The sequence below is a fragment of the Poecilia mexicana genome, unplaced genomic scaffold (genome assembly GCF_051168715.1).
Source record: "Poecilia mexicana isolate PSO_F unplaced genomic scaffold, ASM5116871v1 scaffold_1, whole genome shotgun sequence".
Classification (NCBI taxonomy): Eukaryota; Metazoa; Chordata; class Actinopteri; order Cyprinodontiformes; family Poeciliidae; genus Poecilia; species Poecilia mexicana.
The window spans coordinates 20521191-20643411 of record NW_028263370.1 but is presented as its reverse complement, the minus strand read 5'-3'; the positions used below and the strand labels follow the sequence as shown (position 1 = coordinate 20643411).

Here is a 122221-nt window from a genome sequence, read left to right as displayed (position 1 = left end):
GACAGATATGATGATTATTACTATTATTATATTATTTTATTATTTTCATTCTGCTTCTTTAAGTTCCGGTGAAAAAACCTTTTAATGCTCATGAGAAAAATAAGACATATTAGTAACATTGAACATCTTTGAGATTGAAAGAACTGTAAAAATCTCTCACTTTGGAGCAACTTATCTACTTACAGGTGCTGGTCATAAAATTAGAATATTGTGATAAAGTTCATTATTTTCCATAATGTCATGATAAAAATTAAATTGTCATATATTTTAGATTCATTGCACACCAACTGAAATATTTCAGGTCTTTTATTGTTTTAATTTTGATGATTTTGGCAAACAGCTCATGAAAACCCAAAATCCCTGTCTCAAAAAATTAGAATATTATGAAAAGGTTCTCTGAACGAGCAATAAAAATAATCATCTGAATCAACAAAGTAACTCTAAACACCTGAAAAAGATTCCTGAGGCCTTTAAAAACTCCCAGCCTGGTTCGTTACTCAAAACCGCAATCATGGGTCAGACTGCTGACCTGACTGCTGTCCAGAAGGCCATCACTGACATCCTCAAGCAAGAGGGTGAGAAACAGAAAGAAATTTCTGAACGAATCGGCTGTTTGCAGAGTGTTATATCAAGGCACCTCAGTGGGAAGTCAGTAGGAAGGAAAAAGTGTGGCAGAAAACGCTGCACAACGAGAAGAGGTGACCGGACCCTGAGGAAGATTGTGGAGAAGGGCCGATTCCAGACCTTGGGGGAAGCAGTGGACTGAGTCTGGAGTAGAAACATCCAGAGCCACTGTGCACAGGCGTGTGCAGGAAATGGGCTACAGGTGCCGCATTCCCCAGGTCAAAGGTCAAGCCACTTTTGAACCAGAAACAGCGGCAGAAGCGCCTGACCTGGGCTACAGAGAAGCAGCACTTTGGACCACTGTTGTTCAGTGGTCCAAAGTACTTTTTTCGGATGAAAGCAAACTTTGCATGTCATTCGGAAATCAAAGTGCCAGACTCTGGAGGAAGACTGGGGAGAAGGAAATGCCAAAATGCCAGAAGTCCAGTGTCAAGTACCCACAGTCAGTGATGGTCTGGGTGCCATGTCAGCTGCTGGTGTTGGTCCACTGGGTTTTATCAAGGGCAGGATCAATGCAGCAGCTATCAGAAGATTTTGGAGCACTTCATGCTTCCATCTGCTGAAAAGTTTTATGGAGATGAAAATTTAATTTGGTCTGGAATCGGCCCTTCTCCACAATCTTCCTCAGGGTCCGGTCACCTCTTCTCGTTGTGTAGCGTTTTCTGCCACACTTTTTCCTTCCTACTGACTTCCCACTGAGGTGCCTTGATATAACACTCTGCAAACAGCCGATTTGTTCAGAAATTTCTTTCTGTTTCTCACCCTCTTGCTTGAGGATGTCAGTGATGGCCTTCTGGACAGCAGTCAGGTCAGCAATCTGACCCATGATTGCGGTTTTGAGTAACGAACCAGGCTGGGAGTTTTTAAAGGCCTCAGGAATCTTTTTCAGGTGTTTAGAGTTACTTTGTTGATTCAGATGATTATTTTTATTGCTCGTTCAGAGAACCTTTTCATAATATTCTAATTTTTTGAGACAGGGATTTTGGGTTTTCATGAGCTGTTTGCCAAAATCATCAAAATTAAAACAATAAAAGACCTGAAATATTTCAGTTGGTGTGCAATGAATCTAAAATATATGACAATTTAATTTTTATCATGACATTATGGAAAATAATGAACTTTATCACAATATTCTAATTTTATGACCAGCACCTGTATCTTTAGAAATGCATATTTCTCACAGAAAAAAAATCATCTAAATATGCAGACATGTTTTCATAATACACTTCCTTTTCCCTGCATATTCAGTCTTCAGCTCTTTACTCTTCATGACTGTGAGGGAAACCTGTATATACTTTGTGTTGATTAGATGTTGGTGTGTTTGCGTGAAACTCTCCAGAGTCTTCTTCATCTCTCGCTTCCTGGTTCTGGCCGCGTTCCAGCTGTCCTCTGCTTCCCGTGATGCAGTGTCCTTCAGCCTTAAAACACACTGTGACTCAGCTTGGATCAAAGATTCGGAGCCGTTTACCTGCTACTGTGAGAAAATGACGCAACTGGACAATATGTCTGAATTTCTCCAAATGCAACTGCAGAGCTAACGCTAACCTAATACTTTCTGGTGTCTCCGTGCGTTTCCTTCAGGGAGCAAAGCTCAAATATAATCATAGTAAGACTTGATGTATTATTGAGGATGAAAACTCAGTGGGAATTCACAGAAAAGTGAATTTCATACATAAAGGAGAGAGTGTAGAGAGGAGGGAAGGAAAAAAAAAGCCTCGGCTCAGAAAGTGGGCCACAGAAGCTGCCATGTGCGCGGGTGCAGCCGTGAAATCAGCCTGATCCAATAGATTCTGTTTATCTGGCACAACTACAAGTGAAAGCAATTGGAAATCTGGGGGAGATTTGGAGAAGGCTGTGATTCAGAGAGAGGGGGGGCGAATGAGCAAAAAAGTAATACTGTCTGCTCTCCAGTCTGGCAAAGCAGGCGTTTGTTCAGATCAGACCTTAACAAGGTTAATGGTGATATTTCTCCACAGGTTCATTTTTACTGTAAAAGTCTCCTGCCTTTCTTTCCTTCCCTCTTTGTTCCTCTCAGTCCAGCTCCTTTAAGCTGCCGTACCTGCTGCTGCTCCTCATCACATCCTTTCTGTGCCACCAAAGTTCGCTATTTTCCTCCAGGCACTAAATGCAGCTGTTTAGAATCTACATAAAGCAGCGTTTTTTATATTCTTAGTACAGTTAAATTGCATTCAACGACTTTCATCTTCAAAAATCAGTCAGCCTCATAACACCTTAAAAACGTATTCAAAGAAGTGAATACCTCCTTTTGAGTGAACAATCAATTTCACATGTTAAAAGCAAAAAGATTTTTCTACATTTCATACTTGGAATAAAGGCAAAGATGACACAATGAAAGATTAGCAAATACTGATGTCTAAAATGAAGAATCAAATATATTATTAATGAAACAATATGTGTTCACACCTGAATAACCAAGGAGTCAACACACTTATTATCATAAGGGGATTTATTTTGCATAGAAAACAAATGTTCATTTTCCCCATATTTGATTACCTGCTAATAGCAAAAATCTTTATAAAACTTTTATACCTCCATATTGTAATAGTTCTAACACCAACACTGGACATACACTGGAAACCATCTTAGCATGGAAGTTCACAGTTGGGGTTCAGTCAATCAGCATTAAGGAAATTTAATGTCACTCCTGGATTGGCTGCTTTGCAAACACAAACCAACAGTTAATTCAAATTCCATGCTGCATTTTCTTCAAAATATCTTATGTATTCTGACAAAAAATAATAAATGAATGGACTGAGGTCCAGTGTATCAGGAGCACATCAAAAACATAAAGAAAAAGTTAAGTAAAAGTTTATTTATGTATTTTTTACAGATAAAAAATCACAGTGTTTCTCAGTGACTATAAACATTAAAACAATGAGTAATGAGTAAATTAAATTAAGCAAATAATTAAAAATATATCAGTATTGATTAAGAAATCTTTGATTTATTTATATTTTTTTTCTGATCCATCTGCAGTTGTTTTCTTTCCTAAATGATTTGAAACATTTAGGTGTGGCAAAAATGCAAAAATAGAGCTAACTTATCCTTAAAGGGAGAAACGTGGCTGAGTTAAGACTACATTCACATTCAGGCCTTGCACACACAGAGCCGAGTCTTTCTAAAAACAAAAATCTCCACCACATCATGTAAAAAAACACTATCATGCACGATATCGGTTTCAGAAAAGATATCCTCATCACTGAGTGTTGATTTAAACATGCCAAACCTGTAGGGGGCAGTATAACCCAAAGCTAAAACCGATTCTAGTCAACGGAGTATATGCCACGGACTTCCGTTTTAGCACTTCCGCATTTTTTTTGCCACATAGAATGGTTCCGGTGCGCAGGCAACAGTATGTTAATAGTGGCTCCTCAGTCGCTGCAGGACTATTAATGATGCCTATAGAATTATTCAGACGTCCTGAAACGCTCCAACAACAACAAAGGATTTTAGCTGGATGTGTCAAACTTCACAATAACTTTGAAGATGAGTTAATAAATCGTTTGTATTCACCATAATGCCTCATATGTCTGACATAGCTAACAGGGACAAGCTTACGAAGGTGCTATGTAAACATTAAGTGTTTTGATTATCTGTGCAGTGTGCAATCTACATATCTTTGCTTTATAGATAGATATAGATATATATCTATATAGACATATATAGATCTGACTATAATGTGCCCAAGCTATCAGTTGAAGCTGAAGTTAGCTTCCGAATGTAGCATCTAATTCAGAAAATAGCTAAAGGGCAATTACTCTTAATTTTTCACTATCTTGAGGTTTTTTAATGTGTTGTACTGTAAAACAACACCTAGACATTTCAAACCTAAGTAGATTATTCAGTACTAACAGCAGAATAAATAAAATATTTGTGAAACCTTCTAATTGATTTGTGAAATCTGTAAAATGTCAATAATATATTCCAGAACGCATTAGATCTGAATTATTAAATTGGCATTATTTATCATTTTAGCTTTCCGTTTTCTTTCTTTTTTTTATCTTTATTATAGTTGGAGTTGGACAGGAGTTCTGTTTGATGGCTTCCTGGAGGGAGATTGGCTGAGCTAATGTTGCCAACAACTTTTCTCCTGCTATCAACTTTTTTGCTTTTCTTTATATAGAAAGTATTTCTATCAGTTACTCTTTTTCTGTTTTGTATACATTATTTGCTCTATTTTTTTTTTTTTTACCTTAATGCTTCCCTGGTCAGGTGAGGTGGAAATGTACATCCTGTTGATTACTGACAAATGTCAGAACCACATGGACTGAGCTGGTTACGTCAGATCAATCTGAATCTTTATTTCTCATTAAAACGACTTCTTGTAATTTTAAGACATTGTTATAAAATTGCATCTTTATTCTGCTGTAACGATGACTGCATTCTTGCAATTTAAAATTCTTGTAGCCTGACCTTAATGCTCCCTTATACAACTCACAGAACAGATGGTTGAAATAAAGGCACTTTTTGAAAATACTTTCTGTGATTTTAGTTTAGAAATTGAGGATGGGAGAAATCGATTAAAATCAAATTTGGTATGAAAAAAAATCTTGTAAGTCATATCATCCAGCCTTATTCAGTATATTAAATTATATGACTAACTACATATTACTTAATATTCTCATTTCTTTGCTGGTATTACCAAAAAGTGTTGCATTTTAATATCTCACTTGAATTCCTGATTTACATGCAAATACTTGATATAACATAAACACTGAGAAATGGGGACAAAAAAGTTTGTGAAATGTAGAGTATTACAAATGAAATTCAATTTAATTGTAGGTACAAACAGGATAGCAAAATGAACAGTGAATATATAATATACTTCCTAGCAGCTAATTAGACATCAGACTTGTTTGCCTTTACTGGTGTTGAAAACTCGTCACTCTGGAGGAGAGGAAGATTGTTGTACCAGCAGCTCACAGATATTTTAAGTTTTGCGTCTTTTTCATGGTACAGATCTTGCAGCTTTGGCTAAAAACAATAGGAGCAAGCAGGACCCGGAACCAATCTATGTGGCATAAATTCAAATGGAAATATGTCACCACCTCTCGTGGCATATACCCCATTAGATTGCTTCAAAACAACTACGACTTCTTGTTAGGAATTAAACATGGTGCTAGGAGGTTCGTTTGTGTGTACAGACACATAGCAGCTTGAACTACGTGTAAGTACCATATTACCATATTAGCATATGAAGTTAGTAAAACACAACACTTCTGTCGATTGGGAGTCATGTCAAAGCAAGTATGTGGATATATTGGCGCATTGTTGGTCACAGACTTTAATGCACGGGACCCTAAATCCCAATTTACCCATATTTTCTCAAATCTCCACTTTTGTCAGGGTTTCTATAATCGTTTGAAAGGCCAAAACGCATAAAAATGTATTTGTTTTCTTAGATATCTACATGTGACATCAGAGTTTGAATAAGGAAAATCATATTTTTATAAGAACATACATTGACAGACAATGAGCAAAAACCTTTTGAGAAAACAACCAAGTTAAAATCATCTTCATGCTTTTTCACCTGCATAGCTAAGGATTTACTTTGACTTGAACAACAACCTAAGATTTGTGGTCAGTGAAAGCTCATCAGTCATATTCAATAAATATGTTTGTATGAGGCTCATTTGTTAGATGTTTTGAAAATAACAACCTTTAAAGAAATTAAAAATACTTTTTATTAAGCCCAAACTTCAGTATTTTTTTTTGTTTTTTATTGGTCTGATGTAATACTCTAATCCCAAATGTCATGTTTTCATGAGCTGTAAGCAGAAAATCACAATTAACAGAAATAAAGGCTTTACATTGAATTAATTAAATCATGTAATGTGCTTTGCTGAGTTAATTAGATTACTGAAATAAGTGAACTTTTCAAATGTTTTCTTATTTATTGAATATGACCGTTGGGTAGTCTGTAGGTTTCTGTTTTCTAAAATAAACTACACAACACAAATAATCAGATCACATCAATCAGTCAGTGTAATGGTTTTATTAGAATCTTGCAATATTTCTGCAAACACAAGTATGGCAATATCTGCATTAAGATATACAGTAGTATCTGGTTTCAAAAAATGCTGAAGGAGGTTTGGTGAAGGAGGTTCACTGTATGTTTGCTAAGAAAACTTGTACTGAGTAAAAAGGTATTTTTGGATCTGGAAAAAAGCATTTCTGTATATTTTTATATATATATTTATATATTTATTAATAAATAATGCACTGCCATGGCCGTGGAGATATGGCTTAGACTGTCTACACCCGATTCACATCTCTGAAAAACGGCAATGACATGACTCCATACACACAATGACGCAATAGTGTCAGGAACAGCAGTTAGACTAATCGTGAGACAAACAAGCCAAAAAAGGAGTGAATTTAGAAGAGGACTGTTCAGAAGACAATGCAGCTCCCTGGAGTTTTGGGAAAGTTTTATAGCTGGCAGTAGGTAATGACTGATGACCAAAAAATAAACTGTACATTAATCAGCTTCCCTCTCTTGGAACTAGTTTGACAGTTGTGAATATTCTTGTTTACTTTTTGCTGGAAGTTGGATGAGAGTGTCAATACAGCTCAAAGGTCCGTCTGCTGACAGAGAATTGCACTTACTTGCAGAAGATTTTCTTTTCTCTCACTTTGTTAAAGTGACAGTTGGAAATATTGAATTACGAACAATGCAACTTGAGCACAGACAGATTTATATGCTCACTTATTTCCAACACTTCCCATGTTCCCGGTTCAATTCTTTGCTGTCACACTTTAATCCCCCCACTGCTTGTAGCTCATATTTTGGCAGAAAAAAATTTAAAGAAATAGTTTGGGAAAAATCTGAAGTGTGGATTTTGTGGATTTGTCATTAGTCAGTGTGTTACCTGCTGAAAGCTTTCAGAACGATCTCAGTTTGGGGAAACAGAAGTTCCCATGAAAGAGTCCTGCTAATGGCTAGTCCAGACTGAATTTCTCCTCCAGTCTTTGTGCTTTAAAATGGTTGTTTACTCTGAGATGTTCAAGTATTTGTATTGAACCACAACTGTCTAGTTTTCACAGTTTGGGGTAAACAAATTTAGAAAACAGTCAGGAGCAATCAAAACTTTTTACCTGTTATTCAATTACATAGTTTGACATCTCAGCATCCATGTTTGATGCAAAACATATAAATGAAATGATTTCTAAAGTACTCTACAAGCAATGCAAGAATATCTGGGAATTATGTCACACAGGAACTTGTGATTCTGTGTTTTACCCAGCAGAGTGAAATGGTTTGAAGTTATGTTTGCCATGCTTTGCAGCTTCAAATAAATGTGGCTGAATAAAAGCCAGATATAAAAATGAATCGCTTCACATTATTGTATTTGACATTTTAATGGTTGTTTTATAATTTTGCTTTGCATTGTATTTTTAAATTTCAATGAAATTATGGCAAAATTAATTTTACTGTATTCATATAAACAGGAACAATATTTGGTTCAAATTGGATGACATCTTCTTTAAGTGTTTTGTAAAGTTAGACACTTCCTGCCTGTGTTTAAAAGAACTGGTTATGTTCAAATCTCATTTTGTGAAGCATCCATCACTCAGTCAGTAAAAAGTTGTTTCTTGAAAACATTACATGGTCATTTGAAATCTATATGTTCCTTAAAAAATGCTTTTCAATCCACTTTCAGATTGTCTTTACTTAAGAAATTAGCTTAGGTTTCTCCCAACAAAGATTATTCAGATTACTTTCTGCTGCAGGTAGATACTAACTATAACTCCACAGAACACCACATAAAAAAAATCAGTTTTCCCTTTCACGGTTTCAAGTAGCCTAATTTACAGTGTGAAGATAGTTTTGTGAACACAATGGTACCAAACATAAAATTTATTTTATAACTGGAAACATTCATATAATAGTTGTTTTTTACTCAGAGCTCATAATGAGACATCCAGTCTCGCTTATAGAGGTTGCAGAAGATTCAACATCCTGGATCTACCTTCCTTTAACATGTCCCAGTTCCAACAGTATGTGACTCCTTGGTTTTTATTATTATAGTGCTTGTCAACTTTGTCACCATGGTTACGATATCACCTCAACAGGAAAGAGGATCCCTTTCTTAATACAGCTTGTTACAAAATTTTTAAAAAAGTGCTTTTGATTTTTTTTTTTATTTGTTTAAGGAAACAATAATGAAGAAAATAAAAAAAAAGCAAAATAAAAAATGTCCTCAGTGAGTAGATAATAAATGTACTCTCTCTAACATTCAGGTAGTATGCTCCATAAGTCTCTCACAATATATGATACATTCATTTCACTGTGCCAACCCTTACTCTGCGAGCCAACAAACAGAACATGGCAAGTGGGAAACATATTTTTTTTCAACTGTTTAACAAGATGGTTAAAGTAGAAATGTTTTATACTACACTCAACATAAAGACTTGCCTTATTATTTACAATATATACTGTAAAACTGTAAATCAGGTGAGATAAAAAGGCACAAGTTTCCCTTTTTTTAAGTACATGTAAACATCTCATCAAAAAGCATGCAATAACATTTTGTTTTACAAAAAGGATATCATTTTTAGACAAAGTACTTAAATATTGTTTTCCTGCAAAATATAATTCTCTCAAAAATACTTTCCCATTCATTCTATGAACTGTTAGACATTTTTTATTCTTTAAAAAGGACAACAAAAAGGGGAAAAATAAAGAATTAAATGAAGCCTTTCTGGAAAGGTGCTGAAAATTATTGCAGTGGAGAAAAAAAAACATTGAAATAATATTTCTGTAGAGTATAATGAAAGAGGAGAAGTTGGCCCCACGTTCTTACCCAGTATATTTTTTCTCATAATTTATGGAGAAAAAAATCCATCAGGATGACAAAATTTGACACATCCACTTCTGATCTCCCAATTTGACAATAATAAGAAATAAAATACACAACCCTCTCCCTTTTCTGATCCCCGTCATTAAAACTATATTTACTACACCTCCAAAGACAAACTAATTCTGGCTTCTGTTTGCATGAAAATGAACTTCAACTCAGAAGAGAGCGAAAAGTCTGGTGGAACGGTTCCAGAGCCGACCCAAGATTATATGGGGCCAGAAGCAGAATTTAATTTGGGGCCCCAAATTAATTTGTCTGACATCTTCATTTGGTTAGGCAGCCAGGATCCTGCATTAAGTGAAGGTTCATCGTTATTTATTTATTTACAGCTACAGTGTTGATGAAAGGGGATTCTCACACAGACACCAGCAGGAGAAATGACTGAACTATGGTGACTTCAGTCATACTCTTCAAAAGTATCAAAGTTTGTTATTTTGATATAACATATTCATATGTCAAATTAAATTAGAATTATTTTTTTTAGTTTAAGTAGAGATGCACCCATCAGACTTTTGTGGCCAATTTCATATTTTTGTGAAGCTCTGACCCTCCAGATACAATTTTAGTTGATTTTAATTTCTCTTGGATAAATTTAATCAGCACTCATTCATTATTTACCTTAAGAGCAAAAGAACCACCTCAGTAGTTGAGAGGGGAGTTGCCCTAAAACTGATTTTTAAGATACAGATTTAATTTTAGCCTAACTGTATGATTATCAGTTTGCTTTGTAACAACAGCTTCCATGTGTATTCGATAAAATGTGGACTTTTTCAAAAGCCAACATTTCCAAAACACACCATGTTCCATGATAGAGGCTGAAAGCTACAAAGGATAATAAATCAGAGCAACTTGGCTACAACAGTCAGTCTTTCTGTTATCTGTTTAAATTACTCATTTAAATTAGAATTATGCCTAACATTATTGACATTCATACCTTTAAAGTGAAACATTTCAATGATACCTATATTTTTTCTAACTGAAGCATAAGAAACATTTTGAAGTGGCCCAGCCAAAGTACAAACATGAATCTGATAGAGGAGGGAGCTAGATTAGGGTGATGGCAAAGCTGCCTTCCAACCTCAAAAGACATGGAGCATCAAAAAGAAAGATTTTTTTTTAAGTATACTCATTTGACAATGTTTCTAGTCTTTTGAGAGATACCCATATAATTTCCAAACATTTAAAATGCCCGTTGTGCTTCTTTAGACTACTACAATTTACTAATGTTGAGTTTTCTTCCCTCAGTACAAACTTCCACACCAAAGGGTGTTGTAGCTAGCGCAGCCCAGAAGGTTTGGGCACAGCATGTTTGCTGACCCAAAAATGATCTGTTGTTTTAGTTTCCTGATTATGTCCTGTCAAGTTAAAACTCAGCTGATGGTCGGTGCATCCTGTTAGTGAATTCAGTCGCTGATATTGGGGGCTGCTTAGTTTGCTTAAGCCTTGGGCCGGCTTTGAGAGGTGCTGGTGCTCTAATGTAGCACACCAGCACCAGGCTAGGTGGCTAATATTATGCTGTCTGACTTTAGGCTGGGTGACCATGCAGAAATTCCTCCCTCTGTTATCAGAGTCGCTTAAAGAAACAAACAATCCCTGCTAGCTGCGCTAATGCCTCATTTCACATTGTTCCTCCTCTGTGCAAATCTAAATGTGGAAACAGGATGTGGCTAAAATCTATGACATGTGCATAATAACCCACACTGAAAGAGCAGATAAACTATTCACATGCTTTCCGAGAGAGAGATAAAAAAAAAAAAAACTGCACACAAACTTCATACACACATGTAAATACACACTTACAGGGCACAATAACTGGATAAGAATCACGCCTCCCCACACACTTGTTATCTTCTCTGTCGCTTTTCAGTAGCATCATTGTAGTTTTTCACAACCGTCCAGAAACCAGTGGGGTGTGAGACTATTAAATGGTCCAGAAGACCGTAGTGAAAGTAATACAACTTGGCCCAAATATAGGAGGAAAAAAAGAGGAATCTACATTGAGAAAACTGACCATTTCAGCAGAATAATCTGTTCTTCATCAACACGTACCTTAAAACATCTTCTGTACATCAACTGAGGAGAACGGTGTTAATACCTGTACAAACTCGCTCGGTATTGATGTGTTAGCTGTAAGCAGAGTAATGCTCCACGTTGGATACTATAAACTTTACAGAGTATGTGTGTTCAGACTTTGAGTCCATATATATTTTAGTGTCTGGGCTGTCTATTTGTTACTGTACATGTTACGTCTTGCCTCGCTTTGTAGAAATGAAGCACCTTAATGTAAAATGACTGGCTTGTCAAAAAAAACGAATCCTTCTATAAAATGCTTTTTATTGTCTCTGGGAAGAGTAGATAAGTGTTGGTTCACAAAGGGCTGGTTTAGCTTCATTGCGGGTAAAAACAGACATTTGGACAGCTGCTCTGGAGATAACACAAATGACAGCTATTACTATAGATTCACCTCAGTCAAATCCATTATCAGTCGACTCTTACTGAAATTGTTTCTGTAAATGCATTATTTCATCCTGCAACATTTTTTAAACTTTTTTTTTATTTTTTTGCAGAAAAGGTAAAGTGTTGCATCAATATATAACACAATGTCTCTGAAATAGTCACGGGAGTTTCATGTGCAAGCTTTCTTCACACTTGAGAGATATATTCATTTCAAAACAGCTCAAGCTTTGGACTTTTGCATAAGAGTCTTGATTGTTTCACTACACGTATTTAAACTTGTGTGTGTGTGTCGATGTCATTAATGGCCGTCACGATGCAGACTTGTGAACCGAACTTGGACTTGTTAGATTTGATGTCGTCGTTTAGCTTATGATGATACCTGTATAGCCCTTGGGTTACCTTCACAGAGACCTGCAGCCTCCACATGAAGTCCTTTGCTGCTACACGCAAAGCTAATTTACTAGTCTAAGCAGGATATTTCCAAGTGTGATTATTCTTTTTAAGACTGCATAAGCTAGATTTAATTGCAATAAAAAAAAAATCAGTGGATTTGTAAGGGAATCTCAATATAGTGCAGGTGGAGGGCATTTACGGGAAGGCATGTAAGTGTGTTAATTTTCCATCTACTCCTGTGTGAATATATTCTAGGTGATTTATGGCTTTATCTCCACAGAATACTGTTTTCATCTTTGGGGCAGGGTTGCATGGGTGTACATCAGGATGTTTTCGTCAGGTTTGTCAAAAGTCAATCTTGTCGTGTCGTGCTCGATGTCTCAAACTATTCACAGCTCTAAGATGCTTATGGTGACTGCAGGGTCAAATCCTTCTCCTCACCACTCCGCTCGACAGCGATCCGAGGCGAGGACGCCGCCTCAGGGGCGGCAGGGTGAGGGGCCGACACATCAGGCCTTTCTAGCACATGTTCCCTTCCCTGAACCTCGTTTTCCTCTTTCTTTCCCGGTTCTTAATGCCACTCCTGTTCCGGCTTTGCAGCGAGTCACTTCTTGTGGAAGTAGATAGTGTGAGTAAGGCCTGACTCCACCTTTGGTATCTGGTCACTGATGATCTCAACCAACATTTCGGGGAACTCCACCTTCAGGGCCTGCGACTCACGAAAGGTGTAGAAGCAGAAGTCCAGCAAGTTCCCAACGAGCTGCACATCACAAACACACAACTTAATGAAAACAGATCCCACTTTCATAAACTGGCCTTGCAAAGATCTTATTACTGCTTAGACTTTTTTTTACATTTCACAACCAAAAAGTTTGTTATAAAATTAACACAAATGCAGAGAATTATGTACATTTTTCAAATCTCTTATAAAAATGAAAATGTGTGGCGTGCATTGCTATGATTATGAGAATAAAGTTATATTACAAAAATAAAGTTTTATGATAACAAAGTCAAAATAACACAATAATAGGAATATACAGTCATATCACCAAAACACAGTTTGAATATTAAGAGAGTGAAGTTTTAATTTTCTGAGATCTTCTACATGAAAAATGATTAAAAATATAAATGACGAATGTTTGTAAAGTTTTGCTTTGGAATCAGTTTTACCAGTTAGGAAATAGATATAAGCATTAAATTACTGTTACCATCATGATTTTAAATGGTTGAGCATACATCGAACAGACAACAAGATGGACTTGCCAAGTACGTAATTCTATTTTTCACCTTAAAACTATTTTATTCTTATACTTTTATGCTTTTCTTCTGACAAAATCCTATCTTTATTTTGCTAATAGTATGAGTTTATTCTCATGATATTATGATTTCACTCTTGAAATGTAAAGACAATTCTCTTAATCTGGTCCTGACACCCCTCTGTCCTCTAACATCCCTAAATCAAATGCAGAACAACTGATTGTCTTTAGGATTTAAAACTCTGCCTGTGTGTAATTTCACCTCAGCATGAATCCAGCTGTTCTGCGTTAGAGAGCATTAGTAAACAAACAGCAGCATGAGGGCAAGTAACACAGCGGGCAGGTCAGGAGGAAAGTTGTGTAGAAGTTTAAAGCAGAGTTAGGTTATAAAACAATATCCAAACTTTGAACATCTCACAGAAACTGAGAGACAGAAACTCAGACTACACATCATATACACTGCAAAAACACAAAATCTTTCCACATAGTTTTGTCAAGTTTCCACTGCAAATATTTTAGTACACTTGAAATAAGACAAAGTTAACTTACAAGTTACTTTAGCAATAAGTAGGAGATTGCCTCAAGTCAATAATTTTTTATATTAATTTAAAAAAAAGTTCTAGTCCCACTTGGTGAATTATCTCACTTAAGCAAATTGTCTCATGTTAAAAGTGAAATAATCTACCAAAGGAACTGATACTTTTTCAACAATATTAAGAAATTACTGACTTAAAACAAGCTCCTATATCTTGCTGAAAAGTTACTTGCAAGTTAGTTTTGTTGTATTTTATGCGCAATAAGATATATAAGTAGAGACTACCCCAAAAATACTTGGTGAGATTCTATGATTTTACAGTGTACAGTCCTTACAGTGAAACATGGAGGTGGCAGTATCATGCCATGGGCATGGTTTTGACCTTTCAGCAGGACAATGATTCTGAATTAGATGTGCAAGGCAGGTAGGGATGGGACTTCCAGCTGTAGTTACAGCAAAATCTGGTTTTCCTAAATGTTGACTCAGTTTGGCTAAAGGAAAAAGTCAGATGTTTTCTTTTGTTAAAAGAAAGGAAATTATAGTTTATGGATTGTTTCTTGATTCCTCGTTTATGCACTATCTTGTTTTTGTCCGTCACATAAAGTCCCAGTAAGTTGACAAAATGGGGGAAATTTAAATGGTCTGAACACTGTTGCAGGACAGCTTCTTGTCTTCATCTGAAAACAGGAACATTTTATTACATTTCTCTCCGTTCAGGTTAAATTTCCTTTATTGCTCTATTGTGCTGACCACTTGGGGGCAGCATGTTTTGTTTTTTTTTCTCTCTCTACCCAGCTCTCCCTGAGAGAAAGGTCATTCTGTCAGCACAAACCCCAATTACTTAATCATAAGGCTGAATTAATTCTGGTCAGTTATCTTTATGACTTCCCGCTTGCTGATCTTCACCTCCAGGCTTTGCTTTTGCACCAGCCGACCCCGTGCATAGACACAGTGACACCTCAGCGCCCTGATCCAATAAACCGAAAGCCGGTATCGATCCTCCTCTGTTCCGTTCACCAATACAGCGTGGCCACTGCCTCTTCCAAAATAACTCCCCACTCTCCCCTCAGGGATGCAATTATCCTCACTGCAAACCACACAATGCTATTGAACCGCTAACTAAAGCATTAACCAGAATCCACTATGTTGCCATTTTACTCAACTTTTCCTCTAAGAGCAGAAGCCCAAAGTGGCAGCAGTTCAGAAAAGAGGGGCTTTGCAGGGAAGCGTGCGCAGAGTGGACCGGGTCAGGGGAACTTACATCATGCATGGCGTCCAGCAGCTTGGTGAGCTGGAAGAAGCGCTGCCAGGTTTGGCCGGAGTTGTTGGTCGCCTTTCCCACTGAACGTCGCAGCTCCTTGATGTAATTAACCCTCATCTCCTCGAATGCAGCCTGGTTCTTCAGACCCTCTTTGGGAACTGGAATAGAAATATCATTTGGACTTAGCAAAAAAAACAAACAAACAAAAAAAAACACTTTCATACTGTAGCATTCTAATAATAAAAACGTTTTCATCTGTATGTTGTTGTTTGACATGTGTCAGAATTTCTTTTTTATCAAATAGCTAAAATAATTATATTTTTAAAAAATTGTTTGGTCAAAAAAACAGACATTTGATATTTTTACCTGTCACCTCAGGTACAACAAATACTGTCAAAAAAGGGCAGGGCACAGCCAATAATATATTCACTGGAAGCTGATCTCAGCGTGTAAAAAAGAATCCAAGTTGACTGAGGTTCAGTGTGAAGTTTGCAGTCATCCACTGTGTTTTCTCAAGTCTCAGGTCTAAAGGTAACTCTGGAGCACATCATTCCTCCCTCTGCTGTTGAGGTTAATGGGCATTCAGACGTCATTCTCCAGCAGGACTTGGAACCGGCTGCCAGAAGTACCAGTACCTGCTTTAATGACCAACGTATCACTGTGTTTGATTTGCCAGCAAACTGGCCTGACCTAAACCCCATCGAGAGCCCATCTGTGCACAAGATGATAGGAGAAATTAAACCCAACGATGCAGACGAGCTGAACCCGAGCTTCTCCAACATCTCAGTAAATTTTTATTTCTGTTATAAACGGAAACATATTCTTTTTTCAACTGAATCTTCAAAAACACTTGAGTATTATTTTAATCTGTTTCCCTTCATAGAACAGGTTAAAAACTTCACAAATTCAGACATTTAGAGTTTGGAGAGACCCACTGCTTCAACCCTCAGCTCCTGAAGATGTCTTCAAAATACAAAACAAGAAAACATTCACAGTTGAAAATCCAAATTTTAAACAACATGGAGTAAGCTTGATACAGCTTAGAATTGGCTGGCAAGCATTCGCTTAACACGATTTGCAGAAAACGGGCCAAGACATATGCAGCCACCAGTGTGCTCCTTTAATGACGGGATGTGGAACTGCGTAAAGGGTAATTAGAGGTGCTTGGTGAATTAGGCTTCTACTCCCACACACAAGACTGATTTGAGGGGCATTTTCTCTCTGTTGGTGATTTAAGCCATTTTAGCAACTCGCTATAATCACATGCACCATTTCCAGCGGTAATTAGTTCTCCACTTTACGTTTATGAACAAATTCATTCATTGAAAGTTCTCAGAAAACAATTATGTAAATCTAACTGTAAATCTTTTTGAACTTAGGCTCAGTTAGTGAACAAACATCTGCAACCTTCACTCTAAGGTTATTAGCTCAGTGCAAAAAGATTTACTTACATTTAATCAGCTTTAAAACAGGACAAATTCACTGCAAAAACACAGAATTTTACCAAGTTTCTTGGTCTAGCTTCTAGTGTGAATATCTTAGTACTTTTGAAGTAAGAACAGGGCAACTTTTCAGTAAGATATATCAGCTTATTTTAAGTCAATTACTTGATATTGATGAAAAAGTGCTAGATTCACTGGCAGATTATTTTACATTTAAAATATATATTTTGTTTACAGAGACTTCATCATTCACTTGATTTGTTCTTTCTCTTGTTTTGTTAATCTATTATGAATATTTTAAATGTGTTAAATGTTCATAAGAATTAAAAACTTATTGATCTTTCAGAATGTGATCCCCACTTGTAAATTATCTCAAAACAACAATATTATTGTTTATCGCAATAACTTCTGGGGTAATTTATTGTCCAGCAAAATGTGTTATCATGACAGGCCAAGTTGAAATCCTGACTTCTTAATTGGAATGTCGTTAGCTCAGTCTGTTGTCACACCCAGCGTTCCGATTTCCCAGGTAACTGGAACGCAGCATTAGTCCCTGCTGGTCCAACACTGGATTGCCTCATCGGCATGCAGCCAAGTTCTCCGGAGTCCTGCTAATGACCTCATTATTTGATTCAGGTGTTGAAGCAGAGACACATCTGAAAACTGTGGGACACCTGCTCTCGAGGATTGGAGTCTGACACATATTCAGCTTCTCATATGAGACCCACATATGTTCACATGTTGGCTGAAAACTGAAACCGTCCACCAAGACACGACAGGAAGTAAACACAACGCACCGAGACAAACGCTCAAACTGAAACCTACAAACCCGTGGCAGTTGTGTTTTTGCACAGCAGACTGCACTATTCTCAGCTCTAATGGGTTGAAAGAACCGACCCCAACACACACACATCCAGTCACAGACAGTGTTAAATTGGATTATATTCTTCTGTACTTGTACGTATCCCGTGAACATCGGGTGAACTAAAACTGCTTGTAGAAAAAATTACAAAATAACACAACTGAAAGGACGTGTTTGAATTGCAAGTCTCAGAGGATAAAACACTGTAACTGTGAAGATGTGTGCTCTGCTGCCTTCTTCCCTCGCTGTGTTATCCTTTTCACTGTCTCTTTAACACACAGACACCTCCAGGCCTAACGTACATGGAGCTGAGAGCCGATAGAAAAACAGATTGTTCTCCTCCGTGGAGGCTGGGAGTCCTGCGCTACATTTCATGGCTGACATGATGAGAACGTGCTAAAACTGAGGGCCACATTCAGACCTTTTGTTTGTCTCCCACTGACCCAAATGGACCTTGCTTTGAAAATGGCCTGGCCTTCACACGGTTTCTCCACATGTGGTCCAAAAATAGGGCGTTTGTATAATTTAGTATCAAATGGATTTTTGTTTCTGCATTACCCCTTCAACAAGGCTGCAGTTCTTATTTATCAACATTCCTGCAGGTCCAGTGGATTGCTTACTGGTTTCCATAATGGGCATAAAGGCCATTAATTTTGGGTTTTTAATGATTTCTTTCAATAAGCGGTGATCAAAGTTGCAGGGTGTCTTAATGGGACAGGGCCGGGGCCTTTTAACTTTTAGTATGTGATTAGGATTGACTGCCGCTGGTGGTTTCTATCTATCAGAATAAAAAGGATTTGTTTGACAGCACTCATTTGGATTGATCACTCAAAACAATAAAAGCGCAAAAAACCACAGTGTAGATCTAATAAAGAGAATTTTATATTTACACAAGATGGAAAAGCCATCTGAACTACAAGTTAATTGGATGTGATGTTATTTGGCAAAGCTTTATGCTGAACTCCAGAACTGTGCGGCTCATAGTGGCAGCTCTGATTTCTTCTTTGTGTAGACTTTAATGTGTTATTTTTGGTAGAGCCATTGCTTTTTTGGACAATTTTTCCCTTTGGTTTTGGATGCTGTGAGCTGGATGGATTTTTACTCTTATTTTTTTACTCAGACAGTTGTTATGATGCGTAACTGTGGCAACAAAGTGTTTCTTTCTACTATTTTTTTTTTTTTTTTACAACCGGGAGCAGCTAGTTAGCATCTCAAAAGCTCAAATAATACCTGAACTACGACCCCAGAATCCCAGAGGAGTCTAAAAGGACGTTTTGAGGATGCAGAGCACAGAGAGAAGGAGGAAGTTCAAAGAGGAGGAAGTTCTTACATCGATCATGTCCCAAACTCCTACGTCTCTCTGCCTGGCAATCTAACCAGACGACCAGATAGATTTAAAGTGGAGTGGCAAAAGCAAATGAGATGGATTAGCAGTGTTTGCTAATAACCAATGGTGTCATCCAGGACATTTTACTGTGAAATATCGTCTTTTTTCCTGTCATTCAGTCAGCGGCTTCCTGCCCACACCATCACCGTCTGCAAAAACTATTTTAGATACTTTGATGACATGAGTAACAACAACATTTTATTTCCCTTTGGGATAAATATTATTTTCAAATTTAACTGAATCAAACAAAATTTCCTTAGCAGAAAGGATGTTGGTTGGGATGCTGAGAAACACCTGAATGGTTCGCCTCTGGGAAGCCAGTTTTAAATCACTGTGGACCAAATCATTACCAATAAAGAAATTAAGCTGCTCAAAAATTTACACCTTCAAGCACAACTAAAACTATTGTTTTTAGAGGTTAAATCAGCTTCATGTTGCATTATTATTCCACTCAGGAGAAAGAACGGTTCAAACAAACTGTTAAAAGCAATTAATGCAACATTCATGGTGACGGTGACTGGATGTAAACCTTTGACCTTCAGACTGTATGTGCACCTGAAGCAAACGGAACAAGGCTGCAGTTTAATGCATGTAAAAGATAAGATCAGCTGTGGTTAGCAGTGAAAGTGTGATGATCAAAGCTCTGTTGAGTCCAGTAAAGTGCCTGAACACCTGACCCACCTGCTCTTAGCCTGATTAGTAAAAAGCACAAATTCAAGCACATGAACAAACCAAATGAATAAAGAGAATACTTTAAATGCAGACCCTCTGTGTTTGTGAGGAGATGAGGAGCTTAACTGGTTTGAACAGGCCACTGCTTTTGTACCAAATCCAAATAGGGTCATAAGACACCGCAGGCTCAGTGAAACCTTAGCCAAGGTCACAGAGAAATAACAGCCCTTGTCTCTTTTCTCTTTATCCCACTTTTCCTCTTTGTGTTTTGCTCGTTCACCTTATGTAGCATACAAATGTACTTTTACAAGCCTGCCCAAAGGCACACACACCAGCCCTGACTCTGTAGAGCTTCCTCAGCTGACGGGTTTTGACACCTCCTCTGTAAACAACGTCCAACTATCACATTTGAACAAGGGCTTCCTACAATGCCTGCAGTGGAACCAAGCCAAACTCCTCTCCAGTACGGACACTTCGTCATGCGGGCTTTGGACCATCGCAGGATGATTATGATCCTCATCTTAATCCCTCATATTTCACAGTTTTATGATGACTAAATTTGAAATCACAAGAAGGGCTGGAACGATTTGGCAAATTATTCGAGTACCTCAAGTATTAAAATGTCTTGTTAAATTTTACTAAATTAGCTCACTGTGTTCCAGCCGGATGTTTTTTGGGTTGCACAACACTCTCACTTCCACCAATGAGCTGTTGATGAATGCTACGTGCTATTAGCAGCTTGCTACGGAAAAAAATGGAGAGGGAAAGAAAGCAGGGCATGATAATTTGTTTTAATTTTTCTTGTTTTCAGTTTTTGTCTGTTCAAAATAAATAAATAAAATTAAAAGTAATAATAATAATAGTAAACTGGTACCAGTTTAAAACACTTCCAGACCTCTGGCTTTGCTGTCTGCATGCTTAATAATGTAACTTTCTTTCCTTCTTTCTAGTTTTTGCTTAATATATTTTAGCTCCATTTTGTTGCTTGTTGAACTTACTTATGAAGAAAAGTAATGGCGTGAAAAAACCCCAGCAGATTAGAAATATCTGTTTATAACAAAACTCTTTCATACTTCAAACTTTAGGCTGAAATTGTGTGACATAAAAGATTGTGTTTGCTATTTCCTCATTTTAAACTTTTTTTAATTTTAAAAGTTAATGTGAAATGTTTAACCTTTTTGTTGTTTTTGCACTTTAAAATACTTTTTTCTACTCAAAGCCTGAGACTAAAATGGCTGTTTGAATGTTATTGTATTTTGATCAATAAAATGTGTTCTTGTTAAAAAACGGAACTGAATAGTTTACTTACAGCGTTTTCTCTTTCATGTAATCTTTTACGAGCTTAAGTAGCTACTGCAGATTATTCGATTTATCATCAGAATAATCAATAGACACTCAACTACTAAAATAATATTTTCTAATCTGAAGTATAATGAACAGTCTATGAAGCACCTCCAATCCCCCGTTTTCATTCTGCATCCACGCCTCTTTTATCTCCACTCGCTCTTTCAGAACTCCAGTCGGGGTTTTAAGGAAGTGCAGAAAAATAGCAGGTCTTGGAGCCTTGCCTGGCGCTTGACTGGCCTTTATTAAGTGCAGCGGGGCTTTCTGGAAAACCTCCAGAGAACCAGTGAGGAGAGGAGAGGGAGGCCACAGCAACAGAAGGAGCCGTTCTGCCATCCCGCTGCACTCCTAGTCTTTTCTTTCTTCCTCCCAGTTCATGTGCACCTGTTCTCATTTACTAACACTAACTCATCTTCTGAACTGGTGTTATTTTTCATGTTAATATATTTTAGCTCCTTAGTTTCTGTCCCCTAATTAATCTCTCCCAAAACTTAGCGTTGTGGTGTTAAGTAAAAGCCGCATGCTACCATGACCAACTATAAAAGGATAAAAAGATGTTACATTCAAATATGGCAACAAAAGCTAAAACATATTCAAACGTGAGATTTTGGGAAGAAAATTAAAATACGACAAATATAACTGGATGAAGTGAAAATGCTGTTAAGATATTTAAGATTCTGAAATGAAATGGGAGTCATGACAACAGAAAAGTAATGCATTAGCCCCAATAATAGTCAAAGCAAGTAAAGGTAAAATACTCCACAGTAATAAGGGACACTCATCCCAGGATCAATGATGTTGATTAAGTTGTTCAATAAAGTGATGAAAATGCTCTTAAAATAAATACAACAAAACTGAAGAAATTGTTTCAGGAACACTATTGGATTCTCATAAAGCTCCCATTACCATTTCTAATGAAAAAAATCAATCAGATGCTCTTGTCATGGAAAAAACACACTGAACCTGTCTGTGAAAAGACAAAACAACGGTTATGTTTCCCTTAATAAAAAGAAATTATTCCTTTGTTTTATACCTCAGCAATAATGAATGTTTTATTTTCCGTTCTGTAATACCATAGAAAACCATAAAAGTCTGAAAAAATGTTTCTCCAAATGAAAATTTGTTCTACATTATCGGGTCACCCAGTTTAAAAGCTGTATGAATTGTGAGATTAGACAAAAACCATGAATACAGACTAATGCCTTCAGGTCAAAGAAACAGTTTAATTAAGTGAGAATGTCATGATCTGCTCATCTTACAATATGTATCTTTTTTATGCGGTTGGTGTGTCAATGCCATCTTTATTCATAAATCTGCACTGACCACCGATCTTTAAAAAGTTTGACCTGCTGACTCCAACTTTGTAGCTCAGATTTGCTCCAAACAGGTGGAATAGCGACATATTTCCCCTGTTGCACAATAGCCTACATTCATTCAAAGGGACAAAAACCCACACAGTATTTAGGCTACTATGAGAAGAACAGGACAAGTATTTCAGTATTTCTGTCTTAAATGTACTGAGGAGAAAAGTGAAATACCTGGACTAATTGTCACCCTAAACTCCGTACCTGACATTAACACATTGTGGCTTCTGCAGGTGAGATCTAACAGCACAAAGTTTCCTAATTTACATCTTGAAGTCACAAACTAGGAGCAGTGTTAGTGAGAGGGAAGGAATTTGTGCCAAAACTTCAGGATAAAGCAGGCGCAGATAATGAAGGACGAAATTCAACATAATTCCCAAAAAGTAAAAAAAAAAAATGATTTGATTTTTATTCTGTGATAAAAAGTACAAAGATGTGCAGTCTGGCACATTAAATACTTCAGCAGCAGTAAGCATTGTCACTTGAAAACTTCCAGCCTCTTGTTAGGTTGATTTTAACAAAGTGCTCCTGTGTTAATAGTTAATGACCTGCAGCAGAATATCAACAGATCTGCTCACCTTTTTGCACTCAAACATTGTTTCCCTGTTGATTTAAAATGAGATGGGTGAGGGTGCTTATACACCTGCGCAGTGTTGAAGGGTTGTTCTTTGAAATACTCCCCTCTGCATCATCTTCTGGTTTGTGATCTGACACAATTGCATAAATTGTTGTAGCTTACATGAGAAGTGTAACTGTTTTCTGTTCACTACTGACACCACTTTCTACATACCTTTGCATAAATGGTGACGTCTTTCTTCACAAATTAAAGCAACTGCAGCAAAGAATTCATAATGTAAGCTATTGTAAAGGTATCAGTATGTAATATTTATTTAATAAATGATATCACTTTGCAACCAAATTACTTGTATTTATGTATTTGATTGATATTTTGTGACAACAAAATTATCCACTTCGATTTTACTGCATACATTTGAAGTGTAAAAACAATGGCTTTATAATTAAAATCTTAAAAGTGTGGCGTGCATTTGTAGTGAGACCCATTTACTCTTGTAGCCCTAAATAAACTCCACTCCAACCAGTTGCTCCTATAAGTGCTCTAATCACCACATATACTAAGAAAGCTGAAAGAAAACTCAGGGTCCTTACAAAATTTCAGTCTGTATTTGTACAGACATGTGGCAAATTACACTAGGCTTGCAACACAAATGCTTCAACAAAGTGCAAACTCAGTAAAGCTGAATACAAATGCACTTCACACATTTTTATTTGTGTAAACTGATGGAAAACCACGTATCATTTAGCTTTCATCTCCCAGCTATGCATCTTTTTGTCTGTCACATAAAAATCCAATTTTACATCTTAAACTTTGTGCTGCTAATGTGGCAAAAATATGTAGAAAAGGCACAGTAACTAAAACTCTCTCTTTTTTTTTTTTTTTTTTTTACCATTTAAGACATATTTATCTATTATAATTAAAATGACAATAACAGTCACAAAAGAAGAAGCTTATCTGTTCAACTATGGCTTCAGAGTTTGTGGGTGCAGTTTGGGAGGATGTGGCATCAGGATGAGAGTTTGTGTTGCAATGATGTTGGTTAAAATCAAACAAGAGCAGAAAACATTTCCGTCACAGAGTGGCAAAATGTCGCCCTTTCCTTTGCAAATAGCTAACACTTCTCTGCAACATCAGCTCTGTTTTCACAGTTTGGATCTTTGTTAACGGATTACTACGAATGAGATTAAAGTGTGACCTTACAGACTTTATAAAAGCATGATGGTGGGTGCAAGAGGAGCTGCTCCTGCCAAAACTGTCTCAGGTGTGTGCTGAAGCAGAACACCAAACACCTTATCAGTACACTTCCTATGTGAACAGCAGCCTTTTGATAAAAGCAAGGTGGGAGGTTTTTTTTAACACAGACATCCAAATTATAACTGCTCTAATTTTATTCATACAGTTGTTGAGAATTTTTTTTTATAAAGAATTATGCATAAATTACATACAGAGACATTTTTAGGCATGATTCTGCTAAAACAAATTTAACTTGTTTCATATCCAATATTGTGATTTTTCTTTTTTTCTATTTTGGTCAAGTGGGTTGCACTTGAAGCATGCACCATAGAGAAGGGGATAACACTTTTTTTTCTGAAAGCATAATTCCTTCCACCAATCGAAAAGCTGCAGATCATCCTTGTGTTACCCCATATGTACATCATATCTCTAAAAACATTCACTAACCAGTGCAAATGATTGACCTCAGGCGTTCCTGTCCCTTCCATTATGACAGGTGTGTGACATCCAGCATAGGGCTGCGACTAACGATTATTTTAGTAATTAATTATTCTACAGATTTTTCATTCAACCGCTTAATTACACATTACAAATACTTTAAAAGCTGCAAATAAACAATTCATTTTTAAAATAAGAAAATCAACATTTTATTGTCTAAAAAGCCAAAACAATTTCTTTAGTGAATTTGAACTGGGTGAAGCTAAAACTATGTCCCTTAAGGAGTTTTGGGTAGGCGTCTTCACAGACAAAGGACTTTTTATCTTAAGTGCGAAATGTATATACGGTACATATGTATTTTGTATAGTCTGAATATGTCGTGATTTTTCAGCAAATGGACCTTTTTTAAGCCTGTATACTACAGTTAATGATTAAACGATTAACACATTATGTCAACTTTCTAAAATAATGGTCAAAAGGGAATTTGGCAAAACAAATCACCACCTGTTTTTTGCCAAAAGATGATTTAGTCAAAAAGTAAAAACACTTTGGAGAAAAAAATGTCTTGGGCCATTATCTTAGGAAGGTGATGATTATTTCAATAACTGTTACGATTAATCCGATAATCATTTCAGTGCCATTACAGCACCTTTCAAGTAGAGATGTTTCAACAAACATGTCTGAAATACTGAATCAAAGCAGCTCAGTGAATGTCATATACTACCATGACAGGATGCAATAAGTCCAGCTGTGAAATTTCCTCGTGACTAAATATTTCAGAGTCAACTGCAAATGATTTTATAAAGCAGCCGAAGGAAATGGCAACAACAGTCTCTCAGAGGGGAGTGGAAGGCTACATAAAATCACAGAGAAAGGTCAGAAGATGCTGAGGGGGAGAGTAGGCAGAGGTCACCAACTTTCTGCAGAGTCAGTCGCTAAAGACCTCAAAGCTTCATATGGCCATCAGATAAGCTCAGGAAGAGTGCACAGGGAGCAGCTGCATCCGAACCGTACATCGCCAAGTTCAATGCAAAGCGTCAGAAGAAGTGTAGAAGGGTTTTAGAGGAGTGATAATCAATCTCTAATGTTAAGATGGTTTCCGCTGAATATAATGCAAATAAAGATCTTGATGTGGTCTGAAATTAAATTTTGATTCCTCTGCTTTAGCTTCTCAAAATTCATGGCTAGCTAAGCAAGGTGGGTAGCATCAAGCTAGCCACACCACCTGCCTTATATCTGCTTAAAAAATAAAAACAACAGTGTGGAGTGAAGGAAAAAAAATGAGAACAATAGCTTCAGAAGAAATAGTTGATAAAACAGGAATAGTCACATTTTGACGATATTTCAAACTAAAAAGTAAAACAATAATTATCAATATGGGCTGATATAAAATGTCGTGACCCATTTTTCACCCATGTCGTCCAGCTCTACTGTAAACATTTTTCTCCCTTTTCATCAACATTACTGTACAAAGAGAGAATAAATGGAGCGCGCCGTGAGGCTGGCTGCCTACCTGTGCTGAGAAGCAGAAGCACCTTCATTGAGAGAAACTCGTCGTAGGTTAGCTGCAGCCGAACAAACTCCTGGCTAACTTGCCTCATGCCCAGACACAAGTCATACATGGCCGACTGCCGCATGCGCTCCCTGTGGAGGGAAACAGAGAAAGGACACATTTACAGAAACTATTTATATGAACTTGGCTCCTGTGAGTTACTGTTAGTACCCACTCATCCATTTATTTTCTCCTAATTTCATGAATTATTTCTGTCTATCTTTCCAGTTGCATTTAAAACAAACTAGTTGAGTCCAGGAAAAGTGAATTTTCATGAAGTTTAGAGGAGAATCCTGCTTTTCTGGGCTGAGAGCTGAATACCAAATCCCCCCAGATTGCAGAGATCTGCGTAGAGTATCGCAGCACAGATGCACTTCTTTTTCCAAAGCTGTGGCTAGAAGACCTTATAACTATTCCTGGTCACCATGGAAACACTATTAAAGAGGACACATGTGATTGCTAACAGTAATTACACACATAAAATTACTTTGCTACATTCATGTTTAGTACATTATGTATTAAAAAACCTTCATACAGCGCACCAAGTGTGCATGGTTGTTATACAAACAGTTCCCTCTTCTCTTCACAGACATTTTATCAGTAAAGTAATCTTGCCAACACAGAGTCCGCAAAAACAGGAAAGAAACAGCGGAGAGGATGAAGCACGAGCCAATGAGAAACGTGCTGTGCAGATGCCAAGGATTTTCTGGAGCTGCTATAAATCGCCACCACATCAGGGAAAAAGTGGTCAGAGTCAAGCCGTGTGCCGGGACTTTAAAAAAAAAAAGAGCTGGGAGTTTTATCCACAACAATTATAAATGTTTGTAGTTAAGGAAGGAGAGATGATTCTTAAAACAACTGCATTAGATGATGTAGACACACCAAAAAGCATCTGATTGAAAACAAGTGTTGACATGAAGGCATTAAGTGCTTTGGAGAATTGAATGTAGCACAAAGCCAATAAACTGTGACAGAAAGGAGCTGCTTCCCTGCTGAGTGGGACAACTTTGTGGTGAAGTTTGTGAAAGTCTCACACGTTTCCCTCCCTCCTCTCTCTCTAGCTTCCTGAAATCAATTTTGCTGAATCACTGCCCAAAAAAACCAATTCTAACTTCTTTCTGAGTCTGGTGTCCTCTGTCTTCCTCTCTCTGTTACTAAAGTAAAAAATATTTATTATAGAACACAAACCTGAGGACAAATACAACTTTAGTTGAAAATAATTTTACAGTAAATCAGTGAGTATACAATTAGCAACAGTAACATCCGTCGTAATAAAAACAGATACATGTTTGTGTAGATATATGAAGGTGTGTGTAGTGTCCAAGCCCCTGAGTGGGTGTGTGGTGTATGTGTTTGACTGACAGCTCAGCAGCAAAATAATGTAAATAATATTCCAGTTTAGCTGTTTTTTTCAAGCATTACAGAAATATGTTTACATTTTCATCCACTGAGGTGTTAGAAATGCAGATTTTTCTGAGACATGTTTGCCAGCTATATATCTGGCTCAACAACACAAAGTGAGTCATTTGGGAACTTTTTATTTTATTTTCATGTCTCTCAATTCGTGGTAGAAAAATGCTAAAAATCTATATTTTTTCCTAAATTTTGCACCCAAATAAAATTTATTTTAAACAGTCCAAAGTTTTGAACAACTGATGCCAAACGGCCTTGTTGAGTGGATCAATCAGGTCCGATGGGAAATCTATTAAACTTTCTTCATTTCTTTGCAGCTTGGTGTTTTTATTTTCTTTGCCGAAAGGATTGAGGAAATACAGATAAAACCATTATATGCTGATTATGGGTCATAAAAGCAATGAATTGTTTAAATGATTGTTTTTAGCAACAGTAATATTTGTTGTAATTGTAGTTCTAAAGAAAAAAGGAGAATAAAATTGGTTACAAGGTACTTGTTTCCCTTTAATTGTACTACTCAGGATAAACTGCATACTATTGCAGTTTTATGGTTACTGTTTAGTGTATTATTCTAAATTTTGTTTGTTTTTATACATTTAGCTTTATATGCCTATGACATAATAAGATCATGTTGGATTTTTTTCATTGCTCGTCAGTGAAATTATACTGAAATTAGAAACTTTATGCTTGAAACCAAACCAGTGGCAGACCTGATTGTTTTCTTTGTTTTATCCAGAGATTTGCTTTTTCTTTTAAACACGTATATCAGCCAGTTAAAAGTAAAAAGAATATTGTGCAATGGAAATTAGAGACAAACACAAATAATGCAGTCTTCCTTTGAGTTTAATGTGAAAGGATGATCTGATTTTTTAGTACTTATGCTCCATCAAATATAGATTTCAGTCCAACAATTAAATGGATCGCCTGTTAAAGGAATTGCCTTATGAGTCAATGTGAATTAAAGTTTGTAAAGACAAGTGGACATTGTTCTCCTACCAGCAGACTAAGTGGGTTTAGCCAAATTACAGACTCACTTTGGCCCAATGTTTGTCTAAGGCTATGAGTGACCTGAAAAACTCTGCTGCACATTAATCAACATCAACGTCACTGAATTCAAGAAAGCAGTGAAACCCAGTTTGGTTAAACCGAAACCATGTGACTCTCAGCATCCAGTCTGCATGTCCTCTGCACTCTGCAGACAAATATTAAGCTGCCAATGAGACTGACTCAGTGTAAGAGAACAGGTGGTTCTGAACACATCTATAGATAAAAGTTCAGGTACACAAACACATTCAATGAAGATGAATGAGGAAAGAATCTGACTCATTTCACACAAATAAGTGAAATGAGTCAGTTTAAATCATAGAAATAGCTTCATTTCACATATTTTTATTACCAAAAATTAACTGCAACTAGAAAATGTTATGTCTTTAATTTGTTAAAGTATTAAACTATCTTGAAACCACAATATGTAGATATATGTTTTACTTTTTTTGGTAATTTAATTGTTTTGCAGTTCTTTTTTTACGCTATGACTGAAAATTGTGCTCTGCATGTTTAAAAATGCGATTCTACACAATCACAGCTTTTTATTTTCCCAGCTGGAATAGTTTCCTGCCTTCCCACTCACTCAAGAAATAATTTAATCTATTAAACAATTCCACAAAGTCTTGAGTGAATTTTCTTAGCAGTTAAACTAAAACTGCTACACATAGTTATTTCAAGAATATTAGATTTGATCTAATTCTTCTTTTGTTTTATTTGAATTCTGGACTCTCGTATTGCAGTGAGAAGTTACACTTCTGCAGTACCAGGGGGATCTTTTCAGGTCCAATAGATATAGAATAAAATAAAAGATTAAGCAAAAAAAAAAAAAAAAAAAAAAAAAAACCTCCCTAAAACAAGAGTCAGGTACTGGACAAAAAAATGAAAATGTTGTTGCATTTCAATCAGAAACTCTACAGATCTTCAGAAAGCCTGGAGAAATAGTGATTGGAAGCTCTTCAGAAGATAGCATGAAAGTTTGTTAAGTCATCTGAAAGAATGCCGCAAAACTCTTAATGAAGTGCGTTTGACTTGGCAAATAACTGAGAATCAAGTGAACAGAGACGCTCCAGTGTGGAAAACCACTGCTGTAAAAATTCACAGTGACAGAAACAAAGGCATGCAGTTTGTGGGCTTGTTTTACAGCAATGTTTGCTCTCCCACTTCTTTTTTTTGTTTATCTGGGACAAACTGACCCATTGACATTGACTTACACAAGCTATTAGCTGGAGCTTTTAAACATGACCCAGACTGAGCCTCCTCTTCAGCCTGCAGAGGTTACTATTCTGCACTTTGATCCATTCCATAACATTTAAATGATCACCAGATTAAAGGCTCACTAACAGCAGCTTTTAAGCTTCCTCTTCACACAATTAACACATATTAAGGAGCCTATTGTTCAGATGCTTTGATCATCTTCACCTGTAAAGATTTAACCATCAAAACAGAGCAAATGTTTTCCATTTTTAATTTTTCTGTAATTCTGTGATTCTTTCTTTGCTTTCAGTGCATTACAATAATCACTGACTCATGTTGATCTGAACATTTTTCATGAAAGAATTTCATCCATGGTTCTGGGGAGAACCTCAGAATTTCACCACTGATAAAGTTAAGACTTACATATTAAAGAAATAACACAAAGGCATAAACAAATAATCTAATACAAGCAAAAGGGATATAATGTACCTCCAACTGGTAACTTTTATGCTATTTAAGCTTTGGATTATCTTAGTTTGTTGGACTAAAATTGCTTTCAGGGAATCAGGATTGGGAAGTGTGGCTTAATTAATGTATTTTAACTGGATATTAAAAATTAAATCTCACTTTTTGATTGATGGAGAACATATACTGATTAAATATAATAAAGCAAAAATAAATCTATGACCATCTTTCTTTACTAGCATCTGGAAACAAGTTATTTGTGCTAACTCTAAAGAACTAATCATAAACCTTAGTTCTGCTAATGCTAAAGCACTATACCATCATGGTATTTAGCAAAAGCTAATGCTAAAGCACTATATCAACATGGTATTTAGCAAAAGCTAATGCTAAAGCACTATATCAACATGGTATTTAGCAAAAGCTAATGCTAAAGCACTATATCAACATGGTATTTAGCAAAAGCTAATGCTAAAGCACTATATCAACATGGTATTTAGCAAAAGCTAATGCTAAAGCACTATATCAACATGGTATTTAGCAAAAGCTAATGCTAAAGCACTATACCAACATGGTATTTAGCAAAAGCTAATGCTAAAGCACTATACCAACATGGTATTTAGGAAAAGCTAATGCTAAAGCACTATATCAACATGGTATTTAGCAGAAGCTAATGCTAAAGCACTAAAATCAGCCATATTTACACTCACACTGCACAAACACAAAATCTTACAGAGTAACTTTGATCTAGTTTAGTACACTTGAAATAAGACACAACTAACTTACAGGAAACTTGTTTTTCATCAATTTTATATTTATTTATAACTTGATAAAAAGTTACTTGCAAGTTAGTTTTGTCTTATTTCAAGTGTTCTAAGATATTTGCACTAGAAAGTAAACAAAAATACTTAGTAGGATTTGATGAATTTTGCAGTGCACTGCCTGTCAATGACACAAAACATGTTTCAACATATTATTTTATGTGGGGCAGGATCCATTTTGTTTTCACACACCTACCACACTATTGCTCTTCAGGTTGTTATTTTTATAGTTGTTGAGTTTTGCAAACTGTTGCTGATTTTGCCTCATTTAGTCAGAAAGCACACAGGACATCAATCAGTAATCAGGCCTGGGTGTGGCTAGAAAAATGGAGCCCATTAATAAATAAAACAATAATTTAAAATTTACTTCTTTTTCATCAGCTTATATTAACCTTGTTTTAAAATTAGTTTGAGGAACTATAACAGAAGAAATAATTAAAGGGCAAATACTCGTTTTTACAGCTTTGCATTTAATGTTCATGTTTAAAATATATCATCTCAGAAAAGATAAATCTGTTAAAAAAACAGGTGTGGCTAGAAAAATGGAGCCCATTAATAAATAAAACAATAATTTAAAATTTACTTCTTTTTCATCAGCTTATATTAACCTTGTTTTAAAATTAGTTTGAGGAACTATAACAGAAGAAATAATTAAAGGGCAAATACTCGTTTTTACAGCTTTGCATTTAATGTTCATGTTTAAAATATATCATCTCAGAAAAGATAAATCTGTTAAAAAAACATTAAGTGTTTTCCTAATTTATTGTATAGTAATAAATTGATTTACAGTAGAGCAGGATAAGGATAGGAATGTCTGGCTCGTCTCGAAGGTCACCAGCATACAAGGTCAAATGGGTCTCAGTGCTGCCAACTCTAATGCCCTTAATGTCTAATACCTCTTAATTGAGTTTGCTGAGGACTCTAATGCTCAGTGGACAGTGGATTGCCTTGGCGAATTGCACATCCTACAGGGAATAAATTGGAGTTATTCCAACATGAGACCATCAAAGGCTCTGGATGTGCAAACTGTCTTTTTAAGAGATAAAACTAAATTCCAGCGGAAATCATTAGCAATTCCCCATGTAATTGTTGAGATTTATTATTCTAAAACAAACAACAACAACAACATAAAAGTGCGGTCCTACTCGTTGAAGATGAGATCCGGGGCAAAGTAGAGCATCTGACCATTGGTGTGTTTGTAGGAGCGCCAACTGAGGCAGAAGGAGGACAGACACATCCATGAGTACTGGATCAGGGTGATTTGGTCCTCAATGGGCAGGCCCCGGAAACCTAGCACACAAACACCATAATACACACATCATAGGGCAACATCTCGTTTAAAGGAAGCAGAGATCACTTAAAACTGAGATAAATACGTTTGGAAAACCTAATTTAATACACAGAGTTTGTATGTGTGTGTTTATGGAAGTCACTGCATTACTGTTTATCTTTGCTAAAGTGTGCATGTTTGTACCAGCGTTTGCTTTGACAAGATACCCAGTGACAAGTATTCACCCATTCTTTTTTTATGCAAATCCCACAAGGCCTCTGGTTATTGGCGCTTTGTGTATGAAGCTCCAAAAATAGTCAAAGAGGAAAGTTGCCAAACTCTCAATCAAACTCTGGCAAGAATCTCCTTCTCATGCAGAAACGTAGGCCAAGTGAGGACGCACAAGTGACTTATAGAGGCTGAGGGAATATTTCCATCTAAATACGTGACAATCTGCATTTATTTGAGGGGGTTTGTGAAAAAGGTTTGTCGAATGGCTTGAAGGCATTTAAAATTATTACTTTTAAATTGATCTTGAAGTGTAGAAAGTCTAACAGTTTTTAAAAAGTAGCTGGGTTTTTAATAATGCAGCTCTAAAAACCTGAACAGATCAAGTGTAGGAGAGACACACATTGTTGGCAATGGCATAACTGGTTCATGCTCCTCTGTGTGTGTGCTCTGTCTGAACCGAGGGCAGACTGTGGCATATCTGAAAGTCGAAGGCACTCATTTTGACCCTTCTGTCTGGCTTCTATTTATACTTCCGGATATAGCAAGCAGACACCATTGGAGGTATCAAATATTTGCAATACAGCAAATTAAACATGCTCGAAGACCTACCTGTGATGCACCTTTCCATACGTATGGCACTGACTGGGATTTTAGAGGAACTTGTTCATCTCTTTCCAAACATTTTTCTCATTCTAGGTTGCGGTTTTATCCATAAAATTGAATAAGATCTTCCACACAGACAATGGTCATGTAAATGAGTTCTGTTTGGAAACCCTAATCCTGATTCTATTTAACGGTGAAATAGGATTCATTTATAATCTTGTTGAGCCTTTGAAGAATATTTTCCTGACCTAATATTCAAAACTGAAATTGTGGGCTCTGACAAAACTAGCAGTGCTGCATCTTTAACGGATAATGAGAAAAGATCTGGGAACGTTATCTTTTTATACGGAGAGATGCTAAAGTTTTCAACTCTTCTGCATTTTATCACATTATCACCACAAACCCAAAAGTAATTTAGAGAGACTTTAAATTATAGACCAATATGAAGTGGTGCATAATTATGACTTGGAAGGAAAATAATACATGGTTTCCAAAAGGCAGTTCCTTTTAAACTGATACCCGTAAACAAAATTCAGTGCAAGCTTTCACCTTTATAAGTCACCAAATTTTGAGCAGACTTTTAAGACTTTGCAAAGCGAAATGGGCAAAACATTTCAGTCTCAATTTTCAGAGCTGGTAAAGATGCAGCCTGAAATACTTGGAGCTGCATCAGAACCAAAAGTTGTTTCCACAAAGCATGGGCTCAGGAGGGATCAACACAATGCATGTCTAACTACTTAAGACTTTTCTTTGTGGAACTACTTAAATACAATGAATTATTTTCCTTCCACTTTACAGTTATGTAATAGTTTGCCTATATCTGCCTCTTTATCACATTCCAATAAAACATATTGAACTTTGGCACTGTACTGAATTTTCATAATCAAACACTTTTTATCTCTGATATGATTTCTTTATTTGATGGATTCATAAAAAAGTATTTTCATGCTTTTAGAAAGAATATGATCTTATTCATCTCCTTCCTGAGCTGCTGCTGTTATCTGAAGAAATGGCACTGCTGCTCCCAACCAAAAACAACCAATCAGAGCCAGGAGGAGGGTCTTAGCGCTGTAAATCAACTTCATGTACTTACTGCTCAATTACAGGCAGAATCAACCTACTGTTAGAAGAAAAACATTTATCTGCCGTCATCAATAGCCATGCTAGCTAGCTTAAACATTTATGACATTCTCTGCATAGCAGAAAGCAAACTGGGGAGGGAAAGGAGGATGAGCAGCGCCACACAAATGGTGACTGACAGCACTATATCCCTCCTCCTGGCTCTAATTGGTTGTTTCTAGTTAGTACTGAAAGGCAGATAATTCACAGATTATCTGTCTTATAGCAAACTGTCAGGAATTGGTGACAGTTTCAACAAATATGTAAAAAATATTTTTATTTTTAAGTAACATGTGCAGCTTTAATGGCACATTTTAATCAATATCGATAACATTTTTACCCTCAAGGGAAAATATTTTTAGAATACATTTATTAAAATGTATTTATTGGACGATTAAGATCTCAGACGATCTAAATCGTCCCATAATCCAAAATCTGCCTACATTTGTTAAAAAAAAATCTAAATACATCAAATTAGGAGATTTTCTAAAAATATCTTTGAGCGCTTCTTAAGTCTTTTTTTCTAATGCCTGCACAAAAGCAGCATTTAGACCTCTGCTGGTCACTAACCTGGAAGTACTTTGGCCCACTTCACCATGCGTACCATCTGCTTTCCAGCCAGGCGGTTGAGACTGGACAGCAGGTGGTCAGTTGTGTCTGGCTGTGAGTTGTCATAGCCAGAGTACACCTCTTCGGGCTCGATCAGCTCCAGCACGCTGCAGATGGAGGGTGGCAGAAAAGGTGTGAGCACCCCAGGCCCGTGGGGCACCAGGGCATTGGCAGCGCTGGCACTCAGCTCCTTCTCCGAGGACAGGTAGCCGCCCCCAACGCCACCTGTGGCAATCTGGGCATCTTTGGAGCTCTGCAGGTCCTCGTTAACTCCCTTCAGTTTTAACTTTTTAGACTTCCGTGCTGTGGGGAACAAAACAACCATATTAACGGAGAATTTATGGCTACATTTCTTAAAGCTGCAGTGTGCAACTTTTATAAAATATATTTTTTTAACATCTTTGTTTTGTGACAGTTTGACCCACCTCCTAGCTCTGATTGGTTGTTTCTAGTTAGCACTGGGAGAGGCTAGTGGAGCTTGACTTTTGTTTTTACAGATTATTTGTGTCATACCTTACTGTCATGACATGGTGATAGTTTCAACAAATATTAAAAAAATATATTTTTTAGAACGGTTGCATATTGCAGCTTTAATTTGGAATTATGAGATCACAGCTATTTAAAAAGCAAAGGCATAAAAGAAAACATCCAAATATCAATAAATAACTTTTTTGTGTGGAACTTTTTAACTTTGCTTATCACATAAAGTACATATTCCAAGAAAGGATTCCCTATTTCTTAAAATAATTCAGTTTTGCTTGAACTCGGGATTTTATGGACAGCCTGGTCATATTTGAGAATATTTTATTGGAAAATGTATTCATAAAATGCAACATTATTGAGCTGACCCTCAACTTTCCATCCACACTTATTTTCAAGCTCTCATTAACAAGAACATTAGCTTGTTAAAATTATCAATAAAAAAGCTTATTTTAAATTCCCTGGAGTCAAATTAATTATCCATTTTAATGTCAGCTCATGATTAAAGTGCATAATGTTTCAATGTATTTTGAACTCCATAATTGAATTTATTAAGTTTAAGCTCTGTTATCGTGTATCAATAAAATACATCCACCAATTAAATCAGAGAAGAAACTGTGAAATTCTGGCACTCACACATTTTACAATACAGGAATGTATAATAAATGAAAACGTATGTTGGTCTTTAACAGTAATGGTAATTTGACTGCTTTACTGGTTATGTTCCGTGTCTGAGACAGAGTGAGTTTATTTCACCAAATAACTGTGAGGAATGTCATAACTGGAGAAGGATTTCCAATAATCTTGAATGTTCAGACCTGGTTAAAATCTCAAAATAAAAAACAAACAAATAAAAAAACATACCAGACATTTAGGAGATGTTTTATATCCACCATATGTTGTCAAGTCTGGGTTAGATTGTTTTACAATAAAAAAATAAAAAATAAAAATAACAATTTGAGCACAATACTATTTCTCATTCAACTTTTTAACTGCTGCAGTAATCACAATATGTATTAATACAAAAACTTTGTTGAGATTTCTAGTTTGTTTATCTCTTTATTTGCAACTTGAAACCTATTCAATGGACTAATACGCTGCTAAAATGATGGAGTATGGACTCATTCATCATCCGCTTTGAGCTTTCATAATGACTCATACGTTTTCATCATCTATCACCTCAGTTGGAAACTGACCTCTGTGTGTTGTGTTTATTTAACTCAGCAGTCATTTGTTGTTATTCAGACTTTATTCTGAATCATGAGAGTTAAATTCTGAAATATTTTCTTCTTGGTAGTTCCTGAACGTTCAAGCAGTGACTGGTGGTATTCAGATGAACTCTAGAGGTGTACTGCCATTTGATAGTTTAATTGTTAAATAATTAACAATACGGTGTTACTTTTGAGCCTGCTGCATATTTAACATTAATTACAAAAGCTTTTTTATGACTGACTGGGACAACAGGTGGTGTATTGAAACCGATCATGTTGTTGGTATTGGTTTTCTGCTTCAGGACCCTCTTTAACACTCGTCTTTTTTTGTGTACAATAACTAATAGGTTTAAGATGGTTCAGGTTTTCTAGAGTCATTATTAATAAATCTACTTTAGAAATATTATTCTAAAATAATGCCTATTTTCATTTTTTTAACTCTTTGTTTGGGAGGATCCTCAGTATTTTTTAATGGTTGATTATCACAAGCGTTTTTTTCTTTTTTTTCCATTTATCTCCCAGTCAATCTCTCCAGTTTTTCACGATTCCATAATCTCAGAAATTCACACAAAATCAACAAATTTCCAAATTTTTCCACGCCAGTGTATGCTGATATGAGTTTACTGCTAACTTTCCGCAAAATTGTATAAAAGAAAAAATTTAAGAGACTGCAGGTGGCAGTATTTCTTACTTTTACTAAACCGCTCATATTTCTAAAATATCACTGCAAAATCAGTGATTTTAATTGCAAAAAAAATCACAATAAATTCCAAAATCCTGAAGGGATTGCCTTGCTTATACTCGAACGCCAACCTTAGTGGATATGTTTTATTAAAAAAAGACTTTCATGGAGGTAAAGAGAAGGAGCTACACTATTATTAAAGCCTTTTCAGAGATTTTAACAGGTGAGAATATTATAGAGCATGTATGTTCTAAGATATGTTTTAAATCAATCATAAGAACCAGAGTTAAATGCTATGAAAGTGTTATAAATTATGTCATAGGCACAATTTAGGTACAACTTGTAAAGTATTTTTGCTGACTTAGCAAGTTGTAAGCCAGATCAAACCTCTGATTTTTCCTTTCTCTTGCTGTCAGGAGTCGGGATGGGTGCAGTTTATTTAAAATTCATTACACCTGTTCGTTTCCACTGTAAGGAATGGCAATATGTGGCTTTTAAACTATAACTGTAATGAAATATTATGTTATCGATGCTTCATTGCTCCAATATCACTGTTTTTAATTCTGAACAATGAAAACTCACCCAAGAAATATTACAGGTACATAAAACAGAATTTAAGTTTTGCAAAAATGTTCAGGAACTCATTTGTGCAATATGGTTTTCTTTTTATATATTTTGTTGAGTATCAGAAAAGGAGTGAGTTTATCTACTTGGTATTAGTATAAAAAATCTAATTCATTCAATACCACAGTGAAATGAATTATTTTAATATTTTATCAAATACAGTCATGATTTTACAACTTTATCCTCGCAATATTATGCGACTTTATTCCTGAAATATTATGACTTTATTCCCATATTGTAATTATATTCTTCTATTATTTCAACTTCTCATACGACTTTATTCTAATAATTTTCTTTATTTTTCTTTCTATCGCCCTAACACACCATCAAGACTCTTCTTAAACAGTGTAATTTTTACTAAAACTCAACACTGAGCCTTCATCAGAACATGAAATACAGTAGACGTGATTTAACCTCATGAACATCTAATGACTCAGCATCTCTAGGCCTCCTGTTACTACAGCCAGACCTACTTTTCCATATCTATCACTCCCTATAAACAGACTCACGCTTCCTCAGGTGCTGACATGTGACAGAGCAAATCTGGAATTTCAAGCAGCTCACCTCCCAGGTTCATCCCAGCCTGAAGACACTTCCGTACCCGACAGGCTGGGCAGTTTTTCCTTCGGATCTTATCAATGATGCAGTCATTTCTGCCAGCGCACAGGTAGTTGTGCTGACCTGAAAGAACAAACAGACCTCATGAATTTGGGGCCTCACATGACGCATTATGAAAAAAAAGTGATATTTGACAATCATGGAGAAGAGTCACCTGGAATTAAAAAAAAAAAGTAAATTATTTGAAAATTCATAAACATCCTTGTGAAAATGAAATGACTTAGTTATTTTTCTCATGCTGCCAACCATATATGACTGCTAGTGCGTTATACAGTAAATAGCATGAGGGATTTGGTGGAAGCAGGGCACTGGCTGCAGCTCGGCTATTTCTGACAGTGATGCTAACATGGCGAGAATCCCTCCTGCCTCCTGCCTAGCCCTTAGCTAAACCCAATGATCTCCCATTTCAGAGTGCTTCCTTCCGCTCCACTAGCTCTTCACTGTACAGCTCCCCTCCTCCTCCTCCTCCTCCTCCTCTTTTCACTCGTCTTCTCCTCTATAACTGCGTCTCAATCCCTTTTTTCCCACACGTCCGCCAGCCTCTGAGCACCGTACACCCACACACAGGCATGCTCCTGCCTATGCACAAACACAGTCATTCACTCACAAATGCACACATGCATGAAGACACACACACATGTATAGATATTTTTTTTATATTTGAAATAAAACACATAAAAAAAAAACAACACAGCGCTGGCTCAGACTGAAAGATACGCAGAGGCATTGTGACCTCAGTGACCCCCAATGCAATGTTTACTTCCCCCAGGCTTTAGTTGACATTGTGTTAATATAATGTTGTATAAATGTGTCCATGTTCATAAGTACCTTCCTGTATGCTTATTTCATAACTCATGAGATTTTTGCTCTGACTGAATGTCACGTATGAGCATGTTTGTTTGTTTACTTGCAGTTATCTGCAAAGACGACATTCTGTGACTTATCCTTACAATCTACATCATGGGATTTATGTTTTTCGTGTACAGGACGGAGCAGAAGTTGTTTTCTGAGCTAGCAGGAGCAGTGCGCAGTGTGTCTGTCTGGCTGCTGCCAAAAGCCAAGGAACCGAGCTGCAGGAGGAGAGGCAGCAGCTGTAGCCCCACCACTATTTCTGGCTAAATCACATGACCGTTACATAAGCCCATTTTTCTTGCTCTAAAAAACAGTAAACTGCGACACAGGAAACACAACGGAGCCATATCCTTCCCCACCTCTCCGCCATCCCCCCTCCTGCGCACATAGAAACACATGCACTTGGAAAGGCCAGGATGGGAATTCTGAAAAACTCCAAAGCTTTCCATGTCAAGTGAATTTGCTCACTCCTGTGAGTCTTGTCAATTACTGTCAGAGTGAAACACACTTGAAGAGCCCAAGTCAAACTGTGCCGCTTTGGATGGATGTGCGTTCGGCAGTGGGTGTATCTGAGAGGGAGAGAATTTGTTTATTTATTCACTGTTTGCATGCACTCACGCAGCCTGTTTACCTCTGAATATATGCATTTGCCTATCAATCCTGCAAGTGGCAGGCTTACAGGCAGGAGTTACTTTTTCAGTCTTACTCTAGGAAAATGAAGAAAATTGATTTTTAGGATTACAATATCAGATTTTATACTCCCAATTTAATGTACACATTATTCTTCTAAATATTATCTCTATTTCTACAGATAATATTAATATCTGTATTGGTCCCAATATTGAAAACAAATTCTAGGTCCGGTATTGAGACAAAGTACCCAATCCACATTCAGTCAGATTCTATACTTTATTACTTATTTTATGTTATTTATAATTCCCAGCTGCATTTTCTGAACCATTTGAAAAAAAAAAAAAAGTTTCCATTTATTTTTTACATTTTTCACTAAAACAGTCCACTTATTGCTTTTGTCAGTTTCTTGATTGTTTATTGTATTTTGGCTGTTATCCTCCTTATTGCAAATTAAAGTTGTTTTTACATGTTTAACCAATTTTGTAAAGCTATTGGTGTATTAAAGGGTGCTGAACTTGTCCAGAGTTACCAAATCAATTTGTAATTAAGTGCATTTAGGTCTGTGTTTTAAAAAAAGAAACATTTTAGGTCATTTCAGATGTTTTTCTGTATTAAATTGGGATCGGCTGACACAAAACCCCAGATGTCTGAATCGGTAACCTCGTGGTTATTCCACTAAATATCTATTTCTGAACTCTGCCTGAGTTAAAACATTATTATTGTTGTTTCTAAATGAATATGATGTTGTTTTCTTTGCATTAGTTGAGGTCTGAAAGCTCTGCATCTTTATCATTATTTTGGCCATTTCTCATTTTCTGCAAATAAATTCTACATTTTTGCTTGGAATTTTGGAAACATGTTGTCAAAAGTTCACAGAATAAAAGAAGAATCTTCATTTTACTCAAACATATTCCTAAAATCAGGGAAACTGATCATGTTAAGAGGTCTCTTAATTTTTTCCAGAGCTGTATATATGGGTTGGATGATAACAGGTTTATATCAGTTGATATCGATTATTATTGATTAGGTTTTTGTTTTATATCTCTTAAATACTACCAAACTAGTGACATGACTTTTCCTGTTTGATTCACAGTTTCCTCTCGAGATGTTGGACATATTTTCTCTGTTTCATCCACGCCGTTGTTTTATATTTTTAAGAGGTTATTAGGTGTGATGGCTAAACCTTAAACTGCTGCTGCAACAGGTTGTCGCTAGGCAACCAAAGATGGAGTGAGTTAGTTGATACCACCAACCTAGCTTAGCTGGCTGAGAGAGGATGAGCAGCTAAAACCTTTCCTACATCCCCCAGAATGCCACACGGTTCTGGATCAGAATTCAGTGAAATTGTTGAATTGATTATGTGTATGTCTATCGTAATATATATTGTTATTGATTTATTGTCCAGCCCTAGGTTCAAAACTCTGAAAAAACAACAACCAGCACTGGCTCTCTTCAGGGATGCGTTTCATCTTCATTGTTTTTTTTTCTGTACACAAACTCCTGCAGAACTTTCACAAACAAACATTTAATTAAATATGCTGACAACACAACCCTGGTCCAAAGAGGAGCATGGACCAGTCCTTGAGTTCTTCATTACTTGGTGCAAAAAAAAAATTATAACTATTTCAGAACATGACAAAAATAAAACAAATTACTATCGACTTCAAGAAGCTTCAGTCATTTTCCCACAAGCACCTGGGTGAGGTTCTGGACTGTCACTTAAACTAAGACTCATGGATTGACTTTATGAGCCCCAAGGCTTAGCAGAGACTGTACTGTCTAATAAACTGGGATGTTCAGACTCAATAATTTTAATGTTCTATTCTGCTTTTATTGAGAATATCTCAACCTTTTGTAACATCTGCTGGTTTGGCTACAGAGGCTCAGAAGAAATCATTGAGAAGTATAGTGACCACAGCCAGCAAACTGTTAGGAACCACTTTGCCAAGCATGAAAAAATATACGTGGACAGAGTTTTGGGGAAGGCATAAATCCTCATACAGACAATAAACACCATGTAAGATCCTCATTTGAGCTGCTTCCTTCAGGGCAAAGGTGCTGCCTTCCTCTGTTCTTCAAAAACAATTAAAATTTTTATTTCATACCCCAAGAGATTAAATCATTAAACAGTAAAAAGGTGTCATTGTAAGGGGGTATGCATGTGTATTTTTCATGTAAATATTTTTTATTATCAATATTAGGAAATTATTGACTTAAAACAAGCTCCAATGTCTTGTTGAAAAGTTACTTGTAGGTTACCTAGAGTAAAAACTAGACAAAAATACTTGGTAAGACTTTGTGTTTTTGAAGTGCAGTCAGCCGTTGAGCTCTTCTTCAATGTATGATGTAAGAAAGCTACATCAGATAAGGTAATCCTAATCTCCGTCAAATAACTGAAAAGAAAAATAAAGCACCATAATGCATGTAATCAAAAATAAAATTAGTTTTTCTGGAAACAGAGAGAGCCCTCGTTTTTGAAGATAAAATTGTTTTAATTTGCCAGCGTTTGAGCAAATTACCAAACCTTTTAAGAAATCAAGGCAGGAGTCCACTCACATCTACTTTTAACTAATGATCTCACAATCTGGCAGAAGCCTAATGAGTAATCCATGTTGTCTGTCAGCTGCAGCATACATCAGTTATGAGAACACTCATCTAAAAAGGAAACACAATACGGTATCCCACAGAGAGAGTCCACTTTAACGACAATAATCTGAGCTGTGGTTTCACATTGTCCAGATAAAATACAACAGATTTACCAAAAAATGTTGAGCCTCAACCTGAAACATGCAAACGCAGCAACAGCCACACACGACTGATCAAAGAGATACGTGGAACTGAATGACAACAACGCTAATGTAAGTCTAAAACGGATTTGGCATTGGGCACAAATATGACTGTAGCTATGAGCTGGCTCTACTGACATGAGATGGCTTAAGATATATTTTAGGCATGTGTCACCGTGTGTGTGGAAGAGGATTCAAGGAAAGAAGACATGTTGGAGATGGAAATGTCCTGAAAATTGCTGCCATGTCGATATACTGCTACTTTATTTAATTGGACATAAACAACCACAAAATAAGGACAGTGTTTTCATGCCTAGGAATATCATAGTAGCAGCATAACATAAACAATCTTTACTCCAATTTGTTTAATAGTTTTTTTCCTCATCTACAATATATAAAGGCTAAGGTTTTTCCATTTTGCTTCACCTGCACTACATGAAATGCATCCAGTCATCATTTCAGCTTCAGTGTGACAGATGAGAATGTGAAATACAGAAATATTCAACGGCTCTCATATACCCCTTAGAAAAAGATTTAATTTACCAAATATGTACCTTTAATTTGAAGAAAGGAATTACAAGTATCTGTTTTATTCTCCTGTCTTCCATCTTCTTCTAATGATTATATAATACATCCTAATGTGTATCTTTAGAGCGCAACATAACATATTTTTTTGCATTCGAACTGCGTCTTTAAAGTAGATAAAAAAAATTGCAGCTTGAGTTTCAATAAAAATATCCGGTTGGTGCAGCTGATTTGGTTCCGGAGTAAAGGTGTAGCCCGCTCTGATGTCAAAGAACAAAGGGATCACCGGGGAACAGGAAGAGATGCAGGTCAGATTATATCCACCAGAGAGACTTGTGGGTCGGTCCAGGTCAGAGGAACTGACGGCGCGGAGGAAGCAGCGTTTTGTTGCATCACTGCTTCTGGATCAAACATGGCAGATGTAAAGTATTTGTGATTGCCAGCTTCAATTCTTTTCAATTTAACTCTTTCTTTTTGTTGAAAAAATACTTGTTTCACTGGCAGATTATTTCATATGTAACGACATTTTCCCATGTTATAAGGGAATTAATCTGCCAATGGAACTAATACTTTTCGACAATATTAAGGTGTAATATATTTAAATCCAGATCCTATATCTTACTGAAAAATTACTTGTAAGTTAATTTTGTTTTATTTCAAGTGTACCGAGGTATTTGCACTTGAAACTAGACCAAAAACACTAAAGATTTTGTTTTTGCAGTGCACATAAAGAAACTGAATTGAGTTGAAGCTAAAATTGTCCCAATCATTTCTTTTTCTGGAAAATTACAAGTGTCTGATTTAGTAATGTCACAGAATATATTGTTAATTTAACCTTTAATCATGGAAAATTTTAAGTTTTTTAGGAATATTCAAGTTTTTTTATTGAAACTATGTGAAATTAGTGCAGAAATTCTGTCTTTTTGTGTGTGAATATTTACTCCTTTCTTTCTTTTAACCATCGGCCCTCATTCAACTTTCCTCCAGAAGACCTGGAGAACCACTAAGCAAGACAAATTTCAAAGATCATTAAAAAAGTAATGCAGCTTGAAAGAACAGTACATAAAATTTAAAGAGCATGTCATTACTGTAGGCCAACTTTAAGACACACATTTGTCTTAAACCCCTCCTGAACCCTTCAGCATTCTTCAAACTTAACAGCTTTGAGATTTACAAACTGACAGAGAGAGTGTTGGCATGTTGTGCACGCTTTCTATTCAAACAATATCTGGTGTGAGACAAGTTAAGAGCAGGGATCCAGATAACTCTGTTAGAGTAAATGGCTCTTTTCCAACTGCTGTCACGTGAGCGTCCTGCACACACAACCGGAAGAGCTTAGGCAGCGGTGGGAGGCTTCCTACGGTCCAATCCACCGCAGAAAATCACCTTATTGGACGGCTGAGCTGCCGTTCAAGCAGAAACTGTCCTCAGACGACCTTTTATGTAGAGCCAGTTCAAAGCAGGATTGACACGAGTGCCATGGAAACCGCAGCTCAGCCAGACTGTAGAACCAAACGAGGCCATGACAAAGTTCAATATATCTAATGTGAACGTCGGCTTGAGCAGAAGGAGCTAAAAGCAGGGTCTGGTGTTATTATGAAGAGCAGACATGCCAAGCCACTGATGACATGTGAATAATAAGCTGGCACTGAACTTTCCAAATGTGCTCCACATGGAGCCGATTATTGAGTGCAGCTGTTTTACATCAACAAACTTGTCTTTTGTTAAGTGGAGGAGACAGCGCAGAAGCACATATGAATGAATAATGGAAAATATAGCAAAAAAAATAAAGATCCATATTATACTAGCTGGTCTTTGTAACCACGTTTAAAAATCAATTATACATTCAGGGTGATTATTGGTTTAATGTGATGTGGACACTTGAGCATGCAGACTGTAAAAGACATGGATTTGACCACAAACACTTTGGTAGCATGTCTTGATGCGATAACATTATGCTATGATCTATTATCAGTAGCTCTAGATTATTATTATTATTATGCACCCAGCTCTGACAAACTAATTAACTAACTAACTAAAAATAGCATACCCAATTCAGAAACAACCATGGCAAAAAGAAAGTGCACCCCTTAAAGGGGACCTACTATGCTGCCTTGAACAGGTTAGCACAAAGGATACAACACATGTTCATCACATTTTTTACACAAAATTGTTCTCAAACATGTTATTCCGCTCAGTTCTGCCTATTTTGAGCTCCTTCCAGACTGAGCTGCTTTCTTCTGTCATTTTAAATCCAAATAAGCTGCAGCTGGCTATACCGCCCAACTCAATGTTTACACTCAGACGTGAAAATGGCTGCAAACAAATGCGCAATTATACAATCACACATCTTTGAAAAGCAAAAGTAGAGCCTCCTGCACAACTACTGTCTAGAATGAAGAACTATGTACCAACATGAACTGAAAAGCCATTCAGAGGAAGAAGCCATTACCAAAAAAACAAAACAAAAACAAAAGATACGATGACAGTTTTCAAATTCACACAGGGGCAAAATCCTCCATTTGTGGTGACCTCCTTTGTGGTTTGATGATGGACAAAAGGGAAGATACATGCAACCCTCAGTAAACCATCCCAACTGTGATATACAGGGGTGGCAGCATCAGGATCTGTGGACCTGAGTTCCTTCAGATCTCAGTCCTATAATAAATGAGCTAAAAACAAACAACAGAATAGAAAGCTTGACGCATTTATGCCAACTGTCAGGGGAATGGAACAAAACTCCAGAAAATTATTTTACTAGAAGAATAATCAGAGAGTTCGACCCAATTTATAAGGCCATTCTATGAAAAAATAAGGCAATAATGGTAAGCTATTAAATTTGAAAATAAGTAAAAATATAAAGCTTTAAAAAATCATTTTTTTATTATTCTGGAATTTAACAAACGGAAATAATTTTGGATAATGGTAACTGACCTAAAGCAGGATACATTTAATCCGATTTAATGTGAGGTTTAGCTGCATTTGTTGAGCAAACTTAAAAAGAGTGAATATTTGTCCCTTTGAGTGGGACTATATTTGGACGCTGAAAAGCCCAGGTGGCCAATAGATGCTCTAAACAGATGGTCTCAATTTAAATACAGCAGGAGAGTTCAGGTTCAGCTCTGTAATACGAAAGCTACATAAAGCTAAGCTGCCTGCCATATATAAAAGTGAAACAAGTTTTCCCAAAATCAGAGCATTTTATTTGATTTGTTGTCTGCAGAATGGTAACCAGCTCGGCGGTGAAGGACTGTGAGCCATTCAGTCATCTAATGAACTACAGCCGGCTGAAAAGTTGTGTCTCCTGGGGGCCACTGTGCCAAGAGAAATTAGGCATGGGTCTGGATTGCACCCCATCTGCAGATGCCTACTCTCTCTCCGTCCATATGTTGCACGCCAAGTCCGTGTTTTGGTCGCATTTTAGAGGAAAAAGGAGGAGAAACAGGAAGACAGTTGGGAAAGAGGAGGAGCAGAACGTCTCCTCACGTCCTAACTTACACCTCTCACTGCTGACACATCACTTTCCATCCCTCTCCTTGTTACTTAGTCTCCCGGCTCCTCCTCCCTTTATCTCTCCGTCTGTGTCTGACTTTTTCTTTGTCCTTCCTCCTCCCCCCCCTCGCTGTATCCGTTTCACCGTCCTCTATCTCCCTTCACTTTGCAAAATCCTTCTCGCACTATTTTCATCCTTTGCTTTGCTTCGCCTTTCCTCTCGTTTTTTTCCACCTCAGCAGCAGCTGTGGAGAGGTCAAATGAGGTAACAGCTCACAAGTTGACATCACTACGCTGCACGCTTTGCTTTCGGAGTTTGCACGGCTGCAGTTATTTGGCTGAAACAAATGTGGTTTTAATACTATAATTACACAGATGCGAGCTCTGTTCAGGGCCTCACCTGACTAGCGCGCTGTATCGTTCACATCTTCCATGAGCTATCTGCCTGGCAGCCTTGAAGCTGCAGCTACGGCATGTCTCATTTAATAACCACAGACACATAATCTGGTTTCAAGTCTCGGCAATGAAAATGTGTAAATATCATTAAATTAGGGCATGATTTCATTGAGAATTATTGCAATTCCTCCAGTGGTCAGGAGATCACCCAAAGCGCTGGCAGGAAACACATTTCTCCCCTTCTCACAAGCGCTGGGGTTTTCAATGTGTTTTGCATTCAAACACTCATCTAAATGAGTTAGGCCAAGGCCTCAGGCAGCAGGCGCAACATGAAAAGCACATTATGACTGTGGCTGATATTTTTCCCAAGCTAAATATAACTTAAGAGCTGTTCCCTACTGACTGTTTCCCCGTTTTTCATTATGCTGGTGTAAAACAGGTCACACTCCCAAAATTAAAAGCTTATATTTGGTTATTTTAGGAATAATTTGGAAGAATAAAACAGCATGATTTCTCCAGAACCTCTCTTAAAAAATCTGAACAACCTCTTAAATATTCACCTCATTAGTTTGAAGGGAAAGGACAGGCCCAAGGCTGTATAAGGCTCTAACCAGAGTTTTATTTGCAGGCCTGCAGATTAGGAAGTCGGGGAGTGGGGCCAAGTTTAGCAGCTGCTCACAAGCATTGGACAAAAGACTTAAAGGGTGATATAATAACAAATAACAAATGTAAACCCAGATCAGACAAAGGCTGCAGAGACTAATAAATTAACATCAAAATAGTGATATAAGCAAACGGAGTATTAAGGCCACAGATGGAAAGGTGAGTGACATAGTGACATGAAAACATTTTTGTTCCTGTTGCCATAAGCTACCAAAATTCAATTTAGCGTAGTTTTAATATAATTTTATTGCTAGCTTATTTTAAATTTTCACTCTTGTTCTAACGAGGAAGCTGTTTTAGAGTTTTTTTTTATTTGTTTGTTTTTTTAAGGTTTTTAATCTTTTGAAGTATTGACCACCAGATAATTCTTATATTATATTTATATCTATATTTATTGTTGATGTAAAGTTTCCTGTTTGACAAGAAGGCTGACTCTCATCATTGCAACCAAATTTGCCTAATGGTATAAGAAAGTTAGTTGATTGATCGACTGATCGATTGATTAACGTGAAGAAAATGACAAGTAAAATAACGAGAATAAAGTCAAAATGATATGACAAAAATATTGTAGTATTAAGACAATAGTCATAATATTATGACTTTAGTCTCGTAATAGTTGAGTAATTTATGACTTTATTCTCACGACAGTTTATTCTCATAATTTTCTGATTTCAGTGTTTTATAAATCATAATGTTGACTTTCCTTTAATTTTATGACTTTTATTTTATGAATTGGTTCTCCTCATTTTTGTACTTCATTCTTGTAATTTGATTTAATTTTAATTTGATTTTTTTATTAGTATGGCTCAAATACTCTCTCACAGCTTTTACATCAGGCCAAAACATAACTAAACACAAGAGATTTTCCTAAATGCTTTCTGTGGTGATGAATGATCGGAAACTCCTGGAATGAAGGAGATGAATGTACAAACAAAAGTGGCTTAATTATTTCTAATACATTATCATTCAATTTCCCATATTCCTTAGAGTTTCTACCAACAAGATCTTCTTAGTTATTTTATATATTTAGAGAGCTTTTTGTCTTATTTTTTAATTGTGGCAGCTTATTGGAGCAGCTTAGGTTCATTCTGATTTGTTCTTTTCTAGACTTTTGATCATAATTTGTTTGATTGAAAAATGTTTTTAGAGCAAGTTTGGACAAATATTTACTCTGGTTTTGGATGCTGTACTGCTGAAAGGATTTTTATTCTTTCAGACATTTGTTATGGTGCAACAAATGATGTTATATAATTTTGACCACCTTATTAGCATTCCTTAAAGCTCAGGTAATACCTGACCTATGACCCCAAATCCCAAAGGAGTTGAAACAGAAGCTTGATGGATGCAGAGCAAAACCAAAGAGCAGAGAGAAAGAAGTTCAAATCATCTTTAGCTCTCTAACCCAAACAAGAGATTTGAAGAGAAGTGGTAAAAGCAAATGAGGTGGATTAGCAGCACTAGTACTTCTGAGGTGATCTGAATTAAAATATTCAAAATTACAACATCAATTTATCACAGTAGTATTGGTATTACTTTCTGATTACATTTTTTTTTATTTTTGTTTTTAATTCTCTCAATGAACCAACACCGAACAAAAAAAGTCTCAATCCAGTGATGATATGTGTAAAGATGGAAACCAGGTTTACCTTCCACGGCTCTTTTGAAGAACACTTTGCAGCTTCCACACGTCACCACACCGTAGTGACACCCGGACGCTTCGTCTCCACAGACCAGGCACACTTTGGCCGTTGAGGAAGGTTGTCTGAGTGCTGAGCTGAAAGGACACACAGAAAAATGTTTTTAGAGCATACATTAACGAAGGACTTTATTAAAGATGTCAACTAATTCCTGACTGACTGTTGCCTTAATTTTTACAATTCAATCGACAGCAGCAGCACGAAGTGGCAGGCCGTAAAGATGTCTCTTGACAGAGAGAGGAGGAGAGAGAGAAGGGGCTTTGAGATCCTCTGATTTATAGCTCCACTGGGCTTACAGAGATGATGCTGACAGAATTATAGGGGAGATTATTTAAATTCAATAGGCAGCGAGACACAGAACAGGATGTCAAACCTAAACCGAACCACTTGTCACCTTTTTCAGAGTGAAATCTGTGAATTACTGGAAAAAATTTTGTAAAATGGACAAAAAATAAAGACGAAATATTATTAAAGATCAAAGATTGCACAGCATTCTCTGTGATATGGCAGGTCTGCTCTACTTTCTCATTCACAAACAATAGAGAGGTGACTGAACTGATGGATGCGTTGAATTATTTCCTGACCCAGAGCAGCGTTTACTTTAAAAACATTTATCCCTTGTCCTGACTGCATTTTTAACATCTGGGGAGGATTTTCTCCAAATAAGACAAATGTCTAGATGGTGATGGAGTGTCAAATATCAAAGTTGCTGATTCTTGAAGCCTTTTTAATATTTTCATAAATTATTAATTTGATTCTTATGTTACTATGTTACACAGTCTGTTAGAACAAGGGCTGAAAAAAATTACCTGATTAATTGCGATCAATCGATTATGGAAATAATTGTCAACTAATTCAGTAATTGATTAACTAACTGGAGTATATATACTCACAAACAGGCAAATTGTATTCAGAGCTGTGATGATTTCAAAACTGAACATAAAATATATACACATTTTACGATTAAGATGCAATTTAAAGAAATCTCTGCATGTAAATGTGTTCTACTGAGAATTCTTCAAGTGGCAAAGTTTTAGCCTCACCCGGTTCAAATTCTATAAAAAATAATTAAATAAGTTTCCTACTAAGAACCATTTGCTATGTGTTTTTTTTTTCTTTTTCAGATTTTTTTTTAAATTATAAGTTGAAAAAGTTCTATCTAAGGAAACCCAGCAGATTGCATTGAGTCATTGACTTGCACTATTCGCTCCTGGACGTAGCAACAATACACAAGCGCTTGGTTAGTGTTGTTGAGTCTCCAGTAATCCTTAATACTGAGCATGCATGTGGCGACAGTGGAGAGGAAAACCTCCCCTTTAACAGGAAGGATCCATCAGAACCAGAACATGGCTCAATAGGAGCAGCCATCACAATCAACTGGGGTTTGAAAAAACAGAGCAAATGCACAAAGAGAAACTGATGAACTGATGCAGGATTATTCCTGTTGGTGGAAAGTAAAAAGTTAAAAGAAGAGGGAAAATAATTAGTTAATTGTTGAGAGTGGCTGTGCTCTGACTAACCATTAGCTTTAGCCTTCAAGAGGAACCTGAATTTGTGGAAAATGAAGATGTCTAAACCTGACAGCATTATGAGATGCTCTAATTGCTATAACACCTGTATGTGCTTCAGCTTTAAAGGTGCTTTTACAGATAACATCTCCAACCACAGACACTAATGCACCCCTATATATTATTCTTTCTCACTTGTTCATCACCCATTAGCTGGAGAGGACGTCAAACCATAATTTTCAAAAACAAATTGACATTTTTAATCATCTAACCATGGGACAGTGTTTTTCACTTGGCCTCAGTCCAACCGTAAAAAGCTCATAACCAGGGAAGGATTTTCTGGATCTTTTTCAGATATTAAAGTTTCAAGGTAACTTTGTGGCTACAGTAATTATCTGTGATCACAGGATGTAGTCTTCAAAAGTGTTCCTGAAAGCAAGCACTGATTTATAAAAACGATGAATGTTTTCTGAAGGTAGAAAATATCTACTGGTGATTTAGAGCTTCATTCTCCTCATACAGAAATGTCTCTGGAAGCTCAAAATATTTTATTGACATAATGTGCCAGAGAAGATAAAGTAAACATTTTTTGACATTTTGTTGCTTGATTCATCCATGCATATCTCAGAAAACTCTCTCCATGGTCACCTACTGATTCAAGACAAGGTTGCAGACGAAGCAGTGCTTAGAGTGTAGATCAGTGTCCAGTGAATGTTTGGTTCTATGGCAATAGCTCATTTTGTCAGTCACTTTCATATGAGATCTTCCTTCTTTAGATCATGAATACTATGATGTGTATCTGCAAATTTCACCAGCACAAATTAAAATTTTAAGACCCTTTTAAGATTGTTATATATGAAATATAAGAGCTGTAACCCAACAGAAATATACAAAAGAAAATAACATATTTTATAAAGTTGTGACAAGCTTTTCGCATTGTACGGTTTGGGAACAGAAATAAGGCGATGACAAAGAAATATCTTCCAGCCAGCTGCACTTACCAAAGATAGACATAAAAAACTAGCAAGCTAGCTTGAAAAGGCTCATTAACAGTTAGCGGTAGCCTCAACCGCCTCGTAATGAAGAAGTCTGACTGTGACTCAAACTTTTCTCTAACAGAGAAGTCCTGCAAGAAAAAAATACATGAAATATAGGTTGAATAGTCAGACTATACAAAAATTCCAGACCTCTGAGTTACGAATTTGAAGCCAACTTACGTATTTTCTATTGAATTTATGATATTTTAAGACTTTTTAAGGATGCACAGACACCCTGTGTGACTTATGATTATAGGTCAGGGTCAAAATGCAAACGGACTGGAAAATTAAGAACTTCCTTTTCTGTCTTTACTCGTTTTTTGAGCAGATAGACCAAGACAGACAGAGCATGCAAAGCCCTGATTCATCTCTTTATCACCTCCTCCATCCCACAATCAGCCATAAACAAGACAAGGTCCTTCAACTCCTCTCTTGAGACAGAGTTTAACTCTTGAACAGGAGAGAGAAATTCACCTTTTGCCATTTGAGAACTTTGTAATCAGTAAATGAATCGTATTCCAGCTGGTTTGCATTCAACACGAAACACTCCAGAGCAAGCAAAAGGTAATGGTTTCATGACAGCCATGTGACCACATCAGCTCCAAAAATCAAATATGAAATCCTGTTGATCCCAAACCAGACACTGTTCTTTCCACGACAAAATCCTCTTCATGAAAATCATGAACAGGATTGCAAACAAAGTCTTTACCTGGAGGAATCCAACAAAAACTTGTTTTCACACCCGGCAGTCCAGTAGACTCCCTTCAATTGGGGATCAAAATTGCAACATCTGTTAAAATTTCAATGGCGCGGTTCGTTTTCACATTGCCTCGAGTCAAACTGGTGCTGCAACAAAGAAGTACTGAAGAAAACAACACAAAAACCTCATTGAGTGCAAATTTATCTTTTGTCATAGGCGAAAGACCACAAATCATTTCTCCTGGTAGCGTTTGACATGCATGTTTGTTTTGGTTGAATTTACCCAGAATTCCCTGAACTATTGTCCGCTTTCTACTTTTGGATCATTTTCCAGTCCACTTGGCGTTCATATGTGCATTTGAACCGTGCCAGTGTTCACTTCAACCAAACCAACATCTAGGTTTGTAGGCAGACCGGAGTTTGCTGTTTTGGTCATGTATTTGCTCTGCGGGAGGAGAACCCAGGCATGCACAGGGAGAACATGCAAACTTCATGCAGAAAGACCCCGGACTTTGAACCCAGGAACTTCGGAACAGTGCTGCCAACTTCACAACTATGCAGTCATGGAAAACTACATATTTGTGTAAAAGTTACACACTGCAGCTTTAAGAGCTCTGTGTATTCATAGTTTGTTGTAACCATAAAGTTATAGATTAATCTTAGGTAAAGCATTTCCCATCAAGCTGACACACAAAACACACAAACATGTGGATGGGTACAAGGAGAGAACACTTTGTATCAAAACATCAAAAGTGGCCTCAGCTTCTCCCTCTTTTCTGTGCTAATTACCTCTCTTCCATCCCAATCAATAACATGCAAGGTGATTGTCTGGTTAAAATTCTCCGTACAGCCTCCATCAAACCAGCTGCTCGGCTCTCTCTCCCCATCCTCTCTCTGTCTCTGCTCCCTGCACGCACATTTCCTCCAGGGGACGAGCTGGAAAGGTGTACCGCAGCAGCACACTCAGATACAATCACGACCACTGATCTAATTCCCTCTTGTCCGTCTACACACACATTCAATTTGTTAGGACGCTTAGAGGAGTCTCTGGTGAGTGTTTGTCTGGCTTGATCTTTCTGGCACGGGGCCTCGTGGTTTCACCTGAGGTGAGTGTTTGTGTGTGCAAATTCAGTCCATGTCAAGATGTGTTTTTCAGCATGTTAATGCACTGGATCCTTCTCTGTACGTTGGCCTTCTCACATCAACACAAAGTGGTGTTAGGAAGGAGACAACACAAGCCAAGAGAAGCAGTCCTGGAAAGATTTCCAGCCAACAACAACAAGAGCAGCAAAAAACGAGGCCTGTTTCAAAGTCTGCCTACCATATTAAGTGTCTGCTCAACTCCTTTAATAGTGTTGCGCATTAAAACCTCATTGCATGCCGCATGCCTGTTTCCTGGTCAACCAGCAAGGTGACTTCCCCTCCCTCAGAGAAGTATATAGGTCATTCACTTTCTGCTTATGAAACCGGAGCAGACAGGCCAGGCTGCAGTGACTGTGCACCGGGAACAGCTGCCGAAAAGCAACCAAACTAAAGTGAGCAAACAGTCACAAAGTAGTTATTTTCTTTTTGCTAAATGAAAAACCTCAAACTACAGAAAGATGTGGAACAAGATCTCAAAATATTAAAAAGTCTCCATATTTCTCATCAAAGGTGGTAAATCACTGTATAAACTGGTACCACTTTGTCTTGGGAACCCCAACGCTGGCTATCGGTTCGTCACTAACAAAGCTAAAATTAGCATCAGAGCCTCCTGTCGACATTAAAACTGAAGATCTTTACTGAATTTTTTTTTAAAATATTCTCTAAAATACATTTTTGGATTATAACATCTTTTCTTTACTTGTGAACCTCCAAGACATAAAAATATTGCTAAAATTTCATCTTTTACAATTTCACCCTATCAACTGGATATATCATACCTTTGTTTTTATTTGTTTTGTTAATTTAAAAAAGTCTTGTACATTAGCAGTGTTGTGCTAGACTTTTGAACTCTGTACAAATTAATATGAGGCCACTAATGGTTCACTGAAAAAAAAAAAACAATTAAGAAAAAGATCGAAGACCATAAATGAACTACATCATATTACATCACACTAACAAGCCCTTTACATCCGGTGGTAATCGACTCAGAGATGTTAGCTACACATTTCTGCTTTCAGAAAATTAACAGAAAAGCCCCAAGAATTTAAAGTTCTTAATCTAGAGGAATCATTGGGTTCAGTTTGAAAGTCAGGATACCTATACTTTTTATACCTTTAAAAAAAGTTTTAAGCATACAACATCAAATTAAAAAGGTATTCAAAGGGGAAAACATGGATAAAATTTTTTAAATAGTTTTAATGTCTCCTAAATGAGTCCCCATTACAAATTCTTGTTAAAAAGTGACTTATTTGAAGAAAGCCACCAAATCAAAATAAAGCTTCAAAAATATACAAAGGCATGATTATTAGGTCTCTGCATCACAGAACCTCTCTGAAGAAGAAAACTAAACAAAACCATGTTATATTTAAGTTTCATTTCGTCTGAGAATAATTTAGGTAAAATTCGCTTAGAAATAACTGATGTTTTAAAATTATGCTGTAAAAGTCCCATTGAGAAGTATAAGACATACGTTTGAACATCAAAACTGTACTGAGATTTTACCTTGAACTGCTTGTTTTGCTCAGATGAGATTTTAAAAAATATTTTATTCCATTGACGTAGAACAACATTATACCAGCATCACCTTCTCACACATTTGAAAATATACCAGTGAGAATTGATCACTCATTAATTTAGACCCTTACACATCGTGTATACCACCACAGCTACAGAATCAGCACAACTGTTACTAAAATACTGCAGAAGTGACCCAATAAGAACATTATTTAACATCAATCCTGACAAAGTTTTCTGCACAGGTAAAGATGAAGAAAGCCAGCATCACACTAACTGGATACACTGAGTGCTTCAAACTGAAAGTGAAACTCACAGCTTGACCTACTTTTTCATTACTTATGTAAACTATGTAAGCTATGACCAATTGGCGCTATCAATGGAGCATTGAAATTGTATTCAAAGACAGGCCAGATACAAAACAAAATGTAAAGGAGGTAGTGTCATCATGGCAAAAGTACATATCCAGTCCTGACGCAGTAAAAGACCAATTTGATCCATGTGATAATTAGAACAAAAGTGCATTAAAATACAAATACTTCAAATGTTGCATGACTTGACATTCCACAACATGCTCTTCCTTTAGATTTCCATAATAAGTTTTAAATATGGCAGCATCTCATGCATGCATGAGACATGAAAGAGCATGTAAAGGCGTTTAATCTACATCAGACAAAGCCTGGAATTACAAAGGGACTTGGATTAAAATGACCGTTTAAAGTTTATGGTGTGATTCGATCTCAATCCGACACATCTACTAGATGTACTCCAGGTTTGCATTGCTAATAAATAATGCATTGCTGCATTGTTTAGCAAAGAAATTGCTGCATTGTTTATTAGCAATGTAAGCAAGCTAATAAACAATGGTGTTTTTTGTAAGGAATACTGGCTTGAAACGCAGCATCTACTTCCTGTATTTACATCTGGTTCTCCTGCTGCAGACACATCTGTTTGAGAAGAACCCAAACCTCCGAAAAATGTTGCAGGTTAACAAACTAATAAATTCATTTGTACCAAAGTAAACAAACTACAGATGTGAACACACCCAAAGGAGCTTTTGACTAAACTTTTTGACAGCAGGCGTCCCAATAACTGTGACACCAGTGATATTGTGAAAAACAATAATGACTTAAAATTGGATTTTTAGATGATCTTCTCCAAAGTCACTGCTGCTTCCATAAACGGTTCATTTACAGTTTTAATTTAATTTACAGTTACAGTTTTGTACACATATTTAGGAGTGGTGCCAAATGTAGTATATATTTTTGCTGCAGCAAGTATTTGTTGAAACAATTCCATACTAAACCTTTAGCAAAATTTTGTTAATCAATCAATCAAGTTTATTACATGTACATTTCAGAAACAAAGGCATTTTTTCAGTGCTTTGCATCATAAAAACACAAGAATAAGAAGTCATAAAAGAGAAACCAGTGACATTATTAGAGAACACTACACACTGACTGAAAACATTTATGACTGATGGAGAGAATGGTCAGAATGGCTGTTCTTCATTTTTGAGGAATCCTTTATGACACAATCTCCCCCAGATGAAAAATTAGTCCATGCGTTTGTTACTTTAGGGCCAGACGACTGTAATTGTTTGCTGTCAGGAAGGCCACAAAATGCAGCTAAAACCCTTTAGCTGATCAAAAATGCTGCAGCAATCATTCTGAAGTTCCTATTTTTCATATTTTAGCTTCCCTTCATTGGTTCCCTGTTAAATCCAGAGTAGAATTTGAAATTTTTCATCTCATATATAAATCCTTTAATAATCAGCTCCACCATACATCAGAGAGCTGATTGTTCCTAAAAGAAACTTCGATCTCAGACTGCAGGTTTACTGGCGGTTCCTAGAATTTATAAAAGTGGAATCCTTTAGTTATAAAGATGCTCTTCTGTGGAACCAGCTCCCCGTTTCAGTCCAGGAGGAAAACGTCCTGTTTACTTTTAAGACGAGGTTTAGGCTGTCCAGGGCTATTTCTGTAGTTATGCTGCTACAGATTTAGGCTACAGGAGAACAAACTGACCACTTCTCATTTTCTTTTTCTACTACTTTAAAATTTGTTTTCATTTCTGTTATTTCAGCTATTAACTTTTTGTTTTCTCTCAGTTTTGTCTCTCCATTGTCTCTGGTCTGGCGTAGCTGTGATACCTTCCTAGAGGAGAGCATTGGCTAACATAATGCTGCCATCAACTAATTGTTCTCTCTCTCCTGCTTTAACTTTTTACTTTTATGAACATTGAAAATAATCCTACATCAGTTAATCTGTTTCTTTGTTTCTTTCTTTATCTGCTCTGTTTTCTCAGACCTCCAGTTGGTCATGGCAGATGGCTGCTTGTACTGAGCCAGGTTTTGGTTCTGCTGGAAGTTTCTTCTTGTTAAAGTTTTTCCTACCTCCTGTTGCCACATGCATGCTCTGTATAAGGGATTGCTGTAAAGTCAAGAACTTTCATTCTTCGCTAGATAAATTGCTGTCTGATGATTAATATTTTTTGATGGTCAGTTTTGTTTGCAGAAACTTCTCCAATTTATTCATGATTTCTTATGTAAGTGTTTCTTTTATTTCTGATTTATTTATTGGTTTTGATTGTCGTGTTTTTATTTTGGATATTTCAAGTCTCTTCCAGTTCCACTGTTAAATGTTCTGTACAAACTTAAAGTTTATTGGCTGTTGAGTAGGAGATGTTGCAATATTATGCCCTTTTCACTACGTTACTTAAAAATTATCTCAAATTGACAATGTCATCATTTATCACAATAATTACTGGGACAGTTTATCATCCAGCAATATTTGTTATCAACAGGCTTTCCTTGGAATGAAACATTTTAAACTAATTTTATTATTCTACTTTTTTTTATCACTTGTGAATTGGCGCTATATACATAAGTTGAATTTAATTGGGGAAAATATACAAACTCCATAAGCAAAGAGCCCAGGCCGGGATTCAAACCTTCAGATTTTCTTGCTGCTCCACAGTGCAACCCACGAAATATCCACCAGGTAATATTCTGCACTCAGTTGTGGCCAGTTCAATGCACAAAGTGTTTGACGTCTTTTTTTCTGGACTGCTCTCCTCTATTTCTGGGTACGGTCTAAGACTCATTCACTGAGACTAACTACACAGATCAAAGAGGCCTCCGTCTTTGCTCCTGTTGCTTTTCTCTCTCTCTCTCTCTCTTCACACAGAAAACCCCAGGGCAGCAGTTTCATTGTTTTCAGTGTCCTTTCATCTTTAGAGATAACACACAAAAGCTAACAACTGATTTAGTTACTGTTTATTTCCCAAGAGGGTGCAGATGAGTACACAAACGGCTGTTTATATTCACCCAAATTTACAAGCAGCTGTTTTAATCTCCCCTCTCTTTTACACCAGCTTTTACTGCTTATCCGCTTAGGGGAAATATGATTGAATTATCAAAAGTTAAAAGGAAATTTGTGAGGACGAAAAACTTTGGACAGATGTTTGGGCTTAAACTGCTCTCATGTCTTTGTAGAAGCAATTCAGATGTCACACTGGGGGCATTCTTTAAATGGCTCAAATGTCTGTGCTGTCTTGCAGCAGCGCAGGGAAAGCAAGAAGCAAAACAGAGCAAAGAGATCATCATTAAAACAACCCTGGTTAAAAAAATGAAAGCTATTAAATGTATTAATATTTTATTGCATCAGCTGAAATATCCAACTTTGAATTGAGTCCATTGAATCGGAACAGGACAATTGTTTTACTTTTTGGAGGTAAGTGTGGTGTAACTTTTTGTATCCCTGCTGCTAATACCTCTGACCAACAAAGAAGCACTTAGTATTCTCTTTTAGCATTTTTCACTAAATAAAGAGAAAAACGCTTTTCTTTCTATTATCTTTTAATGAAGCCTTTCTGTGTTAATTTATCCATAAGTTTTAATGAACCTGTTGAAACTCCCTATTTTTAGTTTTCTAGCAGAGCACACCTGATTTTTTTATTAGAGAAACAGGCCCACAGCATCACAGATCCACTACCGGGCACTTCTGCTACAAAACAAAAGCACAGATATTTACATTTGTGATGGTAAGACAGCAAAAACAAAATAAATAGATGTTTTCCTTTGCCTTATTCACAAAAATCTGATTTATACAACCTGCAGTGCAGTTCTCTAAGGAATTGATGTCATTTGGAGACTTTTCAGTTTTTGCTCTGACTGTAGATATGGAAAGCTTTAATTAAGCTGACAATCTGAGATCTCTCAGAGCAAAAGTGTCCAGTTTCACCGCCAGGCACAGAGTTTTGCTTCTCAAAAATCAAGACAAAATATGTCTGCATAATAAAAACAATTAAAGCAAAAGTGAACCTATTTTAGAAATGGTTTGCTTTTGCTTTAATTGCTTTGACCCTTTTTTCCTGATAAGCAGACCAAGCCAGAAAGGAAATGTTTTAATTGACCATGTGTTTATTGTTTTTGTTTTCTGAAAACAAGCATTACAGGTTATTGCAGCTTTGTGTTGCAGATACGTTTATTAATATTAAATGTTTTCATATCGTCTATCATTAAAATGACATTTTTGTCAATTTAAATGTAGAATCTGTTTTATATTTTTGTTCATATGTCCATGATTTAATTATCCCAAACAGGTAAAACAAAAATGCCTATAGTATTGTTTTCATGCAGACATTTTCAGATTGAAAACCATCAAAAGACAGCAGCCTTAGAGTTGAATGTGATGTTTTTTGTCTTTCCTATTTTGAATAATGGCTAAACAGGTCATATTTGTTGCCAAAGAATCCTGGATGACTAAATAAAGGTTCCTGGAAACTCTGATGAACTTAATAGAAGTTAAGAATAAAATAATGAAATGCTTCAACAACATTTAATTTTTAGGGCTCGTTAAGGAGTGCTAATAAGTGTGTTACTGGTAATATTGTTGTTACTTAATGAGTTCTTATTGTACACTGAATAAATGTACCCAAAATAAAGGGTAGACTTTCCTAATTTTTTCAGTGTGAGGAAATGTAGCTGTAGCTAAAGATTAATTCGCTTTAAGGGTTGCTGATGAGCAGGGAGGTCGCTGAATTTATTAGGATAATATCATTCCGAGTGAATACACGTAGCGAATTGACTATAAAATTTGTTATAGTTAAAAAAGAAGCGTGTGACCCAAATAAGTACATTAGCATGGCGGCGTCAGTAAACAAGCAGCTGAACTGTACAGAGAGCTCTGTTGTCATGAAAAACAATGTCCTCATCATGCATGTAACACTGCCTGACACACACACATGCTTGCTTGCACATGTTCAGTGCTTTGTTTGCACTGCTGCAGAGCCAGCCGCCCACTGTAAAGATAAATGTGTGCGTGTGCGTGCGTGTGTGTGTGCGTGCGTGTGTGTGTGTTCGGGCAGACACACCGACTCCCTCACTGTAGAGGCTGTTATAGCTGGGATAGTTCAGATTAGGCGCCACAACCTCCCAGAACCAGCCCTTCATGAAAGAAAAGCATCCTTGACTCTGACAGGAAAACACACACAAACACACAACTTCTCCACAGTCTGCCCTGCAATTTTTATGTAATACACACTCCTGGCACACTGAGAAACCTTATGCTAGACCCGTTTCAAAGAATATTTACGTAACACACAACTTGGCATGTTGGAAAGGTAAAGGTAGATTAGTTTGAAAGAGGACAAAATGGCTTACATAACCATGAGCAGACAGTATAAACAGTAGGTTGACACCCACTCACCACCTCTCAAAGGGAGAGAGGTCTTATGGGTAGTGTAAGAGAGCCACAGGGGATTTATTTTTCCTAGCGAAGGTGACCCTGGCATTGGGCACTGTACCTGAGCATAGAGAAATATGAGATTTCCTCTTTGCATGGCTTGTTTTACACTTGTATTAGGGTTACAGTATAATCTGGGCTGATTAAAAAAACTATAACCTTAAGATGTTGCATGTCTAATAAATCAAGCATTTTCTGTGCAAGGTTTTTTTTTTTCATTTCCCCTCCCACGCTTTCGCTTGCAAACTTTGAGTGACCTTCCCTTATATTGGCCAATCAAGATTACCTTTCCCCTATAAATCTCCTGCTTTGACTGTAAACAAAGAAAGGAGACAAGCTAAATACACACACACTCCTTTAAGAAGTTCATGCAGGCTCAGTATATGCGCTGATAGAAACTAACTACAGTTTGATTCTGAGCTACACAGTACCCAGTTTGGTCCCAGCATGTCTGAACATAAACATCCACTGCCTGCCTGTCTCTGCTGCTCTGTGTTACCTCTTTCTATGGAGCAGCTGCAGCTGAATTAAATAATTAAGGCCAACAGGAGTACAACTCATCACTTTCTAACTAGCTGAGTCACATTTTGACATAAATTATGTACTGTCATACAAAATGAATAAAATTAATCACCTGCGATATTTTGGCCGTGCTTTAAAACTGGCGAGCATAAATCTGTGGGAGACGTGGCAGGATGTTATTACGGGGTGGGGAGGATCATCAGGGATGGGAGCAACCTTAATTTGTGCCTGCCAAGGGCAGAGGAACCGATCGCATCCAAACAGTGTAAATTTAGGCTCAAGACGCAACTGCGTGCCAAATGCTCCATTCATACTTTCCACGTAGGAACTTAACTGAGTCTGTGTTAGTGGAAATAATAACTATATACAATAAAATTAAAGTAAAGGACTTGTCCTGTTTTAATCGCCCACCATTATGTTGAGCATTATGGGTGCAACTGTTAGAATATTTGACAAATGGGCGATATGGCATGAATATAAAATCAACATTTTTTTTCACACAAGACGCAATTTTCATAAATTATTTTCTGCTTTGTTTTCTTTTCTGAAAAAACAAATACAAGTGTTTTTTAATTCAACCATGCATTGAAATTATCACACCCTCGCCTCAGAGTACCTGGGGAGGGTATAATTATTTTTGTTTAATTACAAGAATGTTGTCGTAATATTAGCAGAATAAAAACAGAATTTTACCAGAAGAATGTCCTAAAATGACAAGAAAAAATGTTTTAATAAGAAAAAAGCTAGTTTAAAATCAGATTTTAATGGTTTCATTGTCAAAATTTGAATTTGGATAAAATTGAATGAACTGAGTTGTGATAATTCATTTATCTTTTTAGTTATTCAGTAATATTTGTTTAAAAAATGTTCCAATGGCTAATTTAGTATCTACACCCAATTTAAAAACTACAGGTCCAACTTAAAATCAAAATAACTGCCAAAAGGTTTTACCTTAAAACTGTCAAAATTACAATTTGGACAAACTCCAGATTTTTGATGTTCCATTGAACTTTTTAATTGTTCAGCACTGAGTAAATATTGTTTTTTATATTAAATATAATTAAATAAAACATAAATTGTTTCCAGTTTGCATCAGTTTTTCCATTTTTATGAGACATTTCTGAAATAAATCATAATAATTAATAAACTAGAATATGTCCACTACTGAGAATCAATCCTCAAAAGTATTTTTTGAAAAGAACCTTTAAGCAGGCATCATATATGCTTTTCATTTAGTCTATTTCTGCCTTTTAAACATGTTTTTATTGGTCTGATGTAATATTCTAAACGAACATGTCATTTTTTTCAATAACTACGTAGAAAACCAGGAAAACATCAGTCTGCGTGGAACTAATCTGTTTCACTTAATGAACTACATCTGAAATAAATGAATTTTTCAATAATATTCTAATTTATTGATTATGATTATAAGAGTTATGTCAAAGGAGTCTCCCAAATGAGTTGTGGATCTCTTCCAGAGTTAATATGACTCTTTACAGATTTATTTAAATAAATTTTGAATCCTGAAAGACATAAGCCGAAATTTTTCAATAAATGAAAACTCAGAACAGGTTCAAACAGTCCACAATAAATCCATGCAGTGTCTTTTTGACTGACTGAAGTGAAACAAAACAACAGCTTCTACAAAAAAATTCCTCAAGAGCTCAACTTTCCTTGTTTAGAAGTAAGTTTTCAAGATCATTTGATCTACTAAACAAAGCCAGCTGTAATACAACGTGGAACAAAGCTGACACACTGAGAAATACTTAGTCAGGCATCAAGTTGCTTTCCAGACATGGGAAATCGAGAAACAATGCAAACAAGAGGCGGGTGATAAACACAACATGTTTAACACATGAAAGAACATGAGATATCAGCTCAGTGGCCTAGATCACGTCCCCCATCTGAAGCTAAGCTATGTGATCACAGCAAAAGCAAGCACAGTAACCGGTTTTGATCTCACTAAATACACACAAGGAAATCTCCATTCGACACCTTTGTAGACCACTTCAAAGTGACACTTCTTAAACTGGTTTTGTTACACAAGCAAATCCTTGGGTTTTGGTAGCGTGGATGAACTTTAGGCCTGATCACCCCCGCTGTTGATGTTTCAGCTGTGTTTACAGCTGAATTTGTTCCCTCCCACCAGCTTCACACAATACCTGGCACCGCACAAAATTTGCCAAAAGGCAGATTTGGATGCCTTTGCATGTGCAGGAACTGACCTCTAAACCAGACTAAGAGGCCCTGGTGCAATTGAGAAAAACAAATCCCTTGATAGGGAGATTATCTTTAAGGGATCAGCCCTGACCTGAGCCACCTCCACACACACCTCACACTCCTTACCTCTGTTCTCCGCTTTCTAACAACAGCCCACCAACACCTGACTGCCGTTTATCCTGACCTCACATGTGCCTGGAGGAATCATCTGGTTGATAAGAAAGTACACAGAAAGCTAAAGGTTGACATTTAATGTACCAGACTTTAAGTTTAAAGGGGCAGTTTTATGTATTTTCCAGCCACACAGTGCCATTTTGTGGCACACTCAAGTGAATATGTTATCTTTAGTTGTTATAAAAATGCTCTATATATAAAGCTATAAAGTAGAGAAATCTGACTTTATAGCTTAACGCCTCTGTCTTTTTAAGAAGCTCCTGCTCTTCCTGAGTCCCTGCCTTCAGGAAGTCATCGCAACATGGCTCCTCTATTAACTCTTAAACAACAATTTAACCAGCGTTGCTGTAAGAAATATCTCATATAATGAACTCAGCAAATTCACAGTTCCACCAGGTGTTTGCTAATTGCTTCTGGCTAATCTGAAGGATTTGAGTGAGGGAGTCGCAGGGAGGGCTACTCTGTGAGGCAAATGCTTGGAAACTGCAGTTCAGAGGAGAAGCTGTGTTTCAAAGGCGTGGGTAGGTCCTCCCAGACATTTTGCACAGCTGAATGGTTGCCATGGAGATTAGGGGGTTTCTCAAACATGCATGAAAGAATCAAATCAACACTCCTGGTATGTTTTTGATGAGGAAATAACATTATAACACAATGTAAAGCTAAAAAAAGTCTATGTCTAGTGTGACATAATACTGGTCCTTTAGGTGATCTAGGTGATCTATTATGCTTCTTTGAATGAGTTAGGATAGGTCTATGGGTCATAGAAAAGAAATTCATCACATTTTTCATTTTTGGACAAAATCATTCTTAGATAATGAGATAATGAGATAATGAGATTTTAATTACATTTAGCTAAATTTATATATATAATTATTTATTTATTTTTGTCAGTTCTGCCAATGTTGAACTGTTTTAGGGCCGCTTGTCACTTTAAATCCAAATATGCAGTTATACACACAAACATCATTGAAAAGCAGATGTGGAGGCTCTTGCCCAATCAACAAGGATGCAGAAACTGGTTTCTAGATGGTAAGTCAACAACAAAACACTTGTCTTTTCCAGCAGCCATTGTATAGCACACACAGCAGTAAAACCAGCTGATCAAACATGCTGGAACTCTGCTTGGGTTGCTAGGTTACAGCCTGGGCTCACTGGGGTTGCAAAGTAACAGTGCAGTGTGACCCAATAATTGGCAGGTTTATTTTCTAGACACCACAAAACATTAACTCGCTGCAAATAACGGCTTTGTGTGCTTTTTTTTAAAGTGTTTGGCTTGATTTTAGAAACAGTGAGATCCAAATGGAAGAATAAAAACATGCAAAAACTGAATTTTGCATAATAGGGCCCCTTTAAGTCCAAAGAAATAAAACATGCCAGGTAATATTTCATTCAAAAGATGACCTTTTCTTTTCGCCTGTGAATCAAAAATGGCCCCATTCTGAATGTAGGTTAATGTACACTGGCGCTAACACATGTTGCCAGCAACCCTACACATTATCTGTCACATGTGATCTTCTTCAACACCCACAAGTCATTTACAATTCCGCATAGGACAAAGGGGGAAGACGAGCTCTGAGTCCAACACATGCAGAAGGCAGCTGCTGCACACAAGGACCACAGAACGTTAAGGTATACGCCGAGGTGCGAAATTAGCTGTGCAGCTGTCAAGTAAAGCAGTTTATTATGTTTGTACTTAACAGTGAAGTGGCTCAGTAAAGTCACTGGGGATGAAACCACAACCTCAAGATGGTTGCTGTGGGAGCCAAATCCGAGGCTCCACATGGCAAAGATCCAGAAGTTTTAACTCCGCAGCTCACTTTCTCCATGTGCGCTGCCTCAAATCGCTCTCCAGTCACACTTTCTGTAGTATTTTAGAGGTTCAGCCACATCCTTATGCACAACTCTACGCTCTGAAATATGGTAAATTGTGAAAAATATTCTTTATTTTCAAAAAAAAATTAAAGTATTGAGGGTAAGTTTGAATTTGTTTTCCAAATTTGAATTAATTAATCGTGATTATTTGTGGGGATTCAAGCCCTCACATGGTTTACATTGACCAACAAATTTCCACAAAAAAAAAAAAAAAAAAAATATATATATATATATATATATATATATATATATATATATATATATATATATATATATATATATATATATATATATATATATAATACATAGTATATAGTTACCCAAACACTCAGGGCTTAGTCAGATAACACAAGATTGACGACAAGAAATATTTTTTTCTTCTTCCATTCTTAGGAGCAGGCAGAACTCTGATTTGCATGATTTTATATAACCCATAAAACCTTTTGCATGGAAAAAATCAAAGGTTTATGGGGCAAGCATGCTCACTTATAAGATACTCCCACACACAGATCACAGAGTTCACACAGAACTCAACATAAATATAATTGCATGGTTTGTGTCCTTTGCATGGTAAACCAAACCTATGCCCAGAAACACCTCGGGGTCAAGTCATTGCCCCATTTCATGCCATTTTACTTTATTTTTCCTGGAACGTAGGTGTTTACAGTGAACTATGCAGATTAATATGTACAAAATATCCCCCAATCTCACCATTTAAATGTAACTGAGTGCGTTTTTAAATATGGCTGCCAGTTCTCATAGTCACTTTGCTCACCCTGTATCTCATATGGTCGTTCTGTTTCCTTTTAAAAACAAGAAGGTAAAAATAACATCTGTCCTCGTAACCTTGGTTCAGGTGAGTGCTGGCTAAGAGGTGTAGCTGACTTTTGATTTATATTTAATAGGCTAAAAGATTTGCAGTGGTGCATGTGGATGCCCTTTCACAGCTGGCACCCATGCTGCCTGTTTTTTTGGTTACGCTGCTGCACTGTTGCTGAGTGCGGCAAGGATGTGGCGTTGTGGAGGAGAGAATAGAAAATATTGGGCACAGAATCCATATACGGACCCAAATATATTCATGGATGGATTATTGTGCTGACATGAACAGTTAAGACATCATGAGCAAACGATAAGAAAACTCTGCTTATTGTGGCACAGAGAACGTCTTTCAGCACTTCCTTTCTACCCCAAAACAAATCCAGGTTTGTGGTGAAAATGTCAGTCAACAGATTCTCCCACCTGAGCTATGGATCCCTGAAGCTCCTCCTAACCCAGCAGTTAGGAGGAGTTAAAGGAATCCTCAGACTGGGATTCGAACCCAGGACCTTCCTGTTGCAAACTGGGCAGCCTTTTCAGATTATTTTTATTTGTTTAAAATCTGAGCAATGTATGATTTCTCTTTAACTTTACAGCTTCACACCGGCACATAAGATTCCAATAACATAAGTTTGTTGTTTTAACCGTACTTTGTCTGTAGTCACACAAGACTTGGGCTTCAAATCAGATTTTTGCTGAAATTCGATTTTCTTTTCTTTTGTTTCTTTTTTTTTTTTTTTTGCATTTACTAATGAAATTTGACTGCAATCAGACTTCAGTGTGAATGTTTTACAACCCCAAAGTGAGACCCATGCACAGAAAAACAACATAGATGTCACAAAGCGGCTCAATAGTTACACAAGTAATAACAGAGGGAGCCATTTATGAATCGTTTTTAAGCTAATGAGAGCCAAATGTATTGTCATAAGATCATAAAAATATGAAGGAAGTTAATAAAACGAAAGCACAACTCATAGCAACAACCTTTAGTGGAGGACTGAGTGCAGCTTCTGGAGAGAAATCAGCCTGGATGTGTAGTCGGAAAAAAGGAGTGATGGGATTTTGATGTAAGGACGCAGAATTCTTTCAGAACTTCATGGTTATAATTTTCAGCCATTATTTACGTCTGGATTTACTTTGTCTGCAGAATTATGATTCATGTCTCACATCAATGAAGTGAAAATCAGATTAAATGCTTTCAAAAGTATCAGATAAGCATCAGATTTAATACAACATGTAAAACTGGCACAAATCAGATTCTTTGCAGGGTGAAAAATTGGATTTGGGTCACATTTGCCTGCTGTGTGAACGTAGCCAAAAAGGCACGTTCACATGTTAAGGAAGACAGAGCAATCTTTCTTTTTTAAATCCAATTTAACATCAAAGAACTACCTGCAAAATGACTGTCAGTAACTGATGGCCTCCGTGCTTCCACTCAACATGTGTCCAACAAGAACATGAACATGAAATCTGGGCACACATGAAATGCCTTCTAGTATGCAGCATGAATAAAACATTCCATCATAAGGCCTTCATAATATTTTCAAGAAAATACTGTTGATATAGAAGTGACTTTTCTTGCCATCCCCTGATGCCCTTCCCTTCAGACAAAGTGTGACTGTTTGAGATGTGCAGTAGGAAAGGAATAGAAAATTAATGTAATATCAAGCTTGATGGGAAAGCACTAAGAATAGGAAACATGTCCCAAGAGGAAAAGAGAAGAGGTCTGAATTTATCACGGTCTAACAAACATTAAAAATAACAGCATTAAAACAGAATCTTGATGCAAAAACAGAGTTCCTAAAGACTCCCCATTAGAAAATAAGTTTAAAGGTGTTTAAATTAGTTGTTGTGAACAGCAGTTAAGTCTCAAGTGACTTCTGAACAGACAGCTGTGGGGAATTACGCAGTGAACAAAAGAAATCCCTCTGAAACGCCTCTTTTGTGCAGCAGAAAACCAGATTGCAGCTCTGCATTTTGAAACTATTCACTGTTCTGCTTCACGTGGCGAAACCCATCAGTGCTAATGAGTGGCTTTACAAAAGGAAATAGAGCGTAATGGCTTTTAATGGAAAAAAAAATGACAAAAGTTGAGGATGAATTGGAAAAGATGCTTGTCAGTCTTTTTTCAGGTCTATAGTTCATATGCCTGATTATAACGCCAAAGCTAGATCTCTGACAGCGTGTAGGTTGGCTCCTCTTTATGTTCTCTGCCCTCAGGATCCTTCTGTCCACAGAGGCTTTATTTGAGAGAAAACCTTTCATCATGGCCATATTAAAGGGAGAGGTATGCCCACTTGATCAAAAACACCCATCAAAGCATCTTAAATTCAGAAGAAATGCTGTGATCTGCCATCACTCCACATATAAACTAAAACAACTTTATATGTGGAGTGATTGTCTGAAAGTTTTCCAGACAATTAAACTTGCTTTATGGTGTTTGCTTAACACATATAGGAACATATATCGAAATATATGTGTGAATCTTTAAAAAGATTGACAAGTCACCTTTATGTGAATTTTCAATTAGCACATTTACAGGAAGCTCGTGAACAGCAACTTCAAGCCATTATAAGTCATAAAAAGTCTTGTGCAAATGTTTTATCACCAAAGTTTTCCAAGTGAAAAAGTTTATTGCAAGGAATCAAGATCAGAATAATAAGCCGCCGTTAACGAGTTTTAAATTCAGATTATTTTCTCAGATCCTAATAAATGGAAGTTTTCATTCGGAACTATGCTTTGATTTTAGTTGTTATTCTTCCTTATTAACCCATCTGTCCATCCGTCCGTCCGTCCGTCCGTCCATCATTGTGATGGTGAAAAGTTATCATCTCTTAATTATGCCACGTGTTGCTATGTCAGACATATTAGGCAGCACGAAAATATTTCCTCAGAGTTGATGTGTTAGACGTAAGAAAAATTGCAAGCGCGTGATTTGGGATTTGATTATGCCTAAGCAATCGAGTCTAAAGAGGTGTTTTTGGTCTGCAGAAGTTTATATTTCTGTCAAATGTGATTCAGGGATGGAGGACGACAATGTTATGACTAAGAATGCAAACAATTAACCGATGATTAATTGTCAGTTTATGGTAATAATATCTGTTTAGACCTCGTTTCAGTGTTGTAGTTTGGCCGCCATCCATTAGAGGGTATCGCAGGTTATTCTTAAGCAGAGCCAACTGATACAGAAATAAAGATGGCTAGAACAGGAAAGAGAAATGGTTGAAAAGGAGTCAGGTCTCGGCTGTAAAATGAACTTTATCCTTAAGTTTCACCTTAATAGTGCTTCCTTCAGCCGAGCTGAGTGGCAGAGCAGCGGCAGAAATGATTGAAAAAAGGAGGTGGTAATGCAGAAAAATTGTAACATGACGGGGAAAAAACATTGTGCCACGGTTGATTTTGAGGACTGTCGGGAGTTAATGCCCTTCATGGAGCGAAGTTATAACTTTCCCTCAAGAGCAACTACAGACTGTACTACTGTATGAACATCTCTCTGTTCATGAGGAATTAAGTGTTTCACATATTTTTTTCCTTTCTCTGTGTTATTTTTCTATTCAGCAATTTTAGAGGTTCCAGTTCTGTTATGTTTTATTATGTCTAAGTTTAATAATGTGAGAAAAGTAGAATTTCCCATCTTCTTAATCAGTATTTAACCGAAAATAATGTTAAAATGTAATGTTTTTACTTTTATTCAGCATGTGATGATAAATTTAGCCCTTCATATTGTGAATAGTTATGATGAGTTGACAGATTAACTCAACAATTGATTACTTACATCCTTAGTCATGACTTGTGAAGCAGTTACAAGACATATTTCAGTTCTCCAGTTCATACCACACATGATATTGTGTTGTATTTCAGGACAGATCGGATTCTACCTGCAAAACCCTGGTCTTCAGGTCGACGGCTAACACTGGCACCATGGGCGTAGGTTTGGGTAGGGACGGTAGGGACATGTCCCGACCAATATTCACGGGATATAAAAAAGTCCCGACCAATTTTTGCCATATTGGCTCAAAGAACGTGGATCTACGATCTTTGATTAGCAGCAACAGGCGGTGCGCGGAACGGAAGCTTCTTAGTTTGACATTTATTATGAGCCTCCGAGACCGTGTCGGAACGGTGCTGTCGGGGGGGTGGGGGAGTCAGTTGAATCGTCGGACGTTCTTTGATTAGCTGCAAAAGGCGGCGGCTAGCTGGGCACACGCGTCTCCTTCTGAGTCTCCGAGACCATGTCGCCACCAAAAAAGAAAAGGACAGACATTAGAAGTTATTTCGCTACGTCGGCTATAAGTACAGTGAGTGGACCCATAAGTTAGATATCTATCACGCAACGCATTTGTTGTAAAGTCCGGTGTTTAGTAAGGTCAGCACTGAATGTGGGGTAGAATAGGTCTGTTAATTATGTAATATTTTTTCACATAGGATGCTCAGACAGCAGAGCAAGGGGCAGAGCAGAACGATGGAGAGGTGGCTGGAGCTTCAGGGCTCCAGGTGAGGTGTTAGTTCTCAGATATGAAATATACTGTGAAATTATCTCAGTAAATATGGCATTTGATACAAACCAGGTTACGCTTTGTTTGCTCTATAGGAGGCAGTCAGGGGTTATTAAGCCAATGTGGTTTCCCCCCCCCCTTCTCAAAAATGTTCGGTGCTCTTGGGCATCACTGTGCTGCCGGGGGGGTCAAGGTCCCCACCAAAACTTAGACCGAACCTACGCCTCCGAAAAGTCTTTACTCCAGCTGCTGCTTTCACAGTTCCTCCGTAAACAATCCTGCTTCCTCAGCTGTTTTTGTCAAAGCCTCCCTGCTTCTCTCTCTCCCCTCTGTTCCAAAAACAAACTGTGTGCATTATCCTTGTAATCTCTGCCTCCTGCTGAGAAACTTCCACAAATTTGAGTGGATTAAAGCCATTTGTTGCACAAGGGGAAGTTTGCCACAGTGGAGTCGAGTTGACCGACTGCCCGATTTGACAAATAGCCCCGTTTTGAATACTCACATCATCTGCCATAAACTGTATGAAAAATGAAAGAAAAATCAAAGATCCTTTAAATTTTAATACTTGGAAACATAGTACATTTACATAATTTACATAAAATCCCATGCAACTATCTTTAAAGTCAAATGTAGAAAGTAAAGGTGTAGTATTCTCAGAAGTGGGCAGGCTAGCAGAAGACTGAATAAGTAGTTTATCTGACTTAATTTGCAAAATTTATAAAATTATATGGAAAAATGTAAACAATGTTCCGATTTTGGTCATAATAATAATGGATTTCATTAAGAACACATTTCTATTTCTTATAAAGACATGTACAGAAATCTCAAAGAGCTGCAATCAATAAAACAGTTCAAACTGAATTTTAAAAAGCAAACAAAAAAACACAACAGGGACCTTTAAAATACTCTGAATAATAACATAAAAACTTAATAAAAATAAACTATAATATTGGAAAAAGTTGATAGAGGCACACCCAAAAAGACCTGCAACTGCAGTGTTTTGCAGTGTAATTTTAAAAATGCATGTTTTTCTTTTATTCTTTCATTCACAGTTAGGGCACACTTTGTATTGATTTAGCACATGAAATCCCAACAATGTAGGAAAATACAGGAATATTAACACTGGTTAAAAAAAAAAAAACTAGACATACATTTACAAAAACTGTTACTAGCCTCCTGCTGTATTCATGTTGTTTCCTTACCCACAGTTTTAAAAACCAAACTGAAAAATAAGCAGAGTAAGGGTGTAATGAAAGATTTTCACCACCGCTTCTGAAGCTGTGCTGCACACTGGGGAGCCTAGTCAAAGCAAATCTATCCTGGGAGACAAGGTAGCTGTAAATATAAACCCTCTCTGGTCTGTATTTGCAGTATTAGCAAACATGTTGTTGGTGTTTGGCCAGAGTAACAAGAGAAGTCATTTTTCTCATTCAGCTCCAACAAAATCAGCTGCTGCTGTTTGACAAACAAACGTATGAGCGATACAAACTAATTCGTCTCGACTGGGGGAGTTAATGTTAGACGCACAACTTTAGTGAAGGTAAATTTAGCTTTACTTTCAATATATTTTTCTCCTTTTCTTTCTTCACATTACACACAGTCACATAAGAGTCCCTTAGAGATTTTTCTCCCTTTCAATCGCTCTCTCTCTCAGACCGTTTTATTTTTCCTCTCCCACATCAGTTGTCCCATTCATTCTTCCTGGTTGTTAGTTTTCCTCTCACTTCTTCTCTTTTTTACTCCATCCTCTATATACAGGTGCTGGTCATAAAATTAGAATATTGTGATAAAGTTCATTATTTTCCATAATGTCATGATAAAAATTAAATTGTCATATATTTTAGATTCATTGCACACCAACTGAAATATTTCAGGTCTTTTATTGTTTTAATTTTGATGATTTTGGCAAACAGCTCTTGAAAACCCAAAATCCCTGTCTCAAAAAATTAGAATATTATGAAAAGGTTCTCTGAACGAGCAATAAAAATAATCATCCGAATCAACAAAGTAACTCTAAACACCTGAAAAAGATTCCTGAGGCCTTTAAAAACTCCCAGCCTGGTTCATTACTCAAAACCGCAATCATGGGTCAGACTGCTGACCTGACTGCTGTCCAGAAGGCCATCACTGACATCCTCAAGCAAGAGGGTGAGAAACAGAAAGAAATTTCTGAACGAATCGGCTGTTTGCAGAGTGTTATATCAAGGCACCGCAGTGGAAAGTCAGTAGGAAGGAAAAAGTGTGGCAGAAAACGTTACACAACGAGAAGAGGTGACCGGACCCTGAGGAAGATTGTGGAGAAGGGCCGATTCCAGACCAAATTAAATTTTCATCTCCATAAAACTTTTCAGCAGATGGAAGCATGAAGTGCTCCAAAATCTTCTGATAGCTGCTGCATTGATCCTGCCCTTGATAAAACCCAGTGGACCAACACCAGCAGCTGACATGGCACCCAGACCATCACTGACTGTGGGTACTTGACACTGGACTTCTGGCATTTTGGCATTTCCTTCTCCCCAGTCTTCCTCCAGAGTCTGGCACTTTGATTTCCGAATGACATGCAAAGTTTGCTTTCATCCGAAAAAAGTACTTTGGACCACTGAACAACAGTGGTCCAAAGTGCTGCTTCTCTGTAGCCCAGGTCAGGCGCTTCTGCCGCTGTTTCTGGTTCAAAAGTGGCTTGACCTTTGACCTGGGGAATGCGGCACCTGTAGCCCATTTCCTGCACACGCCTCTGCACAGTGGCTCTGGATGTTTCTACTCCAGACTCAGTCCACTGCTTCCCCCAAGGTCTGGAATCGGCCCTTCTCCACAATCTTCCTCAGGGTCCGGTCACCTCTTCTCGTTGTGCAGCGTTTTCTGCCACACTTTTTCCTTCCTACTGACTTCCCACTGAGGTGCCTTGATATAACACTCTGCAAACAGCCGATTCGTTCAGAAATTTCTTTCCGTTTCTCACCCTCTTGCTTGAGGATGTCAGTGATGGCCTTCTGGACAGCAGTCAGGTCAGCAGTCTGACCCATGACTGCGGTTTTGAGTAATGAACCAGGCTGGGAGTTTTTAAAGGCCTCAGGAATCTTTTTCAGGTGTTTAGAGTTACTTTGTTGATTCGGATGATTATTTTTATTGCTCGTTCAGAGAACCTTTTCATAATATTCTAATTTTTTGAGACAGGGATTTTGGGTTTTCATGAGCTGTTTGCCAAAATCATCAAAATTAAAACAATAAAAGACCTGAAATATTTCAGTTGGTGTGCAATGAATCTAAAATATATGACAATTTAATTTTTATCATGACATTATGGAAAATAATGAACTTTATCACAATATTCTAATTTTATGACCAGCACCTGTACATGCAGAGGAAGTCTTTCTTTACCTGCCACAGGGACTCAGCGAGATCTGTGTTTACAGCAATAACCAGCAAATGAATGTGAGACAGGATCAATCTGAAAGGCTTGAACCAATACAAGTGCCAGCTGTTAAAGAAAGCCAGCAAACAACTTGATTTTCCTGACCAGTGAGTTCAAGAAGAAACTGAGGTGATATGTCAATAATTAGTCATTCGACATCAAAGAAATGCTGCTCCCTAAAGCGCAGTGGATGTGGATGGAAAGATGCTGGACGGCTTAAAACAAGCTGCACGGTGAACACAAAAGTCTGTCGGTGCTTTTGGTAAAATAGGCTTGGGTATTAATGTGCAAATGGACATTTGTGCAGTAATCTAATGGACGTCTGTTTTCAGATGGCAGTGGTGGCCTACATTCAGCAGCAGCTGAATAATAAACTGAGTGTGTAACTAGGATAAAGGAGCAAGGTGCTAATAAAAGTTTTAAACTCCACTGTAGAGCAGAGACAGCGATTAATATGATTTTCCTCTAAATTAATCTTTGATTAATCGCTCTGGATAGACATCCAGATAAAAGGAGTAAAAGCGGGGAACAGTTTGGAGACTGGAGATGTCACACAAAGGCTTTTGAATTCACCGTTTTGGAATAAACTGTCCCAGGCCATGCCAGGTCAGGGAAGATTATCCCCCTTTTTGAACAACTCTTTAATAGCTGCTGTTACATTGCTGCGCTAAAAGCAGGCAACTGAGTGCATGCCAGTATAAATAGTGGCAGCACTGTTGCTTTAAGGGCTTTAGTATGGCTCCCTTCCCGAATAGGGGCCAAAGTTTTTGGCACGATAAATCCCCATGAGGCACTAACGGCTAAAGGCTTGGGACAGCCTGGTCTGGGGGATTCTCAAGGTGAAAGGCAGGGTTAACCTGCACAATGAGACAGGGACAAGTCCTTAAGGAAAAGTTATTTAACAGCAACATCCAACAGGATGCCAATGTGCCATTACTTATAGTCACAACACAGTTTCTTACAGACCTCAGGAATAATAGTGAGTACATTTTTAAAAGCAAACATTTTAAGATGTAAATGTAATAATCCACTAAATTAAATGGAGGAGTTCCAGTTGCACGACAATAGGTTCTAAAGATCAACATTGATGTTTTATAGTGAGTTTGACACTAAATTTAAAGAATACAACCATCAAATTAAAGACAATAACTTTCGAGGTCTCATGCATTACAAAACTTGTAGATATTCATCTATGAACAAAGTTGCTCACACAACTTTAATTTCAATTGCTTATATTATGCAAGACAAAATTTGTGTTTCCATTACAAATGTGTACAAAGATTTGTTGATATTCCTCTTAAATAGAAAAAACACAATTTTGCAGTTTTGGTGTTTCATTAAATAAAAAGCACAATTAAAATCATGAGATCTGGTTGTTGATCATGTGACTCGTGATACCAAAAAGGTGTTTATATTGCAGGATAAACCCATTTCGATGCGGTCATAAAAACCAGCTCATCATGGTGCCAACAACACTTTTTATCAAAAAACAAGAGTTTTTATAATTGCCGTGTTTCCATAAAGCAAATTTGGAAACATCGTTAATAAAACCTGCATGCCTGCTTGTACAATGCATCTGACTCTTACACACACAGTTCGATCGCCAACAAAGCCATGCTGCTGAAGATTTTTAGATATGTTGAAAGATTTTGCTGCATGGCCGCTGCACACCTCACATAGCACATGAGCACAACCGCTACAAAGTCAGGACAACTGTCCACTATCTTTGCAATGAACCAATCATAATATTATTCAATCTCATGCTACGTTACACGGGTGTTTCACTAACCTCAGGATGCTGTGTGCTTAAAATTAAAACTGGTTATCTTGCTTCCTGTCTGGTTAAGTCTGCTTACAATTGTTTACTTTCCTGAAGGTGCTCATAAGTCATTGACATTCCATCACTACATGGTTTGGTGATCCTTTAAGATAAAAATATATATACAGTCACCGAGGCAGCAGTATCACAGCATAGTAACATATCAGGTGATTATGCAACAGAACACTATGGATATCACTATGAATATAAGAGCATTATTTAGAAAAATCATAGAAATCAATATCCAATTTACACTAAAATATAATAATGAGAGCTTTAAATCTTTACATTTTAAAATGAGTTACTTTCCAGTTAAACCAACTCTCAGTCAAGTAACTAAAAAGATCAACAAAGAGCTGCCATTAGAGCACTTAATGAATTTAATCTCGGAAAAACCTAAATACCTCCTCCCTACGTCAACAGGATTTATAAAGGAAAGTGTGGCAGCCAGGTGCTGCTATTTAAATCCACTTGATTAATTTATCAACAGCAAGTGTGACCACTGCTATAAAGCTGGAATTTTAGTCATTTGCTGCTCTGGATCAAACAGGAGTGTGTTGACAAAGAGCCAATGAGCAAAGACATCAGCAATGATCCAAGCGAAGCAACTGTGTCTGCTAATCAATTTGAGAGAGGTTATGAATACATTTCTAATAAGATCCATAATTTTACAAAGAGAAGGGTTATTATAAAGGACAGTTAGCATGCTATATGTTAGATTAAAAATAAACAAGTAAATAAATCATCTTATTTCCAATAAGAAAATAGCAGCACGAGTACGGTTTGCAAAGTTTTCTCTGCGTAGATTACCCCTCTTCTGGCTCAGTGTCATTTGAAGAAACTAGAGATGTTTAGCCATTATTGCATGAGTATGTAAGGTGAAAACAATTTTTGTTTTCACCTTACATATTACCTGAGTACCTGGGAATCAATAGGCTGACCATGAATTTCTCTGTATTACAAAGTATTTCAGAATAAGATGTGAGGATGTCTCTCTGACAACTGGAGTTTTGTCCAAACTGGATTATCAGCAGAACCGTCTTTGCACACACAGCTCAAAATCTGCAACAGAACGACTGAAAAACAAAATAATCATGGCTTTGCAATGGCCCAGTCAAAGTCAACAGCTCAACCTGCATGAAAATGATATGGTGGGATGTTAAAGCTGCAGTATGTAACTTTTAAAAAATATATATATTTTTTTACATACTTGTTTAAACTTGTCAGTATGTTGTGAAAGTATGGCATTGGACTAAATCTGTGAAAAAAAATTAAGCTCCTCTGCCTTCTCCCAGCGCTAACTAAAAACAACCAATCAGAGGGAGGAGGCGGGTCTTAGCGCTTTTAATCACAAAGTATGTGGCGCTGCTCATCACCCTGTCCTTCTCCCCTGCTTGCTTTCTTTTACGCTGCAGCTAGCAGAGTCTGTTATGAATGCTAATGCTAGTTAGCAAAGCCACCAGTGATGGCGGATAAATGGTATTGCATAACATTAAGTTGTTTCTTCGCCATTGCCACATTTATCAGCAAGTACTTGAGGATGATTGACTGCACTAAGACCCTCCTCCTGTCTTTGATTGGTTGTTGTTGGGTGGGAGCGGTACGTTTCTTGAGACAGCAGTAACAGCTCAGGGAGACGGTGGAGGAGATCATCAGATGTCACAGACTATCTGGCTCACAGCAAACTGTCAAGACATGGTGACAGTTTTAACAAATACGTAAAAAAAAAAAATAAATTCTTTATAAAATTTGGTACTGCAGCTTAAGAGTTGTGCCGAAACAATTCTCTCCAAATCTCACTGAATTAACGGAAGGTTGTAAAGAATGTAGACTCCTCCACAACGATGTGACAAAGTAATTTAGAATTCATTTTTTCTTACTTTCATTTTTTTAATAAAAAGAGTTCATTTGATTGCCTTCAGCTCTCCCTTTCAACGTAAACAACCTTCGACATGGTTCTGAAGAAATAAAAATGTTCAGGCGTACAACACGGATCCATACTTGTCTTTACGACTAAGCTCAAACAGATTTCTTGTTGAACTGCATGTCGCTTTTTCCAGGTCAGGTGAACAGACAGCAAAGTGTGGACCACATCCAAAATTTACCGTAGAAACCTGCTTCTCTAACTCTGAACTTCTGCAGTGCAATACAAACGTTGAGCTTGTAGCCGTCTGTCAGCTACGAGCGAGAAGGGCATCGATTAAAACGTCACATCGGAGCTGACATGCAGGCCGTCTTTTTGACATCCCGGTTCACCGTCTCTGAGCACGCAGTCACTGAGACCCTCTGACTGCTTTATTTCTTCTTCATCCGCATACTCTTTGGCTTTACCCCCCCTCAGTCTTTTTCACTCTCTCTAAAACCCCTTATACCATCCTACGGATTTAAGAGCTTAAATGTCAGTCTTATAAGTGTCACTCAGATTAAGCGTCTTAAATACGATGTAAATGTAGAAATGTGGGCCAATGAGTGGGCAGCATTCAATCCAATTAGCCATAATGAAGACGGCCTCACAGAATCTAAAAAGAAATAGTATCTAATCATTTTTCTTAAGACCTATTGACTAATGCACTCCAGTTAGGAAGATGAAAATACCCTCATTTCTTAAATAATTTTCATCTGTGAGCCAGACATGTGAATACAGCGCAAAAACACAAAATAACGCAAAGTATTTATGGTCTAGTTTTTAGTGCAAATGTCTAAGTAGATTTGAAATAACACAAAACTAACTTACAGGTAATTTTCAGCAAGATATAGGCAAGCTTGAGCTTGTTTTATGTAAATAATTCCCTAATATTGATTTAAAAAAAGGTAATTGGCAGATTATTTCACCGACAAGATATTTTTCCCATGTTGCAACAATGCAACAAGTACTTTTGTTTCATCAATCTTAAAAAATTAGTGAAATAGCTCCTATGTCTTGCTGAAAAGTTACTTTCAAGTTAACTTTGACTTATTTTAAGTGTAATAATTTATGTACACTCGGAACTAGACCAAAAGCACTTGGTGCACACGTTTGCACTGCATCTCCTTAAAACCTGAAAACATTACAATTGAAACAATGTTTTATTTAAGTAGGGAAAGAAACCTAGCCTAACCAGAGTTAAAGAAATGTGGAGTAGAATTGGGAGTATTTCAAAAATGACAGCAACAATTCTTTGTCCTGACAATGAAGTGATAACGAGTAGATCCAGAACAATCACAACTACCAGGCATTTCATTTGTCCTCAGTGTTTAGCTTTGCTGTCCTGGCTTTCGTAACTTAACCTAGAGCCGTGAGGAAACATCAGCGCTTATCTGCAAACATTTTATGTAGCAAGTGGCTCTGCAACAAAAGGGAAAGGATCAAACCTCAAATTCGTACAGTGAGATAGTAAAACTCAGTGCTACAGGAAGATTTAACAGTGTACTGCACCAAACAGGGGCATAACACCACATCCTGCTCACAAGACAAGGACGAGAATTTCAAGAACAAAAATTTAAATTTCCCCTTTTTTCACTTTTCTAAGACAGAATAAATGTTTTACAAATCCCAAATTTTGCAGAACAAGAAATGCACTAATCAGAGTTTTAAGGCAGATTTCTAAATTGCACTTTTGAAATTTGACCTGCTGATGCTGATTTTAGCTGATTTCTAACATATCTTTAAAAGTACAAAATAAAATTTCTAGTATTCCTGTTGTGAGAGTGCATAAATTAATCATATTAAGATCACACCATGTGAAAGTAGCCACATTAAAAAACATTTTATAATAATAATAATAATAATAATAATAATAATAATAATAATAATAAAACATTTAATAATTTGTTATGTCCATGGGTTAATTAGAACATATTAAATTAGATGACTCTGCATTTTGACTTTTTTTTTTTTAGTTTTTCCACTCCAAAATGTAGAATTGCTAATTTTATTCAACAAATGAGGGAAAAAATGGATAAAATCCATTCAAGTCAACATAATATTTCTTCAGTTGTGTCCACATAATATTCCTAGCAGAACAAATTACCTTATTTTCAATGTTCCACAGTATCTGTTGAAGAGAGTGAATCTCTCAGTGTATGCTGTCTGTCAATGGGAGGCTAGTTTTTTTTTTTTTGTAAAATCAAATATTTGTAGGCTGCATTGATTTTGGAAGAGTTCTCCACACTCTTGTGTGAGCTCAGTCTTCCTGCCAAGTTTGTCTGCTCTGTCTGCACACAATTCCTGTCCAAGCTGAGGAGTCACTTACGCTGAGAAAGAACTGCTCTACGTGTCCTCTTTTTCCCAATCTTCCTCTGCAATGAAATTACTTGAAGTAACACTTGCTGAGAAAATATGCATTAATACATCTTTTGAACTAGCATCCCTTCTGTCATTTGTAAGATTAGGTGTCTGTTTGAAGAAGTTAAAAAGGTAAAACTGAAGGAGTCGGTGACGGCTTCTTCTGAGTTGCTGGAAAACAGACTGTTACATTTAATTGGAACATTTTTTAAGTCACTAGCAACCAGGAAATCGAAGAAGACGGCAGGAAGGACAGGAGACTTTGTCTGCCTTATATCCCTCTCTCCCTTCAGGCATCTATTATGGAGGGCATTTCCTCTTTCTGTTTAAAATAAACACTGTGCAGTCTGTGCTTTAATAGTTTCTCTATTGGTGGATCACAAGAACAAACCAGCAAAATTATTCAGAAAATCTAAACTGACCAATTAAAGCCTGTGTTGGTTTGTATTTCCAGACACTACAGGGAGCTTTCATCTCCATCTTTCACATTTAGAGAGCACCGTTCATTTGAAGGCTAAAGTCATTTTTGTGTAATTAAGAGGATAATGATGAGTTCAGAGAATGATGGATTTATGTGTGAGGATTAATGAATGACATATAGTCCTTTTCCTACAATTTACAATCTGTCACCTAAAAAGAACAACACAGAATGACTACGATGAGGGATTAAATAAAAATCCGTTTTAACTCTTCCTGATGGTTTCTCTGATTGCTGCTCTCTTATTAAAATTCATCCCACTTTAGTTTTCCCAAGGTTTTTCCTTGTTAATCAGAATACTTCTCTAGATATTTCAGAAGTAAATACAGACCTGATCCCCTTTTAGGTGATTGTGGCCTGAGTGGAAAATATGTAATTTATAATCAGATTCCTTAAGTAGCGTCATTTTTTTAGTTTCATAAAAATATATTATTAACAAACGCTTGTTCAGTAAATCCAGTAAAACAGTTTTTCGTCTTATTTGTTGATCCTTAAAGTAGACCTGTTGCAATAAGCAATCAATGAATTAATCTTGTGATAAAATAAAGCAAGCTCAATATTTTCCACTTGCATGATTTATTGTTTTTCTCTTCTCTCTGTTTTTCTATCAAAAACTGGATGATAAAACTCTTCAGTCTGGTTCTATGATCTCAACTAGCTTCTTATTTGAAGGACTATTTTGTTTATAGAGGCTTCATAATTCATTCTATTTGATGTTTCTGTTGTTTATTCATTTTAGATTTTTAAAATGTTTTCCTGCTCCAGTGTTAAATGTTCATTAAAATTTAAAGTTTATTGATCTTTGACAATGTGTTCTTGCGTTACTATTCCATTACATCACTTGGAAATTGTCTCAAAACAGCAATATTATCATTTATCGCATTAATTCACGGGACAGTTTATCGTCCAGTAAACTTTGTTACAGTGACAGATCTACCTTAAAAACGTTGGATATGATGCAACGTAAAGAAATAATGAAGCATGTCATTGGGCCGTTTAAGTTTATGAAATATATTTGCAGCCATAGATTTCAAACTTCATCCAGATGCCGTGAGCTTGAAAAATCGTGTCACATCAAGGCTGAACCTGGACATTTTGTCCAACAGTATAATTCAGTTTAGAGAAGTGGTGAGAGTTAACCCTGTAAGGCTGAAGGTTAATTCACACTCTGAACATTCAACAAAAACATAAAAACTGCTCAATGATGGACGATATAGCTGCTAAGAGAATTTCACCTTTTGTCTCAGAGAAGAGGCATGCAGCCTGTGTTCTGATAACAAGGGGCCTCTGGAACTTCACAAAGGCTGAAATTCCTTGCAGACGGATGTTATGTGGTCTTTACATTGATGTGATGCCTGTGTTGTTTGTTGGAGGCCTTTTACCCCAGATTGTAGTCTGCAAGACTTCCAGAATTGTTGAAACAACAATTGTGGCGAAGTAGAAAATCTAATCTTGGTGTGAAGGCAATCATGGGTCTGATACATTCTTAAAATTTGCCAAAGAGGTCTTCCACTGGTGCTTTTCCAGTCATCCTACCTTGATGTTACTCTAATGGACTAAAACATTTCCATTTGTTTGGGTTCTCTGCATCTTTTTGATCAGTTTCTGCCCAGTTGTGGAGGAAGAAACAGCAAAGTTTTGTGGAAATGTGCACAAAACCTTGTTGATATCCCGGCAATGTTGAAAAAACACAATTTCACAATTACTGTGTACAAAATTAAATATGAAATGCAATTAAAATCACGTGAATAAGTTTAACCCAATAAATCATTAAAAAATATGCAGCATCTACATACTGATTCTACTTCTCATCTTTGTATGTTATGCTATATGACTCGTGATGTGAACAAAGTATTCCCATTTAAGTTTTGCAAATTACACTAATTTGAATACAACCACAAAAACCACCTCATCCTAGTGCAAAAACTTTTTATCAAAAAAATTGAGTTTTCTTTTTGTTTTTTAGAAATTGGCTTGCTTTCATTAAGAAAACCGATTTTTGTAATTCCAATTTGTTCAATTTTATAGTCGATGGAAATGCAACTAGAATGAGTTTGTCAAACGTAACAGAGGAGCCGTTCAGCACAGCAGATTTAAACTGGTGCGAGTTCAGTCATAATTAAAATTAACTGGTGATTGTGATTTGATTATTACGCTTCTGGTTATGAAGTTTTATTCATTATCCATGCTATAAATTTACTTTATAAGCTTTATGACTTTGTGATTTCTGGCTAAATATAATTTTCTTTGGCAAATGGGCAAATAAAGTTTGCATTTAAACAACCTAAAAACTGAACTTTGGTCTCCCAGCAAGGAGAGGTTCAGCCAATCAGCACCAAGGAAACTGAGTGCTGCTCCATGATTAGCTGCTTTGTCAATATCATATCAAGAAGCATTGCACTTTGATGTTTCAGCTTCCCAAGCTACATTTTCTTTCAAATATTTAAGAAATGCTCTGCGAAACAAAATCTACAGATTTAATTTTGTGTTGCATTTCAGAGAAAAATCCATGAATACTGAACTTCATGTTTTCACCATGCAACATCGGTCTTTCCAAACACCATCAAATACTCTCTAAAATATCAATGTTCTACCTCTCTAGTGATGTTCTGCAGCTTTCCTTGCAGCTTACCACTTCAGTAAAGAACCTTAAATTTGTCTCATTCAGATAAAAATCTTCACCTCTTTTAGCTGAATGACAAACTGAGACAAATTCATCCAATGAAACACGAGCAGGAGAAATAATCAGCCAACGAAGTAGCAGAGATGTGCTGACACACGTGAGCTGTGAAGCTGAAATCTTCCCCGCTGGCACACTCTTGTGTCTACCACAAACAGCCTAATCTGATTTTAATACAGTGTAGGGTTAACAGATGCTGGAGGCAGAGTGAGCTGAACTCTGTGAGGACAAATCAAATCAATTACCTGATCCACCGACAGCCACTAGAAACTGCCTCTTCTCTGTGTATCAATGGGCTGAAAATGTGCTTGTTTAATCTGTTACTCCAAGCTTTTCTCTCTGAGTAATCAGGTGCAAGAGAAAATAATTGGAAAGACTTAAATATTCTGGATTATTGTTCAATTACCAAGTAATTTGTTAGCTTAATTACTAACTTAGCTTAGCTTAATTATGTTGAACCAGGACTTAAGATTTGGAGATATTGTTGCCAGGTGTGCTCGTAAGTGGATATTTGAATGAATAAAAAGCTAATATATAATCTAATTCAGAAAGTAAAACTGATACTTTATAGATTCATTCATTATTTTTATACAAAGAGAACTTGATCAGGTGCGATCCAGTAACTTACTGTTCATTTCTCTTTTAAAATGTATAAGTATCCATCCTGAAAATATTAAATCAAATCTCTTTCCCAGAAAGTCTTATTAAAAAAAGTGCAAAAAAGTAAAATATTGGCATTTACATCTTAAAGGTGTAAAACACAAAAAGCATATTGAAATATTAAAATGTCCAGTTAGCAGCTGGGGTTGTTTACAAGTATGCATCTATGTATGATAGTGTGTATGTGTATGTGTGTGTGCGTGTGCGCGTGTGTGTGTTTGCACACCTCGAAAGGAGCCACATGGGAGATGAAAACCAAAAGGGAACCACTGATGGGACATAACTAAATCACATAGCTCACAGATGTTTGCTGAATACCACTAAAACACAAACAAGATGGTTTAAAATGGCAGATTGTTGAGCAGATATTGTGTTTATAAAATTCTGTTCTGTAAATAGTTGTCTGGAGGACAAATGTGGAGCTAAACCCTGTGTTGAATCCATGCAGATAAGACTAAGCAGCCTTGTCCCTGACGTATGCAAGCTTCCATTTGTTACTGGTTGGATCCAAGCAAGAGAATAGAGTCAAAACTCCAGAGTGAAAAAGGTTTTCGAAGAAAACGTGCACATATTTCAGGGCAGTTTATTTCAATCACATTTAATGAGATTTGGCCCAGATAAGTTCAAGTTCTTAAAAAGAAAACTTGTTACAGACAAAATGCAAACATCTCTGAATGGACAACAAATCTTTAGGTAGACGAGCTACAGCAGAGGAAGATCACAGTAGGAATGTGTGCAAAACGTCATTGTTCTACTAATATCAAGAAAAAAAAACATAATTTTGCTATTGCGGTGTTTCCATTAAATAAGAAACGCAATTAAAATCACGTGAATAAGTTTGTTCACATCAAGTCATTAAAACCATGCCATGTTATGATCATCCTCAAAGGGCTTCTTGGTTTGCACCAGTTCCAACACCCAGTTAATCATGTGATTCATGTGATTTTAAAAAGTGGTACCAATCCTTTCTGTGAAATAAACCAATTTTGATATCCAAAAAACCTCTCTCATCCTAGTGACAAAACCTTCTATAGAAAATTAGTTTTTTTCAAAATTGGCATGTTTCCTTTAAGTGAATTTATTTTCGAAATGTCAAATTGTGTCATCATTAAAAACATAGATAATATATGCCATTCCTATCATCCTAGAACAGGAAACTGAGGCTATAATTCGAAGAGGGTTGTTCACATGATATCAGCCAAGTGTGAATTATACTGTTTGATGTTGGACGATAATTCATTGAAAAAAATGTGATGAGTCTCAGTCTGCAAAAGACATAGAAACATGAATCCAACCCACCTTATATCTGAAGGTTATGCTACCGTTTTGTAATGTGGTGGGTGATGTTTTTGAGGCAGTCTTTAGGCTCCGTAATACCAACTAAGCATCATATAAATGAGTCTTTCTGAGTTTTGCTGACCACCATGTGCATCCCATGTGTACCTAATAAAGTGACCAGTGACTGTATCTAGAAGAGTCCCTCTCACTTGCTACAGTACCAAAATTTGCACACCTCTATTTTACAGCAACCTAATATAATCATTTACAGCGACTCTTGAAACACTTCAGAGTACCTGACTATTAATTTGCATTTCATGGTGTGAGTAGTGCTGCATTGTTCTTCGAGGAAATAATGCCTGCTGTTAGAAACTCTTCAATACGACTACCGGATGGGAGCTGAAATGAGTAATACCAGGGTCAAGAGAATTAAAACAATATAATGGGATGTTGTTTGCTTTTGTTATTTTTAAGTTGGCGAGGAAGAAGCAAAGGCAACTATGCCGTACATCTCAAATTAAAACTATCTCTGTTTTACTTGTACCAAGAACTTACTTCGTGAGCAGTTTTATAAACTTCTTTATTTTTACCTCTTGTAATCCTTTTGCTACCTATACACAATGAATCCTACGTAATTCTCACCCTCACTTGGGGTTTGGTTTTCATATGTTAGCAGTTTAAGTGTGTTTTCACACCTGATACTCCAGTAGTATCGGTTTAATTGGAGACCAAAGTTACAATATTTGCTACATTTTCAGTTGGTGTGGTTCACTTTCACACTGCACTGTGCCAACTGAACCAAACCCTTTGAAAAACCTGCTTGTTTTAAAATAGGCATCAATTTCTTTCACTTTAAGAAATTTACGGACTATGAGGGGGTTTTGGGTCCGGCATGGCTGTCCTAAAATAACTTTACTTAGAATTGGTTGTAAAAAAAAAAAAATTCCTAATCAAAATCTCATGACTTTTTGTGGAAAGACATTAACAGATCACATTCCCCTGACTCCTGTTTTACAATTTATTAAACTTCAATCTTATGATGACTTGTGGCTTCAGACTGAGATCTGCATATTTCCCACAGGAAAATGTTCTTATAGCATCCAAACAATGCAAAAAAAAGTATTCTATTAAAGTAAATATAGTTAAACACCCAAGCTTTAAGTATTCATTCACAGTGACATTTAACTGAAAGTGGTTTTATTCAGTGAATTCAGAAGCACAGATGTTAAGATTTGATCGCTGATTTGAATGTCAGAAAAAATGAAGCCTTGGCTTTAAAGTGTTGAACTTTATTCTATTCTAGGACTCTGAACTTAATTAAAAATATAAAAGACATTTCAACAATGACTATAACTTCAAATATTAATTTGTCCAATACAGACTGCTAACTTAAGTGAATCAGTGAAATAAAGTAGAAAATCATGTGTTAAAGTTTAGTTCAAACAAAAAACTGTTATGCATATTTACACAGAGCTCCAACACAGTGGCTCTAAAAACGGTGTTATGTAAACATTTTGTTTCCATACTCACTTGTTTTCATGGTAGAAAAACGTTTCGTTACTACTACACTGTAGATTTTCTGATATTAAAAACTGTAACCCGTACATGTGTAGGTGGATAAGGTGCTACTGAAAACAGTTAAATGTTTGTGCCAAAGGTTTGGTCATGTTAAAGAGGAATATCAACAACAACAAAGCTAACTTATTTTTTTTTCTTTTTTGGCTTAGCACACATTAGCCACTGCACTGTTTTGTAACTGGGGACTTCCACTATCTGGTTGGTTCTGATTTTACTTACTTTGTTTTGTTTTTGTTTAGCTATTTCATGTTTTTATCTATAAAATCAAGGTCAAGTAATTTTAATCAGAACACTTTGCTCATCAGGGTTGGGAGAACGAGATCTCTCCTTTACAAAACCAGCAAAGAAATAACAGGCCTGGCTAAAAACTAGAACTGTTTTGGTTTTGTTAAGTTTCAGCATGGAGCTGAGAAAAATTGCTTATGTAACCAAAAAAAAAAGGTTTTAGCATTTATTATTACTGTGGAGCAATAACTCCCCTAAAAAGGTTTCTAACGTTAATCAATCCTCTGCATGAAATTATACAAAATTTAATATTTGTTATGATACGACCACTACGTTGCTTTGATCATATTTTTCATTTGGAATATACAAATATTTTTTTCTAGAAACCTTGCATTGGTTTTCCATTTGGGCCGCTGCCTTGCATATCCAGCATTGACTGGCTATGACACCTGGAAAAGTTTGTAATATTTCCAGGTGTAATAAGGATCACCAGCTTTTCATTGTGTGATGATGACCTTCACATACTGTCAAGCTGAGAATCATTGAAGGGTTTTATTTTGCTGTTACAGATCCTGAACCATTGGGTGAGCTAACGTCTCCACACAAATCAATTTAGTAAAGAACAAATTGAAGTTCTAATTTAGTAATTCGACAAATAAAAACCTGTCTAGACGCAATGCGAGTGAATAAAAACTGAGCAAATACTTTCACATGAGATGAGAAACATCTGAAAGAGTGTTCCCTTGACAAAATGTAAAAAATATATATTTAAAAGACCCAGGCACAGAGTTGAGTTTTCTACATAAAAGCAACTGACCAAGAATTTAAATGAAAAGTCCATGAATTCACATAAAGATAAGTATTTTAATCGAGAAAACAGGCTAAAGCATTTTGTTATTTGAGAAGCATGTTGCATTAAAACCAGAAAAACATGTCAACTGGAAAGCAGTTCAAGGAGTTTTTTCATTAAATTAGCAAAATCAAGTAATCTCAAGTATGTATGATTATATTATATATGTAAATATTGCACAACTAAATCAAAACATATCAGAACAAATAATTTGCTAATTGATACATTCATTTTTAAATTAATAGAGGACATTTTGTCAATGATATTCAGAATGGCTCAATAATTTATCCTTTTTTTAATGGCATACGAGAAAGGTATTAGTTTGCAAGAAAGACTGTCTTTGGTTAGCCAAAGAAACAAAAACAAAAATGAAGGCCTGAATGCGTGCTTCTTCTTTTGCTTTGCAGAAAATCCAGCATTACAGCATGGTGATGAGTCAGCTCCTTTTATTTTCTCCTTGGTCCAGCAGCTGTGCAAGATTAGGACCAAAAAGAGAAAGTTCCTGCTTAACAGTCAAAATCCAAAAAAGACCGACTCTCTTCTTTTCAGAGCAGAGTGAAACAGGCAGCTGTGGCCAAGTCGAAGGAGGCCAAGCCAAACAAAAAGCAGACACTGAACAGGGGAATGTTTGTCTATGCCAGCTACAGTGCTCTAAACTCCGCAGGGAGAGCTGCTACATTTGAGTGAATCCCGGACCTGCGAACATAACCGACTTCATGCCAAATGAGCAGCTGAGAGCCTTTCTAGTTTCTTCCATTTTGAGGCCATTTCGTCTCACAATGATTGGTCTCAGCATTCATTAAAGTAAAATAATGATGTCTTCCAGCTTCATAAATTTGCTTTTGCTGTCAAATTCAGCTTCTAAGACACTTGACTGAAATCTGGAGCAAGCTGATCAATCCAATCAGTCAACAAGATTAAAATATGGCACTCAGTTGCCAGCTGTAGGGGCTTAATAGACTCCACTGCTCTGCGCCAAAGACATATTTCAGCTGGAACAAAAATAAGAAAAGATGTTTGATAACCAAGCAGTCAGTTCTGGAAGCTCAGACTAATAGAGGTAAACAGAAAATCCCAGATCCGTTTATCAAAACAGATATTTATAGGACTTGAACAGCAAACCGTTCCTTTTACATAAAGCGTTTAAAGTAGACAAACTAAGATGAATTAAATAAAATATGTAATGCATACATTGGTTCAAAGTTTCACAGTGAAAGCAATACATAAATATTTTACAGTGTTGATTATCTGAGTGTTTCAGTGACTTAGGAAGATATGCAGCTTTATTAAAATAGCTGTCCAGCATCGCATTCCTTCAACATACAAAGTTTGATCATCATCTTAAAAAGGATACCTCCAGTGTTGAAAATTTTTGCTGCATGAGCTCCACAGTTCCTTCACTTCTTTTACAGTTTAAATCTGCATCAGTATCTGCTTTTCCATTAACCATAAAACTACCGAAACTGAACGGAAACACGCCAATTTGTTAGGTTTTTGGCACATGATGAGGTGGTTTGTCAGTCGGATCAAAACACATTTTTCACGTCACACGAGTCACATGATCAACAGCCGGATGTTACTACTGGCAGAAACCAAGAAAAAGACGACAGGAAGTGTGGTAGGATGATGACGGTTTGTTTTTGTTTTTTCCTGATAATGTGCAGCTGGCTTCATCAGAGTTCTCACAGCATCACACAGTTCATAAAAAGTCATTCAAATGTGTTGAATCCACAGCTCTTCTGTAAAATCACCAACTACAACTTCCCCAAAATGCTGCATACGCTCCCAAGAACAGCGAGGCTGTCGCTCCAAAGCCTGAATAAGACGCCAACATCTCCTCTGATTGGCTGATAGATGATGAGTGCTAACGATTGAAATATGAATATACGTCTAACTGTTTGCATCCATTGCTGCCATGCTTTTTAATAACTTATTGCATGAACAAACTCATTCACATGTGATTTTAATTTAATTTCTTATCTAATGAAAACACAGCAAATGTGAATGGTTTTTTTTTTTTTTTTTTTTTTTTTTCAAAATTAGAATATTGACAAAAGATTTGCACACATTTGTAATGGAAACGCAGCTACTGCTGCAGCACCAATGCAACAGAGACTAAAATATCACAGCAATGACTCAAAAGCCAGGCTGCACCAAACCCAACACACCACCCTGTTCCCACTGCAGTCGACAGTCATTTTCCACCTTAACTACTGAAATGCCCTCCTAACTGGTCGCCAAGTCCTTGCTGTGAAACCTCTGCAGATGGTCCAGAACGCTGCGGCTTGTCTAGCCCTGTTACTGGCTTGTACAACTCACATAGTTTTCCCCTTTATTGGGAACAACAAGTAGAATAAACTCCAGCCCGGACCAGATCTCTTGGTCCAGTTCCAATAAATAGAGACAGTTTTACCAGAAGTAAAGATGTAATGGGTTGAATCCTCTCATCTGATAATTCAATTCATACCCTAAAGCCATTTACGCAGGCCTGATGGGGGCTGAAGGGACCAGTGGGGATTCCCACACTGTACTGGTTGGAACCTGCTGATATTATATTTATTGTTACACAGTCACATGGTCTTTCACCATGGTTTCATTTCATTTTAACGCTCTTTGTACTTGAACGGAATATATTATGCTAAATTTACATTTTTATACATCCATTTGGGTCTGATCACACAGCCGTTTTTATGTTATTGATTTTTGGTGTCTGGAAAACAAGCCATTTCAAAAACCTCCAGAATGTAACACCACAAATCGGCAGGCCCTGCCTGTTACATAGCAACCCCAGCAAAGCTCAGCCCTTTAACCAGCGACCCAAGTTGAGCTCCAGTACATTTGATCAGCGCGTTTTACCGCTGCATGCGCTGTACAATGGCTGCTAGAAAAGACAAGTGTTTTGTGGTTGACTTTCCATCCAGAAACCACATGCATTATTTCTGGTTGCACAGGAAGCTCTACTTCTGCTTTTCAAAAATGTATGGTTGTATAATTTGCAGCCATTTTCACATATGAGAATAAACGTTAAGTTCGGGTCATGACTAGCAGGTTATTTAGATTTAAAGTGACACGATGCCTTAAAGCAGATCATTCTGAAAGAACTAAGCAGACAATCTGGGACAATATGATTGTCCAAAAATAATTTTGTGCAAAAAATGTCATGAACATGTTTTGTATAGGCCATAAACCTATGTTAACCTGTTCAAAGAAGCATTATAGATCACCTTTAAACTAATCTTTATTTGATTATTCAGGTTTGACCTTTTAAATGTCAATTTTTAAATGTATTTTTGAGATGTATTTGATTCAGGTTAGATGCTAGAAAATCCAGATAGACTTTTATATATAATAGTGCAAGTCAAAAATATTCATCATTCCTTTTCTACCAGTTGTAAAGTTAACCACAAAGTTGTCTTGATGCAATTTTTAAATAATTGTTTTCATTGTCTTGGTTTTTCCTAACAATTTCTTCTTCTCCCTTTGCAATGATTCATATCAAACATGACAGAATAAACTGGGATGATCATTGATCATCGATGAGACTACTTATTAAATAGTTTGCAGTTAATATTTGTGCTTCTACAGGTTTTTTTCCAGTGCATGTCAGGGAATCAGGTAATTCTACACCAAACCAAGGAGAAATTGTAAAACAGGTCTTTGTGTTTGTGTGGGGTGTGGCTGCTCTCTCACCAGGTTGAGGCCACAGCTCCAAGTGACCCTGAACTACTTTAAAAAATGGACTTTTAACAATGAACGCATGAAACTGCCCCGATCTGCATGACAAGACTCAACCTCGGGTTAGGGAGGAGAAAGAAAGTTTTTTGTTTTCTTTCAGTCTGTGTGTAATTTGATCCTTGACCTTTAACAATCGGTTCAGTTTTCTTTTTCACCAAAAAGTTGAACTTCAGATCACGTTGCACCACCTGACAAACATGTTTGCTGTGAAACACAAGCACATTTCCACTGCCGCAACAGGTTCGGCTTTTCTTCCTCGGCTTTTATGGGTCTTCAGAAGTTTCCTTTTAATATCTGGGTCAGTGTTTCAATGGGTGCTGCAGGCTACATTCATGATCAGTACTCTTAATGGAGCCAAGTTCTGAATAACAGAGGTTCTGCAGAACAGTGTTTTATGGATTCAACTAAATACTTCAGAAAGAAGACACATATATCATTTAGAGTTTTGCCCTCAAGCTGAGCAGGAGACACTAACTGCTTAACTCATAAAAAGACATGTGAACTGTAATAGTTGTTTTTGTAATGAATAGGCAGGTGGTTAATAAGAATGTTTCCCTTTTAGCTTGTCACGTACAGTCATACTGGAAACATTAGAACTGAAATGTTCATTTATTTCAGTAAGTCAATTAAATGACTCAAACACATTACATAGATTAATTACACACACTGATGTTTTCAGGCGCTTCTTTCTGGTAACTATGATGACTGTCCGCTTAAATATAGCATGATATTTTAAATTCTAACATTACACTTTAAAGCAGAATTGTGAGCTTGATAAAAAGTGTATTGAAAACCTGCTTAAAGGTTGGTTTTCTTAAAAAGTAGTTTTAATAAAAACAAGCCACATAATCTAATTTACTGAACATCAATCAGTCTATCATATTTGTTTGTATAGAACATTTCAGCTACAAGGCAGTTTAAAGTGCTTTAAATCATAAAAAAAAACAAAAATAAAAAGTCTTAAAACAATCATACAGTCACCAATTCAAAAACCAGTGATAAATATTACATTTTGATCAGTGCCATCGCCAAAATCATCAATGCACATCAAATATGTTGCTCAATGTTCGATTTACTATGGTTCAAAAGCAATTCTACCCAGGTGGGTTTTTATCCTTGATTTAAAGGAACTCAGTGTTTCAGCTGTTTTGCAGTTTTCTGGAAGTTTGTTCCAGATTTGCTGAATGCTGGTTCTGGTTCTGGGGATGCAGTGCAGACCAGAATATGACTTTATAACATTTCTCTGACTGGTCTGAAAAGAAACTCTTGACACAATTAATTTAAATCAAAGCAATTTTTTCTTCCTGTGAGAGTTTGCAAAAGACTAGAGCACAGCTTTACCTTGAACTAGGAAAATTATAGAAACAGAGAGAGATACAGCAGAATTCTGATCAAATTGTATTCATGTGTTAGAATGGCCCAGTCAGAGTCCAGACTTAAATCCACCTGGGAATATGTCCCATGACTTTCCAATCTGACTGAGTTTGAGGCAATTTTTAACAAAAGAATAAGCAAAAGCTTCAGTTTTTAGATGTGCAAACATATTTCAAAAGAATGATTCTATTTTTGCCACACAGTTCAGATTTTTATGTGTTAAAAACTTTTTTTAAACTATGTCTTCCATGCAATGCACAACATTGTGTTCATCTAACACATAGATTTCTACTATTATATATTAAAGTTTATGGTTGTAATGTGACAAAAGGTGAATGAGCTCAGAGTATGTGAATCCTTTAGCAAGGCGCTATGAACTCATGCATATTTAAATGTTTTGTGTCTGTTTAGGTTAGGACACTTTTTTTAAAGAGAGAAATGGAGTGTTATGTAAAAGGCGCAAGAGGCCATTAATTCCATCCCCTATCCCTACAACACACACACATGTCACGCACACGTACAAACACACACACACACACGCACACACACACACGCACACACACACACATTCACACACACACAGCCAAGCCCCTTTCTCTCACCAAAACACACAAACAAACTCTCCTCACTTTATTTGCGCCAACTATGCGTGACCTACTTTGGGAACCTCTCAAGCTGAACAATTAGCATTTTTGCAAAGTGTCTTCCTCTATATTATCCTTTCCATGGAGGAACGGGACAAACAGTAGGCTTAATTATAGAAGCTTGGCGCAAACATTTGGGTGAGCTCTTGTAAAACATGAATGATGAAGGCATGTCTTGTTCGATCAGTCAAGTGTATCAGGCACAAACTCCATTTTGACTTAATGTATCAACGATACGCCAAGACAGTTTTTCACAGCAAACAATAAATCAATCTAATTGTTCAAAGCTCTAATTTATTACAATGAAAACCAATTCTTCGCTCTATGTGACTGATAAACAAAATCTCACAAGCCACATGAGTGCAGAGCTCTTGTGAGAAAACTCAGAGACTTCCTGCATGGTAGGTAAACAAAAGGCAGCCATTGAACAACACAGATTCACACTGCAGCTTGCTATAAAACCACGGCATTCATCAGCAAACAGAAGCATGCACTATGCTTTGTTGCAGCCCTTGTATTCAGTTTCCACCTCCTTTATGCAGTTTGTTAATAACCTCGACAACATAAGGGAATGCCAGCAGTAGGTAACAGAGAGAGGATCCCCAGTTGCAAGCCAGGACTTAGAGGATTTCTGGCCCTCTGTCGCCAGCCTGTGAGTCGGCAAGAAGTTCAACTAAGGACAGGACAAGTTTTCAAATCCCAGCAGCGTTGCCTCTTGTAAAGTATCACACTTTTATTAGAGTGTTAAGTTTGGCCTAGAAAGTGAGCTGTTCCTGTTGTTGGCAGCAGTGTTGTGCACTTTGCATAAGTGTGGGGGAGGCTGTGGAGATGTTTTAAGACGCCTTATTCAGATTTACAACAAAAGCATCTGGTTATTGTATCATCTCTTAAAAAATAATACATTGCTTCCATAAAATAAACAAACAGGTTCACAAAACTCAAAAGAAATCTGACTGAAATTATTTTAAACACTTGTTTGAATTGCAGATTTGCCTCTGGTATGCTTCATATTTTACCATTAAGACAATGTTGTTGTTTTTTTTGTTCATTTTATTTTTGTAATTGATATATTTTTTTGCATTTAACCCAGTGATCAAGAAGGTTATTTTTGTGTCCCAAGCTGAAAGGTTTGCTAACCATAGCTCTTACAAAACATTTTAATCTGAAAAACATAAAAGGGATCATAAATCTCATATAATGAATCAAAAATCAAAAGTGGAAGGATGCAAAGGAGGTTCACCAGAAGCACAAACCCCACATAGCTTATATCAGATAAATAAATCACTAATTGAAGCTCAGCCTTGCTTCTCTTAAATTTATATTTGTAGGGGTTGTCATTGTCCCCTTCCCCACCCCGGCTGCCCTGGTGGAAACTTTAATAAACCCACTTTAAACTGTAATTAGGCCATCAATCAGTTTACAATATGTTTTATTGGGTGCAAAATCTGTTTACTAAAGTGATTGCCACTTTATCATCAGACTCGGTGACAGATTTGCACCTGTTAGACTTTGCACCCTATGAAAGTAAGTTCATTATTTATTGGATGGTTTAAAACACAGTCGCTTAAAGTAAATGAATAAAACTACCAACGTGTTTCTGCCAGTTTTAATTTGGTATATTAACAGTTACTGTGGGTTGACATTTTACTGCAACAAGCAAAATAAAATGTATATATAATCTCCTCATAAAGACACTAGTCAATATGTTTGGAAAAGTTTATCCAACATATAAAGAATCAGAACAAAATAGTTAAGAACTTTTTCCCCCACTCTATTTTGTTCACTCAGAAACTGCTCAAATGTTTCTGGGGGTGTTCAGGCTAGAACACCATACAGAAAACTGTAAGCATCTAAAAATGACCACAGTTTAACAGGTCAGTTGTTAGCGGTTCTACTAGTTCTACTAATTATAATAATAGTAAAAAAAAAAGAAAAGAAAATGCTATTAAAGGAGAAAATGAGTATTTTCCAGGCACAAAGTGACATTTTATGCAGAGTCAAGTGACAATCTTACTTCCAGTTGTTATAAAAAATACTGCATATATCAAATAAAACTCTATCAAGTCCTCAGTAGCGTTTTTACCAGCATTTCACTGAGAAGTAGCTTGTGTTGCATTTAGCAGATGTGCAGATCCACCAGGTGTTTGCTAATTGCTGCTGCCACTAGTCTGGAGGGTCTGAGTGGGAAGTCAAAGGGGAAAGATGCTCTGTGAGGCAGAAGCTTGACATGGACACTGCAGCTTCAAGGAAGAGGTTCGTGGATAGGAAAGATCTGCTGTAGTGGTCTGTATTACAACACATTTTTATATTTATATTATATATTTATGTAATATTTTGTTATAATATGCTCCATGGAAGAAGAAACTCAAAGATTGTTTACCTAATTAAACTTGGAGTGCTGCAGGTACACAGAAGACAATATAAGATACTATTTTATTGTAAAACAAAAGTGTGCAAATTGTCACGTTGCTGGGGAACAAAGAGAGTCAGCTGGTGGGGCTATCATGATATCACCCGGTGAAATTTGCAGAGATAAAAAGCTCTGGGATCTGGTGCAGCACTGTGCAGCATTAAAAATCCACCTAAAACTCACCACTATTCAGCTCTTTCACTGAGGCTTCTCAGCTCTGCTTCAGCCGAAGACACAAACAGTCTGGAAATCAAGCATAACCTTAACCTGTTTGCTTAGTTATCAGGTGCAAGAAACATGCACAACACTCCAATTTATTCCTGCAAATTCAGATTCATGACATTAGTGTCACAAATAGGCTTAAACTTTGTTTTGCTCAAGTTATTTCGAAGTATAATATTTTATTTAAGTAGACAAACCCTGAGCAGCTGACAAAGCACCGCTCTATAGATGTTAAAATTTTATCCTTTAGGCCCACTTCTAGTATTCAGAAAACCATACACACTAGGGGATACGCTGAAGGGTTTTATGTATTCATCTTATTTAATGCAGATTGTTTAATGAATTTTAAAAGAAGTACAAAAGTCCAACACCTCCTCTTGCAATAAAAAAACAAGATAAAGGTCTGTTTTCTTTTTAAAATGACAATAAAAGCCTGGAAGCTGAACAAGATCTTTACTCTAAATAAAGGAAGCTTGTCTTTTCTGTTGAGTGTCATTACTTTTATCAGTGCATTTTTCACAGCTAGACACAGTGCCTAAAGAGTTAAAAGCATTTATTGAGCAATCTACCATATTTACTTATGTGCGCAATTTAAGTTAGAGTGTCTGAAATGACACAGTTGCTGAGAAACTGTCACATCTACAATTATGCAACAACAAAGTCAAAGCAAGTGAACAATAAAACACTTTTTTTTTTCCAAAAAAGCAACGTGACATAAAAAGAAAACACAGACTTGTGATCTAAAGTTTATCTCAAGACCAGATTAGCACATTTTAAATGATTAAATATTCCCCATCTTACACAGGAATGTGCATAATTAAAACTTAAAACAGTGGCGAGTCTGTCATTTTCTCCCAACTTCACCTGAAAGGTCGTTCCACCAAGCCAAAGATGCAGCTGCCCGTTTTAGAGTCAGGAACACATAAAGCACTGGGAGCCCCTGTGCATGCCTGGTGTCGGGAATTTAATTGGATATTAGTATCCAACGGTGTCTGAATTAATCAAATCATTTCCATCCATTAATTTAGTGGAGGAACATACAATTAAAGTCTTGTTAGTGTTCTCTCAGGAGTGTGCCTTTTCATCCCTCTGCAGAACATTGAGAGTTGGCCACAGTCCAGGCGAAAGCATTTTTCCGGCTCAAATCTGATACTTCCTTGCGATGTCAAGTTGCAGAATCTGGTTTCAGGCGAAGAGCACGGAAAAATGTCAATCTGTTGTGTGGGTTGCTTTTTCAAAGGCTAGAGGACATGTTTAGATGTTTTAATTAGAAACTCTAAAACTAGAAAAAGTATTGAAAGTTTCAGTTGGAATTTTATATTTTGCTGGATTATGAAATTAAAAGACGAAAAGTTATCTTGGATTAATTCTGCCTGATAAAACATTAATGTGTAAATTAGAGATGTCACATGAGGAGAAACTTTAAGAGACTGGATCAGCAGGTCAAATACTGAAAAGTCTGATTTTTCTTTTCCTATGCTTGAAATTTATGAAAACCATTTTCATTGAATGATTTAAACAGCAGAACGCTCCATTCTGGTTTGAAAAAAAAAAAAAAACAGATAAGAAGTCATGCATCCGTTTTTCGTCCATACCCGCTAATCCTTGTAGGGTCACAGAGGGCATGTGTCTGTCTCCAGAAGTCATTTGGTGAGAAAACACCAGTCCATCATATTGCACACAAACACAACAATCATGCATGCACACACACTCCTAAATGCTAGTTAAAGAGACCAATGAACTTAACAGTGAAAGTTTTGGGTTGTGGAAGGAAACTGGAATACCTGGTGAGAATCCATAACCATCTGCACAACAGGACATAAACATGCAAGCTCCCTGCAGAAAGAACAAATTACTGCAACTCTATTCAGCTCAAATACCTCTATCAACTTGTCTTATGTGTTGTAGTCCAGGGACAGCCTAAATCGCTAACAAAATTGTGGATGATTGTATAAAAAGGGATTTGTGGGTTTGCCAAGGGCCAAATTTCTTCATGTGACCATTTTGCAACAATTTTACTTTTAGTTATCTCAAAATATGTGCATCCATTTGCTCAAATGTATCAAATTAGTTACACCAGTGTAATGCTTAAAATAAATTCTGACGTGCAATGACGGCGCTTGGAAAGATTTAATGTTACAATTGGTGAGTTTTGTGTTTTTATGATGTAAAGCACTTTGAACTGCCTAGTTGCTGAAATGTACAAATACAATTACAATTTGATTTAATTTTATAAATGAATTGAAATAAAAAAAATATGCAAACCCAACAAATACAAAATGACATCTTCTGGCAATTTATATTGCTTTTCTTTTTTTAGGTGATTACCACTGTCGGCATATAAAGAGCAATAGCTGTGCTTTTTATGGCTGTAGAAGCTTAAAAGAAAAGACCACAGCTGGATGCATCTCCTAAATTTCTAAACTGACCAAATCGAAATTTTTATATGTGAGGTAACACTTCTGATATGGACGGAAGAGGTTCTGACTTTAATCTCAGAATTTTTCTCAGAACTTCTGCTAAATTCCGATTTTTTTTTTTTTCCTCCGAACTCAGACTTTTGATGGAAGAAAAAAGACTGAAGTAGGAATTCAGAGAAAAATGTGGAGAGTTTTGAGAAAAAAGTTACAATTCTGACATTAAAGACAGAATTCAGAGAAAGGAGATTCTGAATTCTTGGTTTTGGAGATTAAAGTCAGAATTCTGAGATCAAAGTCAGAATTCTCTGGAAAAAAGTTAAAATTCTGAAAAAAAAACATCTAAAAATTTTGAGATTAAACTCAGAATTTTGAGAAAAAAGTCAGAAATCCGAGATTAAATTCTGAATTCATTTTTTTCTTCAGTGGTCCTAATCCTCTTCCATAGATATGACAAGAGACTATAGTAACAATAAGCTAAACATGTTGCTGTTTCACTCTACCTGGAACATATATCTGTATCTATCTATAGTTTCTATATGTGTTTTATATTTGCATTGTATTAAAGTATGTATATTTTTTTCCCTTTGTGGGCTCCTGCCTCCCCGCCTCGCTGCCATGTGGCCCACCACTTCCTGTCATCCTGTCTGACATTAGGTCTAAGCTGGATCTCATTAGGACCAAGGTGGCAGTGATCCCGTCAACATCGCTTTGGCTCCTGCCATATGGGTTGCCTCCAAGGCAACGGGGCTGTATCAGTCTCCGCAGAGCTGCAAGCCTTGTTATAGCACATGCACAAACACACACAGACGGAGTATCTACTCTTTAGACAAGTGTGCACAGCTCATATAAAGCAGAATAAACACGTCAAACCCAGAGGATAGAAAAATCATGATAAGGTGAAATGCAGTATAAATAAACTCAAACACAGATACGTCTGAGCAGGCACAGAGCTCGCTGCACCAGAGCCACAAGTATTTGATAAGGAGCGCAATAATTAAATGGATAATCAATCTGCTAAAGATTTTCAAGACAAAGAATAAATCTGACCAGGTGAACTTGCTGCCAAATATATATTTTCCACTGCTTTGGAAAAGCACTCAACTCCATAAACTTAAATTTTTCCTCATAACCGCAAAGGTCAAAGCAGTTTTTTTTTAAGATTTCACATGTCAAACCAACACAAGGAAGCCCAAAGTTGTAAAGTGAAAGGAACTTGAACTGGGGGCTGGTGTAGTCTTTAGGCGAAAACCTGGTTACACCCCGAACCGGTTCATCGCACGGCAACACAGAGACACACAGAGGCACAAACAGCACATTCATACCTTAGGGCAGTTTAGACACCAATTAACCGAACAGTCAAGTATTCGGACTGGGGGAAGCCAGAGTACCCAGCCACATAGTGCTATTTTATACCGCAATCAAATAACTATGTTAACTTCAGTTGTTGTAAAAATTCTGTATATCTCAAATAAAAACATTGACTTTGTAATTCAACATCTTGTAATTGGACCTGTCTGTTTAACAAACTCCTGATCTTTCTGAAACTCTGCCTTCAGAAAGTCATCACAACATGGCTCCTCTATTAACCCTTTAAAGTTTTTACCAGTGTTACACTGAGCAGTATTATACTAAATATGGAAGCACAACACAAGTTTATCTTTTTTCAACCACTAATTTCACTTCTAATTAAATTTTATTGCTTGTTTGTTTTTATAAATTGTTTATTTTAATTTACTTTAAACAAACCTGCTATGTTTCAGATCTAAATGATTTATAGCTTCATTTTCTATGCAAACGTCTTTATTTTACTAAAATAGTTAGTTGTGTTAGTCGTGTACCGGTAAATAATTTTTCTTGATCATTTTTTCTCATCAATCTTTTGTGGCCCTCAATTACTTTCAACTTGACAGTTTTGAACCATGGGGTAATAAGCTTGGACAACAGGACAAGCTGAATAATAAATCCAGATCTATGATTGAATGGTTCAGATTTATATGTATTATTGCAATAAGATGGCCCAGTCATAGTCCAGATTACATTAAACCACAGAAACATTAGTCATTTTTCCCTCCTTAGCAATGAAACACTACTTTGTTTCATCCTATCACTTAAAATCTAAAGTGAAAATGTATAAATATGTTTGCAATGTATTGTATCTGGCAGTTCTCCCTGCTAAATCAGAACCAAAAATGATAGCAAATGGCATGAAGACAACTTAAAAACTCAAAGATAGGGTGAGCAGGACAATCAGTGAGCTCTTCAGGAGGAGATAAATTTCCACTTCATGATTCTGTTGATTGTTTCTGTACCAAAACCAGTTATTTGTTCCACCAACACCATCTGAGCAGAGGTCCGTATACACACACCAACAGCAACTCACTGAAGATCTGCAGGTAAACTGCAGGTAGTTTATGACTATGTTTATATTTCTTTTTTTCCCTCCAGCTCATAAAATCTGTGTCACTCACATGTCCTCCATAAAACGGCGATAACAATGTGTTTATCACCTGTCCAACTTCCAGAACATAATGACCTTAAAGTTCCGCGATTTTACTGGTATTTAATATGCATCTGTTTAAGCTTATGGTTTTTTCATTGAACCTCAACATTTGGGTTTGATTTCTACCATTTTAGCAAGCTAGCACAGAATTATTTTCCCCTAGGCCTCAACATAATCAGCTGTTTATTACACGTGTTTGGCAACTAAATCTTGTAATAATCAGACATGTATTATTTATAATGCTTCCAACAGACTACAATAAACTGCTATTTGCATTGGAAGAGATCTCAGCTAGACGACCTGATAAGAAACCAATAAAGTATGTCTATATTTATGGATTGCCTGCAGATAAGAGCTAAACTTTGCCTTGGTGTTGCAGTGCAGCACGGGGAAATGATGTCATGTCTGCGACCTGAACCTTGTTGTGTAATTCCAGTTCCCACTGTGTCACAATGCATTTTAAGTGCTTTAAGGGTTACTGATTCCATTTTGCAGTTCTCAAGGTAAACATCATTTATGAAACATTCAAGAGGAATACTCTGAAAGACATAAATAAAGCTGCTCCTCAAATTTCAACCAGAGACTCCTTCGAGACACGTTTTCTTCCTCCTACCTTGACATGCTGTCAGCGATGCAGTTCTGACCCGAGAAGCCTTCACTCCTGGCTGACAGCGAACCCTGTGACATCCCTGGCCGAGATTTCCATGACTCCATTAACGCCGTTACAGGTGAAATTAGATTCAACAAAGGGTTGGACGGGTCTCTCATGTCATGCCGCGTGAATGACATTGTTCCTTGCGCTCCAATCTGGTAATGGAATGAGTGTCCGCCGGAATTAACTCCAACAATGGCGGAGGTGGACATGCTGTTATTCTCTTGGTAATAGCTGCCGTCATTGGACTCCTGTTTGACCCCCTTAGACAGTACATTGTTGGAGAACAAGTCTGTCTCATAGTTCCCATTCACAGAAGATACTGGGGGCCCTAGGATTCCAGAGAGACTGTACTCGTCGATGTTGTTCCTCAGGGATAAATATGTGGTCTCGGATGCAGGGAAGAGGCCGAGGGACGGCGACGTCTCTCCGAAGGGCTGCTGGTTCATGCAACCCTCGTTTTTGTTTGGCTCACTCTTAATCTGCGTGATTAATGGCGCGCTGCTCACGTTACATTTGGAGCTGCCGAGACACATGCTCCGGAAGTCAGTTTCAGGTTCATTCTTGATGTACTTAACCATGCCCATCTGGTCCAGTCCCACACTGAACACCTCCCCGTCCACCATCTCCACTTTAGGGAACTCAAAGTTCTTGAAATCTGTGTCTCTGGTCATCCCCTCCGCGTCCGGACTGTTGGTGTCGTTCTGAACCAAACCTAGCCCACCAGCCGGACTGGACACAGGAAACCCAACAGAGGAGGGGTTCTGGGGGCTGCTGGCAGCCATTGGGCCCCCAGAGGCCGGACTGGAGATGGACAGCCTTGCTGTGTTACTGTTATTAGTACCGGCAGTACAGCTGCCACCAGTGGGGCTGGAAACAGACGACCTAATGTTACATGTCGTGCTGCAGGATGGAGGGGATCGCACGCTGCTCATACTCTGTGGGCTGGACATGGGGGACCTCATGACATTAAGCGGACTGGTCAGCGGGGGCGAGCCAACTGTGCTGGACTCTACAGGGCTACATGTGACTGAATTCCTGCTCTTGATGTTGGCTAGAGTTGCTGCGCACAAAGTCTGGCTTCCAGGGCTGCTGACAGACGAGCATAGTGGTCCAAAGCATGTAGGGCTGGTTGTAGATGACACCATGTTGTTGCTGCCTCCGGGGCTTGAGATGCAGCTGGATGTCTGGGGACTGCAGGACAGGGAGGACACGAGCATGGACGCTGAGCTAACTACAGTCCCAGTGGTGCATTCCCTAGGAGTGGCACCTGGCTGTTGAAAGCCAAATGGCTTCAACTTGGGGCTCTTTTTGGAGCAGCACTGGTTCTCCTCCAGCGAGCGCCCACACACTGGGTAAGGTTTCCCTGGGCTTGAGTTGCCTCCATGATGGCTGAAAGCAAAGTCCGCCTCTCTGGCAGCGTTCATATACAGACCCATAGACTCAGCCACAGTCTTGGAAAGCTCCTTGGAGTCCATTTCCTGTTTAAGACCATGCAGGGTGTTGTTGAAGTGTGGGAGAACAAATGGCTGGCTCTGGCTGAGCTGAAGCGTTGGCTGCTCCTGCTTCTTGGTATTCTTGTCTTTGCTGTCGGCTGCCAGGCTTCCAGCACAGCAGCTGACATTGACTACGTCCATCAGGATGTCGCTGCTAGTCAGACTCGAATCCTCCGTGCTGCAGGAGTACTCCATTGTGCTCGGGGCTTCAGACCATTTATCCTCTGCGTCTTCTCCATCAAAGAAACTTTGGTATCCTTTGGTCTCCATTGCTGGCTCATTGAGTCACCTGGCAAACAAACAAAGCACTTATTATGGATATTAGATTGCAAACTGCTTAGTTTAATTAGATCTGTCACAATATCAATAAATCAATTAAATATATGATAAATTGAAATGAACGCAATAATTTCCATTTGGATGATTAATAATTTTTCTCTTTTTTTTCTTTCTACCAAAAACTGGAGGATAAAAGTCATCTGTCTGGTGCTTTGGTCCTAACTAGCTCTTTTTTTGAAGAACAATTGTGCTATAACATAGACTGTGTTCATTTATTTTGGAAGACTTTAAAACTGTCTTCCAGTTCCAGTGAAATGTTCATTATAGTTTAAAGTTTATTGATAATTGAGAATGTGTTCTTGTATTATTATGCCATACCATTACCTGAAAAAGGTCACAAAACCACAATAATATGGTTTTTCAGCATAACTGTTGGGACAATTTATCATCCAGCAAAAAATAGGCCCAATGAAACCACCAGAGTGAATTGTATTGTATTTTTTTTTTTTTGCCATGTTTCACCTTGCTTCAATGAAAATTGAATGTGTTGTCTATTAGTTTTATATTAATGTTAATTTATTTGCTTTCTCCTCAAAAAGAATTAATACTAGAATTTCTTTAAAAAAAAAAAAGAAAGAAACATTTGAAACTGCCCAGGTATCACTAAGAGTTACTATCACTCAAAAACCTTATTTCTCTTTTCCTCAATTAAAACCCTGGTTTTAAGTAAATATTGAGCAAATCACCTAATGGTCCACTTTAAAAATTATTTTAAAAAATAGTCAAGGCATCTTGAAATAAAATACATTTAGAGTTAAAATCAAATATGGACAATAACCTACTGGTTTTGTATAAAAGACGGCATTCTGAAGGTAATTAAAAAAAATGCTTTTGAAAATGACGGGTACAAGTATGTGCATTAAACAAAAGTTGCACAAGGTAACTAAAATATCACATCATTATACAATCTGACATAAAGATCATGTTGAACTACAGAGTCCATAAAACCAGGGATTTGTTATGATATATATATATATATATATATATATATATATATATATATATATATATATATATATATATATATATATATATATATATATATATATGTATGTATGTATGTATATATATATATATATATATATATATATATATATATATATATATATATATATATATGTTTTCTTTTTTTCTTTTTCTTTCTTAAAATGTGTCCCCAGAGCAACACAAACAAAGAAATAAGACTTCTTCTGTACAAATCTGGATCATATTTTCTCTCTCTGTAAGTCGTCTTGTCGCTGAACTTCGGTAATGTGCAATCTGACAGCTGTACGAAAAAAGCGCAAACTGAGGGTTAATTTATATCCGTGACGTTGTCAGTTTCCCACCTCATCTGCGCCCCTATTGGACGGCTCAGTCTAAAATCCGTCAGCTTCATCAGGTCGCGCAGTGATTGGACCGAAAGCTGTCACTCAATAGTTCCTGCTCCGGAGACCACAACATTGCTGCGACACAACTTCAGCTGTAGTTTGCAGGCACCGGGGCATCAATATGTCGTTTGAATAAAACAATCCAGCAGTTAAAATCAACGCATTTGCAATCATAGCACATCATTGTGTGATATATATTTCTTGCAGGCTGCCATGCACACATTAGATCACAGCAAGAAGGAACATTTGACTGAATTAAACTTGCTTCGACTTAATGCAAAAATATTCCATTGCATTCATTTTCACTTTTGATAACTGTTGCAGCCTGTTCGTTAGCGCCCATACATAAAAATGTGAAGACTAAAACATACTAAATATTGAATAATCCTGTTTATGGTCCGCGGCGGAAACTCTGCCTCTGGGACTTTCTGCACATCTCTCCATTTTGACGGTGCGCAGAAATTATAAAGCACAATGAATACAGGCAATTTGCTAGTTTTTTTTTTTCTTTTCAACTATGAAGTTACTTCTGCGATTTTTGCTACTTCATGAATGAAACAAAATATTTTAGCAGAAAAGGGGAAAATATGAATGATTTAAATAATATTTTTTGCTATTTCCAACAATCTCCAAACACATCAATTCATAAATTTGAAATCTACTTCAAAATATCACTTTTCTGTTCATGTCTAAAAGATGAAGCGGTGTGCATAAACTTCTCGGAGAGTTTTATTATGGAGCAGTCGGAAAACTGGCTGCCCCGGATGAAAGTTATTAGATTTCTCTGACAGAGTAATCCGACCTGGGATGCGAGTGTTTAAACATCCGACTCGACAGCGTGTTCTCTTAAATTATCATCCAAAAGCAGCGCCAAATTAAAATGCACACTGTGAAACGCGGAGCTCCGTCCTTCCTTACCTTAATTACGACATTCAGAGTTGTCAGGTGGCTGTGTTGCTGGGCAGCGGTAATCCAGAAGACAGGGGAGGAAAGACGCGCTCTGCAAAGTGAATAAATATCAACAAACGCGCTCTAACTACTCTTCCTGACACATCGCTGTCAGTTTGACAGCTAAACGCACACCGTAAAAGTCTACTGCGTATTATCTCTAGTAATCCTCAACAACGAGCCGCTGCTCCTGACAAGACGAGCCTCAGCGATGGGTCGGGCGACAGCGGCGCATAATCTCACATTATGGCTGTAATTTCGCAGATTAACGAATCTGGGGCCCTGCATTTTTTCTTTCTTTTTTTTTTTTTTTAAAGAGGAGTAATAAAAAAACAAACGCAGGAGTCGGTTGGACTTGCAGTCAGAGCGACGTCATTCTGTGCACATGGACCCTCCTACTGCAACGAGTGCAACATAAACTCCGAGGAGCAAGAGGGGGGGAGGCGTGCGACGGAGGGAGGGGCTCTCCGAGCGCAGGTAGACCGAGCAGTCTGGAAATTAGGGCACCGCTCTCAGATCAGAAAAAAAAGTCCTTTTCATTACTGATCTGTTTGATTTCACTTCAACATAACCTCCAAGATTCTCTTCTGCTTCCCATTCTGTCTCATTTAGACATCACAACATGAAATGCTGCCATATTTTTTTGTTTTTCCATTTCCCCAGCTTTAAAATAAATTGCCTTGCAGTTGCAGAGGATGTGAGTCGAGAGCTGCACTTAGCAATTAACACCCAGTTTATGCGACCCACAAGTACAGACAGAAGTCATCCAGCTCATGTGATGCTTTAGTTGCTGTCTTCACTAGGTGGCGCAACATTTCTATTGCAGTTCAGGGATCTGGTAATCAGGAGTTAAAGCAGCTGATGTCAAATTAAGACACCATACCCAGACTCATGGCTAAAAAAAAAAATTCCAAAAAGGTAGAGGTACACTGATAAGTAAATATTTAAGTGATATGATAAATATGTAACATTTTAGATAACTTCAAAACCTCATCTGTAAGAACAGAGGCTCACAATAAGTTCTGCATGAGCTTAGGCATCAGTCTGCTAGCAATAGTATGATAACCTTGAAATGGTAAATGAACTAAACTAATATTAATCAGTAAATTAATCAATAATTGAAAAAAATGATTTCATACTTAAAGCATCTTTAAGCGATGTACAGAATTATAAACAATAAACCCACAAGATAAAAACAAACAATACACTCCCCACAGTCAACATGGTAAAACACAAACATGTGTGGAGTCAGCAGAGATAAACTAGTTCAGGAAATGCAGTTAAAATAATTTAAAATAATTTATAATATTTTATATATAATGTACTTTACAAAATGTGCATTTTTACAATAGTACTTCATTAATATGCACTGTCCTATTTAAATAAAATCAATAAAATTCATAGTTTTAATGTAAATATGTTCCGTGAGCAGAATATACTGTTTTGTTCAGTAGTAATTGCTCATGGTTTGCAAACTCTCTAATAAGTTCAGATAATAGCAGGGTAAGTTTCAATAAGTGCAAAAAAATAAAAAATAAAAATAAATTTACAGTACTTTCCAGAGCTCAAAAGTTTCTTTCTTTACGTTACCAGATACTTTCTATAAATTGGTACCTCTTAAGTTGTATGGAAATTCAAGGAATGTAGATGGTGCATTGCTGGTAAGTACCTGGTGAGTTCTGGAAAGAATATGTGCAAATGAAAGATCAGTACATATTTTGTTTCTTTTATTTAACCTTCACTATGCTCAAGTTCCTGTCTGCATTTTGGTCCTGCATCAACCAAGAATCACATGACAATAACTGGTTCTTTGCAAAGTTTTTTGCAATTTGTGGACACAGTGCTTATTTATCTTGTGTATTTGAGAGACTTATTGTGCCTAAATGATTCATAGGTCAAAGTTAATGGACTTAACAAAAGGAAAAAAGGAAAATAGCTCCTAAAATGGTTGGACAAAGCAACAAAATATATCTGCATTGAAATATATCAAAGAGAAACAAACTACAAAATAAACAATGTTTATTTAAATTCCAGCAATATCATAATGGATTAAAATACAGTTTTATGGAGGTACTTTTGCACCAGGAATACCTCCAAAAATATCTCCATAAAATTCAGCCTGCTTTGATCAAAATCAATAGTCTAGATAGTAATTTGTGACTTAGTTGAGATAAGATCCTTAAAACTCACTGATAATGTTGACTAGTGCATTATTGGAAAAAAAAAAAAGCAAAAAACAAACATTGTGTCTGTGCTTTTCCAAAACATTCTTCTGATTTAGTTATTCAGATGAAATCATTATTTACATTTTACTGCCTATATCTCATGGCACCATCATGAGTGTAGGCTTTGGTTTCACTCCAGCAGCGGTCCAATAATCAGTTTAATCTCTGGAGTTGTCAGTCACATTCAGCCACTGCTTCATGTGGCTGCACCACGGCCTGCAAGTTGGACTTAGGTTGGGAGAGTTGATTTCTATAGATTAGCTTCCACATTCCTCTTCACCGCTTATCTGGATGCTCCATAGTAACCTTTAGCTGTTCCCAAAGCGAGGAAGCATTGATCAGTCAAACTAGACAAAGATAACTTAGCCTGCTAATTGAGGCTGTTGCTATGACCTACCTGTTAATGATCCATGAATAAAAACTTGATTTGGAAAATCAGAATTAAATCAGAACAGATTTTTCTCTCACATTTTGCTACCTTGTTGAGTTCTCTGTCAGGATCCTGGTGGATTGATCAGTTTTTGTGTGCGTGTGTGAGATCTCCCCTAAACAGAAGATCTTTTACTGGAGATCCTCCATATCAAGTGTTTGCAATATTTAGCAATGAGCTGTTAACATTATTGTGGAGGAGTTTTCCCCCACTCTTTCTTGCAGAATTGTTTTCAATCAGCCATATTGGTGGGATTTTGAACACAAATGTCCTGCTTGAGGAACTTGAATACCACATTAATTAGATTTAAGTCCAGATTATGGACTTAAATCTAAGTCCATAAGTCCATATCTTTTTTTTCCAACTTGCTGGTATGTTTTGGACTATATTGCCCTGCTGTAAAATACTTAGCAGACTTTAGCTTTAAAAAGGTCCTTAAGTTGGTCTGGTCATACTGACAAATGCTCAGTAGAAAGGAAGAGAGTAAAGAGTTCCTAAGATTCTGCACCCGAGTTCTTGTAAGGTATAAAATAGCATGTGGAGTATCTACTTAAGGTCTCAAACTGGTGGTCAGATATTCTCATTCATAAAAGAATCCATGGTTTCATAAATGCAACGGCAATAATAGCTGCGTCTTCATGGACCATATAATTATGCAAATTGGAATTACAAAAATATTGCTTAATGGAAACATGCTAATTAAAACAAACTCATGTCTTTTGATAAAACGTTTTGGTGCAAGGACGAGGTCATTTTTTGTATCACACGAATCGTGATCAGCAACTGGATGTTACTACTGGTGAAAACGACAAAAGAAGACAACAGAAAGTGGCTGGTGGATGATGGCACAGCATGTTTTTCAATGACTTATCATATGAACAAACATATTCACCTGCAATTTTAATTGAGTTTTATATTTAATGGAAATGAGAAGAAGTGTTTTTTTGTTTGTTTTTTATACGTCAGCTAAATATCGGCATAGTTTTGCACACATGTGTAATGGAAATGCAGCTTTTTCTGCAAGAGCAGAGGAATGTATTTTACTCAAGGTGCCAAGAAGAAGAACAAAGACATAAAAAAATACCTCACAAGAATAGTGCCAAACTCTTGGGAAGTCCTTATAGGTCCCTGCCAAAGTTGCATTTGTACATCAAGGTTGTCAAACACACTAAAAGATTTCTGCCCAGTTGAAGTGTAAATAACAAGCTGAAAGAAACCAGGACTGCAAGAACAGAATCACATGACCTCTGACTTGACCTGAGGTAAATCCTGCAGTGCTTTAGATATTGCTGTTGGAGTAACTTTGGTATGCCGGACACCTGTGGGAAAGTTCAGTGCTATTTGATGTTTCTTCCATTTACTGATCATGATTCTTACTGGACTTTACTGGAGTCTCAACGTTTTAGAAACGACTTCCTGCACTTTTCAAATTCAAAAATATTTGAATTGGAAAAAAGGACAGTTTCTCATGTCTTCTTGGATTTCTTTGTATCTGAGCATATTGTGTTGATTTTTAAGATCTTTGTGCCTACTTCATGATGCTAGACAGGTACTACCTTAATAGAGTCTGGAAGTAATCAGACATGGGCATGGCTACTGAAACTGAACCAAAACATAAGATTATTTGTAGATAACTGAATTAAAAAGTGGGGTTTTTGTGTTTTCTCTTATGGATGCTTGGTTTCAATTACTTTTTTCCTTCAATAACAAAATAATATGCAGCTTTATTTAAATAGCAGTCCAGTTCACATTCCTTCAGCATACAGAATTTGATCACCACCTCAGTAATTGTGCCACAAATCATCACCTTCCTATAATAATGGAAAAAATAATCAGTCATTTGTGTCAAAAGTTGCCCCATTTGCTTTTTGTTTGCGTCTCTTTTTTGTTTGGATGTTTTCTCTGTTGCTGCGCATTTGCACCTGTCGGCCACCGTACAAAAGTGACTTGTGCAAAAAAAAAAAAATCATCACTTCTTTCTTCTTGAAAGATGTTTTAGGCAAAAAAAATCACTTTGGGCAAAAAAAAAAAAAATTGATAACTGTTTTTTGTATGTATTGAGTTTATGTTTCATCTGATACTGCAAAAACACAAAATCTTGACAACTATTTTTATTCTAGTTTCTAGCATAAAAATACCAGAAAAATACTAGAAACAATTTTTTTTTATCTTGAAATAAGATTAAAAAAAAAACAACTTACATGTAACTTTTCATTAAGTCAGAAATTCCTTAATATTGATGAAAAAATACTTGATCCATTGGTAGATTATTTCACTTATGGGAAAATATCTTGCTTTAAGTGAAGTAATCTGGCAATGAAACTCATAGTGTGTCCATCAATATTAAGGAATTTCTGACTTAAAAAGAGTTTATATATCTTGCTGAAAAGTTACATGTAAGTTAGTTTTGTCTTATTTCAAGTGTACTAAGATATTTGCATTAGAAACTTGGTAAGATGTTGTGTTTTTGCCGTGTTTAACAAGAAAGCAAAAACAGAATAAATTTGTTAGTTATTATTTCACAGTACTTCACAATAAAATAGTTCCCTCTTGCGAGTCCTACACGACTCATACCAAGAGAAAACGTTAATATCTGCCATTCTTTTATTTATTCAAAGACTGTAGATCAACAGAATAAATAAAATCACCAGTGGTTTGCTGATTTATTAATACATAGATCCCTCGAATCTCTCCAAGCTTTTAAAAGCACAGCCATTTTAGAAAACCAACTTTCAAACACTCAACAGTTTATTACAGCTTTCCTTTGGAGAGGAAGAGGGGTCCTTTCAGATGAGTGATTGCTATGATAAGAAGCAGGCTTCCACTCCAGTATAGACACATGGCTGACAGCTCCAGAAGCTGAAAAGGCCAACAGCCTACCACAGAAACGCATGGTGTGCCTCATGGGGACAGGTGAATTGGAGCGTGTTAACGCTGAAGCAAAGCACTTGTCAGCCCGGCAGAGGATCCAGTCCCCATCCTTCGTGGTAATTACAGAGGTAAATTCAATCAGCGAAGACGGTTGTCACCAGTAACCTCCTTCAGATGCTTGCTCCTGTTCTACTGGGTTTTTCCCCCTGCAATTTACTTTTTTTTAAAACAGTTATTCACATCTAAAGAAATGAAGTGACTTTACGTAGTTCTGCTGCTTCTTAATCCCACTCCCACTGGTCTCCTGACGATCATGGCTCACTCAAGTCATGCGTTCCTAGTCCTGCTTTTGCGGGCAGACATGTCATTGATTTAGTGCCATGCCTTGTTCTGTTACAGCAGAGAAATTTGTTTAGATGTAGGATTTTTATCTTCCTTTCAATTCAGCTAGGTGAGATGATTTACCCAACTAGATACTGAACTCGAGGCATATTTTATTTTTGATCTCCTGTTACATATTTTCCAGCCACATAGTGTGATTTTATGGCACCATCAAGAAACCATATTGCCTTCGGTTGTTATGGAAATGCTGCTTTACGTAACAAGATTTTATTCTGACAACATAATAAATGTAAAGTTTGTCAAAATTGGTTTATTTATTCTTCAAATTAATTTTTCTTTAGTCAAAAAGTAATTTTCTCCTGACGTTTATTGGTACATAAGTATTGTTACTCTGCTTTTAACAGTTGGTGGTTACCATAGCGACCAGAAACTGACAGCTCCGCCCCCTTTTTTCTGTTGCGTCTGTAACCACTCTGTGTTTTCTTATTATTATATTATACTTCAGAATATATTTTAGACAAATTTAATTATATGCAGGGTTTCATGTATAATTTTGCCATGATTTGTATATGTTTTTCACTGTTATCATAATTAATGTTGCGAATTTTAACTATTTAATTTTACAATTTCTGTTTAAGAAGCTCCTACGGTTTCCAACACTCCCCTTTCTTCACGTCATCACAACAGTGCTACTCCATGTTGCATTTGAAACGCAGCGTTGTAGTCTGCATGATAAGCACACTATATACTTGGAGTTCTACCAGGAGTTTTCTGATTGCTGCTGCTAGTCTGGAGGAGCAGAGTGGAGGAGGAACGTGTTTTAACTGTATGTTCATATCAACAGCAGAACAATAAGAAAACACCTTGTGAAGATGCTGGTTTAAGCTAGTAAGAGAGTGACATTAAAAATGTTTGATTCCACCAAGTGGAAGAAGTCATTATTCCAAACGCAAAGTAAAAATCCAGATTAAAATTTGAAAACAAACTCAGGCAGGGATGTTTGGTGGTCGGATGACAGTGAAACTGAAGTGTTTGGAAATAATGATCATTGTTCCACTTGTTACGTTTGAAGAAAGCGAGAAAAAAAAAAAAAAAGCTCAACTCTGAAGGAGAGGCAGCATCATGTTTTGGGGCTGTTTCGCTGCAGGAGGGACTGGTGCATTTCTCAAAATATGAGGAAAGAACATTGTGCAAAATACTGAAGCAAAATCTCAAGACATTGGGGAGTTACTGGCACGATAAAACGATCTTAAATTTTTCAGTGGCCATCCCTAAGCCATGAAAGGTTTGTGTCCAGAAATTAAAAAAATGTGGGTGATCAAAATGTGGGTGATCATGACAAAAATCATGACATCCACAAACTTAACCTAGTTGTGGCAGTTCTGCTAGGAGGAATTAAGCAAAATTCAAGAAAAAATATTTCTAAGTCAAAGCATATGAAACTCTGAATATCGATCAAATTTAAAAGGAAATCCTTACAAAATTTTGTCTGTATCTTATTACTCTTACATATAGTAAATATTAATAAATTTAGTGTTTCTAATTGATCCAAAACAAGAAAGGTCTACTAGAACAAAAACAAGGTATTTGCATTCGTACAGTAAATACATGTAGCCATTTTCAGCTGCAACAATAGATAAAGTTGTACAAAAGGATTGTAATTGTTTGTATTTAGTGTATTTGATATCAGCTGGTTGTGGTTTGATTGTATTATGGCTGTTCAGGGTCTAAGCTCTCCACCGCAGATAAAAAGCTGATTAATTAAACCCCCCAGAGACGCATTAATCAGACTCACCTGGCACTGTTCCCTGGACCTTGGTCTCAGTTCTCTGCCCCACAGCTGAACCAGAACCACACCAGACTGCTTCTCATCATCAATACACAACATTACGCATGCTAATGACCCATTTTACCACATTAAACAACAGTGAAAACAGCAGGATACAGGCTGAAATATGTTGTCTGCAGATTCATATCCAGGAATCTTTTACAGTTGAAAAAATGAAAATAAAAATGTTAAAAAATCTTATTAATTGCTTCGTTTATTCTGATTTCATTACTTTTTCCAAATTTGTCATGATTTAACCACAAACCTTAATGAAGTTAATTAATGAGCCAAAGTTATTAAGAGCCACCTGTGGATCCAGACTCCTGCTATACATGTGTTTTCACTAATATTCATACTTCACTTCCAAAGTTTGACAGACATTACAAGTTTGATTTGTTTGACTGTTGGAGGCCACATTAAACTGTTTATTTGTTTTTAGTAGATATGTTTTGGTTTAACGGGAAATCTGGTTTTTATTGGGTTTGTTGGACGTGAAGGCTGACATGTAACTGAAAAATCCTGCAGGTGGATGAAAAGACTGCCAATGAAGGTCAGACATGGAAAATATTCTTTTGAAGTTTAGTGAGTGTTGCCATGGAAACCCGTATGTTTGACAGTGTAGGGAGTCTGCTTGTGAAAAAGAGCCCTGGGCAATATGGAGCTGTTAAGGAAAATGGATGTGATTATTTTTGATAATGGACTTCCTCACATTTCACAGGAACATGTTTTTCATGGATTTTTTTTCATTCATGATAGTTTTAAGTAAACTTAAGATTTTAAATTTCTTGCTTTTTCTGTAATTGTTACCAACTGTAATACAAACAGGAAAGCGAAGTAAAGCAAGATAATTTGCAACTCTCACAAGCAGGATGAAAGATTTTTTATGAATTTATGAATGAGCAGTATCAGAATAAACTAAGAAATTACTTTGCAGTTTGCTTTTCTCTGATCACTCTAAACACAATTAGACATGTTCTAATGTGTAACTCTTTCAGACTGCATGTTTAATGGTTTGTTTGTAATATTCCAATAACACAAAAACATGTTATTTAATAAAATGTATGCTTTCCTGTGGTCACAAATACTAGGAGGAAAGTGGTGTATAAACTACAGCCTGACTTTACATCAGAGAGCTGTCAAGTGAATTATAAATGAATATTTCTGATTCCATCTTTTGCCATTTCTCTCCTCTTCCTCCATTATGAGCTTAAAAGCAAATGCCCAGATTGCTTTATAGACTAATACTTTGGTACTGACACAGTGGATGTGTTTTTATCATTATGTTTGCCTTGATAGTCTTTAATGTCTTTTATGCAGTTGTCTGCAAATGTTCACTGAGCATTCATGGCGACTGTCAGGGGACTTTCTCTCCAAGTTTAGTGCTAGCTGGGAAGCCACTGTATAGAAGAGGATGATGGTGTCACATACAACTTTTGGTAAAGTGAATAAAAAATTCTATACTTTTCAATAAAAATAATGCGTGTGGTGTCAACTAAATCAAGTTATAGTCTCTTTATTTCTTCCTCAGTCCACTAAAATCCATGGTTCACAGACGACTCCATGGAAAGACAGAAACTCACATTCTGTTTGGAAAAATTGACAGAAGCTGAAAATGTCTAGAGAAACCCCCCAGATAGTTCTTCAGGTATGGGGACAAACTTTGAAAAATAATGTGTTTTCTCCTATTTCAGAATTGAGTACTAATTTTCCTTGGACTATTATACACAAATCTCTCATAAAATCCACTGAAATTTACAACAATGTTACAAAAATATAGAAATATATGAGCAAAAAACACTGAAATGTATAAAGCATTAAAGAAATAAAAATATCTTGTTTTCATTTTCTCTGTGCTTGGACATTGGATGATCTGGTTCAGCATAGCAGCTTATATTTGTGTGCAAAAGTTTATCAGAAAAGTGAAAAAGAAACAAACAAACAAACAAAAAACTTTGGAAATGAATAAACCTGGTTGTGAAATGAAAATAATTGGGATTTAATTGATGTAAACAAAAAGTAAGACATCAAATCAATTAGCCTGCAGTTTGGCCTACTTGGATTGAAATGATCTGCCACCGAAGCGGCAGAAACCAGCAGAAATGAGCAACTAGCCCTGGTGGAGGTTTAGGCACCGATGAGCTGCATGTCACATTAATTATGCCAGATCTGGGTGGGCTGTGTTTCTGGTGTCTCACTTCATCTATTTGTAATAATAAAGTAACAACGAGGCTTCCCGCTAACTGGAAAGCAGCTCTTTGTATTATGCATGGCTGGATGTACTGTAAGAGCTTTCCAGTACAATGCTGTAATTATAAATAGCTCTGTAGGCTAACAGTGTACTCAACTGTTTAAAATCGGTGTAAACATATACACTGATGTATCCTCCGTGCACATGAACTCCTTTACCTTTTTCTAACCAGCAACAACACAGAGGAATTTAACATCGACAAAAATAGTCAAAAATATTACATTTATTTTCTCTTTTTTTATTTTTCTGTGCTTGTTCTCTTCCTATCTGCACCTGGAAATGATATTCAAGTCTTTGGCATTTATTGAGACATCAGTGTCAGCGTCTAATCAGAATTTGTGTGCATTTGGTTTATTAATTACATCAGCTGGTAGGAGCTCAGAGCGCTTGACAAAAAAAAAAATCAAAAGCTGACGCCTGTGTCATGATTAATTTTGCAGTGAACAGTCCCCGCGATGTCAGTGGTAATTAGGCATCACCCATTGCATAACACACCATGTGTCAGGGTGGGTGGCATGTGTGTGTGATTGGGAGTGAGAGGGAGAGTAAATGAGAAATGAAAAGGGAGAAAAAAGAATTATATACAGGTGCTGGTCATAAAATTAGAATATTGTGATAAAGTTCATTATTTTCCATAATGTCATGATAAAAATTAAATTGTCATATATTTTAGATTCATTGCACACCAACTGAAATATTTCAGGTCTTTTATTGTTTTAATTTTGATGATTTTGGCAAACAGCTCTTGAAAACCCAAAATCCCTGTCTCAAAAAATTAGAATATTATGAAAAGGTTCTCTGAACGAGCAATAAAAATAATCATCCGAATCAACAAAGTAACTCTAAACACCTGAAAAAGATTCCTGAGGCCTTTAAAAACTCCCAGCCTGGTTCATTACTCAAAACCGCAATCATGGGTCAGACTGCTGACCTGACTGCTGTCCAGAAGGCCATCACTGACATCCTCAAGCAAGAGGGTGAGAAACAGAAAGAAATTTCTGAACGAATCGGCTGTTTGCAGAGTGTTATATCAAGGCACCGCAGTGGAAAGTCAGTAGGAAGGAAAAAGTGTGGCAGAAAACGTTACACAACGAGAAGAGGTGACCGGACCCTGAGGAAGATTGTGGAGAAGGGCCGATTCCAGACCAAATTAAATTTTCATCTCCATAAAACTTTTCAGCAGATGGAAGCATGAAGTGCTCCAAAATCTTCTGATAGCTGCTGCATTGATCCTGCCCTTGATAAAACCCAGTGGACCAACACCAGCAGCTGACATGGCACCCAGACCATCACTGACTGTGGGTACTTGACACTGGACTTCTGGCATTTTGGCATTTCCTTCTCCCCAGTCTTCCTCCAGAGTCTGGCACTTTGATTTCCGAATGACATGCAAAGTTTGCTTTCATCCGAAAAAAGTACTTTGGACCACTGAACAACAGTGGTCCAAAGTGCTGCTTCTCTGTAGCCCAGGTCAGGCGCTTCTGCCGCTGTTTCTGGTTCAAAAGTGGCTTGACCTTTGACCTGGGGAATGCGGCACCTGTAGCCCATTTCCTGCACACGCCTCTGCACAGTGGCTCTGGATGTTTCTACTCCAGACTCAGTCCACTGCTTCCCCCAAGGTCTGGAATCGGCCCTTCTCCACAATCTTCCTCAGGGTCCGGTCACCTCTTCTCGTTGTGCAGCGTTTTCTGCCACACTTTTTCCTTCCTACTGACTTTCCACTGAGGTGCCTTGATATAACACTCTGCAAACAGCCGATTCGTTCAGAAATTTCTTTCCGTTTCTCACCCTCTTGCTTGAGGATGTCAGTGATGGCCTTCTGGACAGCAGTCAGGTCAGCAGTCTGACCCATGACTGCGGTTTTGAGTAATGAACCAGGCTGGGAGTTTTTAAAGGCCTCAGGAATCTTTTTCAGGTGTTTAGAGTTACTTTGTTGATTCGGATGATTATTTTTATTGCTCGTTCAGAGAACCTTTTCATAATATTCTAATTTTTTGAGACAGGGATTTTGGGTTTTCATGAGCTGTTTGCCAAAATCATCAAAATTAAAACAATAAAAGACCTGAAATATTTCAGTTGGTGTGCAATGAATCTAAAATATATGACAATTTAATTTTTATCATGACATTATGGAAAATAATGAACTTTATCACAATATTCTAATTTTATGACCAGCACCTGTATATATATGTGTGTGTGTGTGTGTGTGTGTGTGTGTGTGTGTGTATCATGAGAAATTTTTTAAATATGGTCTAATGGACTCTTACTGATTTATGGAAATCCAAAAGTGATCGTCCTCATTGAACTTTTTCCACCATTCTTATACATCATAACGTAATCAATAATGCATTCTTAATTTTATTTTATGTTCCAGACCAATATAAAGTTCATTACTATGACATCAAAATATGTGTATTAGAATTTTTTTCAACAGTAAAATTGCAAATATTTGGTTTCCAAATGTTTTAGTTTTAAATCTAAAAACATCAAATTTTATTAATTCTTCTGCAAAAGTCAGATTGGATGGAGAGCATATTCAGTCATATTCAATAAATTAGAATATTATTCAAAAGTTCATTTATTTCAGTATCTCAATTCACTAAACATTTTTGCTTAGATTAATTACACAGACTGATATATTAAAGGCAGTCATTTTTTTCATTATTAAGATTTTCCACTTATATTTGTTAATACAAAACCTTAAATCAGCTAAATAACAATCACTGGAATATATATAATGCACTGAATATGAATTTTCAAAATCACTTAAAAATTAAGCAAAACATTTCCTTGACTAGCTGCGTTTCTTTTCACCTTAAAACTGCTCAAATTGAAATTACAAAAATAAATTTGCTCAATAGAAACATGACAAATTTAAAAAAAATTTAATTTTCTTTGATAGAATAGTTTTTGAGTTAGAATTATTTGTTTTTTTTAAATGTATCAAAATTAGTGTATTTCACAAAACTTCAATGGAAACAGACATGCTTATCAACAACTGGATGTTGATACTGGTGAAAAAGACAAAGATGACGACAGGAAGTGGCAGGACAATGATGACGCAACATCTTACTGCATGAACAAACTTATTCGCATTTGATTTTAACTGAATTTGTGATTTAACGGAAACACCACAGCTGCAAAATTTAGCTTTTTCAACATTAGCAGAATACTGACAAAGTTTTGTGAGCATTTGTGATTGAAACACAGCTTCAACACAGCTGACTTCCCAATAAGATGTGGTAGTCTGTGGTCTGAGATGTATAAAAAAAGTTTTACGAGTATGAATATGTTTGCAAACCAAAGTAACAATTTCAACATGAAAAACATTTACTTATTTAACGTTAATTTAATTCATAAAATCATTGCATGTATTTATTAAAATTGTTGCAGTTGAAACACAGTTTGTGGTCTTGTGGCTACATGAAATCTTCATTTTCATGTAATTTGCAGTGACCTGCAGGGTGCCTGGCATCCTGCACGTCTCCAAAAACCTATTGAGAAAAACTGAAAATTCCATGAAACAGGCATAACAACTCAGGGTGCAATATTTTCCCGCTTTTTCTTCTTCTTCTCCCCCCCCTCCCAAAAAAATAAAAAATAAACAATGGCCCATAACACTCAAATTAACACAGATTGGGATTTGATGTGCTTTGCAGCCAGATGGCTTGCTCACTCACTCTCTGGCGGCTGGCAGAGCAGCTGAGGACGCAGGCACTTCCAGAGCGGATTTGAAAGAATCTAGGCCAGAGAGAGCAGGGCTGCTCTCGGAGACTAGCCGACAGTGCTGTCATGTTTTAGTGCACATTTTCTATTTGAGGAAGAAGCTGCTACATAGAAAGTTGTGCTCTGTGTGCATGTCTGTGCGAGTGTGGGAGTGTGTTTGCGTGTGTGTGTGTGTGCATTGCATATTTGAGTAGTGACTGGAAGAGAAGGAATGCCTTGATAGAAATGCAGAAAAAAAGAGCTTGTCACAGAGCCATATAAACAAGCTTAAAAAAGTGTCAATATAGACAAAAATCTGCGCAAACACAAATAGTTTGGAAATTCAGCTTTAAGGTCTGAAATCTGAAAAATTGCTTGTATTAATAAATTCACAATCAAATAAAGGTTAAGCAAAGTTAAGCAGGAGGCCGATTACTAAATATAGAATATGCATCAGTGTTTAGTAACTCACTTATGTGGAGATCAGCATTTTTGTAAACACTGTAGCACAAACATTCTAACGCAACCTTTAGAGCTAGTCATTATTCAAAAGCCGAGCCTCCATCTGGAAAGTGGCAAACTTGGCTGTTTTCCTGGCGTTGCTGTAGAGAAAAACTGGGTCTGTTAGAAATTGCAGGACTTATTGGCTGAGGTGTAAATTTGTCTGGCTTCGATGATCATTTTCTTCACAGACTCACTTCTGCCTGTGGGGAAGAGCTCGAGTTTACAGAAACTTCAGGCTGCGAACACAAGTTCTGTCTCCTGTAAGGGAATGTGGAAGAGCGGTTCCACAGAGGAAGGCACAAAAACCGTTCTGTCCGTTGCTCTCCTTTCACAGGCAGAAATCTTATTCATGAGGTAAATTGAATTTCAGTCCTTGAGCTCTTTTCAGTCCGTGACGGTATTTCTACGTCAAAATAACTTTATCGCCCCCGAACAGTTCACGTTAGCTCAATAGCAGGCTCACACTAATTACAAACTGGCAAAGTTGTTCTTATAGCTCATGCTATCAAAGCCAGAAGTCTGTGGGAATGACCTGAGGTGCCAGACAACACCTTCTGTTTGAATTGCTGCCCCTCAGCAAGGCTGCTCTAAAATATGTAAGTGGTCTTCGACTGCCTGAAATTTAACATTTAACTAACAAACATATTCTTTGTTTATTACAGCTCTGATTCATTTGCAACCTCATTATCTCTGTCTTTATGAAAGTCTGCAGATGTGCTGCATCTCCAGGGGATTTCTCATATTTATAAGGCTTGGATTAAGAGAAAGGAGTAAAAAGTCAACATTTTGAGTGGTGAATTTTTTTAACCTCACTCTTTCTTTTGTCTGCATGGAGTTTTTATAATATGAACTCATTTATCCAAGTGTATACTGAGCTACAGTAACATTGTAAATATTCAGCTAATGTAAAAAAAAACACAATTTCAGAATTGTGGTGATTCCATTAAATAAGGAAAACAATTAAAATCACATGAATAAGTTTGTTCCCATAATAAGCCATTAATGAACATGCGGCACAATGATCCTCCTTCTACTTCCTGTCATCTTTTTCGTCTTTTCCGCCAGTAGTAACATCTGGTTGTTATGAATCATGAAGCATTTTTGCAAAATACAAATTTCAATATGGCCGGAAAACAACCTAGCATAAAAATTTATAGAAAAACAAATTTTTCAAAATTTTGTACTTCCCATTGAGCAAATTTATTTTCATGATTTCAATTTGCACAATTATATGGTCAATGAAAACACAGCTAGT

General features: G+C 36.9%; 1 protein-coding gene across 1 annotated transcript; it reads right to left on the bottom strand.

The window, feature by feature from the left end:
- Window positions 1–6625: 6625 nt before the first annotated feature.
- nr3c2 (nuclear receptor subfamily 3, group C, member 2) lies at window positions 6626–108480 on the bottom strand. Its single transcript, XM_088006271.1, has 9 exons — window positions 106784–108480; window positions 102622–104445; window positions 49660–49787; window positions 38613–38729; window positions 35013–35354; window positions 32365–32509; window positions 26244–26374; window positions 15412–15569; window positions 6626–13119 (listed from the first exon to the last, which is right to left on the bottom strand). Exons 2-9 carry the CDS (start codon window positions 104424–104426, stop codon window positions 12964–12966), a joined length of 2982 nt encoding a protein of 993 aa, XP_087862397.1. The 5' UTR covers window positions 104427–104445; window positions 106784–108480; the 3' UTR covers window positions 6626–12963.
- Window positions 108481–122221: the final 13741 nt, after the last annotated feature.

Coding starts and splice junctions, on each gene's coding strand:
- nr3c2 (XM_088006271.1), bottom strand. CDS start 104,426: ATGGAGACCAAAGGATACCAAAGTTTCTTTGATGGAGAAGACGCAGAG. Junction 38,730..49,659: donor CTTCAAAAGAGCCGTGGAAG/GTAAACCTGGTT, acceptor TTGTTCTTTCAG/GTCAGCACAACTACCTGTGC. Junction 26,375..32,364: donor CCGGATCTCATCTTCAACGA/GTAGGACCGCAC, acceptor TTCCCTCCACAG/GGAGCGCATGCGGCAGTCGG.